The sequence below is a fragment of the Vigna unguiculata genome, chromosome 3 (genome assembly GCF_004118075.2).
Source record: "Vigna unguiculata cultivar IT97K-499-35 chromosome 3, ASM411807v1, whole genome shotgun sequence".
In the NCBI taxonomy this organism is placed as follows: Eukaryota; Viridiplantae; Streptophyta; class Magnoliopsida; order Fabales; family Fabaceae; genus Vigna; species Vigna unguiculata.
In genome coordinates, this window is record NC_040281.1 from 5,833,564 (window position 1) to 5,970,528 (window position 136,965).

The 136,965-nt window shown below is 30.7% G+C and overlaps 15 protein-coding genes, 1 long non-coding RNA gene and 1 other non-coding gene across 26 annotated transcripts; 10 read left to right on the top strand and 7 right to left on the bottom strand.

The window, feature by feature from the left end:
- Window positions 1-41: 41 nt before the first annotated feature.
- LOC114177962 lies at window positions 42-3,491 on the top strand. Its single transcript, XM_028063587.1, has 10 exons — window positions 42-271; window positions 440-535; window positions 614-688; window positions 878-946; window positions 2,018-2,094; window positions 2,178-2,266; window positions 2,357-2,486; window positions 2,805-2,895; window positions 2,971-3,036; window positions 3,189-3,491. Exons 1-10 carry the CDS (start codon window positions 101-103, stop codon window positions 3,309-3,311), a joined length of 987 nt encoding a protein of 328 aa, XP_027919388.1. The 5' UTR covers window positions 42-100; the 3' UTR covers window positions 3,312-3,491.
- Window positions 3,454-4,722, bottom strand: LOC114177963 (stress enhanced protein 2, chloroplastic). The gene is made up of 2 exons (XM_028063588.1): window positions 4,220-4,722; window positions 3,454-3,956 (listed from the first exon to the last, which is right to left on the bottom strand). The coding sequence occupies exons 1-2, from the start codon at window positions 4,541-4,543 to the stop codon at window positions 3,687-3,689; spliced, it is 594 nt and encodes a 197-aa protein (XP_027919389.1). The 5' UTR covers window positions 4,544-4,722; the 3' UTR covers window positions 3,454-3,686.
- On the top strand, window positions 4,065-4,145 carry TRNAL-AAG. The gene has a single exon. It is a non-coding gene; the product is annotated as a tRNA-Leu (tRNA).
- Window positions 4,723-10,053: 5,331 nt separating the features above from the next.
- LOC114177964 lies at window positions 10,054-12,045 on the top strand. The gene is made up of 2 exons (XM_028063589.1): window positions 10,054-10,347; window positions 11,778-12,045. The coding sequence occupies exons 1-2, from the start codon at window positions 10,138-10,140 to the stop codon at window positions 11,994-11,996; spliced, it is 429 nt and encodes a 142-aa protein (XP_027919390.1). The 5' UTR covers window positions 10,054-10,137; the 3' UTR covers window positions 11,997-12,045.
- Window positions 12,046-18,406: 6,361 nt separating this feature from the next.
- On the top strand, window positions 18,407-24,803 carry LOC114179256 (protein HEAT INTOLERANT 4-like). The gene is made up of 14 exons (XM_028065523.1): window positions 18,407-18,730; window positions 19,045-19,083; window positions 19,176-19,229; window positions 19,345-19,408; window positions 19,529-19,587; window positions 19,925-20,049; window positions 20,158-20,217; window positions 20,845-20,903; window positions 21,159-21,238; window positions 21,428-21,466; window positions 22,027-22,089; window positions 22,178-22,225; window positions 22,297-22,425; window positions 24,427-24,803. Exons 1-14 carry the CDS (start codon window positions 18,575-18,577, stop codon window positions 24,472-24,474), a joined length of 1,023 nt encoding a protein of 340 aa, XP_027921324.1. The 5' UTR covers window positions 18,407-18,574; the 3' UTR covers window positions 24,475-24,803.
- A 1,985-nt stretch (window positions 24,804-26,788) lies between these two features.
- Window positions 26,789-27,794, bottom strand: LOC114176437 (nuclear transcription factor Y subunit B-1-like). The gene has a single exon (XM_028061479.1). The coding sequence runs from the start codon at window positions 27,522-27,524 to the stop codon at window positions 26,856-26,858; it is 669 nt and encodes a 222-aa protein (XP_027917280.1). The 5' UTR covers window positions 27,525-27,794; the 3' UTR covers window positions 26,789-26,855.
- A 7,529-nt stretch (window positions 27,795-35,323) lies between these two features.
- On the top strand, window positions 35,324-45,136 carry LOC114176152 (protein ACTIVITY OF BC1 COMPLEX KINASE 8, chloroplastic-like). Its single transcript, XM_028061091.1, has 21 exons — window positions 35,324-35,932; window positions 36,134-36,269; window positions 37,067-37,233; window positions 37,859-37,979; window positions 38,119-38,219; window positions 38,479-38,577; window positions 39,114-39,224; window positions 39,337-39,416; window positions 39,522-39,591; window positions 40,469-40,542; window positions 40,650-40,719; window positions 40,831-40,919; window positions 41,477-41,601; window positions 42,423-42,503; window positions 42,587-42,647; window positions 42,758-42,812; window positions 42,896-42,994; window positions 43,238-43,327; window positions 43,917-43,976; window positions 44,096-44,223; window positions 44,619-45,136. Exons 1-20 carry the CDS (start codon window positions 35,459-35,461, stop codon window positions 44,210-44,212), a joined length of 2,280 nt encoding a protein of 759 aa, XP_027916892.1. The 5' UTR covers window positions 35,324-35,458; the 3' UTR covers window positions 44,213-44,223; window positions 44,619-45,136.
- A 448-nt stretch (window positions 45,137-45,584) lies between these two features.
- LOC114179437 lies at window positions 45,585-46,546 on the bottom strand. The gene is made up of 2 exons (XR_003603467.1): window positions 46,198-46,546; window positions 45,585-45,894 (listed from the first exon to the last, which is right to left on the bottom strand). It is a non-coding gene; the product is annotated as an uncharacterized LOC114179437 (long non-coding RNA).
- A 3,343-nt stretch (window positions 46,547-49,889) lies between these two features.
- On the top strand, window positions 49,890-52,351 carry LOC114177280 (pentatricopeptide repeat-containing protein At4g19191, mitochondrial). The gene has a single exon (XM_028062558.1). The coding sequence runs from the start codon at window positions 50,216-50,218 to the stop codon at window positions 52,169-52,171; it is 1,956 nt and encodes a 651-aa protein (XP_027918359.1). The 5' UTR covers window positions 49,890-50,215; the 3' UTR covers window positions 52,172-52,351.
- Window positions 52,352-55,619: 3,268 nt separating this feature from the next.
- Window positions 55,620-57,613, bottom strand: LOC114179959 (cytochrome P450 CYP736A12-like). Its single transcript, XM_028066476.1, has 2 exons — window positions 56,569-57,613; window positions 55,620-56,352 (listed from the first exon to the last, which is right to left on the bottom strand). The coding sequence occupies exons 1-2, from the start codon at window positions 57,574-57,576 to the stop codon at window positions 55,729-55,731; spliced, it is 1,632 nt and encodes a 543-aa protein (XP_027922277.1). The 5' UTR covers window positions 57,577-57,613; the 3' UTR covers window positions 55,620-55,728.
- A 1,154-nt stretch (window positions 57,614-58,767) lies between these two features.
- On the bottom strand, window positions 58,768-60,913 carry LOC114174927 (cytochrome P450 CYP736A12-like). The gene is made up of 2 exons (XM_028059659.1): window positions 59,796-60,913; window positions 58,768-59,698 (listed from the first exon to the last, which is right to left on the bottom strand). The coding sequence occupies exons 1-2, from the start codon at window positions 60,660-60,662 to the stop codon at window positions 59,072-59,074; spliced, it is 1,494 nt and encodes a 497-aa protein (XP_027915460.1). The 5' UTR covers window positions 60,663-60,913; the 3' UTR covers window positions 58,768-59,071.
- A 2,827-nt stretch (window positions 60,914-63,740) lies between these two features.
- Window positions 63,741-65,697, bottom strand: LOC114176934 (cytochrome P450 CYP736A12-like). Its single transcript, XM_028062139.1, has 2 exons — window positions 64,831-65,697; window positions 63,741-64,766 (listed from the first exon to the last, which is right to left on the bottom strand). Exons 1-2 carry the CDS (start codon window positions 65,695-65,697, stop codon window positions 64,140-64,142), a joined length of 1,494 nt encoding a protein of 497 aa, XP_027917940.1. The 3' UTR covers window positions 63,741-64,139.
- Window positions 65,698-73,236: 7,539 nt separating this feature from the next.
- Window positions 73,237-75,171, top strand: LOC114175688 (cytochrome P450 CYP736A12-like). Its single transcript, XM_028060470.1, has 2 exons — window positions 73,237-74,250; window positions 74,338-75,171. The coding sequence occupies exons 1-2, from the start codon at window positions 73,384-73,386 to the stop codon at window positions 74,962-74,964; spliced, it is 1,494 nt and encodes a 497-aa protein (XP_027916271.1). The 5' UTR covers window positions 73,237-73,383; the 3' UTR covers window positions 74,965-75,171.
- A 3,117-nt stretch (window positions 75,172-78,288) lies between these two features.
- On the top strand, window positions 78,289-82,159 carry LOC114179316 (pentatricopeptide repeat-containing protein At4g39620, chloroplastic). Of its 8 annotated transcripts, none has more exons than XR_003603459.1 (4): window positions 78,289-78,669; window positions 79,270-80,618; window positions 81,496-81,751; window positions 81,869-82,159. XR_003603459.1 is itself a non-coding variant. In XM_028065611.1 (3 exons), the coding sequence occupies exons 1-2, from the start codon at window positions 78,376-78,378 to the stop codon at window positions 80,581-80,583; spliced, it is 1,608 nt and encodes a 535-aa protein (XP_027921412.1). In that variant the 5' UTR covers window positions 78,289-78,375; the 3' UTR covers window positions 80,584-80,618; window positions 81,869-82,157. The 8 variants fall into 8 exon arrangements, 4 of the variants coding, with proteins under 4 accessions (XP_027921412.1, XP_027921410.1, XP_027921411.1 ...); XR_003603461.1 differs by having other exon boundaries at window positions 81,496-81,704; XR_003603460.1 differs by having other exon boundaries at window positions 81,496-81,669; window positions 81,869-82,158.
- Window positions 82,160-86,393: 4,234 nt separating this feature from the next.
- Window positions 86,394-89,815, top strand: LOC114179367 (alanine--glyoxylate aminotransferase 2 homolog 1, mitochondrial). Its single transcript, XM_028065691.1, has 9 exons — window positions 86,394-86,767; window positions 87,294-87,524; window positions 87,791-87,961; window positions 88,187-88,330; window positions 88,448-88,627; window positions 88,769-88,994; window positions 89,166-89,279; window positions 89,380-89,466; window positions 89,552-89,815. The coding sequence occupies exons 1-9, from the start codon at window positions 86,528-86,530 to the stop codon at window positions 89,593-89,595; spliced, it is 1,437 nt and encodes a 478-aa protein (XP_027921492.1). The 5' UTR covers window positions 86,394-86,527; the 3' UTR covers window positions 89,596-89,815.
- A 4,357-nt stretch (window positions 89,816-94,172) lies between these two features.
- Window positions 94,173-99,806, bottom strand: LOC114175262 (transcription factor TGA4-like). 3 transcript variants are annotated; one of them, XM_028060043.1, is made up of 9 exons: window positions 99,505-99,601; window positions 98,285-98,509; window positions 98,119-98,193; window positions 97,528-97,587; window positions 97,359-97,436; window positions 97,199-97,262; window positions 96,695-96,966; window positions 96,219-96,446; window positions 94,173-94,652 (listed from the first exon to the last, which is right to left on the bottom strand). In XM_028060043.1, exons 2-9 carry the CDS (start codon window positions 98,456-98,458, stop codon window positions 94,482-94,484), a joined length of 1,122 nt encoding a protein of 373 aa, XP_027915844.1. In that variant the 5' UTR covers window positions 98,459-98,509; window positions 99,505-99,601; the 3' UTR covers window positions 94,173-94,481. The 3 variants fall into 3 exon arrangements, with proteins under 3 accessions (XP_027915844.1, XP_027915845.1, XP_027915843.1); XM_028060044.1 differs by lacking the exon at window positions 99,505-99,601 and adding an exon at window positions 98,833-98,856; XM_028060042.1 differs by lacking the exon at window positions 99,505-99,601 and adding an exon at window positions 99,653-99,806 and having other exon boundaries at window positions 94,187-94,652.
- A 25,768-nt stretch (window positions 99,807-125,574) lies between these two features.
- On the top strand, window positions 125,575-128,638 carry LOC114176421. Its single transcript, XM_028061463.1, has 7 exons — window positions 125,575-125,780; window positions 126,048-126,133; window positions 126,677-126,820; window positions 126,936-127,044; window positions 127,236-127,359; window positions 127,641-127,914; window positions 128,356-128,638. The coding sequence occupies exons 1-7, from the start codon at window positions 125,675-125,677 to the stop codon at window positions 128,461-128,463; spliced, it is 951 nt and encodes a 316-aa protein (XP_027917264.1). The 5' UTR covers window positions 125,575-125,674; the 3' UTR covers window positions 128,464-128,638.
- The last annotated feature ends 8,327 nt before the right edge of the window (window positions 128,639-136,965 follow it).

Consider the following 136,965-nt stretch of genomic DNA (forward strand, 5'->3'; position numbering starts at 1 on the left):
CTGTTACTTGGTCCTACCAACTAACAAGTATCTAAGTCCTTATCTGCATCAAACTACACCCTCCAATGAAGAAAGAGAGTAGATAGCAAAGGGATAGATAATGTGGGAGACAACCATGGCTTACTCACCCCTTCTTCCCAAACCCTATTATTATTACCATTATCAACAACATCAAAGATGTCTCAAGATCAACCTCCCAAAATGGATAACAAGAGCTTCCTCTGCTGCCCCTGGTGTCGACCTCAACACACTCCAATCTGCCATTTCCAAGGTCTTAGTTTAGCACCAAATCTCTATAATCATTTTCACTCCAAAGGGTAACAACTAACATAATACTTGCTACGTTTCTTAATTCTTAGATACCAGCTTAACAATGTAAGAAAATATTATTCATATCTCAGTAATAGGTAGTTAAAGATATGTGTGTTTGTTTGTGCAGAAAGACAGTGATGCTGTTAAAGAGGCACTTGATCAGCTAGGTCAAGTTGGTTGGGCCAAGAAATGGAGTTCTCAGCCCTATGTTTCACGTCGTACGGTCAGTCTCCAAATACATAAGTGCTTCCAGTGCTCATTCATATGTAACCTAATTCACCCTTCAATTTTTGTGTACCAGACATCACTGCGAGAGCTCACAAGTCTAGGAATAAAAAACGCAGAGAACCTTGCAATTCCTAGTGTCAGAAACGATGTGAGTTTTTCAGAAGTCCTTTACTTTTTAGTATCAAATGCAACGAGCAGTGTTCTTTTTAATATGCAAATATCTCATACTTGAAAATGTGGAAACTGGTTGTTTCTGATCACAAATTATCCATAAAACATGACATTTTTTATGTCTGTTGTAGCATTCTTAACCAAACAAAAATCTTTAATGATGCAGGCAGCTTTTCTTTTCACTGTGGTTGGAACAACAGGATTTTTTGCTGTTCTGGCTGGCCAGCTTCCCGGGGTATCAATAACACATTTGAGTTTTTCTCTGTATGTCTGTTTAATGATCTTGTATAAATCTTTAGCAATCAAAGTGGAAGATTAATCAATTATTTACTTTCTTACACACTTAATGTAAGACAATTTTAACCTAATCAGTAAGAGACTGATAATTACATTTTAAAATACTTAAACTACAAAATGTTTTATTGATAGGAATCACATTAGTTACATTATCATTAGTTCTGCCTTACCATCAAACATTCAAATTGAGAAATTAAAAATATACTAAAAGAAACAGACTTTTTTTATAAAAAAAATAGACATTAAGAATATTTTAATCTTAATAATCCTATATTCACAACAAAAAATATTTTATCATGTGCTAAATTAACTTTCATTGTTAATAACTTTAAAATTCTCCTTTCATTGAATATTAATACAAATACCCGTATCAAAATATGAGTAAATAAGGTAAGGAAATCTAAGATTATACAGAAGTTATAAAAATGTTTTATAAAAAAATAAATTTCTTTTAGGATGTGCTTAATAATAAGGACAAAGAAAATATAGTGTACTTCATTAGTGGTTCTTTCTATTTATGCTCTTTGTGGTTTGCAAATAAGAATTGTTTGTTGTTATAACTTGACATACTCATGCATTTACTTTATGGCCTTGTGCATCATAGAAAAGCTTATGGTTGTGTTTGGTTGAGACGAGGGAAGGGAAAACTTTTGGAATGAAAATATTTTGAAAAAAGATTATTTAACACAATTTTTATAGAGGTAAAATGCTCTTAACTATCAAATAGAGAGTGAAAAATAATTAGAGGTACTATCAAATGGGTGTAAAAAAGATTATGGTATCAAAATACTTTTTTCCAAATCCTTTTGCACTTGCATAGCATAGCCAAATATATATATATATATATATATATATATATATATATATATATATATATATATATATAACAGAAATAAATTTGGTTGAAAATACTTTTTCTGATAATTTTCATCTTACTACTTTCCATTCACTCAACCAAGCAATTTTGAATTTTGTTTCTATCTCTGATCGTGTATGGTGACTCTTGTAGGACTGGGGTTTCTTTCTTCCATACTTGATTGGGAGTATTTCCTTGGTGGTTTTGGCTGTGGGTAGCATATCACCAGGGTAAGAAATGAATTAAGAATTGTGTTTACAAGTAGCAATGGGTACCAATCTTTAGTATTAATTTGCTTGAGTTGCTAGTGTAGGCTTCTCCAAGCTGCTATTAGCAGTTTCTCAACACTTTTTCCTGATTATCAAGAGAGGATTGCCAGACATGAAGCAGCTCACTTTTTGGGTACCACCCTTCTCTTTTTTTTTGCTTATATGCATCAACATTAGCATAAGAATGTGACTTTGCTCTAACTCATATTCTCTTTCATTCTAGTTGCTTATCTCCTTGGCTTACCCATTTTGGGTTATTCACTGGATATTGGTAAAGAACATGTCAATCTCATTGATCAGAGGCTTGAAAAGCTTATTTATAGTGGTCAGCTTGATGCTAAAGAGCTAGATAGGTACTTACCAAATTTGGATTCTCCTACTAGATTTTATTGGTTGTGTTTTCAAACTGTGCTGGATTTTTTACTAAATTTTATTGGTTGTGTTTTAACTGTGCTGATGGACAGTTATTTTGATGTTTTAAAATATATTAAAAAGAACTTTAATATACTAATTTCAGTACATTATTTACACTTTTTTACTCTAATGTAAGACAACACCAAAAAATTCAATAAAAATCTGAACTTTAGATGCTCTTATACATTGTTTAAGAAAAAAGTCAGTAACCACTTGAAGAAATTTGAGAATTTGTAATTTCCCTTTGTTCATATCAGATTAGCTGTTGTGTCAATGGCTGGACTGGCAGCAGAAGGTTTAACATATGACAAGGTGGTTGGTCAATCTGCTGATCTTTTCACTCTACAGGTTAGAAATCTATATTGTTTTGTAACATGTGATATTATACTAATAATAGTACTAAAAAGGAATATTTTCTCGCAGAGATTTATTAACAGAACCAAGCCACCACTCAGCAAAGATCAGCAACAAAATCTCACAAGATGGGCTGTATGTTTTCTAATAACACACACACACACACACACATATATATATATATATATATATATATATATATATATATATATCTACAGTTTGTTCATTTTTAAGAATACATGTACCTCAAATTGTGCATTTTATGCTTAAAAACTCATGTTTTGCAGGTTCTGTTTGCTGCTTCTCTCTTGAAAAACAACAAGGGGCTTCATGAAGCCTTAATGGAAGCAATGGCAAAGAAGGCAAGCGTATTGGAGTGCATTCAAACAATAGAAAATGCAGCAGCATAGTTCGACGTGAAACGGTTTCTGAGCGGATACATCAAACTATAGCGTAAACAAATTGCAAATTACAATTTGAAGCTGTTTCTTGTTCATAATCACTCATGATTCAAATTTACAATGTGCATTCAGCTTCTATTTGAATGATATATACCCCATGCTAATAAAACCACATTTCATTTCATTGTCTATCTATGCTTCAGAAATACAAGTTTACATATTTCAGCATCATTTATTTTCAGTACTTACGCTATTGTTCTCTCTCACTCTCTCTCTCTATATATAGTTCTATATACTAGAATTACTACATCTTCCTCTAACTGTGTCTATGATCTTGAGACACAGTAAATGTGTGAATAAAATTGTAAGAATGAAAATATCTGATCAGGGTTGATCAGGCCAATCAGTAGGGTCCCCTTCATAGAAGAGACCATCGACGATTTGGTCAATAACGGAGTCGATGAATGCGTTGCAGTTGACAGAGAAGATTCGACCGACTCTGTTTCGGGCACTGGAGAACCATGCAAAGAGCGCTGCAAAAGTTACAGCACCCAAACACACCCCACCCGCTTCAGTGATTCCTTCAATATCCATCTTTCTGAACACAGAGTTCCCTGTCACCACTTCCATTGCCACTGTTCCTGCAAACACCATCTGCACCGAACCCAGCCATCATATTAACATAGTTAAAGGTTATCATTCATATTAACGACATAGTTAAAGGTTATCATTATTAAACATGGTTAGGAGATAGTGAACAAAGTTGAGATGGCCGAGTTGGTCTAAGGCGCCAGATTAAGGTTCTGGTCCGAAAGGGCGTGGGTTCAAATCCCACTCTCAACATTCCTATAATTTTTTTTCATAGGCATAGGTGCGTGAAAAATTGTAAGATAAACTTGTGTATATAAATACCATACCATTGCTAGACGACCAGAGATGATTTCAAAATCTTGACTCTTCTTAGAGCTCTCGATGTAGTCAGAAAGCGCGGCGAAGAAGGGTGACACGTCATCGCCACCCTCCCTGGGAGTCTTGATGACGCCAAAACGATCCGAACCGTACGATCTCAGAGTACACAACCGTGGCTGCAAGACGATGTTCGTGTTCGCGCCCTCTGCCTCCACCGCTTTCGGTTTCGGGATCGTCACCTGAACCGGACCGCTCGGTTCTCTTCCCCGAACCGCCGGTCTCGCTGGCCGCAGCTCACAGTGCGTCACGCGCGTAGTAGCTGCAGATGCCATAGAAGAGAGAGAGCGAGAGAGATTTTGCAGAGTTGAAGAATTGAATGTGTGAAAGGAGATAAAGTGCAGGAGAAGGATTTGAGGCACCGAGAAATTTAGACGGTTACGTGTCGATTCATTGGTCTGGTTCGTTAACGTGGTTTTCAAATATGAGGACAAGACATTCGCGTGGGGTCGTGGAAATGAATTATTGGTTGCGGAATCAATTGGAATACGTAGCCGCCTGGAGAATCAGATAATTTCTGAGTAAGCTCTTTTTTCTTTTATTCTCTGCATAATTTTCTGATCTTCCTTCATTTTGGGACTAAAATGTTTCAGATAAACCCCACTATATCAAATTTTAATCTATGAACTTTAAGCAAACACCTAGCGTGCAATTTTGCAATGATAAAAGCCCATATACGAATTTATGATAGAGTGGTCACTCTCAACCTAATTTTTTTGTTATTTTATTATTTTATTATTTTATTATTTTTCTGTCAGTTAATTAAATATCTCAATTCAATATTTTAATATTAAGATATAGTTATTATTTGGTTGTTTAAAAAAAGTTTAATTGTGAATATATTTTCCTTTATGATATTATATACTTTGATGGATCGGTGTGTCCCCTCTCCATATATAGCAATATCTACACAGTGTGGAAAAGTGATGGCAAATGAAAGCACGTGAAATAGATGGCTTGGTTTTTAGAGTTTTCACATAATAATTCATCTGAAAATGTAGAAGGTTCAAAAAGAGTCTTACATATTCAAGTATATGGTGTCTTTTAATTTTATTGTATGATAAAAAAAATTCATAATCAATAATAGGATTTTCTTTTTCCATATTACTACAGTAACAATAAATAATACTATAATAAAAATATTTTATTATCATTTTTTCCAAATAATTATCATTTTCATTATTAAGCGGAAGTGAAGCTTACATAAAAAAACACTTGTTTTTCAATTTATATTTTTTCTTGTTAAGACTCCTTTTATTTATAAAGGTCATCTTCCCTTTATTTTCGTGTTTGGACAATTTTTCTGACTCACAATCATGTCATTATACTTACAACCTTTGGACCTTTTTACGTTGATTTAGTGGTATAGTAGTGGTATAGTTTATTGGTGTAACGATACAAAGTCACTTCCTACTCGATATTATGACGAACAACATTATATAATATTGGAACCAAATCTAAATGTCACCCCTAATCATTGTTTTGGAGACTAATTCACTCCCTTATCATTATTTGGCCTATAACTATTTTGCCCCATAATCGTTCTACAGCTAAGCATCCCCGTATCAGTTCAGAATCACCATACGAACCATAGCCCTAAGGCTATCAAACTAGCATCAATGATGAAAGTGTAGAGCCGAAAAACATCCTTGTGTCATTTTAGAACTATCATACGAGCCATAGTTCTCTAGGCTCAAATTGACACAAGGAATAAGAGTAAGTTTGGGCAGAAACACTAAGTACCATAAATTTAAAAAATGAAATAAAGAATGATGTTGCATTAGAAACTAAAATGTCAATCATCAAAGCATCTCATCCTTCACATAACTTCTTCCATAAGTCATCAACATTGAGAAGAAGAAAACACTTTTCGTAAACCTCCCTCTTCTTCCTTTGCACACTCTTCCTATATTTCCATTTTTGCGCCCTTTACCACCAATGGCTCATTGTCCCTCGTCGTTCAGGTACGTCATAATATCACCAATTTTACCGTAGTTTATTTAATATTCATGTGTTTGCGTTTTAAATGCTTAACCATGATGTGACAAATATGCTTGGTGTGTGTTTCTTTCTTCAACATTATCTAGGTTGAGTGGTTTATGAATGTGTTGATTACTTATGTTTTTTTCCATATTATTTTTAGATTTCGTTGAACTTGTTTAAATCACTTTATATTGGTTATTTTTTTATGGGTTTACTTGAGTATTGGGAAAGGTGAAGGTTTGGGTCATTACTAATTGTGATGATGTTTTCTGAGTTTACTTAATTTTATTATATTAGTGTAACCTCTTAAGAAAAGTGTTTAAGAGATAATTATGGTAATAAAGTTTGAATTTTAAATTCAAAATTGTAAATAATTATAAAAGTATGGTAACAAAATTTAAAATTGAAATTCAAAAAACAAAAATCGTGAAAAAACGACTCCAATAAAGAAGTTCATCAAACATCTAATCTTTGTATTTTTTGTAGAATCTAATCTTTATATTTTTATGCATGGCCTATAGTTTGTAGTTTTAGATAATTTATAATTCATATTTTTTGTTTCGTCTAACATTTGTATTTTTAAATAATCTACTATTTATATTTTTATATACGGTTTATCATTTGTAGTTTTATATAGTCTACTCTTCACATCTTTTTATCGTCTAACATTTCTATTTCTATAAGGTCTACTCAGCAATTTTTATATCATTTATCATTTTATTGTTAAAGAAAATCTACTATTTACATTTTTCTGCATTATCTATTCAATATTTTATTTAAAATTTAATTTAATTTCTAAATTTTAATTGATTCAATCTTGATTTATTATTCAAAATAATTATATACAATACATTTTGTTATATATATATATATATATATATATATATATATATATATATAACTTAAACTAATTTTCATGATAAGGTTAATTAAAAAATTATAATTTTTAAAATCTCGTGAGCCTTGCGTTCCAAAGTCAGGAATACTAGTTTTGTAAAGTGTGGATTCAGCAAGTTGGAATCATTATTCTTCTGATTCACGCTATGTGCACCAGGGGAGATTCAGACCCTCTACATTATCTATTTCTCTCATAACCTCTCCAGCGTAAATAACAGCCGTCAGAAAATCTGATTTCAAGTCAAACAAATAAATAACAGCCGTCAGATAATCTGATTTCAAGTCAAACAAATGACACCCACAAGATAATTTGATAAGGTTGCAATGGAAAGCATATAGGCTCGGATGCGGATCTAGCAGCTATATTTAAAAATTAAATTGTATTATATATAATTAACTTTTATTCATTAAAATAAGTAAGTTGAATGGTTCTAATTGTTTGAAGAACATAAATATAAAACAATATGTTAATTTAAATTATAATATCAATAATTTAAGTTTTAATCATTAAAAGTATATATATATATATATATGCACGCGCGCGCGTGAGATATGGTTAATGAATTTATATATACATACCTCTTCTATTTTGTAAAATTTAATTTATATGTATTATCAACTTACATGGTTTTGAAATAAATTTTTAATAAATGTTTTAGCTTTTTATATGTTTTTATTGTTGTTTTTAATAAAATTAATAACAATTACTTTTTCAATTCAATATCATAAATGTAGTAAACAATTTTGTTGTTAAATTTTGGATCACATTTTTATAATAGATTCCGTTCAATGAGCCTGTGATTTACGATTTAAGTTATATTAGACTTAATCTTTTTAGTTTATGTTAAAATGTAGTTTAATTTATCTATATATGACTTTATGTTTTTTTGTTGTTATTATTTTATTTTGTTACACAATAAAATAATTCCTTGTATCATTATTTAGGAGTATCAAAATGAGTGTTATCTTTTAGAGAAACAGATGTTAACACTAAATGTAGATAGAAGTGCTTAGTTACGTTGGATGTTCTTAATTGCTGTTTTGTGGTATTTGGGCTTAAAGTATTACATTAACATGAATGTTTATATAGTTTTATAAATTTATGTTATTTTTATTATGGATAATGATATTTTGATATATTTTTTTAATTTATTATTCAAATTATTTTTTGATTATTTATTTTTATTTAAGTGGTGTGATATGATAATTTAAGGAAGATTGGAGTGATAGATTAAAAATGAGTCAAAAAAATATATCAAAATATCCTCATCCTTTTATATATATATATATATATATATATATATATATATAAAATTTTTTAGTAATATTTATACCAATATACACAACATTATTAGATAACACATTGTTGTTGAATAAACTCTAAAGCTGTAAACAATGATATATCATGATTTTTTTCATTAACAAGTTATAAGCTTTTTCAACTTTTAATTATGCAAAAAAAAAAAAAAGTTTGTAAACTTGACACAAAGATAGATTAAACAGAAAATTATGACTTATTTTAAAATATAGATCAAACTAAATTGACAAATTTTGTACCTTAACCAATTACCCTATATGAAACTCATCTAAACAACTATACTATTATGATTAAAATATATATTTAAAAACTCAATGAATTATATAAAAACATCACTTAGAAAAAAGAAATAAAATCTTTATTTTCATTGATTGGATAATCATAGATAATAATAATAATTATAATAACCCAAAAAAACTTGCCTGTGAAAGGTAATGATCAAGGTAAAAACATATAACAATTACTCTTACAGCTCTCATTGTCGAGATTGAAAAAAATACAATGAGAGTAAAAAAATGTCATGTATTTTGGTGATAGTGTTTCATGATAATAAATCTATATATATATATATATATATATATATATATATATATATATATATATATATATATATATATATATAAAGGTCACACATAATTAATAAAAATACAACTTAAAAAAATTATCCACTAAAATATAATTTTAAATGTGAAGTATTCTTTTTTAAAACCCCAACTGAATACCAATAGATTTTTTTTTTCTCTAAATAAATCCCAATAATATTGATGGAATACACAGGAGTCTTTCCAATGTTTAAAAAATTTGTTTTAATACCACAAAAAACATTTTAAGTTTTTTTGGAATTCCAGTTGAAACATCTTCAAAAATGTTTTTAAAAGCAAGTTTCACACAAAGATTTCCAAGTGGAGAGGTGGGAAACTAACTTTCCCGAGTAAAAAAAAAAAAATCTTTTATAGAAAACATAATATATTTACTTTTATCCAATCAATTAACATGATAGGGAAAAAAAAAAATGATTTTGATAAACATTTTTAGAAACATGGTTCATCAACCAAACAAAATATAACCGTTAATAGAAATCATAATATCTAATATTTCTAATTCTTAGGTATACAAAATTTTCCTTCCACCAAACATTCTTTGTGGAAGAAAAAGTAATAATAGTGTAGTAAAAGAAAGTGAATGATAGTAAATTCTAAAACAAGACTCAACAAACGAAGGAACCAACGAACAGAGTTTACTACATATACAGTTATTATATTTAAAATTCAAAGTTGTCGCGTTTAAGTTTATTTAAATGTTGATATTTTTTCATTTACGTCAATTCATAATACCTATATTTTTCTATTATTACTATTATTTCATGATAGAGATATAATTATATAATATTTGGTTCAATGTTCTTGCGTGTGTTAGATGAGAGTTTTAGGTTTGTGAGTCGTTCGCTTGATTTTGAATCGCGATCGTTGAACTTGATCCCACGGCTGTAACTTCTGAAGTAGAGCGAAAGAGCGAAACTGTCCCCGTAGAGGATCGGAACCCCTACCTTTGCAAATTTGTAGCTTTTATGTCTGTTCTCACATGGTTTTAAACTCCATCAAATCAAAACATTTTTGTTGATTCTAAAAAAACACATACTCTTTCTCTAACATCTTTTATATCTAATCTACCATGTTGGATTTTGGAAAGGAGGTGACTTTAGAGAATTTGAGTGTTCCATGTCTCATTTGGATTCAACTTTTGGTCTTGCTTCTTCTTCTTGCTCTTCTCTTTAGCTTCTCCATTATTGCTTTAGATCCCACTGCCTCCACCACTGAACAACAACATCAACCCTCCAACTACCACTCCACTGCTGTCACCAACCGTTTTCAGACCACTCGGGTACACCCATTTCCTTTTCTCTGTTTTTTCTTTTACCCTTTTGGATTCTAATGTTTCCCAACAAATAAAGATGTCATCTTGCTCCTTTAACCTCTTCTTCTTCTATGTTTTGACCTTTCTGACCAAGCTCAGGGTGAAACCCTGAGAGATCTTCTCAAAGAAACAAATCTCAGATTCCGGCTTTGTCTGGTTTTTGTTTTCGTAGGTTCTTTAATGTCATGCTGGATTGTTGAAGTTCAAATTATGTTTCTGTTATTGGTGTTTTCTTCTGATAAATCTAGATTGTTGATCTTTTGGACTCCTCCCATTGTTGTTTCAATTGGATTTTAACTACCTTTAGTCTTTACACTGTTCTGTGAATTTGGAAATGGAGGATTCTGATGTGGATCAATGTGGATCAGTGACATGTTTGCAGCAAGTATGATTCTAGGTTTTATGAATAAGAAAGTTCTAGGTTGGTACGTAGCAACTGTTTCTAATTTGGAGAAGAAAGCAAGAAACTAATTTGACTACAATGTTTTTATGTTTTGAATTATGATAATCAAAATCCCACAGAGAATTTTCAGCCCACCCTTCGGTCCCCCCCTTATTTTTATGCCGAATTTGTTATCTTTCTGCTAAATGCGATGTTTTTAGACAAATTTCAGATGTAATTTTGTGAGTGTTTTTAATGTTGTTCTCTTGTTAAACATGGAACTTTACCTTAACAGTCCACTCCCTGAAAGTTTTTATGAAATAATCAAGATTAAATTCTAATTTTGTCTGAAAACCAGTGTTTGTCAACCACTGTACCAAGTTTTTCTTGTCTGATTAACCTTTTCATCTCAAACAATAAATATTCAAAACATATATAAATTCAAAATAGGCAATATTTTGGCCAGCAGAAAGATTGTGATGGCTTGAAAACAAGGTTCTCTTGCCACCAACCAAAGTATATCCCTACACCAATTCAAAATTGGCTCTTCCATGTTCTATTCATTCATTTCATTCCACCGACAATATTTACTTAGTTCTGTTGTGTACATTTAATTTTCAGTTGGTGTTGAAAAGCTTTAATATTACTTAAAAAACTGTACAGTCAAACCTGGTTGGTTTCTGGAAGAACCTGTTAGCAATTTCTAAGTGTGAGTCTAAGTTTTATATTAGTTACAAATGAGAAAATTCATAAACTTATTGTCTTAAAGTTTTTGTTAAGAGTGATATCAATGTTTTATGTGGGTAGACTCAGGTCTCATTAATGTTTGTTTTCTCTCCCTCTCTGTAAACCTAACACAAGTGTAATTTCTTCTTTGCAATTAGTTCCTGCATAATGTCTTCTTTATTTTTCCTTTTTGCTGAGAAGTAGTATTTGTTATTTTAGGAGTGTTGAATGAATATCCTAAGTAATTGAATTGAATTGAATTGACATGAGATGGTAATGCTTTTGGCAGGAAAATGAAAGTATTAAAGGTGAGATAGTAAGCAATGGAAGCAGAGGAATTGTGAGAGAAGAGACTGCAGAGGGAGAAGCTTCAACTTCATCACTATATTTTCTCCACCCTTGTTATTATTTCAACTTGGCCAAAAAAGCATTCCTCAAATGTCTTGGCCAGGATTCTACATCTGATCATCCTTCAACCCTAAAACCTAACAAAACTAAACAAACTTGATTATCTTTATTGTTATTAATATCAAAATTTAGTTCTCATTTATTTGACACTTTTTTCCTTTTTATTTTTATTTTTTCGGCTCCTACATTTTCCACCAATTAGAGTAACGCCGAGTAAGTTTCACTCTTTTGTGGGTAATGATTCTTCCATGATTTTATGAGAATTGAAAATACCAGCAAAAGTTTGACTTTAGATAATCATAATTTGACGCATTATTTGGAGATACTTTTCATTCATCATTTTGATTATTCTTAAATCATCATATTACATTACTTAAAAAAATTAAAATATATAATTAAAGTTTAAAATATTATTATTCTTTGCCTCATAGATGCAAATGGAATGAAAGATAAGAATAGTGTCTTTATATTGTTTGTTTGAGAGAAAAAAAAGTTGGATCCACTAAAAATATGTATTATTTTTAAAATGAAAGGTAAATGACATCTCTCTTTCTGTAACATAATTTTTAATAAAATAATAAGTAAATAAGTAAGATTGTGTGAAATATGGCTATTTTATTGAAGAATGTATTTTAACTGTTGTTAATTTTTGTTATAACTTATTTATTTCTTTCCGCTTTCTTCTTTTTGCAACTACTTTTTTTTCTTGCTTCAATCCTTCTAAAATATACTTCTATTTCTGTTGTTCTGAATCTTATTTCATTTTTTTTTTATTTTGTTTCTCTATATTTCTGTCAAGGATGAAAGTAACAGTTGCACCTATACAATTAATTCGGCAAAAGTAAGGAACAACGGGAAGTGCATTTATGAGTTGTTTTATTTTTTCTTATTCAATGTCGTATTTTTGCTATACTTGTTTAGTTTATTTTATTTATAATAGTTAAACAAAAACTCATTAATTATATATTTTTTTCATTCGTCTCGTTTCACATAGAAAAAAAAAAGAAAGAAAAGGAGTTCTCTAGACATGTTGTTATATTTATTTATCAAGTATTTTTTTATGTCTTTTAAAAAAACATCAAGATAATTTTGTATTGTTTTCATTACTTAATAGTCAAATATTAAGTTATGACACATAAGTTTTTATTTTTTTTATTTTTTTGCATTTATAGATAATGTTGGAAATATAAGAATTGAAATATTATATCTTATTTGATTTTTTACATTCTTACGTTCTAACTCATTTAAGTATTTTTATTCTTTTGTAAATACTTTTGTATAACATTTTATATAAGAACATTAAATAAAATCTTATTCGATATATTTTACTCTCTTTTTATGATCGTGGTTTATTTATCAGATTTATATTTTGATAGTTATGTTGTCTATTATAAATGAATCCATAAATACATGAATCAGAAGGACAAATATGAAAATTAGTTTTAATGTGATTATTAGTAATCTTTAATCTTATTCATCATAATCTATAATACATTTAAGTCTATGTCTAAATTCAAATTATTTATAGTTTTATTATATTTTTTTTATATGATTTCATCCATATGATATGTTATAATATTTTATGATATACAATAAAAAGATATTTTATTCAAATTTAGAAAAAAAATATTTAAAACATTTAAAATATTTTTGAATTTCAATATTTATTTTTAATAATTTTTAAAAAATATTTTTTAACTCTATCAATATTACTTTTATGTTTTTAAAATTAATAATGTTTTATTTGTTATGATATTGAATTTTATCCTATTATTATTTGATTTTCAAAAATTTAAAATTTACATAGTTACATTTTATTTCAAAATATATGATAAATAAATTAGATTACGTTATTTTATTATAAAAATAAATTAATTAATATTGAGATCCTAAAAAATTGAGTAAAAATGACTAATGACTATTAGTCGATGGTGGAAGACGACGGGAGAGAAATTTTATATTAGTATAATATAAGATGATCAATATTTTTTTTAGTATTAATACTTTTAACAATTCATGTCTTATTAAATATACATGTTAATAACCAACTATTCAAATTAATTGTTTAATTTTTAAGAAATAAGGAGTAAACTTTGGCAAGATCATCTAACAAAAATTCGTCACATAAATGTTTTTTATGTCTACATCAGACCACAGGCTATATAAAACAAATCAAACTAGGTCAACATTTCCACTAAAACCCATTTATTAAAAAATGTTTTACCCTAAGTTATTACAAACATTTCATGTGTAATTCGTGGATCAATTTAAATAAACATAAAAAATATTTATTATTATTATTATTATTAATTATATGATAATATATTAAAATCACATATATGTTCTAATATGTCTTTAGCATTTATAAACTTAGTTTATTTGAATTTGATTGCTATAAAAATAATTATTTGTATTACATTTTCCTAAATTTAATTTTTTCTGTTTACATATATAGATATTTGTTTTGATTGTTATTAAATATTTCTTTGTATTAATCTCTCACTAATTTGTAATTATTATAATCTATCCCTAAATTTTATTTCATGTTTTAAATAACAGTTATTTTAATTTGTCGAGAATTTGATATCAAATAAAAACAAAATTTATATTTATGTAAAGAGAAAAACTAAAGATTTTTTTGTTAACAATAAAATTAAAATCTATTTAATTTACAAAGAATTATGAAAATATCTAAATTTAGTTTATTTACGTCGATTTATTTATCTTTATAATTTTTTAGCAGATAAATTTGTATTAAAAATACTATTATTTTATCACAACCAAAAAACTTCAACTTATCTCTAATCCTACAACTCTTCTTTTTACTCCTGAAAATTTTCTCTCTTTGTTTTATGTTAAATTATTGTTTTTGTTTTTGTTAAATTATAGCGAGACAAACCCGTAAGCATCTTTCTAAGTAATCACACCATTTAAGATAAATAAATGTCAAAAACTTAAATGTTCTTTTAAAGAAATAGATACTCAAATCTAACAAATTACAATATTATAAGTAAGACATAAGGACATAAAATAACACATAAAAATAGAAAGGGGATGACTTTTGTTGTAAAAGGCAAATATTATTTAATTTGCAAGTCGAAGAAGTTTGATGATTGTATTTAAGATTTGGTTGTGGTAATTTTGTTGACTTCGAAGAAAATATCTCATATGAATACATTTTGATTGAAAAAAAAGTTGAACAATTAAATTGTGTACACAACCAATTGTATACATCATTTAATTTTGTACACAATCTAATTTTGTATGCAGATTATAATTGATTGATTATATTTTTTTATTGAGACAATTTATGTTAAATAGTCGTTTCTATATGATAGACTTTGGTAATACCTTTGTTGTTTTTTGCATTCAGATTTTTTCGTGACATATCACATGATATTGTTTATTTGTTTTAAAGAGGATATATTAATAAAATCCTCAAACGATTTAACATGCATTCTTAGCATGTGCTTCACTTGTTCAAAAGATGATTATGTATTCTTTTTGGAGGAATTATTTGAAAAAGGGACAGGAAGAGATGGAAATGATTTGAGGTGAGCTTGAGATTGTTTCTTTTGAGAGATTTTGAGGTGATTTTGGAATGGATTAGTGAGTGAAGTTTGTGAAAGTTTGTAACTAAATTACTCATATATTACAAACAGTTTTAATAAATAAAAAGTTATTTTACCAAATTGTCCCTAATGTTAAAAGTAATGTAGAATATTATATAAATGACCTATAACTATTTTTTAAAATCTTATTTGGAATCGTTGTAAGCATGTTGGGAATAGTTCAATAGTTGGTGGAATCGTTTCAAAAACACATGCAACTCATGGAATTGTTCCATACTTCACGGAATCGTTCCAATAACGCATCGTGGTGGAATCGTTCCAACCACCACCACGCATCGTTCCATTAGTTTCGATGCTCACATTGTGCTTCATTGACTCATTTTTTTTGTCTCACGCTTGCACAACACCATTACCATGGCGTCTTCACCATTAGCTCTATCTAATGCCAAAGACACACCTAGGGCCATGACGACATACATACATGCATGTTTACTGAAAACGTAATTATGATTAGGATAATTTAGTAAATTTCACTACATAAGCCTCTCATCTATCTCATTTAGTTAACATAATGACTTTTGGAAGGGATTTTGCTAATCATCGCTCGCCATCCCCTACCTCACCCATAAAAGAACACGAAACTTACCTTCTATTCCTCACCCTCCTAATCATTTTGCACACACGGTGAATCTATGCAAAAGAACACAATGTAAATCTCAATGTTTTCAAAAATGATAATGAAAGATTTTAAATGAAAAAAGTCCCACATGTTTGTGCTATTGGTAGTTTAATGTATGTTGAAGTTTGTACTCGTCCCGATATTACTTTTGTTGTTAATTCTTTAGGAAGATACTTTAGCGTCATAAGATCACATGTTGATCCATAAGAAGTTTGATTAACCTTAGATAAATGAATATTATTATTCTAGTTTTGCTGGTTGTCCTGATGACCAAAATTATACTTTCGACTTTTGTTTTATGATGTTAGAAGAAGTTATTTCTTAGAAAAGTGTTAAGCAAACTCTTACTAGTACCTCTACCATGGAAGCAAGATATGTTGCTTATTATGAAGCTACTTGTCAAACTTTGTAGATTAAAAAATTGATTTATGATTTTCAAATTGTTGAAAGTATTTATATGCCACTTATGATACATTATGAAAACACTATTTCCCTAAAATCAACAAAAGTTTCCCACTTCAGAGTATTTTGATATAAATTTTCTGTTGGTTAAAAAAAAGTTTTTGATTTTCAAATGCAGATTGAACATATTGCTACAGAATACATGTCAACATACTTCGTTATTAGAGTTTTTTCAAAATCATGTAACTCGTATGAATGTATTTAATTTTTTCATGTACCAAATTATTGGAACATGAAATTTACACTTTATATTATTATGATTTTCATGAAATGTAAATTTATCAACAACATCATTTTCATTACATATCTTTATTTTTTTTAATTGTTAATTGTCTTATTCAAATTATCAAATATGTAATTAAACAATTATTCAAATTTATTATTTTATTCTTTTAACATAACTTTCATTATGTCCATACGACACTACATAAAAGACAACTCAAAATAGGTCAACACTTCCACTAAAACCCATATATCAAAAACTGCATCACTTTATCTAGAGATGTCAAAATGAGTTTCAACCTGTGAGCCAACCCGACTCATCACGGGTTCGAGCCGGGTTGGGTTGAGAAAAATTCACCTTTTTTAAAAATTGGTTGAACTCAACCCGACTCACTTAATCCACGGGTTAAATGAGTTCGAGCCGAGTTGAAGGTGGGTTGGCCCACTTAATCCAGCAACATTTTTTTTACAATTTTTTAAAAATTTTTAAAAATTTTTCTTTTAATTTTTTTTAATAATTATTTAATACTCCTATTATATTCGTTCACAAATTCATATTTACTACTCCTATTAAAAACATTTTAGGTCTAATTGGTTGACGAATTTAAATAAATATAGAAAATGTTTATATTATTATTATTGTTATATCTAATATATTAAAATCACACATTTATTTTCTAACATGTCTTTACCATTCATAAAATTAATTTATCTGAGTATAACAAAATATTTGTTTTACATTTTCCTACATTTAAAATTATTTATTTTGGTTTATATATTCCATGAGTTTGGTTTTGGTTGTTATTAAATATTTCTTTGTCTTAATCTCTCCCTATTTTGTAATTACTACTCTCTCTAAATTTTATTTCAGGTTTTAAATAACAGTTATTTTAGGTATTTTAAGTTTGTCTAGATGGGTGGATGTTTGAATGTACCATTAACACTGCTGAGGGTTATTAGAATTTGTCACTTTTGCTAAATTCAATATCACAAATTATATTTATTTAAGGATGAAAAACTAAACATTATTTTATTATAAATAAAATTAAAACTTATTTAATTTACAAAAACATGAACATATTTAAATTTAGTTTATTTATTTATCTTTACAGTTAAGGAGGTTGATTTGTACAAAGGATCGAACTTATAAATTCATATCGAAAATGTTATTATAAGTTTTACTCTTTATTTAACTTAGTTTGAATTACTTTTCAAACTATATTTTAAATAAAGTTATTATATTCGACCTTAAAATAGTTTATCACATAAAAACTTAAATTTGATTGTGATAGAAACTTTATTTTTACTTCAGTTTTATGTTAAATTATTGGAAAATAACTCAGTAAGCATATTTATATAAGAAATTAAACGTATAAAACATAAATGTTTTTTTTTAAATAAAGAAAACTCAAAATCTAACAAATTATTTAGACATAAAATAGAACTTAAAAATAAAAAGAACATAAAAATAAAAAGGGGTACGAAGAATAGCTGTGTGCGTTGTTTTCACGCCTCACACCCTCCCTATAAAATCTCTCATATTTATTCACTTATTTATGATTTATATTTATTTTTATTTTGTGCGTGTCTCTTCATTTGAATCTGGATCCAGCGCCTTCTATAGTCTCTATTTGCGCACGCACGAACCAAACCCAAACCCTATTTTTCTTTCTCTTTCTCTCTCTCTTCCTTCGTTTATCTTTCTTCCTTGTTTGGCGTCAGCCATAGATTACGCATTGCACAATGAAGAAAGGGACTAAGAGGAAGGCGAAACAGCAGCAAGAAGCCAAACAAGACGCAGCCGAAGACAACACCACCAAACCACAACCTCGAGCTAAACGAGCCAGGTCCTCCAAGCCTCAATCCGAGCCTGAGTACTTCGAAGATAAGCGCAACTTGGTTAGTGAACAACTTCATCTTCATCACCGTTTCAATGCTTTCATTTCGATTCGGACCGTTTCTTCAACTGAGCATTCTCAAGAATGGGATGAAACGAATCTTTTTGTTTGTTCGGAGGAAACGATTTTTTCGGTGCTTTGTCTTTCTCGTGTTTTCGTTTCAGTTTTAGTTCGCTATGCTAACTGTTTAGCTTGGAAGTGGCTATGCTAACTGTTTAGCTTTTTCTTTCTTTATTTATTTATTTATTTTGTTGCGTTGTGTTGGCTGTTGGTTTCACTGATGGAAAATGGGGTTTGGTATTTTGGATTCTGTAGGAAGATTTGTGGAAGGAAACATTCCCCGTTGGAACTGAGGTTTGTTTGTGTGTTCAATTAATTTATGGAGTTTTCTTCGTTTATGACCGTGCCGTGTTTCTTGTTGTGACCGCTTCGTGTTGTAATGACAGTGGGACCAATTGGATACCGTGTATCAATTCAAGTGGGATTTCTCAAATCTAGAAGTATGGTTGGATTGGGCTGATTAGGTTTCTTGTTAGTGATCTGTTTTTCAGTAAAGTTGAACTGATTTATTTGATTAATTGCTGATGGTGTTGTGATTTGGGGGTATGCTTTCAGAATGCGTTTGAAGAGGGTGGCGTGTTGTATGAGAAGAAGGTTTACCTCTTTGGTTGTACTGAGCGTAAGTGGTTTGCGGAGTTTATTCTTTTTTGTTGATTTAAAAGCGACTGATTTGCTTGGTGTGCTATTTCCCCTTAATTATTTGGTTGTTCATCATCTTACGATGACTTTCTGGCTGCAGCTCAACTCGTCATGTTCAAAGGGGAAAGCAAAGTTGTCTGCGTACCTGCTGTAGTAGCTGTAAGTAGTTAAAGTGCACTGTCTACATGTATCTCGGCACGAACACTCTTGATTTTGTTTACCAATATCATTCTTGCTTCTGAGTTTTTTATGGAAAGTGGACTGTTTGATTTTACCATTTTATGCTTCTTGTTTATTTGATTTGTGAGTATTTTTTTTGGGGTGTGGTTCTTTGGTGACTTTAACACGTCCTTAATGTTTTGGGTGTTACTTGGAAGTGCAAGTTCATTGAATGTGCTCTGTTGCCCGTTTTATGGCATGGAGAAACCTTGTTTTGATGATTTGAATGTTTGCATTTTTATTTTAACTTTGAAAATATTTCAACGTCATTCTGCAGGTTGTATCACCTTTCCCACCATCTGATAAAATTGGAATAAACTCAGTCCAAAGAGAGGCTGAAGAGATAATTCCCATGAAGCAGATGAAAATGGACTGGGTTCCATATATTCCCTTGGAGGATCGGTATTAATCTCAATTAGTTTGTTTTGGTGGTTTCTTTGGAATTTGTTTATGAAACATTGCTTCTTTGTCATCTCTAAACTCCTTCGTACGATTTTATGTCTTAAACAGAGATAGCCAAGTGGACAGGCTAAAATCCCAAATATTTATCTTGAGCTGCAACCAGAGAAGGTACAGCTCATTATTTTTTGCTCTTGTTTATATTTTTGTGTTCTACCGCTTGTTTCAGATCTTCTAAATGGGTTATTCTTGGAGAAACTTGGATTTTGACTGTTTTAGGGCATCCAGCTTAATTAATCCTGTTATTGTGCTCTGACTTTTCTCTAGTTATTTTGATTGTCACCACTTTTCACTTCTCCAAGTAGATTTCTTAAACTATAAGTCCATCGTGTTAAAATTTGTCTGGTGGTTGCATCATATTCTTCTTCCGCATCTGCATGCTGCATAATACTATCTGTAATTTTTTCAAGTAGTATGAAGAAGTCTTCAACTTTTTGCATGTTTTTTCCCCTATTTTTACCCTCTTGTTGGTGACCTGCGTAAAGCATTCTGTACTGTCTAATTTTTCATTTAGTTTGGTTTCAGGCCTTCAGTCCACAGTCCTCTAAAAATATGTAGCATTTAAATTATAGTTATTTTGAAAATTTATTTACTCTGCCTTCTTTAAAAAGTGATCTATTGTTATGGTTGTCATTTTTATTTATGATCTTTGCTCATGTAATCTCTTCCAATTGACCTTGATATAGCTTATATTGATATGAACAATTTATCTTACCCATGTTGTAATCTGCTTTGCAGGTCTGCTTTAAAACACCTGAAGTTGGATAGATTAAAAAAATATGAATACTGCTTGCCTTGTAAGTGTACCGGTTTTAGAATATTGAAATTGTTTTTTTAGTATATTATGTATACTGATTCTACTTCTATTTAATTGGAGGAAGATGATGGAATTTTATTAAACAAGTGAGAATGATGGGGACTTATAGACAATGCTATTTTTCTACTGATAAAAAATTGATGCTTCATTTTGTTCAATGCATAATGATTCTTCAACAGATAGTGTTAATGTTCCTATTAGGATAATTTGTTATGGACTGGTTTTCTTTCTGCAGATTTCTATCAGCCATTTAAGGAAGATGAGGTTGAACAGAGCACTGAAGTTCCTATAATATTTCCTGCTGAGCCAAAGCCGGTAATTGCATTGTAGACAACTTTTCCCAGTGAATCAGTAGTGTTTGGATTGTTTGGGATATTATTTGTATGATATGGTTATATAATTACCTTTCTAAATAAATTTTTGGTAAAAAGATAGGCAGGTTATTGCCCTTTTTAATTTTCTATTTTGTATATGTTTACTTATGTATTGCTTTTATTTATGCAGGTCTTCTGTGAATTTGATTGGGAATTAGACGAACTTGAGGTAAAAATTCACTTATGTGTAGTTTGGAACATGTCAGACTAAGCCCCAGCTAGCTGTTGCAGTTTTAAAATTAAATTCTTAGTTATTTTTCTTTTACTACTGACAATCCTATAATAGCTAAGTTTCACGAAGCTTGACATTATTTTTTCTGAAAATTTAAGGGACCATTTTGTATGAGAAAATAATTTTGTTTTCTTATGTTTTTTAATTTTAATTAAAAAAAATGCTATTTGGCTTCCTGTTTTCAAATATGTGTAAGAAATTGTGAAAACAAGTCAGTGTTTCTCATGCAAATCTTTGAAAGTAAGAAATAGTAATCGTTTCACATACAAATATTTAAAAACAAGAAAGTGAAAACAATAAATGAAAGTAGACAATTTTTTTTTCCAAAAACCAAATTACTTCTAATGTTTTTTGTTTGTTTGTCATTTTATACTTCCTAGTGTAAACTCTAAACTTTTGCATCTTGCTATGTTACTGAATTCGAGAATCTTGATTCTGGAATGTAGGATTGTATGCGTTTCAAGGCCTCTTACACTTATTTATTCTATATTTTACAGGAGTTTACCGATAAACTTGTTGAGGAGGAAGAGTTAACAGAAGATCAAAAGGATGCATTCAAGGTACCAAATTATTGAAGGCAATTAGTTAACTCATAATTTCTGGGTTTTTTAAGTAAGAAGTTAGGTTGATACTTTTTACTTTTTTTAGGAGTTTGTCAAGGAAAAGGTTCGTGAAGCAAAGAAGGCTAATAGAGAGGTATGTTGGTTCCGATCATATTGTTTTTCACTTTACACTTTCTGCTTTTTTACTTATTTTACCTCTTTTAGGCAAGGGAGGCTCGGAAAAAGGCCATTGAAGAAATGAGTGAGGAAACTAAAGCTGCATTTGAGTCTATGAGATTTTACAAGTTCTACCCTGTTCAATCTCCAGATGCACCAGATGTATCAAATGTTAAGGTGGGTCTTCAAGCATTCGATTATAATCTTTTTTCTCTTGTTAAAAGCGTATATTCATCAATAATAGGATTTCAGATGGTTAGTGCATGAAATATCTTCCTTTTAATAAAAAAAGATAAAATTGTAATGAATAACATTAATGAATTAAGGGTACTCAATCCTCAACTTATAAGTTAAGGAAACCCCTACAAAAAAAACGTTGGCTTTACTCCAATGTTGAAGCACATTGCCTAATATTATGTCAATGTATCTGCTCTACTATTACATTTATTTATTTTTTGCTGCAAATGTCTTGTTTGATCTTATGTTATTAGCCTGTTCGCTGAAAAGGGGTAATCCCTATGTTGGAAATATTCAAGTCTTCTAATACATTGAAGGAGGGGCGCCTTCACAATGTGTGTATCAGTTACGGAAACCCCTTTAAAAGACCGCATTATGCCAAACGAGAGGCCAATTACCTAACCTCTTTTGAAAGTAGCAGCTCTACTACTTACATTATTTTCTATTTCTATTCAAGCTGCGAATGTGTTATTTGATCTTGTGGTATTTAGTTTATTATCTGAAAATTGAATAATTTTAATACCTATAGCCAACCCAATCCAAACAAAGCCATTGTTCATTGGGTTGGATATTAGGTTTTGGTGGTGAATCCAACCCATCCATTACGATATATTTTAATTTTTTTTGGTATTTGCACATGTTTTATGAAAACAAAGATTCGGAAAAATCACACATTAAACACCATTTTTACTTCCTTTCTTGTCCTGGTCTCCTTGCCCAAGCATTCCAAGTTAGATCTTTAATGGAGAACCCATCCATTGGCCTTATATTGTAGACTTCCATGTCATTTATGAACTCCTTTTTTTACTCCACTGATAAACTTATCATACACTCAATTTTCTTTATAATATCCAGTTGATGCAAAAAGTTTAGACATTTTTTTATTTGTTATTTTGTTCGGTTTTGGTAGAAAAATAATAGATCCCACCCAAATTATTTTAATCGGTTTGATATTGAGTTTAGTGAAACACTATCCAACCTTACTGTACCCTTGAACACTCTTACCTATTGAGAAAATAGACTAATAACAATGCGTGCATTAAGGGAGAATGGTAGCCGTTTTAGGGTTGCCAACATAAATTTGTGTATATCAGTTTGGGAAACTCTTTTAAAATGACCGTGTGCTTTAAACCAAAGCAGAAGGCTATTCGCCTGATATTTTTTTGAAGTAGTGGCTCTCTAGGTAGCCGATAGTGCTTGTTATAGCTACTTACTATCGCGGTGGAGTGGTTCGGAGTGGCACTGTAGGACAATGACAATTTTATCGTTTCGTGTTTTAAAGTCACAGCTGCCATTGCTCCAGCGTGGCTACTATTTCATTCTTTTCTTTTAATGATGCAAACGTCTTGTTAATATTAGCTTATTCTCTCAAAACTGGTAATTTCTATAGTGGAACATTGACGAGAGTGGCTGGCATTTTGAGGGCTGTATGTACATGTGTGTATCTACTAGAAAGCTATCTTGGAAGTAGGTATTCAATTTCTCATTTCAACTTTGATGGATTGTTAAAGTGAAGGCGTTGATGAGGATACTACTGGCTATACTATGTTTTGAAAAATCAGCTGGCTATTCGATATTAGAGTTATAAAATCATTGAGCTGTTAGGTTTTTTTTCTTCTGTGGATCCTTAGTTCCTTTTTGCCTTTTTCCCTCTCATCAGCATGGTTCACATTGAATTTGGTACTTAGTACCTTCTTCACTGAACAACATAACTTTGTGTGGATATATTCATCATGGTTAATAAGAGTGAAGAACACAACTTTAATGCACGTTCAATTTCTTGATTAAATTATTTCTCTTTGTACTTATACCACATAACTTTGTGTGGATATATTATTTTCATCATGGTTAATTAACTTCAATGAAAGTTGTTGAATTTCTTGATTAAATATATTGTCCATGTACTTATAATTTATAGAATATCCTTATCTTTGTTTGCAGTCTCCATTCATTAACAGGTATTATGGAAAGGCTCATGAGGTTCTGTGATTGGCAGCAAAACTTGTTTGGCCTAACACAAAAGATGTTTTGTTTATTATGAATGAATTTCAGGAGGCAACCCCCTGGTGCCCCATCGAAATTCCATTGCCAGTGTAGTTGTCTAAAGCGACATACAATGTAAAACTGTAGATCAGAGATCCTAGGTGTTGGAAGGAGTATAGACATGTTTCTCGTTTCATTGTTGAAGAGAATTCCAGAGCTTCTGGAGCTGCGACTTGCGTGGCTGTCGGATAATTCTTTTTCCCTTCAAAGTTAGATGTACGACAGTTTTGATTATGAGCTAAATGAAGAAATTAATTCATTGCTGTTTGGTCCAATTTAGCTTTTTGTGATTGCATGGTAGCTTCTATGGATTTTTCCTAGAGCAATGTCACTTGAATAAGGTGAGTTCATAGTTCCTGTTTGCCATCTAGATTAAGTGGTTGATTCTACGCAAGTTGCTATAATTTTATGAAACTATTAAAATGTAGTTGAATTTATCTTGTAACATGGTTGCTTTACTTTATCTAGTTGTGAAAATTGATCTCCGATACTAAACTGTAGTGCAACGTTAATGTGATTTCTCTTATTACAACAGTTATATATTCTTGGTTGGGGAACATGATTATGATAGAATTAAAGCTGTGCCTGAAGTTATCAGCGGGAAGCCCAAAATAGCGTAATAACTAATTTCAAATTAACATTTTATTTTGTTAGTGATAAATCTAACGCCAAATATAACGTACAAATTTGATAAAAGAAAAAAAATTGATTATTTTATTATTCCCACCAATAAATTCAAAGTTCTTCGTAGTACTAAGTTTATCATCTTCAGTTACAATAAATATGTTAAAAAAGTAATCAATTTAACTAAAATTATTTTTAAGTGATAGATCTAATTGCAAACGTACCAAAAGAAAAGTAAAAATAAAAATAATTAAATTGGTGATTTTCTCAATTAAAACTAAAGATAGTCAATTATTAATTAATGTAATTCAACCATGAATCAACGAGAATAATTACATATAAAAAATTAATTATATTGATTCACACATATTCTGAAAGAAAAAAAAAACTTTTTATAAAAAAAATTATTGTAAATTAGTTACAAAATTAGCCCAAAAAATTACTCGTCTTACGTATATATGATAGATATTAAACTCAAATTTAGTAATACTAATTAAACCTGAACAATCATGCTAATTAATCCACGTATTCGTGGTAGAGTTAGGTATAGAAATCAATACGTCAGTTCTATAAGATGAGAGATTAACTTCTGTTACGATTAAAGAAAATTAATCTACATAAAATTTTTGATAACTAAACCTTTTAACTCGTCTTTTAAAACCTCATGTGAGTACTCATCTTTTAAATAATTATTAAATGAACCATTATCGTACTAATTAATTTGCCATAAACTAGTTAGACTAAACATTTAACGTACTTTTAAAATAGGATAGCTTGCATTTAATGTACCGAACGTCACCTATAGATAAAATATACAAAATAAAATGTTTAACTAATTCTCTACTCCAATTTGACATATTAAAAGAGTAATTATTCTTTAATAGCATAATAGAACATGGCAGCTCACACTATAATTCATAAAGAAACCTTTAGGTGATAATAAATACTTCTTCTATTTCAAAATATTAGTTCTCGTTAGAGTTACAAGACTTTATGTTATTTGCAATGATTTCTTTTTTATCATGGTTTAGATATACTTTTTGTTGTTGCTAATATTATATCTATCTTTTATGTTTTTGTTCCTTTACATTTTCTAGTTTAATTTGAACAATGGACAGTAAGCAACAACTCTTATTTTGCACTTTCTGAATTGTCCATTTCATTTTCCCCTCAGTTTGATCTCATCAAAAGAGTTAAATGGAGATATATAGCTGCGAAAAACTTGAATTAACCTGAGATATTCATTGATGGAAACGTGACTCTGGTTCATCAGTACTTCATAAAGTTGCAGTACTTTTGAAATGACGAAAAGGGTACAAAATTAAGATTAAGTCCCCTCTTCAACAGCACGAAGAAGGTGAAGTCCATTTTCTTTTTCCATCACAATCTTCTACCGTACGAGATACAATCTTAGAGCGATATTCTCTTTCTTCAGACAGCATATGTAGGATCAAAGGTACGTTCAAACTCCATCACGATTTTATCTTTAAAAGATATTTTATGAAAAAAATAAAAAGTATTTAAACTGTATTTAACAAAATACTGTGTTACATATATTCGTTGTTATATATAGAGAGAGTCTTGAAGCGTGTGAAATGTAGCAATAAACGATGAAGTTGTTAACTATATGATATGATAGATCGTAATAAGAATATTATTGATATTATATATGATATGATATGAAATGGGTATGGTTGTGACATCTACCATTCAACCCTATAACGTAGGTTGGGTGGCATCATTCTGTTACCAGTGGAATCTTGATCACCACTGACCGCACTTTGAGCAATGACACTGTTGATGGAGGTGTCTCTATAACCATTGATTCCTCCAATATCTGTGAAGCTCTTCGGAGGAGTTACTTGAGGCCCCACGGAATAGAAGGCAGCACCGAAAGAGTTGAAGTCTGGTTTGGTTGCAGCAGAACCATCATTGGTTTGATGAGTCGGAGAGTGTTCTTGATCTTGTTTGGCCATGGAACTCTTTTCTCCCTCAGTTTCCCTGTAGTTGTTGAGGTAGAGCTTCAAGGGTCCAACATAGTTCTCAAACCCTAAGGTTGTCATGGCCCAGAGAAGATCATCACCGTTGATGGTCTTCCTCTTTTCCCTCTGGCACTTGTCGGAGGCCTCACCGGTGATGAAGCTGATGAACTCAGACACACACTCTTGAACTGTTTCTTTGGCTTCCTTGGAGATTTTTGCATTGGCCGGGAGTGCCCTTTTCATGATGCGGCTAACGTTGGCTATGGGGAGGAACCTGTCTTGTTCTTTTGAGGAGCTGTCTGAGATGTTACCAGAAGTTGGACTTCCCACAGGACTTGTTGTTGTTGCTGTTGTTAATGATGTTGTTGTCTGGTTTCTCTTCCCTGTCATGTTGAAGAGGTAGAGAATGGAATAGAGTGAGTACTTAATAAGCTAAACAATTCAGATTCTGAGCTTCACACTTTTTTTCTCCCTATGTGTGTGCAAGTGTGAGTGAACAAGTTATGCTTAGCTTAGGTGCTGCATGCGGCCTTTAATAAGGGAACAAAAGTTGGGGGATATAAAATGGAAAAGTGGAAGAAAGGTGCTGCTTTTTCATGTCGAATATTGGAAGAAAGTAAAGGGCGATTGATTAATCGATGATGATGAAGAAGAAGATCACAAAAGGGTGCTCTTTTATATCAATTACAAGGACCCCTTTGGTCATATATATAATTAAAATAAATGAAAACAACTTTCAAATAACAAAGGTGATTAATTAGACCAGTTTTGTTATACATATATGTGTTTTGAATAAAATATCAAACAGATAGGGTCGGCAATGTTGGTTAAATAAATAAATATCATTCTGGAATCTTGTGTAATTGGTGATGTGAGAGGTTAATATTATATAGAGATTAAAAGGTTTTTGATGAAGGGAAGAAGAGAAGCGACAGAAAGGTTCAAAGTTTAATATGGAACTTATTCATGAGTGTAATGCGGTGGATTAAGTTCAAAGGTGTGACATTGGTGTTTTGGAAAAGGAAAAATGTTTCGTATATGTCCGATCTCCGATCTTTTGTTGATGTAATTGGAAATAAGAAAAGATGTTTTTTTTTTTTTTTTATAATGAAAGTATCAATTTAAATTTCACGCGAATTGAAAAATTTAGAAAAATACAAAGATCAAAATTTATAAACTTATTGTATTAAACATTGAAAATAATATAAATTTTTTATGTTTTCTTATGTATTGTTAGGTTAGTTGCACTTATTAGGTTTTAACAGGGGATTTTACTGAAAAAATATAATATAAATAGGATTTGAGTCTAAGAATATAAGACATTGACGTTATTCTCAATTCAAAATTTTAAGATAATAAATTTATGAGTCTTTATCTTTGTATAATATTCTACTTTCTCATTTTTAATCGATATAATATTTAGACTCAAATGTATTCTTACCATTATAGATCATACTCATGTCTCTCTTTAGTATTATATATGTTTGACGATGATTATTTTTTTTTTCGAAAGACCGGAAAAGCAGTAATTGGAAGAAGGTAAGAAAATGATGAGAGAATGATTATGGTAAATTGTTTGGAATTGTTAATGAGAGCCCATAACGTGATTATTCGTACCGGTGCATATGTTATTTGTGTACGGCTTTTGAAAAAGGGGCTGAAAAAGATGAAGCAATGGGATATATGCTTTCACTTTGCCATGCTTTTGTGTTGCTTTGTCTCACTGAGATTCTTCCATATTGCAGTACAGTATCATCTGAAGGCATCTGAGCCCTGAGTCCCCAATTTCTTCAAACAATGCAATTAATGTGCAAATAAAAAATATGCATTCACAAAAAGAGACCCTTTTGCTTTTTCTATTTCCCCTTAACGAATATGTCTTAAACTGGCTTCCTTCTTTCATCAGTTCCAACCTGTCAAGTCTCACCTCCATCCTTCTCACGAAACTCTCTTAAACCTCACACACTACACCCATATCAAACCACCTTCTGACACATGGAAGCTACACCCACCAACCATGCACTCAAAATATATATATTGGACCGGCTCTTACGTATTGTTTTTCATTTTAATTTCTTGTTTAAAAGAGGTAGCTGCAAGCTGTGCACATAAACAATATTGGGTTGATGAAATAACACAGAAAAGTTTCAAATCGCTTAGTATAACCTCTTGTTTAGTATAACCTGAGAATGAGTATATAGTATAACCTGAGAATGAGAATGAGTGTTAGGGACTGTATAATAAGTTTTAAGTTCATGATTTTTATTGTCTTAAGTCAAAGACATTTTATTTTATTCTTTTCTAGTAAAGTGTTGTGAGATATAACTAAATTCTTACCCTAGACAAACGTAAGTGTACTTAGAATCAGTATAGAAAGTATTTTTCCATACAAATTTGTACATAATGATCATTATCTGATTGTGGATTTTTTGTCCAACACACATTCAATCATTAATATTTATAGATCGGTGTGAATATGTTTTATTTGTATTTTAAGTCTAATTTAACCTCACAATACCCACTTATAAAATAAACTTTAAACTCACTTTATTTCTTGTGAATGTTCAAACTTGGAAGGATGATTATGTACATAATTATTCTATCACAATAGTGCTTTGACAAAGTTGGAATTTTTTAAGTCAAACTTTGGATTATATTAACAACGTACGATGATACGCGATCAAAAGCATAAAATATGATAAATACATAAAAAGAGCAAACTTGTCAAGATCTGAATTGTTAAATATACACAACTTAAAAACAATATGAAATGAAACCATCTTTATAAAACTGGTCTATCTCCAACCGAAGTTGATTAGTAGAAACCTTTCTTCATGCACTTGTTGTAAATTCCAGTTTAGTTACAACAATTGTATGACAGTGTACGTTTTCATGGGGCAAATTTTCCGCAACAGTTAAATTTTTTCAGATTCTGTTCTAGCTGTCACCAATCATCATGAATTTCTGGTCTCTTATTGTTTGGGTAAACTTGTATGGTAGCTGTACTTGTGTTTGGATCCTTTTCTGCCACTAAGAAGTAAAGTTGGTGTATGTGGTAGTGGTCTGCATCATCCACCCAATAGCACTATTATTATTTAACAGGAATACTCTTGCATGCATGTAAGTTAAAATGATAGCTCCAAAAGCTTTGTCTATTTTTAGATAAAAAATTTTGTTTATGGCAGTGTTGGGCAGAAAGTAATAGTTCTTGCAGTGAGTTTGGTGAATCGTGCACATTACAATGTTTTAATTTTGTTGGGTTTTGGTGATGGTTACATATATACGTGAAGTGAGATTACATCATGGTTGATCGAATATTGATATTATATATGTGGGAATAGTCTTGGCTTGTGCTTTTGCTCATAGCTTCAGGATTGTTGACAACTGAATAAAACAATTTGAAGATATTGCTCATAAATTATAATTATATTATACAATTTGCAAAAATTTGCATGTCAACTTGCCGGCTTTGGTAGAAAGTCAGATAACATCACAATCAGTGGTGAGAAATGTGATGAAGGAGAAAGCAGACGTAATATCGATGAGCACTCACAGCAGGCCATATATAATACTCATAAGATTCCCTTCCATATATATATATATATATATATATATATATATATAATGTTTAACATTTAAAAAGAAACATATCGAGCAATATTTGGAGGGAATTGGTGTTTTTAAATTTGAAAAATTTAATCTTTTGATAACGGATTTTCTTTTTTATTTATTGTTTTCACCGTTTACAATTTAAATAATTCATATTTTATATATAAAAATTGTTCAGCATTTCAAAAAAACACTTTGGGCAATACTCAAAAGGGATTGATGTTTTTAAATTTGAAAAATTTTATCTTTTGGTAACGCTTTCGTATTTTATATATAATACTAAATTTTAAATCTAATTCAATTTTACAAAACTGACTTATAAAGTAAGGTTTGTATAAGATCTAACTCCATACTTTTGATACCATGCTAGAGACATATTTTAAACTAACTCAACCTTTCAAAATTGGTTTACAAGGTGAAATTTGTGTCCGCTCATATTTATCAACTTAATTTACCTTATTTTTAATATAAGACTTCATATATATATTATTGGACCGATGGAAATAACATGTATTGAAAAGTTCCACATCGTCTATGACAATTAAGAAAATGAGTGTCAGTGACTATATAATAAACTCAAAGTTCATGATTAAATTATTGCTTCTTGTGTTGATTTTGTTTCTCTATTAATAAAGTGATTTTTGAAAGTTTTTCTCAATAAATATATATATATATATATATATATATATATATATATATAAATTAAGGGATTAAAATATATTACATTGAGTATTATATACAAGTGGCAAATACTTAATTTATTAATATCAATAAAACTAATTAAATTGATTATTTTTAATTAATAATAAAAAAATGACTTAAATTTTACAGATACCTATGAATTAAATTATTTAAGTGATTTTTGTAATGCAAGAATAATTTCAAGCATAAGTAAAAGGTTTTTGATGACTCAATAAATACAAAGAATGAGCGAATATCTCACTAATAATTTCGGAATAAGCTAAGAATTAAGAATCAAGTGTAAAAGATAAGTTAAGAAGTTAACAGAAAAGATAGAAATTGTATTTAAAGAATAATTCATCATGTTATGTATGTAGCAAACTGATAGTATTGAACCTGAGAGATGAATTAAGATCTCCCATAAGTAATTACATATTTTTCATATTAAGATAAAAATATGCCTTGAATTTGTATATAAATTATACTATTTTTATAAACAAGTAAAGTGCATTAAATAAAACATAATTCAGAGTTTAATGACTATGAACTTTAAGGTTATATGTAGTTAAGACAAGTTTGCACTGAAATATTCTGTAAGTACAATTTTTTAACATCATTAAAGAGAAAATTGAGAAAGTTATCATGTAATTATATTTTGAACACTTTTATGAAGAAACACTTTTATGGAGAAAATATTTTGAACACTTTTATGAAGAAATACTTTTTTTATTAATTTATATAAAAATAAAAGAAAATTCATTATTTAAATAAATTGTATGACAATATTTCAACATATGAGCTCATATATAATTTTTTTAGTTTATATATAGTCATTATTTAAACAAATTTTACGGTCAATGAGACATTATTTGACTATTTTTGAGTGTTTGAGACTTCATGATTTTTTTTTTCTTAAAAATCCAATTATTACTTTTGTTTTTGTGAATAAAAGAAATTGGGAAATGTTACGCGAATTTCATCCCGTGGCATCTTCAACGCAATAAATGCTTGACAACTGTGCTTATTCAATTTCATCCGTTGGAGTGCTGCGTTCCGCAAAAGTGCTTATTGGTAAATTATTTTAGTTTACTTTGCAATTTGATTTTTAAATAATTAGATTAATCTGTCAATTTGTTGTATATGTATGTACTTATAGTAAATTTGTCAATTTTAAACTATTTATTTATAAAATATAGATTAATTTAAAAATTTAACTATATTTAAAATATTGCATTGTAGCTGAACTTTTGTGAAAATTTTACAGAATAGTAAAGAACAGCACTTAGACAATAAAAGTACAATAACATAAATAGAGCATTAGGATTGTATAAAACCACTTAAAGAACAAACTTTCAAGACCAATGAGGCAGATTCTCTTTCAAGCAACTAGCAGAATAATAAAACTTACTAGATAGATAAAAACTATTAACATGACAAGTCATAACCCACTCAAGCATTTCCACAAACACGTGGTGGCCATATTTGAAAATTAGTCATATTTCAAACACTAACTATTATAATTCAAATTTAGCATAACAACCTAAACTTAAGTGAAAATCCAACAATAGAAGTTATTTATTGTCAACTCATAAGGTTAATTCATTTGTATAAGAACATAAAAATCTTTAACAAAAAGGTTCTCTTTCAGAGATAGATTATGTAAACTCGAAATTTTTTCTTTATAGGAATAGGTTCTTCCACGAGATTCAAACTCGAAACATTAAATTTGATACAATACTTTCATACCATTGTTACGAAAAAATTAACTTGTTCGTACAAGGACACAGTTTCTTAACAAAACTATTAGCTCCAAATTAAAACCAAAACATTTTACCATCAATATTTAGTTTTCAAAGTTCAAGAATCATGTTTACAAATTGATTCACCCCCAATTTACTGATAAGAGAGGTTGATTCATATACCAATTCAATTTCTGACGTACTATTAATATTAACTAATATTCAACATACATCAACGTTACACATCTAATTAAAACAAATCTAACTAAATAAACTCTACTTACTTAAAATTGGCTTAAAATCCAGAAAAGGATAAAACACTAGATCTCCAAAACCTAAACATCTACAAACTTTTAACTCCTAGCGCACAAATAACAAACAATCTAAAAGTTAGGTGTGAAAAATATAAATTTTCTTTATTTCTAACTCCAATTGGATAGATGTGCCATATATTGTGATATAATGTTAAAGAAAATGAAAAATGAAGTCAACCTTTTAGAAAGAATGAAAACTTGCATACACTATTTTTGTTTTCTAATAAAACAAAGATAAAGAAGAAAATGAGTTGTCTATTATTGAATAATAAGTATTAGGAATTTCACTCCTATTAAAGATAAGACAATTTTATAATATATAAATGAAGTGCAAATTTCACTTTACAAGTTAGTTTTGTAAGATTAAGCTAGATTTAAAATCTACTCTTAATATTTAGCTTTTGTTTAAAATTAATATTTTGTCCAAAATTATACCGAGAAAGAACTATTTAAAAATTGTTTATGGACCATCAATAAAATTAATGTTTGGAGTAAGGTCTTGAGATCAAATATCACTTATTTTTGTAATAGAAAAGACTATGTTAAGGAAAAAAAATATTTTTAACACTTGTGATTTTAACATAAAAGTTTTATTTGAAAATATTGAAAGATAAGGATATCCTAATTATATTCTCAGACAAATTAATTTAGATCTAATATAAATATAAGTGGTGAATCATGGCATTCTAATTACCATACTTTCACATAGAAGGAAAGTATATTATCTTATAAATATTAGATTTATGTTAAAAAACTATTAATAATCGTATTAAGGTGTCAAATAATACCTTAAAAAAATATTCACAAATATATTTATTGATTTTTTATGTTAACTTTAATTCATTTATACGCTTGACAAGCTTGACGTTTTTTCTATTTGTTCTCGATTTTAAATTAAAAGACCTATACTCAAATTTTATATATTTATCTTATTTTGTGTTTAGATAATACTTCTAGAGGTTAAACAAACCTGGGTAATAAAATTTCCTATACTTTGAGAAATAATATATATTAAAAAAAGAAAATTTGATAAGTAATACTTGTACGGTAAAAATCTTACTACAGTAAAAGGGTTTGGCATCTTATAAATTGAAATAAACCAATTAATATATATATATATATATATATATATTATTTTTAATCTTTCTTTTATCTCATTTACTAATTCAATACGTGATTAAAATGGGTTAATTTTTGAAAAAAAGTTGCTTAAATTTTAATTTTATTTCGAAATCATGATTTTTTTTCTTATTTAATGTTATGATTACTTCAATTCTATACCTTTTGAAAAAATTTCAAACTAAATGAAGTTCTTACTTTTTATTAGTACATTATAATTGAAAGAATAAGGTTATTTTTATTAAATTTATTCTAAAAAAGGTTATCTTTATTTAATATGCGTGAAATAGAGAAGGAAGTACATTTTTATATAAAAACAAAACAAATTTGTTAAAAAATACCTGTGAATAACAGTTTATGAAAAAGTATGACATTGACATAAAAAATATATATAGTTAATATCTGAAAAATATTAAATATAAAAAAAAAGGAAATTTAGGAGAAGATATAATAACAGTTGTGAATGGACCATGTATGCTATCTCGGATTCATAACCTGAATTGTAATTGGCAAGCCAAAATCATGGAGCGGACACGTCAGCATAAAGCGTCCAAATATCTTCCACGTAAGCCGAAGACCTTTGTGGCTGAACGCAGCTCGCAAAAATCACCACCAATCACAATCTTACAAAACCTTCGCGTCTCATCTTTTCTTGCCACGTGTCCTCCTTATCACCACCCCTTCCACGACCTTTTTATTTTTATGTAACTTCACTTCAACTCTTGCTCTGTCTTCGTTCCTTAGTCTTCTTCCTCTGTTTCTTCACTCTCGCACTTACACCTTCCAATTCGATTCCAATGAAATCTAGGGTTCTGCTTTGATCCTCTCACACACTCTCTCTGCTTCTCGCACTCATCAATCAATGGCTTCCTCTTCCTCTCTACTCTTACTCCAGCTCAAATGTCTTGCTCCGCAAATCACCACCAAACGACGCCGTTCTCTCTCCAGATTTCACTCTCGCACTTCCGTTCGGAGCTCCAGGCGCAATGCTGCTATCCGCGCCGTCAAGGAAGAAGGTGCCGTCATTGACAGAGTGAATGACGTGGAGTGGAGTGGGAACGGAGTTGCTACGAGCGGACGTGGTGGTAACGGCGCCGTTAATGGTTACGTGAATGGCGTCTCCGGCGTTAGGGAGAGTGAGAGTGCGAATGGTAGCTTGGTGAAGTACGTGAATGGCAATGGCAATGGCAATGGCAATGGTGTGGCGGCGGAAGTGCTGGTGGAAGATTTTATGGGAGCGTCGAAACGGAGAGAGGATGGACGGAAGAGGAGGTTGGAGGAGATTGGTAAAGAGGACGCGTGGTTCAAAAAACAAAGTGCGGAAGCACCGATTGAGGTATGGTTGTATTGTACGGCTTTGATTATTTAGGAGTTCCATGTTTAGGTTCGTGTGTATGAAATAACATTTGCTGGGAGAAGTTAGACTTTTTGCATAAATCTTTGTATCCCGAAAGGATTAAGTCTTTGACTCTCTGCCGGAAGAGGGGGAATACAAAAGGTTGGATGAGTGAGATGAACTTGAGATTTTTTTTTTCAGGTGGCGGTTGCTCCTGGAGGTCGATGGAGCAGGTTCAAGACTTATTCGATGATCCAGAGGACGTTGGAGATCTGGGGATTTGTTATAACTTTTATTTTCAAGTCTTGGCTAAATAATCGGAAGTTCTCTTATAAAGGTTTGTTGTTTGGCTTCTTATGAATGAGGTGTTCAATGTTCATGGATTTGCTGAAATGACTCTTAGAGTTTTCATGTGAAGGAACTTGGGATCCAGTATATGTTGATTTTATTGATTCGATGAACAAATGCAAAGTGTATTCAATGTGTTACCAGTGGGAGTGTTTTTCTAACAGTAGTGTATTCTAGAAATAGAAACGGTACTTGTAATACTAAATTACCGATATGATTAAGCATTATTCCTTGGGTGTTGGAGTTCTAGTGTAAAGTTAGTTGAGTGAACATTTGAGTAATTGCAACCATAGAGCATCAACTAGCGATTTTAACATTTAGTAGAGAAGTTTACCGTTTTAGCTGTGGGAAATGGAAACTAAGAGCAATAATTTAAATAGTAAGTATGTGAGCCCAGTCATAATTTGATTATTTAGGTATATTTCTTTTTCTTGAGATTTATAATCCTGCAGTCTCGCTATATGTCTATGGGATTTGGAACATATTTATTTTTTATTATGCATATGAACTTGAAGTGTACTAGTTGGAAAAGTTTGGTAGGTTGTTATGCTAGCCAGGGTTGATTCTTACTACACTTAATACCAAAGTGCATGTTTGAACCTAAATAATTATTCTCGGTGTTATGAATCTATGATAGTTATCAAATTTTCCTGTTTGGATATTGTTTTCTAGCAACAATACATAAACCGGTGAACATATAAATTGTGAAGTGCTTTTTATTGATTTGAGGAATCTCAACAATGTTACCATTTGTTTTTTATTTGACGCAAAAAATAATATTTACAGGAGGAATGACAGAGGAAAAGAAAATCTTAAGGCGAAAGACCCTTGCCAAGTGGCTGAAGGAGAGCATTCTGAGATTAGGTCCTACGTTTATCAAAGTTGGCCAGCAATTCTCCACAAGAGTGGACATTCTTCCCCAGGAATATGTTGACCAGTTGTCTGAACTTCAGGTGGAATTGGAGTTTTGGTTTGAACTTATGTTATAAGATTATTTCCTTGCATTTTGCTTATGTTATATTTTTTTTATTCAGTTTATTTATGGTATTTATAGTTTAAGAAGAACAGGAAAATTTCCCTAGCTTCTAGATTTGTTCTTCAATTAGATCTTTATTTGTTTTTTGGCTTTCTTTTAGTTGTTATTTTGTGATGGCCTGTCTCCTTTTGCTTCTTGTTGCGTAAATTATTATTAATAAAACCATTTTACTCTTTTAATCTCTTTATGATCTTATGAATTCAGATAATTTAATTGTTGAAAAGAAAAGAACATACTTGTGAAATATGTTTGTCTCGGTCTGTGTGCATTTTACTGCTAAAGTTCTCTGAAAATTTGTTCATTGCACATTGTCATTATGAACCCCTATGAGGATGTTTATTCTTGAAGGTATTAATCCGAGATTTATTTATTTTTTATATTTGTTAGCCTATATTTTCTAAGCAATCATGTGTTGTTATCCTTGTATTCTTCAGATGTAGGTGTAAATCTTATTTATTTAGTTTGACGTTAAATTGAGAAGTATGAAACGTATTAAGTTTGCATATACTCAAAGCCTAATTTACCTGATTTTCTGGGTTCAGGATCAAGTTCCTCCATTTCCCTCAGAGACTGCTATAGCTATTGTTGAAGAAGAACTTGGATCTCCTTTAGCTAGCATCTTTGATCATTTTGACTATGAACCAATAGCTGCTGCAAGTCTTGGTAATCAGTGTTTTACTTCACACATATTTGTAATAGTAAATGTGAAATCAGGGAAGGAAACCCAATTAAATGTACCTTTGTTTTAGGTTTAATATTTGATGAGAAGAAAGAAATGTGAATATCTTTTTCCCCAATGCAGGTCAGGTTCACCGTGCAAGATTAAGTGGGCAGGAGGTTGTTGTTAAAGTGCAAAGGCCTGGTCTCAAAGATCTTTTTGATATTGATCTTAAAAATCTGAGGGTCAGTGTCATATAATGCTTGCACTTTTAGTGCTGTGTTAAAATGTGATATTACTCATGATAATTCTATTACCTTCTCTTTAACTTAATTTACTATATTTAATAACCTTCCAAGATTAACAAATCCTTTTCAAAATTTGAACTTGGTTTTAATTTTTTTTTCTTACATGAAGCATTTTTACTAATAGAACTTGCTTTCTTTGAAGACTTGCAGAACTAGGTAAACCACTGATACTTGGGCCTTTTTTTACCCTCTCCAGGTCATTGCGGAATATCTTCAAAAAATTGATCCTAAATCAGATGGTGCAAAGAGGGATTGGGTTGCTATTTATGACGAGTGTGCCTCTGTTTTATATCAGGTGATGATATTCTGGAATGTTGTGTCTTTCTTAGGTTAATTGAGAATAACTGAAGAAAGTCACGTGTTTGGTTTACTGGCTCTCCATCATAAAGATGCCATTCTGCTCTAGGGAAATCAAATATTTATAGGTTGCACAGGATCACGACTCATGTGGAGTTTGATTATGTTCAGGTTCTTGGGAAAGTGCCAAGAAGCTGGCTTTGCTCTTTTTGGAATTCCCTGTGGGGAAACCAATGAAGTTTCATTTCTTATTGCAAAATTTTATTAAAGATTACTGGTTTATTTGGACGGTCTTTATGTAAACAGAAAGGGGATGACTTTACCTGGCTAGGTGGTCGAGTAAAATGGAAAAGAGGGGCTTTGGTTTTTAAATGTAATTATAATGCTTCAGCAAGAGTCATGGTTGGTGTGAATTTCATGTCACCACTTGTTTTCTAAAACCATGAACAGCATTATTGCTTTTCACCACTTGTTGACTGCACATCCTAACTTTATCTGATCCTCGTTAATGTAACACGAGTTAAATATTTTCAGGAGATTGATTACACCAAGGAAGCTGCTAATGCTGAACTATTTGCGAGCAACTTTAAGCAATTGGATTATGTGAAAGTCCCTACAATCTACTGGGATTATACCACGCCACAGGTTTAACATTCAGTTCTCATAGATAACATATTGCAGTTTTACATCTTTCCCATATTTACTTCTCATGTATTTCTTTTCTTATCTATATAATTTAACTATTTCTCCAATGCAGATTCTGACAATGGAGTATGTTCCCGGGATTAAAATAAATAAAATACAAGCTTTAGATCAACTGGGTGTTGATCGGAAAAGGTTAATGTCATCTGACATTTTCTCTTCTACTTCTGTGAAGTTGAAGAACTGATGACTGGCTTTTGAAATTCAGAATTATCATATCGTCTACTTTATCTTCTACAGGTTAGGGCGATATGCAGTGGAGTCTTACTTGGAGCAGATTTTATCACATGGTTTCTTCCATGCTGACCCTGTGCGTACTGTTATTGTTCTTAGAATTGTTGAGTTGTCTCTCATAACTTATCTTTTTAGAATGAGGGAGAGGAGATAGGAAGGATGTGTTTTGGGTGGGTCCCGCATATACCCCCAAACCCAAAATTGCCATGAAAATGGAGAAAAATGTGTTTGAGTGTGATTTTTTTTGTGTTTCTCCTTTTAAATTCAATAAATATTTTTATAAAAAAAAATAGATGGTTGTTAAAAAAATAAACTACCGTAAAAGATTTACATTTTTTATTCAAATATATTTTTTAACTAGTTTAAAAAGCTTTTTGTACAATTCATTTACAAAACAAATTTAAAAGGTTTACCCACTCTTCCTCTCAAGTGGAGAGAAATTTCTCCATTTCCTTCTTACTTCTATTCTTCAAAACAACTTTTTACTTTATTTTTCTTTTACTTCCATCTATTGTATATTTTTTGCATGTTTACTTCCAATGGAAATAGAGGATTAATGATTTGTTTGGATTTTCTTGTAGCCGGTAAATTGTATGGTTTAGCTAACATACAATGCTTACTATCTCTGAATTTGCTCTTATACTATGACATCAGAGCATCTTTTGCCTGAGGTACAAGAAGCATGCTGCTTGTGTCATATAGATTATAATCTATTACCTGGGGAAGCTTCCCTAGAGCTTATTCATGAGGGCATTAGAAGTAACTTCCTTAGTTGAGGAATAGTGACTGTCAAGTATCCAAAATAGTATGTTAAGGACTCGTTAAATATTGCCTTGCCATGCCTTTTTTCCTTCTCTGGGGAAGAAACTGTGTTGAATGAGGGATACGGATTTTTCATATCAGATCATTTTCACTCTTGTAAGTTGTAACTAATTTTTATACTATTCATGCAGCATCCCGGAAATATTGCAGTTGATGATGTCAATGGTGGAAGATTGATCTTTTATGATTTCGGAATGATGGGAAGGTATTGTCTTTATCTTTTCTGTATATTTATAATATGATAGTACCAGTCGAACACGCTCTTGGTTTGATGAATACATTTGCTGTTATGATTGTTGTTGCACCTTACAGTATCAGTCAGAATATTCGAGAAGGTTTACTCGAAGCTTTTTATGGAATTTATGAGAAGAATCCAGAAAAGGTATAATTGGTTTTTGTGGATGGTGTTCCGTAAAGGCCATGAAGAATATAGCATGATATTCCATTCTCAAATTTAAATTACTTACCAAATGGAGCTTGTGTACCGATACAGGTCCTTCAATCAATGATTCAAATGGGTGTTCTTGTCCCAACTGGAGATATGACTGCTGTTAGACGAACAGCTCAGTTCTTCCTTAATAGGTAATTTGTTTAATCTATTTAGTGGGAATGCACGAAACAATTCAAAACATCTACATTGACTTACAAGTAGTATTTCTATAAATCAATATCATAATGTAGCAGTAGCAGTAGCATGTAAATTATTGACAGTGATTCCTGCAGAGGCTGCTTAAAACTATCTAGAGAAAGTGTTGTGGATAGGAGATTCTAACCCTTCTATCTCGGAAAAGGGAAATTTTGATCATGGATTGCCTGATTGGGCTTTGTGCTTAATTATTTGGCTGTCCTGAGTAGATATGTCTGTAGTATAGTGATACTGTGTTGGCTCAAGTGGTAGGATCAAATTTCACCGACTCAGAGTCAAAGTGCTTAACTTTTTTTTTCCCCACCAATGAAAAGGAAATAGTGATATTTATTTGAAAATTGTTACTGCAAATTTCTGACTACTTGTTGATATTTTAAGCCTATATCCCCACTACAATTTCTATGGTTTAGAATGTCTGTACTCATTAGTTATGTTAGCAACCTACTAGAATATCTGACGTTGAGCTCTTGAACTCTATTTTTTTTTTTTTTAGTTTTGAAGAGCGTTTGGCTGCACAAAAGAGAGAGAGAGAGATGGCAACGGCTGAACTTGGATTCAAAAAGCCATTAAGCAAAGAGGAAAAAGTAATGAAGAAGAAAGAACGTCTGGCTGCTATTGGTAATGGAGCTGGTCTATTGTGTATTTAAGTTTAGATTTTCTGAATGTATGCATAAAACAATTATTGTCCATGAAAGGAGTCATATGTGAAGATAAAAAGGATGAGTCATAGTGAAGGATATATTGTTTTGGCTGTGGGTTATGGATTATTGACTTATTATTTTATCCAGTAGCACTCAAGTAGGTCAAAAGCTATATACAGTTCGACATACTATTTTGTTTCTTGATTGGTTAAAGTCATTTCATTCGTAAAGTTTGACATGACATCTTGTGTCAACTATAAGAATTTTGTAAGTCAGAACTTTCAGTACTTCCTTGGGTGTTTTTGTTCTATTAGTACAATGCAGGTTTAGTCAAATGGATTTGCTCATGCCTATTCCCAACCTGTTTAAATTATTGGAATGGGAATGGACATTCGGGGTACAACTATGGGAACATGATTCCATTGCAGAAGTGATGGAATCCGATTTCATTTTCCAACAAATTTTTAAAATTGGCCTATCTCGTCTGGCTTACCTGTTCAGGTGTCAAATCTTTTTGGATCAATATGTTTGTTTCAGACCAAAAAATCCCAAAAGTTTAATTGGCTCACACTCGGCAGGCCAAGTCTATTTTTCTTGTATTTTGTTAAAGTCATAGCATATGAAACATAAAAGAAGGAATGAAGTCATCGTTTTATTTCTTTTCATAGCAAACAACACATAGAAATAAAAATTTGATTACCATTCCCATGTCATCATTCCATGAAACCAAGCGTGATTTTGTTCAGTAACATTTTTCAGTCCCTTTTCACTTACTTGTAGTTCTTATACTTTAAACAGGTGAGGACTTATTAGCCATTGCAGCAGACCAGCCCTTTCGGTTTCCTGCTACATTCACATTTGTTGTTAGAGCATTCTCAGGTGAATATTGGGAGTTTAATGCGTTACTTTTGTATCTTCTATGCCTATAACTGCATGGTTAATAGTAATTATTTTTGTTGCAGTGTTGGACGGCATTGGAAAGGGCCTCGATCCTCGTTTTGATATTACAGAGATTGCCAGACCGTGAGTACCCTATTCATAGTTAATAATGTTTTAATTCATTTTAGACATTAAAAAATGTTTTAATTATATGCTTTGCAGATCTAACATGGCTATCTTTCCTGATCCTGTAGTTATGCTCTGGAGTTGTTAAAATTCCGTGAGGCAGGAGTTGAAGTTATCCTAAAGGCAGTCACAGACTTTTTCTTCCATGTTTGAAGTCAGGACAAGTATTATGATTCCTTTCTCATATCTTTCTTCTAAATGTACAGGACTTGAGAAAGAAATGGGACAGACAATCTCAAGCATTTTACAATTTATTTAGACAGGCTGATAGGGTTGAAAAGCTTGCTGAAATCATCCAAAGATTGGTATGTTTTGCAATTTTGTAGACATAATTAGGTTGTGTGCTATGTTTAGCATGACTTATGTTTATTCCGACAAAACAAAAAGTCACTTCTCCATTCCTGCATAGGATCTGTAAATATCTGTTTAGCAACTTTCAGACATCTAACCAACATGTACACTCAGTTATTCGTTTGATTCGCATCTTTTGTTTGTTCTGGATTTCTGGAATTCTATATCACATCCTCCTGTCCTTTGTTCTTGCACAGGAGCAAGGTGACCTAAAACTCCGAGTCCGAGCATTGGAATCTGAGAGGGCATTCCAGCGTATTGCCACTGTCCAGAAGACAATAGGGAATGTGAGTAAATCTGCCCTCTAACTCAGTGAAATTTTAAGTTAACTTGTTTCTTGGGATTTGGTTTGACTGATTGAGTCCAATTAAAATAGCCAGTTATCATTTTCTGTTGCTAAGCATGCCCTTCAAACAATATTGATTGTAAAACTGTTTGCTTTTGTATAAATAGAACTCTAAATTATGGAAATTTAATGGATACCTATTCCTGTTCTGATGATATAGAACTACATTGGATATGCTTACCTGCCTTCAAATATTTGTAGTTTTGCTTTTATTAGTTTGGGACGTTTGAGAGCGCCTTGCGTGCAGGAGTATTTTCATGTTTCGGGAAGGCTTGAATCATTATTTTTCAACTTAATAAAAATCAATCTAACATTTCTTATGTTTCAAGAGATTTTTGAGTGAATATTGGATGTGTATAGTAAGTTGCTCTTTAACAGAAGTATATTCCATGCATGTACTTTTTATAAACCATGTGCATGATGTTTTAGAATCAATACTTTGAATATATGTATGATGTGTGTATATGACAAGAGATTAGAAAAGTTGGCCGGATAATGCATATTTATGTTACCTTTTTGTCAATTAATAGGCAATAGCTGCTGGGAGCCTAATAAATCTTGCAACAATTCTGTATCTGAACTCAATTAGGGTAAGCTGTTCTCGTTTTATCTTTTTTTTTTTTTTGTGTGGCGATTTTCAATTGAATTAACTGATGGCCTGGTGATAGTGGCACTTTTTCATTTTTAATTTTCATGCCATCTTTTTCAGGTGCCTGCCACCATAGCATATGTGTTCTGTGCAATCTTTGGTTTTCAAGTGCTCTTTGGCATTGTGAAGATCAAGAAACTAGATGAACGGGAAAGGCTGGTTACAGGGACTGCCTAAGCAACTACTCGGTGATTTTCTTTTCTTTTTAAAACTTTTTGGATGTTGTATGTTTTGTGTTAAGATACTATGCTAAATCGGAATTATGTGGTCAAAAAGATCATTTAGCATGCTTTTGACATGCCATTCTTCTGCATTCCGCGTCTTGGTATTTGTTTAAGCCTAGGGACCTGGTGGATATGGGTTCTAGTTGTGCAAACAGCCTCTCATTCTTGTGGGTAAGGTTGTGGACGATTTACCCATCCCACATACAAACATGGAAGAGGCTTGTTCTTTTTATGGTCTTCGTGTGCCTGTAAATGGGTTGATATATATTTTGTAGTTCTTATTGAACACTGTTTTGGGTTCTTGGCATCTGCCATGATCCATCCATGTATTTATATATCTTTCCTTTGATCCATTGCAGATTTAGGATGGACGTGTATCTTTCGTTACGGTCATGATAACAAAATACAAGCCAACCTTCGGGTCACAAAATTGATTTGAAGCTCAAACTAAGAGTTAACATCTTGAAATACATCAGCACGTGCCACGGCTGGCAGGCATGCTGACGTGATTGGGCCAAGGTAACCAATTGGCGAGCCACATTTTTGTCATTAACACACCCTCCATGGGACCTCGTTGCTAAATTACTAGTGTTTTTTTCTTACCTCATTCATATTGTAAATTTTATAGGCATTGGTGTAGCGTTTATTATTGTAATCACCATATAGTATGGTGGAGCTTCCGACATAGTTTGACGGCGGGAAGCTCCACTTGTAACTGACGTACATAAATTTGTCCAATGAAGATACAAATGTAAGTATTTGTCATAGATATGACGTTTGTCTAATTAGGTTCGTGATTGTGCAATCACATCAATGATTTTCTTCTGTACTCTCTTCCCCGATGTGTTCTACTCTAGATAACGATGTAATGCACCAAGAAAAATGATAATAGAAGAGATGATGATGGGATAGGCAAGTATTGAGATTTTTTTAACTGGACGTTTTTATAAAGAATACAGATTTATGAAGACATCCACATGGGCATGCTGTGTTACCTTCATTTATGGGCTGTGTTTTCTATTTTAATATAGTTAATGTTTAATGTCTAATGTACGAATGTTAGAAATTAATTATGTTCGAATAAACTACCAAGTAATTTTGTTAACGCTTTTTTATATTATAATTTACTGAAACAATAGAGAATAAAAATTTTAAAATTAGTTGATGCACTCTTAATTTTCGTGTGATAAATAATTAGTAAAAGCAAAAGCTTCTGAAGGATCAGTTAGTTCAATAACACACTTCTTTATTATGGAGAAATCTCACGCGAGTCATACACTCATACTCATAAACTTTACTTAATAGTAAAAAATGTGGCAAGCATCAATCGAGAAGACATAGAACTTCAGTAATGAAATACCAGTGAACAGCAAGAAAGTGTCTAACTGCGAAAGAAACAACATCGTCACTAATGTTATAAACCGGTAAACAATAAATAAGAAGTTATAGATCCTTTACAATCGTCAATGTGGCCAGCTTTAGATTTGGACAATCTGTAATGAATTCAGCAACATCAACACATAACATCTAAGGCAAGGAGTTGGTATAGACATAATCTTCATTCTCTAATACACTTTCTTCCGACCCACTTCTTTCTTCCTTGCATTCACCCCTTTGCTTTCCACATCCACCTCTCTGCATAATTAAATCTAGTTACTCCCAAAGAAAAACATTGATCAAATCAAACCCTATTCACATCTCCATTTATCCTCTGCGAGTTTCATTACAACTCTATTTATTTAGAGAATGATAATGTATTCCAAATTTGTTTATTTTTATTGTTATTATCTTAAAAAACATACATAATAGACTGATTTACATTGTTACTAGCAGTACACAACAAAGATTACGCTCTTAACTTAACATACTCCCATAAACTAAATCAACCAATAACAAAATGATTAAGATGTAGATTAGAGAAGAAAGATTGAAACTCACAATAGTTGCAGAAGTCCCAGAAGCCGCAACTCCTTGGGTGATAAGTGCTTCTCCTTGAAAAACACAAGAGACATTGAAGGTAAAGATGAGAAATAGAAAGAAAGGCGGTATGAAGAGTTTCATTGTGTGTGTGGGCGCAGAGGTAGAAAGGAGTAGGTGATAGTAAGAAGGAGTAGAGGTTTTGAAAATTGAGGCGACAGCATTGCACAGGATGTTGATAGTTGATATTGTTTATAGAGATAATGCAGATTTGAATTTTAGTGTTTCAGCATTCTCCTTTGACCTGTCCCCGGATTCCTCGGCAACATAGCTCGATCCTCAAGAACTAGGTTGGATGATCTTGCTGTTTTCTCACATCAAATATATATTTATAAAGCTACCCAACAGAGGTCGGAACAGATCCCACGTAAGAGAAAAGATCTGCCACGTTCAACCCTAACTCACTCTCTAAATGTTCTATTACATGGACATTTTTGTCACTTACTAGTAATACTTTATTGTTTGTGACGGATTCTTCATTATAATATATATAATTTCTTTATTTGTTTTGTTTTATATTTCAAAAGTTTTACCCTTCTTAATTAGTTAATTAACTGAAACAAGTTGGATGAAAAATATGAAAATAATTAAGATCTTTGATCGGAAAGTGTTGGAATAGACAAATGAGGCTGAGTTTACATTATATAATGTACATAAATCTTCCCTTAAAAATTAATTTTATAAGAATTAAATTATATATATATATATATATATATATATATATATATATAAATTAGTGTTTTTCAATTTATTTATATTCTATTTTCTTAATTTCTAGCTCTTTTCTTATTTATTTTTTATAAATTTCCTTAAGATAATTGGAATTCTTATTTTACTTGTCATTTTATTTATTAATTCTATTTTTTTTCATTTTATTAATGAAACCTTAAGGTTAAGGTTACGGCGATTAATATGTTTTTATTAAATTAATTATAAAATTATTTTAAGCTAAAATGGATGTTAGAAAAAATTGGTATTAATATATTTATTAAATTAATTATAAGTTTATATTTGAAAATAAAACTTAATTAAATTATTATTAGTTTGTGTTAATTTTTATTGATATTAAAGAAATATTTATGAATTTCTTTTGTCTCGTTTATATTTATATTTATGTATATGTTAATTAAAAAAATTGAATTAAACTATTTAAAAATTTTAAAAAGAGAAAAATTAAAGTTTTAATTGTATGACAAAAGACATTTATGAATAAATGCGTAAAAATAAATAAAAAATGAATTACTAACTATAATTAATCTCATCCTTAAACTCATAATAATGATTAAAAGGATATAAAAAGATTAGAAAAACTAATTTTATTATATATCGAAACAAAAATGTTAAATGAAATTAATTTTGACAATTTAATAAGTAATTCTACATAAAAGAATCAAAATTTAAATTTTTTATAAAAATTCATACTGCTAAAAATTTTCATATTACATTAGATCTTTCTTGCAAATTTATTAAAAAAATTTACAAGAAAAGATTTTTTTCTGCTATTTTTCTAAGAATCTTAATTAATAGATAATTCTTTTGTAAGTAATTATTTCCTACAAAATTAGGAAATTCATAAGTATTTCTTACAAAATTTGGTGTGAAAAATATTTTATACAAAATATTTTGCAAAAAAATTAGCAGCAATTTTTTGCAATTTTTTTTTCTAACAAAATTCATAAGTAATTCTTACAAAACAATTTTCAAAACAAAATTAGTAGGAAATATGAATTTTTTTTAGTAGTATCAATTTTTAATCTACTTTAGCTCTTAAATTTTCTAAGTCGTCTTGTTCACTCCATTAAATTCTATCACCTCTGTCGTTAGAACCATTCATATAAGTTCATTTTTTTTTGTTATCTCACTGCATCACATCTTATCATCGTCATTATTGTTACTAGTAAAAACACATGCGCTGTCTTTCCTATGTTTGTATTTTTTAATTTTTATATAAATTTGAGTTAAGATGAAAAAAAAAATATAATTAATTTTTAAAATAGTTGTTAAAAGTAAAATTAGAAAAAAAAATATGTATACAAAAAACGTTTTTAAAATAACTAGTAAAGACAAGACGTTTTTAGAATAACGGTTAAACTATTTATAAAATAATTAATTTTTAAAATAAAAATTAAGGATAAAATTAGAACAATAAAATGTAGATAAAAAATTATTTTTTTATATTTTGTTATAAATAAAAAATTTGGTCATTATATCTTCTTCAATATTGTACCTTTGACTGTAGTTCCATTTCCCATTATACTTTTTGAGAAGAAAAAGAGAGAGCAAAATGTTAAGTGTGGTGAAAAATTTATTCTAGAAAGCAACTTGTATATCTTTCAGAAAATTTGTTTCGAACGTAAAGTTCTGTCTCGAAAAAACATCTCATATATTTGGAAAACTAATTAAGAAAAGCTCATTCCAAAATATCATTTCATATAATGAAAAATTTATTTTAAAAAGCTTGTTGCGGGAAATATGTTTCAGATAGTATTTCATATGTCATTAAAACAATGTATTCTAAAAAACTTTCAAAAGGATAATCATAAAGATAGCATAGAAAGATACACTATTTTTAGGTTTTTTTTTTTTTTTTAAAAACATGATTATTTTGAACATATAATTGTAAAATAGAATTAGTTGATTATTTTTTGTAAAATAAGATGAAATTATCATAATTCAAACTGAGTTGTCATCGGGTTTTTTATTCTTTTACAAAACTTAAAAGTGTTAAGATTTTTACCAATTTTTAAATTTAAAATAAAAAATAAAAAATTGAAATTGTCATAAGTCTTGACGAATTCTGATATACAAAAATTGTTACAACGATAACTATTTCACTTTTACATAAGAAATAAAAAAAAAAACAGAAAATCGGCCGCATTCCGATTTCGGTCTAAATAGAGCCGTAACGTAAGCCCTGAAAACTTTACCCTATTTAAAAAAAAAATCAATTAATCTTATTTTTCAGTTACCGGTTCAAAAACAGTCCTATTTTTTTTTAAAGAAAACGCTATTTCTACACCAAGTTGCTGAGACGATTGAGCTCGTGAAAATGAGCTCGGGTCAAGTTTAGATGTTGTAATTGAATCCATTTTCTTCTACCTTGACTCAAATTCTTCCGAATGCACCTCTTGTAACTTCGAAGTTTTGCACATTTTTCGAGTTAATCCTTAATGTTTGTGCATTTGCTATGTGGATTTTGTTGTTTACAATCTTAAGGATAATGCTCATGTCTATATTTCTCCTTGAAGTCTAAACTTTTTGTGTATGTCTTCGACCAAAATAACTTAAAAGTCACGTTAGACTCAACTTGTGGAATGATCTTAAAATAATGAAATCACTAAACCCAGTGTATTTGCAAAATATTACTATATATAAATATTTATTTTCAATATTAAAAATGTGCATTTTCAATAATTTACTAATAAATTAAGTATTTTAATGATCTGCTTGGCAATTATATTTTCTTATTTATCTCAAAATACATACACATAAGTATATAAAATATATTATGTTTACCGTCTTTGAATAAAACTTTCAAAATATAAACCTTATATTATCAAGAGAAATTTCAAAACACACACATATATCTTTAGTAGATTAGGGCTTTTTTGGCTCTACTCTAAGTATCACACATCAAGTTTTTTAATCTTTAAAAAAAAAATGAAAAATTTTATTTTCTTCATGGATCGATTAGGGTTCTTTAGTTTCTTTCCACCATTCACCATTCTTCATCTCCACGTTCTTCATTTTTTCCAACATTTTCATCTCCCTCAATACAGGTACCGTCTTTCATTTCCTAATTTATCTCTAATCATCACTCTTTTCATCTCCACCATTTTGCATATTTCATTGAATAAAATTGCATTAAAAATGTGTTTTACATTATATGTTTGAGCGCGTAAAAAATAGGCAGCGTTTATGAATGATGTTGTTTTGTTGGGCAAAGAAGTGTTGTTGGAAAGAACCTCAGCAATGAGAAATGGTAAGGCATTACTGTGGTGGTGTGAGTGCATGCATCAACAGTTCATGGACCCTTTTCACTTGGAACTCCAAAATACGACACCTTGTGAATCAGGGCCATGCCCACAACGCTCTTCTTCTCTTTCGCCACATGAAGCGAACTTCCCTCACACCCAACAACTCCACCTTTCCATTCCTCTTAAAAGCATGCGCCACACTTTCCCATCTCCTAAACTCCAAAATCATCCATGCCCACGTCCTCAAATCCCGCTTTCAAGCCAACATTTACGTGCAAACGGCAATGGTTGATATGTATGTCAAGTGTGGTCAGTTGGAAGATGCACACAATGTGTTTGTTGAAATGCCCGTCAGGGACATCGCTTCTTGGAATGCAATGCTGTTGGGTTTTGCTCAATCTGGCTTTCTTGACAGGCTGTCTTGTCTTCTACGTCAGATGAGGCTTTCGGGGATTCGTCCTGATTCCGTCACTGTTTTGCTACTCATGGACGCCATTTTGCGTGTGAAAAGTCTGACTTTTTTGGGTGCAGTTCATTCCTTTGGGATTCGGATTGGTATTCGTGATGATCTTTCCGTGGCTAACACTTTGGTTGCTGGATATGCCAAGTGTGGTGACTTGGGCTCGGCAGAGATGGTGTTTGATGAAATTGAAACTGGTCTGAGGTCTGTTGTGTCCTGGAATTCTATGATCGCAGGATATGCGAAATTTGAAAAGTATGTCAAGGCTGTTAACTGTTACAAATTGATGCTAGATGGTGCGTTTTCCCCAGACATTTGCACAATTCTCAATTTGCTTTCGTCATGCGTGCAGCCTATGGCACTATTTCATGGTTTGCTAGTACATTCTCATGGAGTCAAGTTGGGTTGTGATTCTGATGTATGTGTGGTGAATACTCTTATTTGTATGTACTCCAAAGGCGGCGATGTTCATTCGGCAAGATCTTTGTTTGATTGCTTGTCTGACAAAACTTGCGTATCATGGACTGTTATGATTAGTGGGTACGCTGAGAAAGGATTTATGAGTGAGGCATTGACCCTGTTTAATGCAATGGAATCTGCTGGTGAGAAACCGGATTTGGTCACTGTGCTTGCTTTGCTTTCAGGCTGTGGCCAGACAGGGTCGCTAGAACTCGGAAAATGGGTTGACAATTACTCTGTCAACAAAGGATTAAAAGATAACGTTATAGTTTGTAACGCACTAATTGACATGTATGCCAAGTGTGGATCTTTTAATGATTCTAAGGAGGTGTTCTATGGCATGGCTAACAGAACTGTCGTCTCCTGGACAACCATGATTACTGCCTGTGCTTTGAATGGAGATGTTAAAGATGCTTTGGACCTATTTTTTATGATGTTAGAAATGGGGATGAAGCCAAACCACATAACATTTCTTGCTGTTCTCCAAGCTTGTGCACATGGAGGTTTACTAGAAAGCGGATTGGAGTGCTTCAACATGATGACACAAAAGTATGGGATAAGCCCTGGTATAGACCATTATTCTTGTATGGTTCATCTTCTTGGTCGTAAAGGACATCTCACAGAAGCTTTAGAAATTATTAGAAGTATGCCTTTTGAACCTGATGCTGGCATATGGAGTGCATTGCTCTCTGCTTGCAAACTTCATGATAAGATGGAGATGGGTAAGTTTGTGTCTGAACAGTTATTTGAATTGGAGCCTCAAGTGTCAGTTCCATATGTGGAGATGGCTAACATATATGCATCAGCTGAAATGTGGGATGGAGTTGCAGATATTAGAAGGAAGATGAAATATCTTCAACTGAGGAAATCTCCTGGGCAAAGTATTATTCAAGTGAATGGGAAATCTACTGTATTTACAGTTGAGGATAGGAAACACCCTGAAACCTTGTACATATATGATATGCTAGATGCCTTCACTTCCCATTCTAAGAAGGGACTTCTAGGTTATGCAGAGGAGATTCTTGAAGGTTGGGAATGAAGATTCATGCAATGAAAAGAGACCATTGCTGTTTCTTTTTCCGGTTATCTACTGTACTCAAGGATTAGGGATTATAAAAAGCTAAGAAAGTTAACATTTGCATCTACTGATCAGCGACAAAATGCAAAACGGATTTTCAACGAAAGTTTCCTTTTGCATCTTCTCATTAATGAGAAGATAGAAGAAGAAAATCAGTATAAAATGATAAATTCACAAAAGTTATCCTTCATTTTGCATTGCATGGACAAATTTTACTCTGTATCGTGTTACGTATATAACATATAACGTTAACACGTTCGATTATCATACATGATTTGCAAACATAATTAAGTAAACAATATAATACAATAAAGTTTTAATAACAAAAATAATATATTTATAAAATAATAACAGTAATAGATTTTTAAAGTAATAACAATAAATTTATAAATAATAATTATAATAATTACAACAAATGTATAATAAGATAAAAAAATAAAATAAAAAATATGAATAATATTAATAATTATTTTACATAATTGTTTTTACGTGTATGCTACCTTGTAATGTGTGAGGAAAGAACTCTAATAACTTTAAGAGATATATTAAAACTACATTTTCTTAATTTTTAATAAAACTATGTTGTTTTTATATAAATATCAATAATTAAAAATAGTTATTTCAAATTTTGGAGTGAATAAGTTCTTTTTTAAAAAAGATAAAAAATAAAATTTGTCAGTTTTGTAAGAAGTATAAATAGTGATTTTAAAATTAGAAAAATAATAACAAACAAAAAGAAATCATAGAAATAGATGTATCCTTGTTCCTGTGCCCTCTTCTTTTTGTTTTTGTTTCGTCCAAATAGATGTAAAATTATAGCAATTAATAGCTTGTAATGTAATTAACATGGTGTTGATAACTTTGCAATCTATTAGCTCATTTTAATACTTATATTCAATCAATGGTTACCTTACACCTAACTATCATATCAATTAATTTTTTTTTTATGGTTGGTTCATCATCTGCTGCACTATGCCAACAAGTCTTTAAAAGCAGAAAAATAAAATGGTGATGATCCACCAACCACCAACTAACCAATCCCGAAAATAGAGAAAAGAAAAATAGTGACCCACATGTTTTTTTATTAAAATTAAAATAAATAAATATTTATTTAAAAAGTAAAAGAATATAAATATTATTTTATTAAAAATATAAAAATTATGAATATTCATTTTAAAATTAAGAAAATGTGAAGAATTTAGTTTCTTTGTTAACTTTTTTATAAATATAATTTAACATAAATGTAACTTTTGTGTAATATATAGTCAATGACATGTAAGTTCATCACTATCCACATTCTTTTTATCTACAAAAATACTTTCTATTTTTTTTAAAATAGTGATTTAAATATAAGATAATGCTAACTGTGTACTAAAAATACCAGTTAAGATATAATTAATAATCTTTTTTTATTTTATATTTTTGTATTAAAAATTGAAATAATTAATTTTATTAATTAATTATATTATAATTCATACAGTATATTTTATAAAGATAAAAATATATTTTACATATTTTTATGTAATATTTATCTTAAGGATAATAAACATTTTAGAATTTTAAGAGATTTATTAAAATGTAAGAAAAATAATTTTTTTAACATTTAAAAAATATCTCAGTCAAAGTTTGAGATGCAAAGACTTGAAACGTTTAAAATATAGAATTTTTAATTTAATTACTTTTTTGAAATTTCTAATAATTTTATTACTTAATTTATATTTTAATTATTTTTTAAAAAATTTATAGATATTTAATTTTTTTTTCTTAATTTTTTTATATTTAATTATATTTTAATTTTTAACAACATTAAAATATATTTGTTTTACTTTTTTTTAATTTTTTTATTGATATATATATATATATATATATATATATATATATATATATAAAATAAAATATTAAATATAATTATATAATATTTTCAATTATTTTTTATTTTTTTAAATAAAATAAAATTATATAAATAATAATTAGATCAGAACTCAAGAATACATTTTAAGAAATTTCGACATATATTAATTATTTTGTGACACGAATTGGGAGTACCGCGAATATATGATAGGGTTATATTTGTTTACTAAATTTTAATATTGTTTATAAGAGTTTGGTCAACATCCATCCCTGTCAACATTAAATTGTCACGTGTCGTGAATAATCATTGATAAAAAGACAATAATAATAAAGTTTGATAGAAAGAAATCTTATTTAATTAATGTCTATGATAAAATTTATAATAATCTTTGTATGGACGAGAAGGGGAGGAGAAAAAAAATATAGATACAGCTTTTAGAATAAACAAAAGAAAAAATAAATTGTAAAGTAATGAGGTAGAAAAGGAAGATTATAACAAAATTGAATAAAAAATAGAGCTTCATTATTTTTTATGAAAATTATATGTTGACTACCAAAAGAAAAGCAAGGAGAAAACTGTACCTAACACCTCATAAATAGCAAACGAACAGGTACAGATATTTATGCTCCCGACAACATATTAAATAAAAACAGTAATGTATAAAATATCCCATTAATTGATGGTTATGTTCTAGAACTTTATTTTTGGATTACCGACGTGAAAATAAAATTTGTTTAAATTATTATTCAGATTAATTTTTATCGTTATGAAAAGTTATATTTAATTAATTATTTTTTTTAATAAATTATACGTTTGTTTATAAAGGGAGAGTGATGAATTGTCTATATTTTTTTATATTATTTTTTATTTTTATTTTCCTCTTTTTATGTTCACGTAACTTCTCGTTTTTTATTTACTCATGATTTTTTTAGTTTTATTTTATCTTAAAGTTTTTATTTTGAAGATTTTGTTATCGATCTTTTTAGTTCTTATTTATGTTTTTTATTTTTATTGATGTTGATTTTATTATATTTGTTTAATTTATATTAAAATTAGATAAACGTTTCTTTTAATCAGTTTTATTATTCAGTACTTTAATTTATAGATTTATAAAAAAATTTCTATATATTTTGATTAGGATTTGAAAATTTTGTTTGAAATTTTAGAACTAATAATGAAATTACATTATTTTTTGGTAGGTAATAAAGGTAAAATCTTTAGTAAATAAGAAATCAATAAAATTTTGGAAAATAAATAAAATTATTTACAATAATTTAATAAATAATTTTTAATATAAAAATTAAAAAAAAAACTTTAAATAAAAAAACTTTATCTTTAAATTTTCTTTTTTAAGTTTTCAAAACTCATAACTCATTGTTGTATTCACTTGAATATTTAATTCCATCATTTCACTTATATGGTTTCTATTTAATTATATAAATTTGAAATTTCCATGATGTTCTATTTTTTAAAATAACGATAAAAAAAAAAAAAAACTTTGTAAGTATGCGAAAGACCCACTCCAAACCTTGGTGCAAGTAAAAAGACAACGGACAATACTCAAAAAAAGAAAAAAACCATTGCAGGTTAGAAACTATATCAGCATTTACTGTTATGAATGTAGAGAGAGAAATAAGGAATTACTTAACAAGTTTTGTTCTCTTCATCAATCAATGTGACTGTGAAGGCGGTGAGTGGGAATGGCAAGAAGATGATTGGCCCTTGGCATTGCGAGTCCAAACTCCTCTGTCATATCCAAATCCGAAGGTAACATGTTGTTGGGAAGCTTCCAATCAAAACAATGGACAACTTGTGCCACTGTCTGACGAACCACAGTTAGACCCAGTTGCATTCCTGGACACCTTCTTCTTCCAGATCCAAATGGTATCAGCTCAAACTCATGCCCTTTCATATCTATGTTCCTTTCTTCAAATCTCTCAGGCCAGAACTTTTCTGCATCAACCCAGGCACTTGGGTCTCTCATAATAGCCCATGCATTCACTATCACCTTTGACTTTTTAGGAATGAAAAACTCTCCAACCATGCAATCTTCCCTTGACTCGTGTGGTATCAGCAACGGTGCCACTGGATGAAGTCTCAGGCTTTCCTTTATAACCATGTCCAGATACTCTAACTTCTCTATGTCTGATTCTTCCACCTTCCTCTTCATACCCACCACGATTTCCAGTTCCTTTTGGACCTTCTTCATCACCCTTGGATTCTTTATCAGCTCCGAAAGTGCCCACTCTATTGCTGTAGCAGAAGTATCTATTGAACCAGCCAACATATCCTTTTCAACATAAAAAACCAAAAAAAACAAAAGTCGTGAAAGAAGAGTGAACTATCGGTGTAATGATAAATCATTGGGAAGTACTTTTGGGGTGGTTTATATGTAAAACATTTGATCTTTAATGTAACAGTACTAAGCAAATGTTTGAGTTTTTGATTTTGAAAAAAATATGTTGGCGGAAACAGAAAGACTCAACCTTTATGTGTGTTTCCTTACCAGCAATATGGCTTTGATATTGGGTCTTTCAACGCAGTACTCCGATTGTTCGGTACCGAGAAATCCCAACATGACATCGACAAAATCCTTCACCTCCTCCTCCCCCTTCTTTGATTCAATATGCTCATCGATGATTTTGTCGAAGAATTCATCAAAGATTTTGCGCATCGCCTTCATACGCTTGATTAGCCCCTGAAGGTCAAGTTTACCGATGTAAGGAATGTAATCTCCTATGTTAGGAGTTGCTGCCAAGTACATTAACTCTTGCATCACAGCCTTGAAACCCTTCTCATCCAACTCCTTATCCATGTACTTCTTCCCTAAAATCATTCTGCAAGCTGTGTCTGCACTGAGTGCTGCAACTCTGGCACTGAGATCAACCACAGCTCCATCCATGGCTGCCTCTCTCAGATGCTTCACCAACAGGTCTAGCTCTGCTTCCCTCAGGGGTCTAAAGGAGTTAATTTTGGCTTGGCTTAGGAGTTCCAACGTGCACATCTTACGAATGTTGCGCCAGTAAGAACCATATTGAGCAAAAGCCAGGTTCCTCTGCCCCCATGAGATGTACTTTGCAGCTTCGTGAGGTGGTCTACCGGCATAGATCAGATCATGGGTCTTGAGGAAGAGTTGAGCAGCTTTGGGTGAAGAAACAACAATGGTGGGCACAAAACCCAAGCGCAAGTGCATGATAGGTCCATACTTTTGAGCTAGTTGGTGTAGATCACGATAAGGGTGTGCCCCCAACATGTGAAGACTCCCCAAAATAGGAAACCCTTTTGGACCAGGTGGTAACCTCTTTCCATTTTTCTTGCTTCTTCTCCATAGCCACAAGTAAGTAAGAAAAACTGCAAGAAGTGGTAACCAAATCATCCAAGCTTTTTGCGAGATTTTAAACTGTACTAAAGGAGCAACTAGGCTTAAAAGTAAGCAAAAGGTTTCTTTAAAGTAATGCAGATTGTGACAGTAATGATTTCTAGAGTGTGCTTTTATGAAGATGAAACCCCACATTGGTCTGTATATATAATATGCACCAATAATGAAATTTGCAACTCTCAAGTGAGAGAGAGCATTCATGTCTTTTTATTCTTCTATACCACATAAAACAAAACTATATGTTGGTGCTAAAGATTAAATTATCTTTTCAAAAAAAATTGTTTCTTCAGCTTTTGCAACTATACATGTGCATCTTGTTGAAAATCGTCATCACACACGTGTAAAATAGTTCTTGAATGATTCTAGAGACTACATTTGAATCGGTTTAAACTCACCACAAAGAGATTGAAGTTTTTTACCACCTCACTCTTGCATATCCTTGATACTTCTTCATTGAACCCAAATACCATTAGATGTTTCATAAGAATGTTGTTGGCCATTTTTCCTCCATATCATGTTTCATGAGCTAATGTCTTTCTTCTTCCTATCCCTTCATGGTTCTTCCATTTTTAGTGTTGTTTGTCTTTTCCCTTCCATATATCATGTTTCGTGGGTTAATGTCTTCTTTCTTCCTATTCTCTTCATGGTTCTTCCATTTTACATCATCATATCTCGTGTATTACTTCATGTAGCTTTGTACTTGCAATCCATATATTTAATCTAGTTGTTTCTTAAGCAGATATTGACTGTTATAAATCTAAAAAATTTGAATCATTTGCCATTTTTGCCAAGTTTTATTGAGATTATAATACTTCCTGAACTCGTCCTCGCTTTAAAATATCTTTCACATTTCATATTCAATTAAATTGGTTGAAAAATGAGTAAATAAGAAAGATTTTTCCCTTATTAATTTTACTGTTTCTTCCCGTGTTAGTATATGTGTACAGGAAGTGTATATATCCATCATTTACCAGATTTAAAAGTTATGTATTATTCATATCCATTTCAATCAATTTAAATATTTTTAATTAACATTAGAATGAGTTTAAATCATATTTATAGATATAAATTTATTTGTTATCCAAAGCGAAAAATATTTTTTAGTCAGAGAATGGAGACATGACATTTCTAAAGAGAATGGAAAAAATGAACATGGAAGAAATTTGCAAAAGACAAGAAAACAAAAATATCTTTTCTTATATGTCTTGAAGTAAAAGATAATAAAAGTTTATTTAAACTCACACCACACAATACAATATAAATATCTTCACAATAATATCAGCAAACAATTGGAGAAAGTCTACGAAAAGATATCAAGAATCAATCTGGGAAGGTGATATCTATAAGAGTATTAAAAAAAGGTCCATCAGAAAATATCTAGGTTAAAATGTTTGGTTGAGAAAGAATGAAGACTATTTCTTCCATCAACATTTAAATGTCACGTGGACAGATAGACTAAAAAATACTTAAAAATATCAAGTTCTTCTTGCTATACTCATCAAAATGTTTTAACAGAAGTCTGTGTCACCATAAATGCACCTACTAAATGCAACCTAACAAAATACAAGGAAATTGTGTTCCCTAATCACATCTGAATGTGAGAAATGGTAGATGAAACATCTTTCGTTCCCTAACAATCCCTTTCATGGGAAAGTCGATAGGTAGGAATGGCAAATAGATGATTGGCCCTTGGCATTGTGAGTCCGAACTTCTCTGTCATGTCCAACTCTTCTTCCAACACGTCATTTGGCAGTTTCCAATCAAAACAATGGACAAGTTGAGCCACTGTCTCACGAACCACAGTTAGACCAAGTTGCATTCCTGGACATCGCCTTCTGCCAGACCCAAACGGTATCAGCTCAAACTCACTCCCTCGAACATCTATGTTCCTTCCTTCAAATCTCTCTGGCCAGAACTTTTCTGCATCATCCCAAGCACTTGGGTCCCTCATAATAGCCCATGCATTCACTATAACCCTTGATTTTTTAGGAATAAAATAATCTCCAACCATGCAGTCTTCTATGGACTGGTGTGGTATCAGCAAAGGTGCCACTGGATGAAGTCTCAGACTTTCCTTTATAACCATATCCAAATACTCTAACTTCTCTAAGTCTGATTCTTCCACCTTCCTCTCCATACCCACCACGCTTTCCAATTCCGTTTGAAGTTTCTTCATCACCCTTGGATTCTTTAGCAGCTCCGAAAGTGTCCACTCTACTGATGTAGCAGAAGTGTCCACTGACCCAGCCAACATATCCTGTGCCAGAAAAGTGTCAAATAAGAGTAATAATATGAGAAGCAGATGTAAAAATCAGTACAAGAGCAAATTAACCAATTGTTTTCATTGTTCTTACCATCAGTATGGCTTTAATATTGTCTCGTTCAATGCGGTATTCAGAATTTTCAGTACCATAAAAACCCAACATCACATCCACGAAATCCTTTGTTTTCTCTTCTCCCTGCTCTGATTCCATGTGTTCGTCAATAATTTTCTCGAAGAAGTCATCGAATATGTTATGAACCACCTTCAAGCGCCTAGTTAGCCCTTGAAGGTCAAGTGCAGCGATGTAAGGAATGTAATCTCCCATGTTAGGAATTGCTACTAAATGCAACGCCTCTTGCATCACAGCCTTGAACCCCTTCTCATCCAAGTCCTGGTCCATGTACTTCTTCCCTAAAATCATTCTACAAGCCATGTCTGCGCTCAGTTTTGAAACCTTTGCACTGAAATCAACAGCAGCTCCATCCTTGGCTGCCTCTCTCAGAAGCTTGATCAACAGGTCAAGCTCCTCCTCCCTCATGCTTCTGAAGGAATTAATTTTGGTTTGACTTAGCAGTTCCAACGTGCACATCTTTCTCATGTTGCGCCAATAAGAGCCATATTCAGCAAAGCCTAAGTTCCTCTGTCCCCAAGAGACGAATTTTTGAGCTTGATAACGTGGTCTACTGGCAAAGACAAGGTCATGGGTCTTGAGGAAGAGTTCAGCAGCTTGGGGTGAAGAAACAACAACGGTGGGCACAAAACCTAAGCGTAAGAACATGACAGGTCCATATTTCTGAGCTAGTTGGTGCAGATCCCGATGAGGATTTGCTCCCAACTTGTTAAGGCTTCCCAAAATTGGCAATCCAATGGGACCAGGTGGTAAATTATTTGCCTTCTTCTTGCTTCTGCAAAGCCACAGAAAAGCAAGAGAAGCTAAAAGAATTGCTATCAAAATCATGGTATCTATTTGGTAGAGTTGAAGTAACAATTGGATATATAGTAGTGTGTATGTTCGGTTCCAGAAGCAGAGGGCTTATACAAAAGTAATGCTTTTGAGAAAGGAGTTGGATAATCTAAGTAACTCGTGGTGGTGTTGAAAATATGACGAGAAAGTAGAGTACCATACGTAATCCTATAAGCTGAAAGCCATATCTTCCCTGACCTTTTCCATCCTTTCTATATTCTTCCTGCAACCTCTTAAATTCGTCTAGGACATTAAAAATCTACTATTTTATTTCAATATTTTATTTTAAATGCTTTTTCTTTATGGGACTTCTCCTGTACCTCCAATCAATTTTTCTCCACCTCTAAAATCTTTTAATTTTTTCACAATACCTCTTTGACTTTAACCAACAAAAATTAATTAATTACACTTTTATCTCTTCTATACTATTTATTTCATGCCGGTGTCCTCACTTCACACCCTAAACTAATAAATTATTGATTTCAAAATTCAGTACACAAAAATGAAATTTGTTTTTTAAATTAAAATACACCGGAATTTGAAATCCTGTATATAACTGAAATCTATTTTCAGAAATTTTCAAATTTCAAGATCTGATACACAAAAGTGAAATTTGTTTTTAAATTAAAATGGATAAAATTTCGATTAAAAAAATTATTGGATTTCGAAACTTAAGTAGACACCATATTATAAAATCCGGTTAAGGAACTTACCGGATCTTTAAATATATATTAAACGGAAATATATGTATAAATTTTTTTTAAAAACCTTTTTAATACATTATTATTTTTTAGTTTATTCTTTTAATTTTATATATTTTCCTAAGATCTTTTAAACCTTAAAAAATAAAACTAAAAAAGAATATATTTATTTATTTTCTTTTTTAAAATTTATTTTAATTATTTTTTTATTCTTTAAATATTTTTACTACATTATATTATTATTATTATTATTATTTAATTTTTATTAAAAACTAAAAAAAAAATACATGTATACGTTTTTTTTTATTTTATAAATATTATTTAAAACTAAAAGATAAATAAAATTGTAAAAAAACAAACATTAAAATAAACCAAAAAATAACTAAAAACGAAATAAAAAATTTATATATATATATATATATATATATATATATATTTGTTAAACTATATTTTATCAATGTTAATTATCTTAACTTATAGTTGTTAGATAATTTTCATACATCCTTACCAACAAATGAGATGATTAAATGGTTTGAATAAAGTGTGAATATCTTTTACTAGATACATTGTTAGATAATTTGCTTTCTTTTAGTAGTTTTTTATATGAAATTTTGATTCTTCTATCCTCTCGTAAGTGTGTTGACAATTGTCATTATTAAATTGGAAGGATAAAATAGTGGTCGGTGATTTGGTTATTGAAGGGGAGAAGTTGCAATCTTTGCTTAGTTGGAGGGATATTCAAGAGTTATTGCTCTCTTTCTGATTTTCTGTCTGATTGTTGTCATTGTATTCTATGTAAACTGTAGAATACACCTACTATTACATTTTTTTGGTTTGTTTATTGATGGAAACCTTGTTCTGGGTTTTCAAAGCATTTTTTGTTGCCTATGAGTTGGAACTGTACAATATTCTCACTATAATATGACATTTTTGTGTGGGTAAAGATATAAATGAATACACGTGGACATTGTATTCCCACTGTCATATTAAATTAAAGATAATGATATTTTAACTTTTCTTTTTTTACCTATTCTTAATTTATTATTTCAATTACCATTAGATCATCTATTTTGATTTTTTTTAGTGATGTGATGTCATAATCTAATGGTGATTGAAGTGATGGGTTAAAAATGAGTTAAAAAATTATTATCCTTAAATTTAAGACGTATAAAATTGTTGATGTTCTGACATTTCTTTGGATTTAAATATAGAAGTCGCATTTTATATTTTATAAAGTATGGATCGAATATGTTGGTGTGCAATTATTAGTCTAAAAAGGGACTACGTCGAATAATGATAGTTAAAAGATCAATGTCGCGAAAAAATATGGTGACTTGTGAATTTTTTAACAATAAGTATCTAAATAATCTTCATTAAAAGTGGAAGAGACGTGAAATAATGGTTATTTAAAATATCTACTATTGTTTATAGAGTTTTTTTTCCTACTTTGAACGAAGATTACCATTGATCGTCCTTATTTTACGTTTTGATAACAACTCTCACAATTATCATCTTTTTGTTTGAACTTTTAACGATGATTTAAAGGTTGTAGTCGCATGTTTATTTTTAATCGTGGTCGAAAACTCCATATGCATTAGTGAATGTTTTATTTCATATTCTTTACTTTTGCTTTTGAGGATGATACTTTTGCTCTTGAGACACACATAAATGTTTCCGTAATAATTGAGTCTAATAAATTTAACAATAAATTATCATTGTTTATTTTTTGAATTACATTTGTTGAAATTTGTTGAAATGTTTCAAAATATTTATATTAATCAGTAACATAATGTTACCCTTATAAAAAATATTACTAGAAATTTTTTGGTAACAATTTGAAAATATCTTTCTATTTAAAAATGTTATTAAAAATTTGTAATAATATTTTATAATTTATTTTTTACAAAAACAAATTATTATTAAAATTATTTAGTAATATTTTTGAAATATTATATTTTCATTATTAAATAAATGTTACTAAAAAAGTGTGTTCTTATTATAAATGTCTATTGATATGTATAAATATCACTAAAAATCATTACTAATGTAGGATAGAGGGTACACGTAACATTTGATATTTAATAATTTTTTATAATTTAGTAACTTTTTTTAATGTCAGTATGATCATATATGTTTTGTATGTAAGAGAAGGAAAGTACCCTATCGTATGCATTCTGACTCACATGGAAGAATATAAAATATCAGAATAATTAGTTATAGAGGTAAAGACAAAAAGAAAGTGGTGGAGAGAAAACATAGATATCTGGTTTTCTCAATGGACGTACTCAAATATTAGTATTAATTAATCCTTGTAAGAGAAAATTTAATAATTGTTCATTCAATCTTTATAATTCAATAAATTTTATTCTGTTAGTTGTTATATAAAACATTTATTCCCACCGATATGTCAAATTACATCGATCTCAAACCTGCAAATTGCAAATGAGTGTCTATTATTCATCCATGTCTATGGAATAGTCAACAGTTTGAGGTACATAATACTTGTTTGGGAATAAGAAAGGGAAAGGGTGATCTACTTCACCATAAATTATTGAAAGCAACCTAACCAAATAGAAGGAAATTTTCTTCCCTGATATACGAATATAACATTGCATTGAAAAATGATATTTTAACTATTAAATTTTGATAATTTTTTTTTATAATTTTATATGTTTTTTTAAGTAATTTTTTATTTTTTTTTCTCTCATTCTTAATATTCAAAAACCACTTAAAAAATAATACATTTTTTCCTCGCAAATTTTTTTTTTCACTAATAATCACTCTCATGCGAAAGTCGATAGGTAGGAATGGCAAAGAGATGATTGGCTCTTGGCATTGCGAGGCCAAACTCTTCTGCCATATCCAACTCAGATGGTAACATGTTATCTGGAAGCTTCCAATCAAAACAATGGACAACTTGTGCCACTGTCTGACGAACCACAGTTAGACCCAGTTGCATTCCTGGACATCCCCTTCTGCCGGAACCAAATGGTATCAGCTCAAAATCACGCCCTCGAACATCTATGTTTATTCCTTCAAATCTCTCAGGCCAGAACTTTTCTGCATCAACCCAAGCACTTGGGTCTCTCATAATAGCCCATGCATTCACTATCACCTTTGACTTTTTAGGAATGAAAAACTCTCCAACCATGCAATCTTCCCTTGACTCGTGTGGTATCAGCAACGGTACCACTGGATGAAGTCTCAGACTTTCCTTTATAACCATGTCCAGATATTCTAACTTCTCTAAGTCTGATTCTTCCACCTTCCTCTTCATACCCACCACGCTTTCCAGTTCCTCTTGGAGTTTCTTCATCACCCTTGGATTCTTTATCAGCTCTGAAACTGTCCACTCTATTGATGCAGCAGAAGTGTCCACTGACCCACCCAACATATCCTGTGCCAAACAAAGTGTCAAATAAATGTATGAGGGAAAAACCAAATGTTTTCGTTGTTCTTACCATAAGTATGGCTTTAATATTGGCTCGTTCAATGCGGTATTCAGAATTTTCAGTACCATAAAAACCCAACATCACATCCACGAAATCCTTTGTCTTCTCTTCTTCCTTCCCTGATTCCATGTGCTCGTCAATAATTTTCTCGAAGAAGTCATCGAAGATTTTGTGAACCACTTTCAAGCGCCTAGTTAGCCCTTGAAGGTCAAGTGCAGCGATGTAAGGAATGTAATCTCCCATGTTAGGAGTTGCTACTAAATGCAACGCCTCTTGCATCACAGCCTTGAACCCCTTCTCATCCAAGTCCTGGTCCATGTACTTCTTCCCTAAAATCATTCTACAAGCCATGTCTGCGCTCAGTTTTGAAACCTTTGCACTGACATCAACAGCAGCTCCATCCTTGGCTGCCTCTCTCAGAAGCTTGATCAACAGGTCAAGCTCCTCCTCCCTCGTGCTTCTGAAGGAATTAATTTTGGTTTGGCTTAGCAGTTCCAACGTGCACATCTTACGCATGTTGCGCCAGTAAGAGCCATATTCAACAAAGCCCAAGTTCTTCTGTCCCCAAGAGACGTATTTTTGAGCTTGATAACGTGGTCTATTGGCAAACACAAGGTCATGGGTCTTGAGGAAGAGTTCGGCAGCTTGGGGTGAAGAAACAACAACGGTGGGCACAAAACCTAAGCGTAAGAACATGACAGGCCCATATTTCTGAGCTAGTCGGTGCAGATCCCGATGAGGATTTGCTCCCAACTTGTTAAGGCTTCCCAAAATTGGCAACCCAATGGGACCAGGTGGTAAATTATCTGTCTTCTTCTTGCTTCTGCAAAGCCACAGAAAAGCAAGAGAAGCTAGAAAAATTGCTATCAAAATCATGGTAGCTATTCGGGAGAGTTGAAGTAGGGTTTTTGAGAAAGGAACTCCTGTTGATGAAAATATAACGAGGACTACAGTACTATATATACTTGCTATTTATGGTTCGGGGTCGGTTTAGAATCACATTTAAAATCAAACACTTGCTATATTTTGTCAAAGTTTGTCGAACAACGTTGAATAATCCAAAAGCTAAGTAGTTATATTTGTTCCCTTTCTCTTCATCTCTATGGAAAATACACAGGCCGTGATTTTGTTAAAAAAACATTAAAAAAAAATGGAAAGCATGCCGCAAAGCACTACTTTGTAATAAATAAATAAAACTAAAAAAATAAAATAAGACACGTTTTAAACCAAAAAATTAATAAAAACGAGCAACTTTAAGTCTTTGGATGTGTGTGTGATGTACTTTAAAGTCATGTTTTCATATACTATTTTTTTCATTTTGAAGTTGCGTGCTATATTCATAATTTTTCTAAAAAATTTCACGAATATGTATCATTACTATAAATAAATCGTTTTAGTTAGTGTAATAACAATATTTAAAATATCACACTACTAATTAAATATATAATTGTATTTTAGTCCTCTAAACAAAATATTCATAGTCTTCAAAAAATTTAAAACTTTGTTAATGAAGCAGAAACAACTTCTAACGACTCTCCAAAAATCTCATTGTTGTTCATCACTTCCACTTGGACTATCATCTCTTCCCACATAGCATACAATCACCTGATGGAGATGAACTATCCAAAATAGAAAGCAAAGTAAGCTAGTACAATTATAGACCATATAAGATATAAATCATGTCATATAAGAGGTAATTTCTCACCATGAAAACCAGCAAATCACATATAACAAAAATAAAATGTTTATCCAAATATAAAATACCCACATGGCTCTCATGACCTAGACATTTGATTCTGTATTTGGAAGACACGTTATTGAGTAGACTCAAAGTTTCTAACTTTTCATCTTATATCTATCACTCCCAAGAAATAATAAACTATGACCGATGTCTCCCTTATTATGACAGGGTAAATTTTAGGAGATTTTATCAATTCTCACAATTAGATATCTTTCTCTATGTAAATTGGTAACTAGAAGAGTTTGGATAACACACACAAAGCATATTAGTTCATTTTTAATTCAAGAAATCCAGCTATTAGCACTCTTAACTTTGAAAAGTGTGAGCTTAGTCGACGCACTATAATTAATTTTATAGCATTACTTTTAACGTGGATCTAGCCAAAGCTTCCTATATTTTTCGGACGCAAAAGGGCATAACTTCCAGCCATGCACAATTCGTTTTTTTTAACACAAATTGGACGTTAATCACTAGTTTAGGGTCGATTTTTTATCAGTTGTGTCAGTTTTACACGAAGTTAATTACTACTTTTCTTGTAGTGTCAGTAAAAATCTCTCCTATTATCTCTTTTAAGCAGATGAAGAAGTTTAGAGAAAAGGTAAGAAAATGGTTTAAATTTTTTTAGAAAGATTGTGATTATTATAAAATGTCACTCGATAATGACAAACTGTATTTATCATCTAACTTTTTAAATAATAAAATAATTGAGTGTGATTTTTAAAATGCAACTGTCACTCTAAATTCTCTAGGTTTTTACAACTGGTTCCTAACTTATATATGAATTTTGTCAACACAAATTTGAAAATATATCTCTTAACACAATCCAATCCTTCCTACAACCATCTAAACCCTAAATTACGCCATTTAGGTTAAATCTTGATCATATAACTAAAAATAGTGATATCTATTTATACTAGGGAGTAGATTTGAGACACTGTAAAATGAAAGAAATGAATGTAAAAAGTTGAAAAGTAAAGTTGGTTGTATTAAAAGAAAGAAAGGAAAAAGTAAAAAAAGAAGATAAAAATGGCAATAATTTTGTTGATATAATATAAATTTTAAAAATATACAAAATAATATTTATAAAAATTTCTTCTTATAATTAATTAACTAATTTTAATACAAAAAAATAATTTAATAACTATGACAATTATTTAGTTTTATTATAAATATTATCATATAAATCTTTTTATGATTATATAATATAACAATCAATTATATTATATAGTATTAGATAAATCTAATCGATTATGTTTTCTAATATACAATTTATTACTATTTTGATATTAAGATTAAAATTGTAAAATATTGTCCTCTTATATTAACTTTTTTTTTTTTACATATATACGAAAAAATTATTTTCCGTGAATCTACACATACATACCAACATATACCACCTATACACACACACACTCACATCACATCCGCATACTCACACGCATATATATATATATATATATATATATATATATATATATATATATATATATATATATATATATATATAATTTTATATTTTTTATATTTCTTTATTATAACAAAATAAATCATAATTTTATTAAACTAAATATAAAATATAAAATGTTTGAATCATGTTAACCTCAAAATTTTCACTTAAATTTTATTTTTTTAATCCAAACAATGTTAATAAATATAAAAACAGTGTGATCAAGTGTTATATTTTATTATAATAACTTGATTTACTTTGGATATAATCCACAGCTGAGAGCAAAGGTTGACCTGTTACGTCTCAAAAGGCCACTGTTTACTTTACACCTTAACCATTCGTTCCTACCAACCAATAAAATTTAGATGAGATATTAAAGATCGAAGTTGAAGGGTTGAGTGAAATTGTGAGCATATAAATAAAAGAGTTAAGTATATTTTTAGTTTCTGAACATATGATTTAAAAATGAAATTCGTCCTTGATCTGAAATTTTGATAAATTTTGTTCTTTAAATTTTAAAAATGAATGAATATAATCGTTTTAATCCAATTTTGTTAATTTTTTTTTAGGTTTCGAACGCATTTATCAGTAAATATTGAGTCGAGAATGTGTCAAACGGTGTAAACAACTCCAATATTAACATGAAACACATTCGACATGTTAAAAAAAGTCAATATAATTGGATTAAAAGGATTATATTCATTCATTTTTAAAGTTTAGGGACCATAATTTATCAAAATTTCGACTATGGACAAATTTCAATTTTTGACTAAAATTCAAGAAGTAAAAACTTACTTAACTCTAAATAAAAGTTATATGTGAATCTCATATAACTTTTTATTTAGGTGATACCAAATGAAAATTTGTCATTAATCAGGAAATGATTATAATTATATCGATCTATACATATTCAATTATGCTATATTTATGATTAATTTAATTTTTATAATCAATTGTATACATTAAATTATATTAAAATTATATATAAGATTAAAAGTTTAATTAAAAGTCACCGCACAATATGTGTAGGTGTTTTTGTACGTGTAATTTATGTGTTTACCAAAGTATAAAAGAGTGATAAGTTGATAAAAATAATATATCTTGTATTATTTAGATTAAGTTTATATAACAAATTTTAAGTTTATAATTTTACTTATCAATATCTAAGATAATTTGAGTTTGTGTTTAGTGATTATATAATAAACTTTAAATTTATAATTTTAATCGTTAAAGTCTAAAATACTTTGAGTTTGTGTTTAATTTTTTTTATATTTTTGTTATAAAGTATTGTGAGGCGTGTAGTTAAGTTATATAAAGTGTGAATGTACTTCACGTTAAAAAATTTAAAAATATTATTCATATGTTATATAAATTTTCATATAATGTTATATTATTATCTGGCTGTTGTAGTTTCTTTCTGTTAATAGAATAATACTCAGAAAAAAATGATAATGTTGTTTATGTTGACGTGTTTTTTTATTAAAATAAAACATAGTGTTTGTCTTTGCTTATATAGAAAAAGTTAATGACACAGGTTGCGAAATTTTTATCACAGATATCACTTTTTATTTGGCTTATTCGACATGAAAAGAAATTTTGGTATTTGTAAGTTAAAAGTTGATCAAATAAAAATATGTGAAAAAATAGTTTTGACTACCCATAATTTAGAACATTACCAATTACTATAAATACGTAAAAAGTGAAGATATTTATCGAACATGAGATCAGATATTTATTTAATAGGAGCATGTTTATTTCATTGGTTCACCGTCACCGCCTGACTTGCATTGCATTGAAGACTTTAACCATTGGTTCCTACCAGCCGATAAGATTGAGATGAAGAAGAGATATTAAAGGTGGATATTGATCCAATTTATATTTGGATATTTTTATGGACCTACCACCACAGTACCAAAATTATTCATATAACAATAAAAGTTACGTCACTGTGTTTGCATAATATCTGTAGTGTAATCATCCATTTAATCTAGGAAAATATTTTTTTACTGATAACTTTGTTTTAATATTTTAAGTGTTATTTTTTAAATTATTTTTTTATTTTTTTATTTTTTATTTTTAATATTTTAAAATCACTTAAAAATGTCACTTTATCTTATAAGATAAAGTTTAAAACATCATTGTTGTATAATATAATATCTAAGCGGAGGGGATATTCAAAGCAAAGATCTTTCTCACCTTTTGCTCTAAAAGAAAAATGACACATAAGTAGCAAAACTTTTCCGCAAAAATGATATTATTTAAAGAAAAAAAAAAGAAACTTAAATGAAATCGTTTGATCTTTGAAGGTGAACATTAGTCTTATTTCTGATTAGTTAGTCCTATGATTTTTTTTTGAGTTTGATCTTCTAAAAATTGAATAATGAAATTTTTATCATACTCGTCAAGCATTACAAGAATACTCCAAAATAATAACTTTTATATATATATATATATATATATATATATATATATATATATATATATATATGAACCTACTTTAAAACATTATTTAAATTTTAAAAGTATTAAAAAATAGGTATAAATACTGAATTAATTTTCTAATTTGTTGGTTTGGTTCTGATCCCTTATTATTGTTTTGTTTTGTTATTTTGTGTTCACGGTAAGAGTAATATAAATTAGTTTTCATAAATAATTGTGTTAATATTAATATAACTCTATGATCGTGCTACTGATTTTATTGTATATTTTCTGAATTAGGACAAAACTTCTTAATAGACGAAACAAACATAAAGAGATGAATGGCCTCACTAAGCTACACTTCCATTAGTGTGCTCTCCATCTACATCAAGCTATAATCAAGTGCTTTAGACCTGGATTCTAACTTTTTCCCAAAAGGAGCGATTAGGGCAACTTCATTCACTACTCAAAATCAACAATGAGTAGAGAACATGTTATTGCTTATCTTGCTGTGACATCACATTTTTTTTTTCTTTTTTCTTTCAATTCTCATGTTTTCTTTTCCCACTCTTTTTCATTTTTACTTTTCTATGATATTCAATGATATCATAGTCTCTTGCTGGCTACATTCAAACCATGGTATCAATTAATTCCCGACTTATGGATGCATGACTGTGTTTAACTTAAACAACTTACCTTTCTAATCAAATTCTTTAATAAAAGCTTAAAGTTGATATGTATTCTTTTAAAAATCAAACTTAACTTAAAAATTTATGTTTTCTATTGAGTTTTTGTGGTATTGTCCTTTTACCAAACTTTCAAAATTTACTAATTTGGTATATTAAAAAATATATATATTTTAAAACATTATATTGTATATTTTAAAGTTTCAATAGGAACTCCGTAGGTATGTTATAACCTTATTTGGATAATCATACCTATCTTCATTCATATTGCTAAAGGAAAAGAAAAAATTTCATGATTATTTACTGTCATTATATTATATATGTAAATTATTTGTCTACTTTGTTCATGTTGAAAAACCTTATTGACCAACCTTCATTCTTCCTTTCCTACTAGATATGATTTTTTTTTAATCCACAAATATGTATTTTTGAAATAATAGGTTTAACCTAATATCATTAAGACCACCAATTTATTTATCTAGTTTTAATGATTATAAATAAATGTAAAGCAACTCATGCATTTAATTTTTTTTTTTAACGATAGGTAAGTCCTGTATTCTGTCACATACTGTCACATACTAGAACAATAAAAGTAAAGTGAAGCCTTACAATTAATCAATATAAAATTAAATTCTACTATTATTATGGATCAAAAAATATTAATTTTTACTTGTGGAAATCATGGCAGGGATTCTGTATGAACATTACATTACACGGCATCTCAAATTAGTATTTTCAGAAGAGCATCGTAAAGAAATTCTCCACTACATATATTATCACCAGATACACATGTTTATTACATTTCAAGATATGTTTATTGAGTGTAAAGTAAAAAGAGAGAAATGTACCATTTTTGTCTGTCAAAATTCTTCTATCATTCAGTGAAATCATGATGTTTATAATCTGTGTTCACTGTAACAATGATAACTTATATAGTATCTGTTTGGTACTTTCAGAAGGTCAAATAACGTACCAAGGTCCACGTGCTAGAGTTCTGTTACAATGTTCTATTGCTCAATTTCAGAAGAAATTTGTTTGTGTTTTGTTTATCGAGAGATGGCAGAAATTTTACTTTGGAGGCTGATGTATTCATACACACACTTGAATTTTACTTTAAGGTCACTTATTATTTGGTTAAGATTTAATTGTATTCAATCGTAATGTGTATCATTAATTTTTATATGCTTGAAATTTATCTTAGCTCATATAGTTTTTGATGAAAAATTGATTTAATAAGTTCTTATTATGAAATATTTAAACAATCTAATATAATATAATATTGATCATGTGAAGACAAATAGTGAGGGTTTCAAAAATCTTAGACACTAATAGGATTTACTTTTCCAAAAATTGTTAAAAACTTTCGGTGTGGGATTAAAATTTTCAATCAAATATAATCCCTATTAAAATTAATTATTTTTGTAATGCATGTTTTAATTATAAAAAAAATTATTTTATAAATTTAATTTATTAGTGATCAATTTATATACAAATTTAAAAATTAATTTTTAATAGTTAAAACTTTGATAATTAATATTTGTAAAGATTAAATTGTGATCAATTTAAAATTCATTTTAATTATCAATATTTGTAGTTTATAAATTAGTATTTAAATTAATCATTATAATATTTTTCTTTTCATTTATCTTAATTCATAAATCTAATCATTAATATGAGTATGTTTATTTCAAGTTTCTTCTCTCTACGTTCATCGAATCTGCCCTTTCTACTCAAAAGAGACGTGCTCCCAGTTCAACCTCCCTTAACTTTTCATATTTCTCACCGATTCTTCTTCTCTCTATACCTATTCGTACATTTTACTTTATTCTGTCTTTTTCGACTAAGGGGAATGGCTTGAAATATTCCAAATTGGATTGCAGCATGTAGAAAGGTGACTGTGCAGCAACACTTTAAAATCTAAAGGTGCGGAAATACCCAAGTATATATATATATATATATATATATATATATATATATATATATATATATATATATATATATATATATATATATATATATATATATATATTGTATTATAAATATCTTGTGCAGGCGCAGTCGTTCACTATGATGATGCACGCGGAAACCTCTATGTGTCTTTGTCTCTCCCCAGATAAATACTAATTCTCATACTTGTCACTCCTAATCATTCATCATATTTACCACATATATAAATATATATATATTTACCTTATTGCAAAGACAAACACCACTTTAGTTCTCTTTTTGGCAGCAAACATAGACATTGCAGAGTCTGGCAACCAGCTACCATGATTTGGATAGCAATTATTTTGCTTTCTCTTGCTTATCTATGGCTGTGGAGAAGGAATAGCAAGGCAAAGAAATTACCACCTGGTCCAAGAGGGTTACCAATTTTGGGTAGCCTTCACAAGTTGGGATCAAATCCTCACCGTGATCTGCATCAACTAGCCAAAGAATATGGATCTGTGATGTACTTGAAGTTAGGTGTTGTGCCCACAGTTGTTGTTTCTTCACCCCAAGCTGCTGAACTCTTCCTCAAGACGCACGACCTCGTCTTTGCTAGTAGACCCCCGCATGAAGCTGCGAGATACATCTCTTGGGACCAGAGAAACTTAAGCTTTGCAGAATATGGCTCTTACTGGCGCAACATGCGGAAGATGTGCACGTTGGAATTGCTAAGCCAAACCAAGATTAACTCCTTCAGAAGCATGAGGAAAGAGGAGCTTGACCTATTGATCGAGGGTCTGAGAGAGGCAGCGAATGATGGAGCTGCTGTTAATCTCAGCGCCAAAGTTTCAACACTCAGCGCAGACATGGCTTGTAGAATGGTCTTAGGGAAGAAGTACATGGACCGGGACTTGGACGAGAAAGGGTTCAAGGGTGTGATGCAAGAGGGGATGCATTTATCAGCAACTCCTAACATGGGAGATTACATCCCTTACATCGGTGCACTTGACCTACAAGGCTTAAACAAGCGCATGAAAGCAGTTGCCAAGATCTTCGATGACTTCTTTGAGAAAATCATTGATGAGCACGTGCAATCACCGAAGGGAGAAGACAAGACAAAGGATTTTGTTGATGTCATGTTGGGATTCGTGGGTACCGAAGAATCCGAATACCGCATTGAGAGGCCCAACATCAAAGCCATAATGTTGGTAAGATATATAAGGCTTATACATATTTAGAATTATGTCCACATATGTTGTCGGCGCTATTTGTTTGACACTTTGTTGTTGGCACAGGATATGTTGGCTGGATCGATGGATACTTCTGCTACAGCAATAGAGTGGACACTTTCGGAGCTGCTAAAGAATCCAAGGGTGATGAAGAAACTTCAAACGGAATTGGAAAGCGTGGTGGGTATGGAGAGGAAGGTGGAAGAATCAGACTTAGAGAAGTTAGAGTATTTGGATATGGTTATAAAGGAAAGTCTGAGACTTCATCCAGTGGCACCTTTGCTGATACCACACCAGTCCATAGAAGACTGCATGGTTGGAGATTATTTTATTCCTAAAAAATCAAGGGTTATAGTGAATGCATGGGCTATTATGAGAGACCCAAGTGCTTGGGATGATGCAGAAAAGTTCTGGCCAGAGAGATTTGAAGGAAGGAACACAGATGTTCGAGGGCGTGAGTTTGAGCTGATACCATTCGGGTCGGGCAGAAGAGGATGTCCAGGAATACAGTTGGGTCTAACTGTTGTTCGTCAAACAGTGGCACAAGTTGTTCATTGTTTTGATTGGAAGCTTCCAAATAACATGTTACCATCAGAGTTGGATATGGCAGATGAGTTCGGCCTCACAATGCCCAGAGCTAATCCTCTGCATGCCATTCCTAGTTACAGGCTTTCCAGTGAAAGGGACTATTGAAATAAATTCCATAGTATGAATTTTATGTATAATTAGGTGAACTATACGATTAGAGAATAGTATCGATCATAGATAAATAAATGTCATAGTCATGTTTGTATATATAAATGATTATGTTCGGTTGATATATAATTATTTGTGGGGTTTGACAGCCAATTATGTATGTAAAAAATTTAAATTAGTGAAGTTATATATCAATTGATTGTAGTTTTTTGAAAGAAAAAAACTCATTGGAATATTTATTGGGCTCTCTCATTAAAATGTTGATTCCTACTTCATTCACTATTACATTGGACTAAAATTTTGACAGCATCTTATGATTCTCTTTCTTGTTCATTGGATGTTTGTGATCACATCAATGAGTTTTGTATCATTGCTATATTTTAGGTTTTTAAAAAAAAAAAAAATTGAAAGCACTGTTGGTGGTGGTTGTACTTATCTCTTTATGTTATTTTATATAATTTCTTGTATTCATTTTTTGATTTTAGTAGTGGAGTTTGATTGACTTTCTTGTTCTGTGAGTTTTTATTTTTGTTACATACTCATGTTATTTTGTGTTACATTGTTCTCTCACATCTTCTATTATGATATATATTATGATCAATTATATAACTTTTTATGGATTATACTAATACTATATATAAGATGATGGTTATTTTCATATTTTTCTTCCAACTATAACATGATCACTTACATTTAATAAATTTTTTCAACCATTCAATTTTTCTTTTTGTATAATATGCAATTATTAAAACATGTATGTGCTTCTTTACGTTACATATACACCAGACAAAGTATAGTTGTTTGTTATAATTATGAATAAATAAGGTTAAATCATTTCATAGGTTTCCATTTTTGTAGCGAAATCTCAAATAGGTCCCCCATTTTTATTTGCCTCAATTGAGTCCCTATTTTTAAAAATTCGATGCAATTGGTTCCTTTCCGTTAGTTGATCAGTAACGGTGTTAATTATGTGCCACGTGTCAGCACGTGGTTTTTTTGACTTTTTTTAATTTTTTTTTTAATTTTTTTTTAATTTTTAAATTTTTTTTATAATTTTAAAAAAAAAATTAAAATTGTCACGTGTCAATCTGACATTGTGCCACGTGGCAGAGACAGTGTGATGTGACAGTGGCAGTGCCACGTGTCAATATTGGATGTAAAAAGTCTCAATATAGTCCCTGTATTTATTATTTTGTCTCAATTTGGTCCCAACTTTTTTAAAACTGAATCAATTTTATCCCTATATCAGATTTAATTTTTATATAAATTTACAATGATATTTTTATTATAATTGATATTTTTAACAAAATTAAGTTTATTTAAATGTATATTTTGCATTGAACTTTATTTAAATATTGTTTCAAATATTTATATATCCATAATTTATAGACAAATGTCAGAATTGTTATAATTTTTTTTTTAAATTTTATATTTGAATTTATAAAGTTTTTATTTTTAAAGCAACTCTAACATTTATCTATAAATTATGGATATATAAATATTTAAAATAAAATTTAAATAAATATTAGTGCAAAATATACATTTAAATAAATTTAATTTTGTTAAAAATATCAATTATAATAAAAATACCATTGTAAATTTATATAAAAATTAAATCTGATATAGGGATAAAATTGATTCAATTTTAAAAAAATTGGGACCAAATTGAGACAAAATAATACATACAGGGACTACATTGAGATTTTTCACATCCAATATTGACACGTGGCACTGCCACTGCCACATCACACTGTCTCTGCCACGTGGCACAATGTCAGGTTGACACGTGGCAATATTATTTTTTTAAAAAAAATTATAAAAAAATTAAAAATTAAAAAAAAAAGTCAAAAAAACCACGTGCTGACACGTGGCACATAATTAGCACCGTTACTGGTCAACTAACGGAAAGGAATCAATTGCAACGAATTTTCAAAAATAGAAACTCAATTGAGTCAAATAAAAATGGGAGGGCCTACTTGAGATTTCGCTACAAAAATAGGGACCTTTGGAATGATTTAACCAATAAATAATGTATTTCCTTCTTAAAGCACATATTCCAATAAGACAAGCAAATCTGTTTATTAGATCATTCTGAGTGTCTTTAATTTCATCAACTTTAATATCACTAAAAATTATGTAAACTTAGTTGATCTATGATAGAAGGGAGTTTGTGCATCACTGAGTATAATTTAATATGCATGTACTTCATTAAAAGATTATGCTTCATGATCACAAATCATGTCTTCCAATCAATTATCCATGGCGGAATTATCAAACTCTTTAGTATGAGAGACACTTTAATATCACATAGATATGTTAATTTCCTAATTTTTTTAGTATTGAAATTTCTCTTATTCAAATATAGTTCAAGTTGGACAAATAAACTTACTCCATCAATACTACTACTAGTATTAGTATTATGTTGCACAAATTATATACATTCTTTTATTAATTGGTTATGAATTTATATAATCTTGACCCATATTTATATTTTTCAGAGTTTGAGAACAATAGTACGGGAAAAAATTGAGATGAAGGAATAACATCGACTATAGAACTTACTTTTAGTAGAAGAATTTAATAAAGTTAGAATTTTTCACTCACTTTGAACAAGTCACTAAGACAACTAGGCTCGGATATCACTAAATTATGACTCATATATAGACTAATATCACATACTTTCAACATAAAATCTTACAATAATGAGTTTGTGAGTCTCTTATATATATATATATATATATATATATATATATATATATATATATATATATATATATTTTGTTAACTTTCCTGATTTATACTTAATATGTGACTCAAGTTCACAGTTGATTTCATACTTTTAATTTTTTTGATTTTACCATTATATTGGTCACAATGAAGGAGATGGATTAGTAGTTGTTTTTATCGAGGCGGGATGAATGAAATTTAAAAAATTATTGATAGAAAAATGATAAATTATATATGAATTATATATTTACAAAATTATAAAATATATTATTATGAAATTGTAAATTACATAGGTTGTTAATTTATATAGAATTATAAATTTATAACTTTATAATGAAATCTATAATTATATAATAAATTTTAAAAATTTAAGACTTTTACAATTAATTTGCAATAAATTTGTTTTATAAAGCAAAATTATAATATATTTTACATAAAAAAATAATTCATATAAAAATAAAAAATGTTTAATTATAAATTGTCAAAAAATTAAATAAAAAAAGTGTATCCTTTGTATAACAATATAAATAATTACAAAAAAAAAACTATTTAATTTTCTTTTTATCATTTTTCCACATCCCAATTGATGGGCCATGTGTCCCTGTGGGTAAACTGAGTGTGTGCTATCTACTCATTCACTCCCCTACCTGTTCTTCGGGTTAGTCCCGTTGATTTGGTTCCATGTCAAGTCTCTCTTTATACTCTTCTCCTTCCTTTGGAAGTTACGGAACACCTACCCAACCACGCGCCGCCCCGATTTCCTCAATTTCATGCGGCGGCCCGAGGCCCAGGAAGAAGCAACCGAACCCCAATGCTGAAGCTCAAGAGCTGGTTCGTGTGCTCACGCGCAGGATAAGCGACAAAGAGCCTATCCTCAAGACTCTGAATAAGTATGTGAAGCAGGTCAGAACCGAACATTGCTTTTTGCTCTTTGAAGAACTCGGCAAGGAAGGCAACTGGCTCCAATGTATTGAGGTCCCTTCCCCTTCTCTCTCTGTGTCTGCTGCTGAAAGATTTTTGGTTTTCATTATTGTTACTTTCACTCATTAACAACGTAATAATAACAATAATTGTGTTTAATTAATGATATTAAAGTCTTAAATTGGAGTAGAGCCTGTGTTCTTGTTCCAATTCTTTTTATTGTGCAAAATTTTGGACAAATGTGACCACAATCCGCTGTAGTGACGCCAAAAACCTTGATATAGCCCTTGAGATTATGACCACGCAATAGTATTATGATCATGAGGGTAATATGACCTAAATTGTGAGAGATACAAGAACAAAGTGTGGGAATGTAAACAGGGAACAGAGACGGATACACACAAGTCATTATTTTAATATGAAGAGATTATCCATAAGTAGGAGATAAAGAAAAATAAGGGGAAATTATGAAATTTGTTATTACGCAAGTTAACTTCTTTTTTTTTAGAAATGCTTATAAGAAAGTTTCTCGGAACATATTTATAGGAAATAGAATATAATAGAAGTCATCATTAGTAATATGCATTAGCTGAAATAAGGAACATGAATGGTGAATTCTGTAGAGTTTAGTTGTGAATTATGTTTGGGGTTCAGGTTTTCAGATGGATGCAAAAACAGCGATGGTATATTGCTGATAATGGGATATACTCAAAACTGATATCAGTTATGGGAAAAAGAGGGCAAACCAGAATGGCTATGTGGCTTTTCTCAGAGATGCGGAATACTGGATGTCGTCCTGACACTTCTGTGTACAATGCACTAATCACGGCCCATCTTCATTCGCGGGACAAAACAAAGGCTTTGTCCAAAGCCATTGGCTACTTTCAGAAGATGAAGGGAATTGAGCGGTGTAAGCCAAACGTTGTTACATACAATATTCTTTTGAGAGCTTTTGCTCAGGCTCGTAACCTCGAGCAGGTCAATTCTTTGTTTAAGGATCTTGATGAGAGTCCTATTTCACCGGATGTTTACACTTTTAATGGTGTGATGGATGCTTATGGTAAAAATGGGATGATCCGGGAAATGGAAGCAATACTTGCTCAGATGAGAAGCAGTAAATGTAAACCTGACTTGATCACCTTTAACTTGCTCATTGATTCCTATGGGAAGAAGCAGGAGTTTGGCAAGATGGAGCAGGTATTCAAGAGTTTGTTGCATTCCAAGGAGAAACCAACACTGTCCACCTTCAATTCAATGATTTTGAACTATGGGAAGGCACGGCTCAAGAATAAAGCAGAAGAGGTTTTCGAGAAGATGATTGACATGGGTTACACCCCAAGCTCTGTTACCCATGAGAGTCTCATCTATATGTATGGCCTCTGTGGTTATGTTTCCAGAGCTGTACAATTGTTCGATGAGCTGGTGGAGTCAAAAGTTCAAATAAAAGTTTCAACCTTAAATACTATGCTTGATGTTTACTGCCTAAATGGTTTACCTCAGGAAGCACATTCACTGTTTGAGAGGGCAAAAAGTGTAAAAATATATCCAGATTCATCATCATATAAACTTCTTTATAAGGCTTATACTAAAGCAAAACAGAAGGAGCTTCTAGATGAATTGCTGAAGCATATGGATAAAGATGGTATAATCCCTAACAAGAGGTTTTTCTTGAATGCTTTGGGTTCTGTTGCATCTGTACCCGCAAATTCAGAATCTGCTAATACTGCAACTGATTCAAACACAGCAAATTCAGAATATGCTAATGCTGCAACTGATTCAAACAAAGTAAATTCAGAGTCTTTTATTGCCAACTCTGGTTCAAACACATCAAATTCAGAATCTGCTAATGCCGCTACTGATTCCGACAAATCAAATTCAAAGTCTACTAATGCCAGTACTGATCCAAACAACCCCCAAGATTTTGCAAAGTTGGCAGCCCACGTAAAGAACTTTTTAGCTCATAGGTGACTTGCATACAATCAGCTCTATTCACTTAAGAGATGGTATGCTATATCAATTTGCCATAACTTTTCAGGCATTCAATTTTATATCTTATTGATTGTCCTGAGGAACATATTTTCCCTTGGTCATCATATGACATCACTTTCCTTGTTTACTTTATGTAATGATGTTATTTACTTGAATTTAACTAATTCATCTTATGAGATGCTACTTCTCTGTTACTGTACTGACTTTCAAAGTTCAAACACAGATTTATTTTTTATTTTCAAATGATAAGCTCTAACAACTTTTCTTTTATTATTTATGGTAATTCAAGATAATACCTTTAATAAAATGAAAACCCAGGACAACTTTGCACACTTTAAAATACGGGTTAAATTGATATTTGGTGCCAAAAATTAATATTTTTAGGATAAAAGAAACACAAACAGGAGAGATGATATCTGTTCATTTTCCTTATGTGTTAATGTTTCATTACTAGTCTATGCATAATAATTATTTCCTTTAATTGGTTATCTTGTAAAGAAATTTATGAAACAACATAATGTAATATTTTTTGTTCACTTGTTTTTGATCACCATAAGTTGTTTCTGTTCCCCTAAACATGTTTATTTGTCTTGTTTGATAGTTGCAAGAGTCATTTGCAAATGAAGCACTAAACTCATTTTAATGAAGTTTAACCAAAAGAAATATAGACACAGAATATCCTCTTGTCTTGGCTTAACGAGCTGTATATTCTATAGTCAGTTGTTTCTTGTCTAAAATTACAACTGGTGAAGATGCAGTACAAGATGACAACGACTGTCAAAATTATGCTTCTTTTGTAATGTATTTTAAATTTATAACTGGAAATTTCTTTTTTATCTAGTGTTTGAAAGAATTTGTTGGGGTGCTTAATCTTCTGACTTTCTGGTTCAGTGACGTGTAAGGAAGTACAAAGAGAAATTCTCAATTGATTGTTACTGACATGCTGGGGCAGAGCAATAAGGGAGAGGCACTTGTGAAGAAAGGAGATAACATGGGTTTTAGTTGTATGAAAAGGAAAAGAGGGGTATCAAAAAGGTCAATGAAGGAAGTTGCTAAGATTTCATAGTTATGTGAATTATTTGATCTTTTAGCCAAGCCAAGTTACGTTATGTGATTTCTATTTCCAACCTCAAATAATAAAACTTTGGTTAGTGGTGGTAGTTGACCACAACTATTTACATAATACCACACCACACATCTTTCAAACAATGTAACTGTATTCAAAAACAACTGACCATATGACTGGGTTCATTTTTGTTAATAGGTATGAATTTATTCATGCACATAGCCCTTTCCTTGGTGGCACTACAGTCTATGAAGAATGCATCAGACTTGACAGCTGTGAAAGCTAACTTACAACAAATCTCAAAAGAACTGGCTTGCTGGTGGAAAGCAATGAGTAAATCTGTAACTAAACAAAAATGAGTTTTAATGTTATTTTCTATTCATGTACAATGATCGTTCTGATGTGATTTGAAATCATGAAGAAAAACTGGCTTGTCATTTTCTGCACTGCAGTGAAAACAACAAAGTAATGAAACTATTTGCTTAAAACTTCTGTTGTTTGTTTTTGCACTTAGAGTATATGAATGACTGGACATTTTAATGTCATTGTCTTGAATGTTTACTTGAATTACACTCTCTATCTTGATATATTCTTTCACATTAGAAAGAGGTATGAATTTTTTAAATTACAGAGGAGGACAAGTAGTGTATACATATTTCCAGAAAAGAAAATGTAAAGTATCCTAAAATAACCCTACAAAAGATTAGACGAACTCAGTAGAAAAATAAATGGTTTAAACAAGTTCATATATCTAATATATAATGGATTTTTGCTTCAAATATTTAAACTTTTTAAAATTTTATTCTATTAAATTTAAATATGTCTCATATAATATATTATTAAAAAGTGATACAAATTAAATTAATTGTATTATATGTATGTCATTTTAACTTATTGTTATAATAAAATATAAACTGATAAAGCATCTTTTGACAAATCAATGACAAGTTATAATAACTTATTGGTATCTAAATATGTCATTATGATGAATAACAATAATTTTTAACCATTAAAATTGATTGTCAATGAAACATTTTCTTATAATGTCATTAATCATCTTAGTTTATTATAAATTCGAGTTAAGTTGAATTAAAAAAGAAAATTCTTTTTTAAATGTAGGTCAAATTGAATTTGACTTGCTTAATCCATAGATTAAATGAGTTGAAGTAAAAATAAAGGTTAATTAACCCCTTACCTACCATAATTATATATTAGCTTTTTACCATTTTTAATAATTTTTTATTACAATTATTTATTATTTCTAATCATGTAGATCGACAATTTAATCATTTTAAATATTATAATCATTTTACATATTATAATGTTACTTAATAATATTTAAATAATTATTATTTATATTTAAATATTTAATTTATTTATTTGTTAAGATATATAATTTAACATTTTAATCTTTAATTATTATTTCTATAATAATATTTTGGTAAGATAAATCAACACCGTGTAACACTATAAAATAATAACTTAATTAAATATATAAAATAATTTAAAATAACAAAACATTCTTAAACAAGTTAACTCATCAAGATGTTATAGATCAAATGGAGTATAAGATTTTTGACCTACCAAAAATAAAGATATATATTTTTTAACTCAATCCACACGTCATTGACTCACTTTTACGTCTGTTTTACCATGAATCATATTTATTTTTGATGAAAATAACATGAAAGAAAAAAGAAACAAAAAGCATGCGACGAAAACAGACGTGTGTGTTTAAAAGTTAATTAAGATTAGGACGATGATTGTGATCTGAATGACGAGATTACGTTTGATTGGAATCTTGTAATTGTAATGTTCTAATCCAAAGTAGCTGTCATGAGAAGAAATGGAGTCCAAATTTTTTATGGATCTTTTTTATGTTATTTTTTAAGAGCATTAAAAATTAAAAATATATTATATTTATATTTTAAATATTTTTTTAATATATTTTAAAACGTAAAAAATTAGTGATTATCGGTGAATTATAAAAATAAAATTATTAAAAAATTTAAATTCGAAGAAATGAGGTTGGGATTTGGTGGCAAGAGGAGCAGCTACCCAATATTACACCATAGCCATTCTAACAAATCGTGAACTCTGATTCATCGTTGCATCGGTGATCTTATCCGTTTCGACAAAAACAACGAAGGAATCACACCATTATTTTGTCCACTCCAACCACTATTATTATATACGATCAAACTTGTCATAGTCGCAAACCTCTAAATCTTCATGTCTCTTTCGCCTTCACCAATCACTTTCATTCTACGTATTCAACTCCTTTTTTCTCCATTTTCTGATATTTTTGGGTGCATCACCAATTTTTATCGATATTTTAAAAGGGACTTGCCCTAACATATGATGGAAAGATTGTTCTATTTTAATGTTATTTCAATTTATGAATAATTGATGTTAGTGTTTTGGTTAGCACCTTGTGATGTTAACAATCCATTTTTTTCTTGATAAATTATTATGAACAAGTGTTGTAACACTCTGTTTATCCTTTTTATTACTCCTCTATCTACATATTATATATTTTCTTTATTCTCCAGTTAAGTAGACCTTTTACGTAATTCACTTACCATTTTTATTTAAACGTTTGAGTTTAGATTTGTTGGACTTAAAAAACCTTTATTTCTTAACTAATAAATTCTCCAGAAATGAAAGCAAGATTTTAAAACAGTGAAAAAAAAGGAAAAAATATATAATAAAAATTTGGATTATTTAAATTAAAAGAAAAAAATAATAAATTATAACTTTTTTTTTGGTATAAGGTCGAACATTCACTTAGATAATTTTCAAGTTCTTCAAATCTGTTGTTTTGCTCTTAATATAATGTTTTTGTTCGTCAAACCATCGATAGTTACTTATTGAAAAGGTGTTCCAATGTAAGTCAATGGATGATCGATCAACCAAAAACAATAAATGTTGTAATTAATGCAAGATAAAAGTTTCAACAATGTCTTTGACCTATATTTATGCCTTTTATCATGGGTTTGTGATTAAGGTCGATCTAATCACTACTCGATCCTCCTTAGTCCTGATTAGTGACATATTTCTGTTAATTAAGTAACTAATTGACTTTTAGATGTGTCGTTCAGTCGATCGACAAGCTCGACACCATAATTTGTATAAAGGACCAAGATGGAGTCTTATGGACAGTTCAACTGACGTCAATTAGGAAGGCCTACATGACATGGGCGAAACGTACTTATCTAGAGGAACGATACAGGAAAAATTAACATGTCATGTCGAGGGCGTTACAGCATGACGAAGTTGTGTAACCCAAGATCAGTTAAAGGTGTGCTTATGCAAATGTTTCATGACATCTATGGAAACCTTCTTTGAAGTAGTCTTCTCGGTCGACACCTATTGGCTTGATCGACTGATCACTACTGACCTGGCCGATCGACTCATACAACACAATAACTAATTTAATTAATATGATCACACACAACCAGTCTGAGTTAACCCGTCTCGACCGTCAACTCGGAACAACACATCTCATTTGTGGGTCGGGATCAAACTGTCGTTCGTCGGCACGGGCTGTTTCAACCATGGGCTCGGGCCAGTCCTTTTTGGCATGGATCGACCCATCTCGACAGTTTGTTCGGCCTGGCCAGCGGCCAACTCAACACGTCTCGGACGTCGACACAAGCCTACTTGTCTTAGTCGTTAGCCCAGGTCAGTCCGTCTCGTTTATAAGTCTAGACTGGCCCGTTTAGTCGACACCTCGACCGGGTCTTTCTCAGTTGTCTATCCAAATTGTTCCTGTTCGTCTCGGCAATTGGTCCAGTTGGTCCATTTTAGCCTTTGGCCCATTTTAGCCTTTGGCCTAGGTCGGCTTGTCTTAGTCTTTGGTCCAGCCTAGACTAGTTCTCTAGTTTCGACTTTCAGTTCGAATCGTTCCAAGACGGCTTGATTACATCTTTTACTTAGGCTCAAAATATTATTTTTAAAAATTAGTTTAAATATTTTAGTGGACGAAATCTACATTAACCCTAACTCTAAGCCACTTAAAAGGAAGTTTTGAGAACTAGATTTTTTTTTTCTCTTCATTTGGACCCCTTACATGAAGAATTAGTAAAAAGTGACCTAGGGCTAATCCATGATCATGGGCCAAATTGACGGTTCTAGATGAAAGCATTACGTGATTACGTTATGGACAAACAAAGTAAAGGACCCTTTTCAGAGATTGCAACAAACCTTGAACTGGAACACACGACCATGCCTACGAAACATATTTGATTCTTTCGATGTGGGGACCGCCCAAGATTCCTCTCCAATTCACCAGCACGTATTCTCCATCCCAGGAACTGATATTTTGCAATTAAAAAAAGTCACTAATAATTAATATTTCACACTTTTTTTAAAAATTTAATATAATCTTAATCTTTAAATTTATACAAAAATTAAAATTTATTTGTTTTAATTTTGTGTCTTAAATTTAAAAAAAATATACATAATTATTTTAATCTGATTTTTATGAATTTAACTGACATTTAAACTCTTTAGTATGCTTGGGTATAACTAACACATAAAGAAAAAAAGTTGACGGTTAAAGTTAATATTCATTTAACTTTTAAATTTAAAAATCGAAATATATAAAATTTGAGAATAAATTTTAATTTTTCATCCAAATTTAAGACTAAATACCGTTTTGTTAAGTTTCACTTGTTTCAGAAGTGCACATGCATCTTTCACCTTTCTCTTAGTTGAATTGGCTCACAATCTAACGTGCCAGCCTAACTCGTGACTCGCATCAATCCAAAAGAAGCAACAACAAAATAACTCTATAAAATAGTGAAGCCTTATAGTTTGAGTTTGAGTTTGAGTTTATCCAAAGATATCGCAATCATGACGGCGATGCAGAGGTCACTCAAGACAACCATTGCAGTCGCCAGCCACCGCGCGTCCTTTTCTTCTCTCCAACGCTCCGCTGCTGATGCCGCCGCCGATACTCTCGTTACGCCGCCGCAGCACCTCCCGCCTTTCGATCACAAACCTGCTCCCTACAACGGTCCCTCCGCCGATGAAGTTTTCGCAAAGCGCAAAAAGTTCCTCGGTCCTTCCCTGTTCCACTATTATCAGAAACCCGTGAGTCTCCCAAATTGACACAGACAACCTTAGCATCCTCGAAACCACTTCTTTTTCTGTTTTTTTTTTCTTTTTTTGCATGACGTGGATTTCTGATATCTGTTGAAGTCGATTCGTTTCTCGACATGCAAGAATTTTAAGGTTTGCGTAACGTCTTCTCAGATTTGTTTTTCTCATAAGCGCATTGAAAAACGCGCTTCAGTTTTCTAAAACCTTTCGAAGAAAACAGAAGAAGAGCATATCTCTCTTGGGTTTTAATGTTCCGATCTCAAGTCGAGGCTTAGGGCCTCACAATGTAGTGTACTAGAAGAAGAACATTTCTGAAAGCTTTATAGATTTTGGGTGAGAAATTGATTGCTTGCTTGGTAGCGTGAAATTGTTCTGGAAATCAAATTTTTAAAATATAGAATGTGAGAAGAGAATGAAACAGATCCTTGTGGTCTCTTTTTCATTGGTTATTTTATTTGTATTTTAAGGATTTCTTATCGTAACTGATGTGTGAATCAAAATTTGAATGTTTGTATAGCTGAATATCGTGGAGGGGAAGATGCAATATCTTTATGATGACAGTGGGAGGCGTTATCTTGATGCTTTTGCGGGCATAGTTACTGTTTCTTGCGGACATTGCCACCCTGAAATATTGAATGCCATTACGGAGCAGAGTAAACTTCTGCAACATGCAACAACCATATATCTAAACCATACAATTGGTGATTTTGCTGAGGCTTTGGCATCAAAAATGCCTGGAAACCTTAAGGTCTTCTTGTTCTTGGAATCTTTGACCTTGTCATTGTATTATGCCTCCCCTTCTTGAAATGCCTGATATCAATGATTTAGCATTACCATGCCTCCAAATCAGTGACATTTTTTCCATGTCACCATTAATATCTGTTTTATTTCTTGTCAGTTATTAACTTTTTTAGTGAATGAGAAGAAATGAAAAATTTAGGTTTTTAATGTGCTAAATTTCTTTCTGTGAGGATACTAATTGTTGACATTCAAAAACGTGATTTTCAATTGCAGGTTGTTTATTTTGTAAATTCTGGTTCAGAAGCAAATGAACTAGCAATGATGATGGCCCGTTTATATACCGGTAGTCTTAGTATGATTTCTCTGAGAAATGCTTATCATGGGGGGAGCTCTGGTACACTTGGTGCGACTGCTCTAAACACGTGGAAATATCCAATTCCAGAGGTTTGTCTGTATGTTTTGATCACAACTTTTCAATTGACCATAGTTTATACGCTGCAATTTTGAATTTCAATCAGAAACATTGATTGTGCAGTCTTATGTAATCCGCTACCTTTTTCTTTCTGAATAAGTTGGTGTTAGAAGCTGTTGTAAAATCATGAATGTGTTATTTATCTGTTTAAATCTGGTGCAGTGTAGCTATTCTTAACAATGATTTAAACCTTTTAGGGTCATGTTCATCACGTTATGAATCCAGATCCATATCGTGGAGTTTTTGGTGCGGATGCTTCTAGTTATGCAAAGGATGTCCAAGACCATATTGACTATGGAACTTCAGGAAAAGTTGCTGGATTTATAGCTGAAACAATTCAGGTATGTAGAACATAAGTCATGTTTAAGTTTTTTTGTTAAAAGCTGTGTTAAAAAAAAAAAACACCCAATTGACTTTTCTTTTTGTTTTGTTTACCTTCTGTTCATGGCTTATTCTAGGGAGTTGGAGGAACAGTTGAACTGGCACCAGGGTATTTGAAACTTGTTTATGATATTGTACATAAGGCTGGTGGTGTCTGCATTGCTGATGAAGTTCAAACTGGTTTTGGCCGAACCGGAAGCCATTATTGGGGATTTGAGACACAGGGTGTCATTCCTGATATAGTTACCATGGCAAAGGTCTTTCTTTATTTTCAGTATAAGATGTTTTGTTATTGTGATGTTTCCATAAGTATACACTTTTTCTGTCATATTTCGTTGTAGATTTTATTTGTTCTAACTTTTATTCGTCTGCATTATATTCTGTCATATTTGTATCAGGGTATTGGCAATGGTCTGCCATTAGGAGCTGTGGTCACAACTCCAGAAATAGCTAGTGTGATGGCACAGAAGATTCAATTTAATACGTTTGGTGGGAACCCTGTTTGTTCTGCTGGTGGACTTGCCGTGCTTAGGGTTCTTGATAAGGAGAAGCGTCAAGCTCATTCTGCTGAAGTTGGCTCTCACTTGCTTCAGCGTTTGAGAGAACTTCAGCAAAGACATGAAAGTATGTGGTCTTGAATTTAACAATGCTCCAAGAAGTTGGGGTCTAATTGATTCTCTTATCACTTTTTCATCATTTTAAAATATGTTTTCTAAAGCAATTCCTCACCACAACAATGTTTCTGCTTTTTTGGTTGATCATTCTCATTATCATATTACATATATAACGTTTCAGTCATCGGAAACGTGAGGGGAAGAGGCTTAATGGTGGGAATAGAGATGGTTACTGACCGTAAAGACAAGACACCTGCAAAGGCTGAAACTGCTGTTGTGTTTGAGAAACTTCGAGGTTAGACAAAAACAATTTTATGAATCTGAAGCTTTGTTTTTCAAAATATTTCCCAATCAGTGTAATAATGATTCATTTGCTTGTTTTGTACCCCTTGAAGAGCTTGGTGTTCTAGTGGGGAAAGGAGGAATCCATGGAAACGTTTTCCGGATCAAGCCACCGATGTGTTTCACCAAAGATGATGCAGGTATAATATACATGCAGATTCCATGTATTATTTTCTGAAGCTTCTCTACCACTGTCATTTCAATGAGTGCTGTTCTTGTGTGCAGATTTTCTTGTGGATGCCTTGGACTACTCTTTATCAAAGTTGTGAGGAGATGAATGAAAAATCTGGGAAAATGGAACCAAAATGTGTTTGAAGGCAACAACTTTAGTTCACAGAAATGAATCATCTTAAATAATGAATGTAGTAATGTTCTCCCACTGCGAAGTGATTCCACTCCATTTAATGAAAGAGTAGTGTTTGCATCAAAAGGTTTGCATTTGTGTTTAAATCCATATAAGACAAAATCAATATACGAGAATCTAAAATATACCAGACTTTAATGTCGACTCTGCTTACAGGGATTTAATATTTAAGAAGATGCTTATGGATAAACCTTGTTTCTTTTTTGTGTAAATGGATTTGAAAGAAAATATAATATTCTCATCCTTGCTGGAAGTAGAGATGGCACAAGAGACAATTCACTAATATGCATTTACCTAAACATATATATATATATATATATATATATATATATATATATATATATATATATATATATTTTAATTTTAACTTAACTAGTGTATTTTTACTTATTAATAATAATATTAAAACTAGTAACAATAATAATACTAAAACTAATAATAATTATTATTTTTATTTTATAATAATTTTAATCATAAAGATAAAATTTTTATCTATTAAAAAATTATTTTATATTTATCGTATTCATTCAATCATTGATAAACTTTAGCTCAAATTCATATATTTTCATTCTTCCATCCCTTAAAACAATCAACCATATTTTTTCCTCTAAATGTCCTCAAATTCAAGTCATTCTCTACACATCCCAAGTTTGTGTTTTACCTATTTAATGTAAAAGAAGATGAATTTACATGTGAGTGTTGTATATGTTTCAACTGATTTAAAAGGATTTACAAAGATAAATTTGGAGAAGTGTGAGAGAGTTATCCCTCTCGAGTGAAAATATTTAATTTGAGATGATTTAGAAAGATAAATTTGGAGAAGTAGAAGAGAGTCATCCCTCTCAAAATGAAAATATTTGGGTCAAAAGTTAAATCACTATTATATAATTACTATTATCTTTATATTTATTCGATTTTTCATTTTTTTTACTATAATTGTCTTTTTTAACCTTTTTTTTATTGTGCATTCAATGTATTTTTTTATGATAAAAATAATTACAAATATGTAATAATATTTTTAAAATTATTTACGTAATTATGGGAAGAGATCTAATTTTTTTAAGCCAATTTTGTTACTGCATTATAGAAAAAAAATTAAATCTTGTTATGTCATTAAATTAAATAATCTATTATAAAAAGTTGTAGTTAATTAGATTGTAATTAATTAGGACTTTACTTTTAATTGTAGATTAATAAGTTTTATTTAGTTAAAAATTACAATTATTTTTAGATTAAATTAATTGATCTTATTTAAATTAAATTTTTTATTGCATACGAAAAATTTATATTAATTATGGAGGAATAGAATTAAACACTTTACTTAATTAAACTATCGTATCTTAACTTAAAATAAATTCATAATGTCACATATTTACTTAATTTTATTTAAACTAATCTTCAAAATTTTATTTATCTTAATTTTTAAAAATTATATTTTATTTAATATATTTTTATCAATATTAATTTTTTTTAATTTAAATAATCACTCACATTTCATAATAATATAATTTATATTATTTATAATTTAACTTATATTACTTTTATAAACAAAGATTAAATAGTAATTTTCTTTATCAAATGAAATTATTTTTTAATCTATTACATCACTTCTAAATTCTCATAAACTTTCGTTTTATTTTTCTTCAAATTTTAACATTTTTTTTTAACCTTAGACAATTTAATTTTCACTCCTCTATACTTCAACACTCTTTCAAATCAACTCCTAAAATTAAACACAAGCTACACGCTTAAAACGTTCTGGTTTTGTTTATTTTTTTTTTTGAGAATTGAATAACTATAAAATAAGAGACTTAAATTTAATACGTACGGAAATCTTTGTTCGTGAATCGATGTCCTAAGTTAAGGGTAGAGTTAGACGTTTGTTTCTTTTTTTACGATGATCGTGTTGCACGTGACCAAATATTGAATTAAAGAAAAGTTATCTTTTTTGACAATTTTTTTTGAATAAATTTAATAAAATTTTCATAAATAAAATTAAAATAGATTAATTTTTTGTTTTTTTAACTGTAATAAAATAGTACCTTCTTTATTTTAGATAAATAGTTTATAAAAATTGGAAAGAAAAAAACTTTATTAATCTATCATTTTTCCTAAATTAAATCCAAATTAGATTTGGTGAAGTATATGTTTTCAAACACATCTGTTAAAATAAAATATCAAAAGTATTAGAGAAACATAAGTATTTGGTCCTACCTTTTTTTGCAAACTTATCTTTAACTTTTATATTTTTAAATAAATGAATTCATTCTTGATTTTAATTTTCTTAATATCTAAATATTTAGTATGAGTTTTATGACTACAAAATGGATGGACATCCATTTTAGTATGAGTTTTAATGCTTCAAAGTATTAAATTTACATTATATGTGGTTTTGTTATTTTTATATTTAAATTTAACATTTAATTTCGATTTTTTAATATTATAAAATTTCAAAACTAATCATTAGTTTTTAAAGTAGAAATCAATATCAAGTTTAAAGAAGTAGAGTTTTCTGAATTTTTTAAAGATTGATAATTTATACTTTAGTTATTCATAAATTTATATTTAAAAATTAAGTTCCTAGTAAGTTTGTAGAGTTTGCCTATATTACTTAATTTATTGAGACAACCTTATTAAGTGACATGTCAGCGTCTTGTATGTTCTCTTCTTTTTTTCTAATCTCATTTTTTATTTTAATTAAAATTTCTTCCATTTTGGCCACACATAAATAGGATTAAAAATCTAATATAATAGAATTAACATTATTCCTATGAAATTGTTTTTTTTCATACAAATTAAATAATTTGTAATAAATAAATACATTGACTATTTGCTGACATAACTACTTAAAGGATAACTTATCACTTAAAAAGATATCAATAAATTATTAAAATAAAAATAAAATTTTATGAGAGGTATAAAACGAGGAAAAACTTTATTAAAGACAAAAAAATGTAAAATTTATTCATTTATTTGTCATTTAAAAGACAAATAGTTATTTACTCAATGTAAATAATGATGGAGACTAAAATAGATTTTATATATATATATATATATATATATATATAGAAGAATAAAATAGTTTTTTTATTCAAAATCATAAACAAAAGTAAAAAAAAATGGTTATCTCTTTAAAACATTAAGCGAATTCAATAATTCTAGTTTCGTTTTCTCTAATACTATCAAAATATTACTTTTTTAAAATGATTTTGTAGATTAAAATTCAAATAACTATCCAACATTTATAATGTGGTTAAACTAACAAAAATCCTGTTTTTTGTGAATGTATATAACCACAAAAATTGTAAGAATTTTTTCTCTCTCTTAGAGTATAGTTATAATATTAAAATATTTTTCGATTTTTTAATCTATATTTTATATTTTAATGCTTAATTATAAAATATATTTGATAAGAATTTAGAAAAAATAGTTTAAGTATTAACTTCATTAAAGTCAAAAACATTTTAGAAGTTTAAATGTAAAAGAAAGACACTTTAACAGTTTAGAGAAAGATGGGTCAAATTTTAAACTGACAATATTAATTTAAGTATTTTTCAATATTAAAATTGTCGAATTGTCTTAAGTTTCTCTCAATGAAAATTCAACTCAGATTTATTAGAATGATCTGACAATTTACGCAAAAAGTTAAATAGTTGCAAAAGAATCTTCAGAAATGATTTTTAATATTATAAGTTAAAACAAAACTTTAAAATGATATCATGACTAAATTATGATTTTATTTAGTTTGATACTAGGAGTATTGCGGTAGTTTTGTAAACTATTATCTTTTTTTCTTTTAAATCATATTTAAAGAGTACATGATAATATAAATGGGTAACGTTCATCGCTTTATATAGTTAGTATCAGAAACCTAGAACAACAGTACATAAGTACACAACAGATCATGTCCTTAATCAATTAATCAAATATTAAGATGTTTTCAAACCACACTAATCCAAACTCATGCACAAAGGCTATCGGTCGACACTGCAAATGTGTTCCACTGTTAGAAATCAAAAATTGAGTTAAAAGTTCTAATTTGAGCATAGATCAGAAAATTGAACATTATATAAGACATGTGGAATTTAATGTCAGATCTTTTATACGAAAGGAACAACTCATATCTTTGAGGTGGTCTATTTTTTCAATTTATTTTAATAAAAGATATTTTATTAGTGGTATTAGAGTCAATGATTCATGTTAGGTTTATAGAGGGGGTTTCATTGAGAGAGAACAAACACTAATAAAACCTGAGCCCAACCACATAGGCATTAACACCACTTTCAACCCAAAACCTTAAGGCGATGGGTTTATATGCCTTGATCCTTATATGGTGCTCTACTTTCTCATTTCTGATCAATGTGAGACTTAGACTCACACTTGAATTCCTAATAATTCATAAGAGTATAACATAGATGAAAAATCCTAAATGTGAAAATTGTTGTATTGAAAGTCTCATGATAGAAGTCTGAGTCAAGTGTATAAGATCATCAAGATTTATCCGGTAAACCTCTCTCGAAAGCCCGTGAGAAAGAAAAGATGATGATTTAAAGGAGTCTCAGTGGATACATACAAAAACAATTAATTTCTACATATGACAAAGATGATAAAAGGATTATGCAGATTTGAAAATATTTTGCTTTGGTATTCTATATTATACACATTTGACATAACCAAATATGATATGAAATGTGAGAAAGACGTATTTACAAGTTCTCAGTGCTGGAAAAATGTGAGCAGCCGGAGAACATGGTTTCGATAATGATATAGACACTTGATGAAGTTCATGGGTTATTGGTATTTGTTTGCTATAAGGTGATCTTGAGAACGATTTTCCCAAAGTTTGCTCAAAGCCCTTAAGCGTTGAAAATATTCTCCTAGAACAACCAGAAACTGACCAATCTCACGTATGCTAAGTATTCGATACATTTGTCGCAATGTTTCTTGTCGTAGATGATCAGCCTGTGTCACACAACTTAGGTTTAGCAGAAGATTCAACCTTTTAAACTTGCTGTTAATAAAAACTAAATATTCTTTTTCTAAATTTTTGACCTATATAATCAAAACACATGTAAGAGATGTAGCTGAATACTCATGCAACATTTTTATTACTTGGATGAATATTGTTTTATGTTAGAGTTTTTCTCTACATCCGTTAAAAGTCTCACATCGATCAGATATAAAACCAATTCACAATAAATAAAAGTAGAATACAAAATTCATCTTGTAAGTCGATTTTGTGAGAATAAATTAAGTTTAAATTTCACTTTTAACAATATCAATTGTAAAAAATATACAAAAAAGTTTCATGAACCTTTTACGTTAGGATCATAGTATTCAAAAATCTTATTCTACAAGAGATAATACCATTGTAATATTAACTTTAATAGTGGATATGGATATTTGGATTATGTTTGTGATTTACAAATATTTTCTGAAGGTTTTCATTATGTTTTTCATTTCTACCATTGTTTAATGACTATTCGGAGAAAATTTGGTAATGTAAAATCCCAATAATTAAATTAAAACTCGCATAGTTAAAGGGAATTATTAGATTGAGTAACTCCAGATAAAGGAAGTTGTTAATTACAATCGGATATATGCTCGATTACATTGATTAGTGTAATTCACGTCATAAAGAATTATATGAGATAAAATAATCATATTAAAGTTGGAATACGCATAGTCAAAATGCTTAAACATCTAAATACTACTCCATATCAATTTATAAAGGTAGAAAAGATGATAAAGATGTTTTATTAACCCTCTTTTTGTCTTGGTTTTTATTAAAATATTAGTAGTAATACATTATTTTGAGAAAATTTAGAGAATATGTTACCTATTTATTTATATTTTTAGAGTTTCCTTGATTTAATTTCTATATTTTAGGTAAAATATTTTGTAATATATATATATATATATATATATATATATATATATATATATATATATAAATATATATATTCCAAGAGTGAAAGAAAACAATAAAAGAAATTAGTAGAGAATTTATCATGATATCAAAATTAATTATTTGTTTTAATGAATGATTTAGTAGAGATCTTTCTTATATTATCGTGAAAGCAAAACCACCTTTGTTTTCGGTGACAAAAGTTTTCACGGCCTATCTATTAATATAAGAAAGATCTCGATCGAAGAATATGACAGCTACAGAGAATATCTCTTTCAACAGTTCAACTACAATACAACTACATCTAAGCCAATAATATATAGCCACAATCATAAAGTTTATAATGCCACACACTTAAGATATGGTCCCAACCATTCAGACAAATAGAAAAACACTTAGAATGCATACTCTTATTTTTTATATTAACACAAGAGGAACAAGAAAATCACACACAATAAGTTTATTAGATTTAATCTAATTTCGTTAAAAGTTGTGTGTGTGACTGATAGTGTAAATGACATTAAACATGGAAAACAATAAGCAAGATTTTTTTTTATCAAGATGGCATGCAATGAAAAGAAAAGTTACCAAATTGATGAATAGAGTGAAGCATACATTACCTGATTCACAAAGCTCACCAGAGCTTCCAATCTCTCCATTGCAGTATCCATCTGTGGAATGTGAGTTCCTTCAACCAAGTGTCCTGGCCCAACACTGTCAGCAAGCATTTGCTGAAGTTTTTCCATACCTTGTGAAAGGGCATCTTCTGCTTGTTGACATGATTTTTCTAGGCCATAGGTATCAAACCGTTGTTGCTCTGTCAAAGGTTCACTCAGAGGGATCAGAACCTGCAATTATACTAAATTTATTACATATAACAACAAGGTGGTAATAAAACTCAAAAGTTAACAGTTATGAGGAACTTCAGTAGTAACATAACAGTGTTTGTTACAAGACTGTACCTTTTACTATGTACTGCAAGCAATAAACATGTCAATAAGAAATGGCTTAGCAGATATGATATATTAAGAAATGAAAACAAGATGTCAGTGAGTATCAGATGAAATACTTTGGAATGTGAGCACAGGAACATCACCTTTAGAAGTTCAGAGGGGCGAAATCCTCCAATCCACAAGAAGAATCGTTCAGCTGTTGTCATCCACATGCCAGACATAACGTAGAAAACATCTGCTTTTGCAGCAGCAGATTTCATGGTAAAGAGTTTGGAATAGTGGTTCATTATGCTTTGTACAAGTTTCCCCAGTTGCATGTCACCTATCTCAGAACTTAAAGCAGTTCTTATTTCCAAGATATGTCTGTTTTGCTCCTCTACCCAAAGTTCATACTCCATCTTAAAAGTTGCTATTCCTGCACATTGGGTCCTTTTAGAGTGCAAAAATTGTAACACGGGAAGAAAAAACATACTAAAGGAAATCCCAGAACAAATATTGCATCAACCAAAATGAAGTTATGATTCTGAAGTTTACTAGACAATTTAAGGTTTGCAGTTACAAGATTCTGAAGATATATGTAATAAGGAATAATCATATTTAAATGAAAAATCAAGAGTTATCTAGCTAGCAGCTTAATAGCTACAAACCTGAATTTACAGAGCCAGCAAAACCCAAATTATTAGAACCCAATCCGTCACCAATATACAATCCCTGCAGGTATGTTGCCTCAAGAAATTCACAAGAGAAGAGAAAAAAAAAAAAAAAAAACAGATATTGAACTATATAAAGTGATCCATGAGTAAACACCTGTCGTTTAGCATGATCTACCTCTTCCTCTAACTGCATCAGCTTCAAACGACATGATTCCAACTGTTGCACGTACGCCTGTGAAAAAACATCAGAAATCACATGACATTAGCATATGTAAACACTTGTTCCATGCTTAGAATATCTTTCAATGCATAAACCTTCAAACCTTTCTCCTCAAACGACTCTTTCGAGCAGCCTCTCGATTTTGAGCAAGACGTCTTTGTGTCTGCATGTTTCAACATGTTAAATTGCTTCTTTTTTCGCCATATAACATAGAAGAAGAAAAAAGTTATGAATACAAGCCAGACATTCAAAACTGTGAAGCAGAGGACCTCTTAATTTGCAGTGCTTATGCAGTTTCCTTAGAGTCCAAGGGTCTAAAATACTTTGTGATGTCACTCAATTTCTACATAAAGGTAAAGATGGAGGAAGAAGAAAAGAGTAAATGGTGTGCCTTCCCATGCTTGAATATCACCAAGATTAAGTCTATTGTTTGAAATGGCTTAAATAAACTTATCACATTACAGTAAAACACCCTATAGAATGTGGCCACCATAGTGAGAGTATATCTAAGTATGGTATTAACTACATAAACTTCCTAGTAAAAGAAACTTCTTGTGAAGCTAAGGACAGAAGTATCTGTATTCTGAGAACTTAACGGTTATATGTGTAAAAACCATTCAAAACTAGTAAAATATTTCGAAGAATAACCCCTTTATGCTGTTTTAGGAAAAAGGGTTTTACATAACATTGTTACCTTATCAATCAGTCTATTATGATCTTGGTTGTACTTCACAGATGTTCCAAATATTCCATGAGAAACCTCCTCTGACTAAGTATTCAACAGAAAAACAGAACTTTATTGGTAGGCAAAACAGGCATTATCATTTGCAAAAGACAACGTGTAAATTTGGTAAACTTACTTGCGCCTGAACTTGATTATCAAACTTTATGTCCAGCTCTTCAATTATGGAGGTGGATGCAGTTAAAGTATTAGCATTACTTTTGAAATTTTCTTCCCACATGCTAATTTGGTGGATAGGATCATACACTTCCATTCTTCTTGAGGAAACAAACTGTGAGGATGAAGCATCCATGCTCTGTGGACTAATCGATGCAGCAATTCAATGCATATGCATATATAGAGGCTGCGGTTAAGAATTAATGAAACGATTCAAAATTCAGTCAATCATAAAACGCATAAAGGAAGCACATTTCACTTAGATTTTAATAATAAAATAATCAGAAAGCAAAAGGAATACAAATAAGAATTGGAATGGAAGATATTTGAAGACTGACACGAGTGCAACATAAGAGAATAGTTTTAAGATGCAGAAATGTGCCTCTGTTACCATGTTATACTACAAGAAGGAATACAACAAAAGAAACCTTATTGTGGCACTGTTTCATACACTTGTTAATCATATTGCATGCACCATTAACAAGTGACGTTGATCATAAGAAATCGTACCAGGGAAAAGCAGAAAAGGTCAATTTGATTAGTAAGACCAGAAGAATAAAGAAATCTCCAAGCGTCCATTGTGATGTGACCAATCTGGAAGTGGATTGAATGAAAGTAGATGGGAACATTTTAAGAAATACTGATTAAACAACAAAATCCCCACTGAATATGTCATAAATTTGGACGATTGTGTTTGGTAAGAGATGAAGAAGAGGAAAAGTTTGTGACACCAAATAGTTTGTTTGAGTTGAATACAGTCTAGAATGTATATAGCGTGGCTCAAAACCCATTGGGAAAAGAAGAATCATAAACGTAGAAATTATCAGAGTATTTTAAGATTGTGTTTGAACCATGGAACCAAACATGGTATTAATTTTCTTGCTTAGGTGACAAAAGACAGAAAGGGTAGCCAGAATGAAGCAGTGGGGTACAATTTTTTCAACTTTTTGAACAGGTGGTGAAGGACAGAGGAGACAAATTTCTTAATTTTATTGCAAACGAAGGATAAAAGTATGGTAAACAAATACAAACTTTGGGTGCGAAGAAAGTACAGATTATCACAAATACAGAAAGCAGCACCAAGTACGCATCAATTCTTTTGACTGATCCACGTTTTTAGTTTCTTAATTTCTTCGAAGATAGACAGCAAAAAAACCGCACAATAGATTCTAGGATACTTACTAGTCCTCGTCCAAAAAAGGGCAACAACCAAAATCATAAGTTTTGGGTACGTACGTGAAAGCAAAGCCAAAACCGGTATGCACACTTTTTCAAAGAGAAAAACAAAAACAAAAATGATTATAGAAGCAAGAGAGAAGAAAGAAAGTACCTGTGAAGGTGATCATAGAAAGCGCACAACACAAGCAACTACTTCAAAAAAACAAAAACATAAAAGAGCTGTCATGTATTTATGTAGTATCTGGTCCTTCCTCGTTTTCCTCAGCAGTTAAATCTCTAGATTTTAAAATTACAAGGAAAGAAAAGGAAAATTCTTTATTTTAATGAGCCAAACCTTTGAAAGCTACTTTCAGAAATACTGTGTTTGGCAGCCTTTTTTTTCTTGCTGTGTGACTCACCCCCAAAAAAACACAACCCAAGACATTATTCAATACCCTAATCTCCCATCATAAATTCATGGAATTATAATTATTAATACATGTAATGAAATAGGGGCCACTTCTTTAGATGAATAATAAAGGCCACTATTTTTTTAATTGAACTTTAGGTTATTTTAATTGGAAAAAAAATGGCATGGATGAAGACGTGGTGTGTTGAAAATGAGAGAGGGTTGTATTTTTGTGCGTGTCTGATGATGTTGTGTTGTGGTAGAGAGTGAAGGGTTTCACAGAGACACAGAGAGAGGAATACGAAAGCATGATCGTAGTAGTGATGGATAGTGGTCACATTTCCACTACCAGTAATGTGCGCACCAGGTAGATCCTGCAGATTGGTGGGGTTCTCTTGCTGACATCATTTGGGAGAACAACTTTGTGTACACAAAAAATCATCTTTGGATAAATTCCTCTCAGCATCTTCAATGGTTTACTCCTTTTATTCTTAACTTTTCTTTTTTTAGACTTTCTTCACTTACAAAAATATCAAGGGGTCTTTCCACTTTAAATATCAAATTACCTAACCAATTATGTACATTAGTACATTTTCATTTTAATCGATTAACTCTTCTTACCGATTTTACTCTTTTTTAATACAATTTATTTTATTAATTTTTCATTTATAAAAGTTATTTATCTGTAGAATATAAAAAAAAATAAAATCATTGTTTTAATCATCTTGAGTGTTACTAGGAGAAACACATGCACCTGTATGTATTTTTTATGTTTTAAGAGAAAGAGATTTAAAGTAATGAATATTAAGATAAAAACTACAAATATGATTAGGAAACAAAAAAGGAAAATAAAATAAAATCTATAATAGTTTTTCTTAAAAAAAAATAATATACCATTTACTGATAAAAATCGGTTAACATACACAAAAGTGAAAATTCTTATATAGATTCTTTTATTTGACAATTTTATCATAATATTTTTTTTAACTACTTCTATTGTTTCAATTATAATTGTTTAGCTTTTCTGGACAACGTAATTCTCTAATTTTACTTCTTAAAATGCCATAAACATACACTTTTTAACTTTGAAAACCAATCATTCAGAATTATACTCTTTTTTTAAAATTTAAATTAATGAATGCAAATACACATTGTTGGTGAGAGATGTGTACTCTTGTTTTGGTACACCCAATAAATTTTACATTACGTAGAAGTTGAAGTCAAGTCCAAATTAAATATTTTTTCATCCTTTCATCTCTGAAGCACTTTTTAATAATAGAATCGTGACAGAATTTCACATTTTAAGACGAACAATATCTCAAAAACATGATTGTTGATCTGACAAAAAATCCGACTCACTGCAAGTACACATATAAAAAAAAGGTTGACAAGTAAACATTGAAAACATATTTAACTATTTTTTATTTTATTCACATCCTTTCTCATTTTCATGCCATACCGAAAATTAATTCCATTATTCACTTACTTTTTTTACTCACAATTTGAACTATTTGAATTTCATAACATTAAGTGTTTCTTGTCAAATTAATGGTAAAACATTTTTTTTTCATTATTTGGTGATAAATATTGACCAACAATTTTAAATAATTAAGATAATATACTTCTTAAACTAAATGTAGTGTTAATATTTAATATAAATCTAACATAATTAAAGTTCTCTGCACACTACAAAATAGTTTAGGTCAACTCCTCTCCCTCTTACACGCACATTAGATTATTCTCACATTACAAATGAACAAAAAATATGGAACAATTGCACTTTCTTGAGCACCAACAACATTAATTTCTCTTTTTACATTAAAAAAAAAAAAATTAGAAATGATGGATCCGACTTCGGTTTGGGTTACCAAAAATCCATCGTCCCTATTATGATTTTCTAGTGCTATCACCCACACAAAAAATCTCCCTACTTGTACTTGATTCCATGTTATATGAGCTGGTGCAAAACCTATTTTAAATTCGAGTATATTAAGAAAAATAAAGTAAAAAATATTTGATTAATTTGACTTTAAAAATAAAAAAACTAAAAAGTTTTGTTTGGGATTACATTTGCAGGAGCACAACCAAACTCATTGCGTCACGAACTGCTAAAGTCTAATTAATCGAATAAACAAGATTACACCAAAAAGGAGAAATAAAAGAATCTTGGATAAATTTGTGATATGAAATGGATTATGTGCAATAAAAAATAGTGTGAGGAGTGAGGATAAGTTTACATTATTATAGAGTAGACTATTAGGTGTTTGAATGAGTCTTACAAGTGTAAAGTAAAGCTACAATAATTGTTGGTGGTTGCATTTTCGAATGGTTGGCCAAGCTATTAGTGATTTTCCCTTTCATATTCATTTTCCTTTCTTTTATTACTATCTATTTCATAATTGTTACGTCACGCAAACACTTCCTGCCTCTTTTACCTATTCAAGTGCAATCCCAACTGGGTTGCCACTAACAATGGCTTTTGCCTCTCTCAATTATCAAATATTTTAGATTCTTTTTCCATTCTCATACATTTTTTTTTTCTCACAAACATCAAATGTCAAACATAGTGTGGGATCGTAAAGTGACTTAGTGAGTAGATGAATGGTTAGATGAAAGAAAAAAAAAAGTCGTGAATTTGATTTCTTTAATTAATAATTTAAGGTATGAGAAATTGTGAATTTATCTCTTTCAACTAAAAAATTATCAATTAACATTTATCGATGAAAAAAAATCAAACATGGCAAGAGGCACAAAATCTAATAAATAAAGTAAAATCATATTTAGATTCCCATAATTTGACTTTTATTTTGTATTTTCTGACGTGATTTAGTGTGGAACATTGATTAATATATAACTATTTTTTTCTTTAAAAGAATCGATATTCAACACTAAACAATGTCAAAACATACAAGATGAGAATCAAATTGTGAGAGTTAAAATATCATTGTCTAAGAGAACACTATTCTCCGATCCAGATATCTCTCTATTTAATCTTGATAAAAGGGAAAAAAAAATAATTTAAAAAGTTGAAATTTTATGTTACATGTTAATTTTCTTGGTTTGTTTTAAAATAAAAAATATAGAATGAATTATTATTAAAAGTGGATACTTTTAATAAGGTAAGAAATTAGTAGATAATCATTATTAACTTTTCTTTAATACAAAATTGTTAATCCTAATATAAAATGAATATAGAGGTATAGCGTGCGCGAGAGAGCTTTGCGTTTATAATGTTTTCTTCTGACGTCATTTGAACTACTATCACTAAAAAATACTGTACTCATGATCGGTGACGTCACCAATGGTTCTTTCTTTCGGGTAAAAGAATAATTTCAGTAGAATAAGTACAGTGACAATTTATTTTAATAAAATAACAAAAATATCTTAACTTGAATTTCGTTATTTTTTTTCGTCTTTGTTAACCGTACTGTTAAATGTGTACATAGAATTAATTTGTCAACACGTACATGATTACTATATAAATTTTAAATGAAATTAAGTGTTATTTAGTGGAAACTAATACACATTGAATAAATATTTATGGAAATCATTAGTGGTGACGTGAACAATTGTTTGGAAAAATTGTACTCTGAATTTCCAATTATTTGTATCAAAAGTTCACCATAAAGGTTAAAAGTTGGTAATAAAGATGGGTTATTTCTAAGGAGGTTGATGTAGTTTTTTGATTAAAAGTAATTTAAATTAAATATAAAAATGATACGTGATTTGATTTGAATATAAAACTTTTAAATTAAACTGAATCAAATTTTCTGAAAACTCTCATTTAATTCTATCTCTTATTTTATTCATACATGAGAGTTTAATGTTATATCACGATTAATAATTTTAGTGTTTATTTTGCTATTTATAAATTTGTTTTCTTTAATATTGTGTATAATATTAAACAATTTATTTATATTATTAACATTTTTTATTACTAAATGAGCTATAGTAAAATATAATTGTAGAACAAATGTATACATTGTGGCTTTAAATATTATATCCTTAAAAAAAATTGATGGAATGAAATTCAATATTATATATATATTTGGGCACCCACGCCCTCGAAAAAATCTCAACTAATGAACGGTTATTTATTTGGGCTTTTCAAAGTTAGCCAGATCCGCTTCATGAAAGTCCATTGAACTTTGACGGCCCAATAAGTGGAAAACCACATCGCAAGTTTTGTTATTAGAAATTGTTTGTTGTGAATAGTAATACTACAGTGTACCCCCCTTATTTCACAAAGGCTCGACAGAAAAAGTAATGATAGAAGGAACAAAAATAGTTAAAAGAAATAGTTGAAGAGCTGAAGCAATTGATGAAAAGAAGAGTATGGTCCACGCACAAAAATGGATTCTGCAAGAGAAGCATTTTCCTTTTTTGCTCTAATCATCTATTTATCTTTTTTTCTTACATTCTTTGCTTGCTTCTTCTTCACTACTGCAAAGTATCTTTATGCTTAGTCTACAGATCAAGACAAAAAAGGTTAAACTAATCAACTAGTTTCTTAATTATTTATATTTTTTGTTCAGTTATCGACTATATTTTTAAACATAAACTAAATATAGTTACTTTTATTAGAGAAATATTAAAAGACTGTGAAGTGGTTTGTCCAACTGGATTAAAACGTTAATAAATGGAAGAATAAATTTATTTCACAAATTAATGCATCCCTTTTAAAGTAAAGGCTACTATTAGCAATTGGTTGTATTATTGAATATCAAACATTTGATAAACCTAATACAAAAAATATAAAATAGGTTTAATTTTCGAACACAGTGGCAAAATTCGCCAAATTAAAACTTGGTGGCGAGACGTGCAAAAATATAATATAACGTGAAAATGTGTTGTTAACACTGAAAAACAGAAATTACAGACCCCAAAAATCTGTGAGTAATAACAAAAAATTGTGGATAATCAAAAATTATTCACGGATTAACGATGACTCAAGTATATGTATAATAGTAACGTAGGTAAATTTTTATGGATTTTTGTCGGCAAAAAATGTTAATCCGTCAGTAATATATATGAACCGACATTTGTAGGTAAGTACTTTCCACTCAAATTTCGTAGATAATACATATGGTCACAATAATGAATCTAATGGTTCCACCACCATGAATGACGAGATAATTTGGTCTTTAAAGTTGTAAAAACTTTTGACAAGAAAGTGTCATTTTATAAAATACTTCTATCTAGTAACAATGTCATCCAAAATATCATATATATTCTTCATGCTTAATAAGTATGGATGAACCTAAAGCTCAATTTAACCAAGTAAATTCTTTAACAATTCTTCTTCTTCTTTTGTATTTCAGAAGAAAATCATTTTTGTATTTTATTTAAATAACTTATTTTGAAAACTTGGAACCATTCGCATTGCTATATATAATAATTATCATACTTAATTAGGCATATATTGTATTTTTGGTGATGCATTTGGTCTTGACAAAAGAAATGATGTGATATAGTATATAATACAAATACTTTTCCTTATAAGTTCGCATGATCATAAAAGGACTTCACAAAAAATATAAATGCTAACAAATATGGTCGAATAAAATATCTACGGACAAATAAGTACTAAATTTTACATATTTGGACTTTGTCATATCAACTAAGATATGTAACATTCTAATCGGATATTATTTATTTAACTAAAATTAATAATAAATAAATATAAAGATAACATATATTCTACATACTTCTCAAAACGCGGAAAAATAAAAATATGTTATAAGCGCTAAAATGTTGAGAGCATAAAATTTAATTCAAATCTTTACATCTCCAAATCCAAATTTAAAAATCCAGATTACAGAAAAACAATATAAAACTATAGAAATAAAAATATCCTCAAGTTGCGGCACTCTGACGCTAAGTCTCATCAGCACTTCTTGCAACATCATTTGCTCCATGTAACGAGTTACATGATCATCGCCAAACACACACAAATAGGGTGAGCTTAACAGAATAAAAGTGCAATACAGAAAATACTAAATAATCATTCAATATTCCAAACACTTCTAACAAGCCTCAAGTCTCACACCCCAGTCTTCATCTCTTCCTCTGGACGCCTATTTGATTCAACACCCTTTAATTATTACATTAATCGATCTTTGCTGCCACAAGTGTCTACTCGCCCCTCCGACTACAAACCACCACCTATAATACACACGTGGGAATGACCTTGTCATAACCACAATCCACAACATCAAGTGGAGTTCCCCAATACGAACCCCAGTCCGTATTTGTCCCAAGACTACCAAACTCAAACTCATCAGATAACACCGAGGAGGGCAATCTTCTATAACTTATCCATACAGTCACGATCTCGCACACTCCACTGAACTTCCAAAACTACAATACTACAAAAACTACTTCCAAACACAACTAGATCAACGACTTCATTAGCTTTACCAAGAGCTTCACCACCTCTTCTCCAATAATTGACAACAAAAAAGGCAACAAAACTCGATCTCGTTGCATGTCCTTGTCTATATGGCGATCAAAATGCAAAAGAAATGTCAAAGCGCATGTTGGGATTGACGATAAAAAAGCCTAAACCGTGGTTTGGCCAAAATCTTCTCTTTTAAACAATTGAATCAAACACAGAAAAACACGAGAAATCCATTGAAATGTGTATGCTTACCTGATTGCAGACCATGAAGCCAAGGTCGACATCAACACCATCCACATTCACATTCACTCACGAACCTACTAATCAGAATACCCACTAATCCCAGAAGAATTCAACCCATTAATCCCAGTACCCCAACCACTGCATACCTCGCGAAGTTTCACATATAGGGTTTTTCAATGTTCTGCAATAGTCCCAAAATGTCATAGTTTCCAACCCAACAATATGCACGACTCATAACATCTAGCATTCTGTAGTGACCCGTAACACCCAAAGTTTTGTTAGGGCCTCATGAATCACATATGAGTTTTCGAAGTTTTGGGAAATTAGAGTTTTTTTTTTTGTTTTTTTTAGATTTTGAGGTTTTGTGAGTTTTTGGAATGTTTGGAGGATTTTGGGAGAATGTGTGAAAATTTTGGAGGCAATATTAGTTTTTTATTTTTGCTTTTCATTTAATTTGACTTAGTTTCAATTTATCCACGGATTAATTAGTTTTATCCTTGAAGTTTCTTTTCCTATGACCTCCTCTTTGGTAAATAAGTTTATTATGTGTCTAGTTTTGCTTATTTTTAAATTTTTTATTAATATTAATAAAATCAGTGGGTAAGTTTGTAGGTGACAAAAATTTATAGACAATTTTTTTGGGTAATTCAGTCTTTTCTTTTTAAGCCTGATTTTTAATATTAGTATCGTAAGGTAAAAACATAATTGACATTGTTATCACTAAAAAATGTACAATTTTCTATTAATAATAACATGATATTTAGAAATAGACCCAAATTATTTTAAAAGAAAAAGTGAGGAATAGAATGTATAATTATTTTTTTATAAGAAATTTTCGAATTTAAACCTTTATTTTTTTTCATTTGTTTAGTATATATATAATTCTAAAATTATTGGTAGTTGAATTTAAACACTTGATGATTTTTTAAAATTTTATAATTATTTAATTGTTGAACAATTGTATACCTACCCGGTCTAATAGTTATACATCCAATAAGCGTAATGAGTCTCATGATCACAAAATATGTATAGATTCATCTATTAGAGAAGATATCCATATAGTAATAACAGTCATGATAATCTTGATAATTTGATCACGTCCTAATACTAAATATTAATATATTACATCCTAATATTTTCTTATACTAAATATTCTATATCATATTATTATTATACTTATTTCATGTAATATATTGCATTATTATTGTTATTATACTTATTTGACATAAATTGCTATAGTGTTAATATTTCCTATTATTACATAGGAGGCAAAGTTGTCAAAACGGGTAATCTGGCCCGAATTGACTTATCACAGGTTAGCCACTTACTGAGTCAACCCAACACAGTTCACTTATTAATGAATCAAAAGAAATTGAACCCGGCTCAGCCACCACGGGTTGGTGGGTTAAAAGGTTGCTCACTGGTTCATTTAATTAAAAAAATGCATTTTTTTTCTTCGGTCTAAAAGAAAACTAAATTATAATTCTTATTAAAATATAAATAAACTTCAATACAATCCAAAATAAAGTTAAACTCAAAATATAAACCAAAATCACAAGAATACAAAATGTCAATGTGTTAGCTAAAAAAACAGCCTAACTCAACCCAAATACAAAGTCCAAAATGATAAAAAAAAAAATACTTGTGTGACTTTTTATCTGTAGGTGTGAGAACCAATCCGGCTCACCACGAGTTCAACCCGGATGAGCCAAGTTTTAGGTGAGCCAAGTCAAAAATTAACCCATACTGAAATTTGTAAAAATATTTTAACCCAATCCGACCCGAATCCGTGGTGAGCCGGGTTGACTCGTAAGTTCTAACCCATTTTAACAGCTCTAGTAGGAGGCCCAGAGAGACCCTATATCTACATAATATCCTGTATATAATACTCATTCTGAAAACAATGATGATAATTCCATGGTCCCTGTTAGTGGGTGTCCATGGTGGTGCCCCATCTGTATAATTTGGTAAGGATTCAAGGTAAGGTTGCATCCTGACACTCTGAGGAGTCAGTTAGTCTCACTTAGAGCGGACTGACTCTTGTGGTGAGAGTAGCAGGAGGCCTGAAACTCACTAAGGGCTAACCTTGTGTGTGAGGGAAATTGATTCATTGTAACACTTGTAATACATAGCTCGGGGGTGAGCAGAGGTATCTACCACAAGTGCAAGCATCCGCTGAATCCGACCTGATTATATATATATATATATATATATATATATATATATATATATATATATATATATATATATATATATATATATATATATATATATATATATATATATATATATTCGGATGAGTCGAGTCTTAGTGTATTGTTTGGAAGGTCTTAACATGCCTGTGTGATGTATGTATAATGGACTGTGAATATGTATCCGATTACTTTGGTGAAATGGTTTTGCCTCTAGCTTACCCTTGCTTGTTTGATTGTGTTGTATGTCGTTCTTTTACTTTTGCGATGATCATCAATTTATTGATAGAAGCAGATGCGAGAGGTACTCGAGCTCAACATGGAAGAGATTAGTTCCGCTGCATAGTCTACCTGGGATGGACTTCAGGTTTCGTTGGGCTTTTCTTCAGGGCTATGGCCCATGTACTACTTTATTCTTTAGTACTCTTTTAACTATGGTGAAGTTGTTGTGGTGTGCATTGGTTTCTCCTAGCATCCTCTGGATATTGTCAGAAGTAGCGTTTATACTCCAGGACTTGTCACTAAATTTCTATCCGTGTGACATTTCATTTAAATTAAAGTTATTATTGAAATGGGGTGTTACAATAATAATTGTATTAATTTTAAATTTTAATTACATTAACTTTTAGTTAGATTTATGTTTAACTTTTAATGGAGGTAATTTCTAAATTCTCATATTCCACGTCAATAATGACAATAACTTTTATAATGATAATAATTTATATTTTTTATAATGTGGATAGCTTTATTATATATATTTTTAATTTAGATTCATATAATAACAATCATATATTTATTATATTTTTAATGATTATTCTACGGTTTTCAATATTTATATATCACATATTATATTCTATTATTTTGAAAATAAAACGTATCAAGGTATCAAATACTATACACGTATATTATCGTACATAGGATTGTTGTTTTACAATTTTTTAGTTAATTATTCAGTTTTATTTGTCCACTTAACTATTCCTCTAATTTACATAAAAATAAATCATAGTTAATGTTATTCAAAAGTTTCTCTCAATCAACAGAATAAATTAAAAAAATATGAAAAAGAATAACATTAATGTCAATGATAAAAAATAATTATTACAAATATTAACAAAATAAAATTAATTCACAACAAGCATCAAGTGAAGAATTTGATTTAATTTACATCTATTTAGAAAATTATATTCTTAATATTGATAGAGAAACTCTAACTAATAAATAATAATCTCACTAATAAATAATAATAATAATAATTTAAATAAACTAATTTCTATCAATATTAATAAAAAAATCCTCAACCTAATGATAAATAGTAATTCTAATGATAATACTTCCTCTTCTAGTAAGTTTATAGCAGTCACCAAACAGTCAGTTGAAGAAATTAGAGACATTCAACTTAAAAGAGAAATGTAAATCTGTTTTTCCTCTTCGTAACTTTTATTTTTTTAACACATAATATATATATATATATATATATATATATATATATATATATATATATATATCCCACTTTAAATCGTTATTATTACCTGTGTGACTCATCATTGTCTCTTAAAATATAAGACAACCGATTATCATTCATGAAATTTAAAGTTATGTTCTTTAGATACTTATACTTTTAACTATCTCTTACCGCTTTTTGTGCTAATTAGATACAATGATGCTTCCAAACGGAAAATAAAATGTACACAATAAAAAAAATATAACTTTTGTTCGTTTAATATACGCATACATATATTTTTTATTTTATTCACCCTAAATATGTGAATCTAGAAATTTTTAATATAGATTTGGATTTAAAATCTTAATTTTATTTCCTTCTTTTTTTTTTTCATCACAAGCAGAATTTTCACATACGCTCGTCATTAGTTTATGTTTTTCACATGTATTAGTTTTTAAACATGTTTTTATATGGATCACGCAAGTCTCATTGGTCACACACACTTAATCAAATAAATCCTACGTGGCATGGATGAATTAGTTTGATGAGCAATGTTTCACCTACAAAATACTATTCTTAATGAGCCTTTCATAATTAAGATGCGAAACTGATATAAAGAATATAAGTTGAGTTCTCTAATTTATGATGTGAAAGAACGTTACGTTACTATTTTTGAACAATAAATTCATCATAATTAAACTTGAATTTATTTTAATTTTATAAAAAAAGGGGAAGATATTCCGTCCACGCACAGCGTTAAATATTCTGTTATCTTTGTTATTTGTTATTTAATACTAAAAGATGCTTGGTGCCGAGCGTGAGTCCGTTCTAAATTATGAATTTAATATATATTTGATATTTCAACAACCCCTCCTACTCTCATAGCCTTGGTTAGTAAATCGTGGTTAAACCAGAGTGAAGCATGTAAGTAACCATGGTTGGAGAAGATAATCACAGGAACAGTGATAGTACGTTACGCGTGTGGCACGTGTGCGGAATCATCTTTTATTTTTTTTGAACGAGAAACGGCATTAATGCTTTAAGATTTAAAACTTGACTTTCCGGTGAAGACCGGGTAATTTAATGAAAAATCATTGTATCTAAGGCAAAAAAAAAGGAAGCATTTTAAAATTAAGTAAACTCACAGTTGTCCTTACCTGCCCCGTGGGGCAGCCCGTAAGGGGGTGTTTCCCGTGTGGTGAGGCTGCCCGAACTGCCCGATTCTCGGGTGAGAAATTACGAGCATTCGGTCTCCAGTACCTCTGTGTGTTTCCTTCTCTCTCTTTCTCACTCACCTCTGATATTTCTATATTTTGGTGCTCTGTGTCTCTACGATCAGGATCCAACGGTCCACAATGTTCGGGGCTTGTGCTGCTTGTTTTCTCCGGTTTTAGAGCTCCAAACCTTCAGATCCACCTCATTCCTCTCCAGATCTTCCTTCCTGGTAAGCGCTTTCAACCTTCTCCTTCTTCAATTCTCGCTAATTCCACGTTTTCTCTTCTCTCTTTACACTCTTTTCACCTTTCTTCTCTCTTCTTTCGCCGTCTCACCTTCAAATTCCTCCTCCTACCACGCCTTCGCTTTCAAACCTAAATTCTGCTTTCTCTCGCGCTTTCCTAGTTATATGTCAATTATGCTTCCTCTGCATCTTATCCTTCCAAGGAGCAGTTCAATTTATTTAATTATTATTATTATTTTACAAAAATCAGTGTCATAGTTTTTGGTACTTTGGGAAACAAGAGCCACTGTCAATATTTTTGCAGAAGATCTAAATACGGTGATATCATAATTATTATTATTATTTCAATTATTATTTATTGTAATATTTATTATTTACAGGATAAGGTGTTGTGGTGGGAGAAGGAGCTTGTTTGTTTGTTGTACGAAATGGAGACTAAACAGAATTTGGTGACGGTTACGCTCAGTTACGGCGCGTTGACGTGCGCTGCGGAAGTTCTGGCCACTTTGCTAGCTTCTGCTGTCGTCAAAGCCACCCTTTTGGCTCCGGTGAGTCAGTTCTCTCTGTCTTTCTCACTCTAAACCGCTTATTTGTTTTGTAAAAAAGAAAGTCTAAAAAGCTAAAGCGTTAAAAGAACTAAACTATGGTCTGAAGCTTTTACTAGCCTTAACTTGGACAAGATCTAACGTTATCTATATCTTTTGTGAAAGCAATTTGTGTTATCTCTCTCGAGTTCATGTTTTTATGGTCTAAGCAATTATGGGAAATTTTTTTGGTCTTTGTCAGTATGTGCCTATTCTACACGCTATTATGCGCATGTAGGACTGATGAATCACCGAGCTTTGGGATTTTTTTTTGGGTAACCGATGCGATGTAACCTTATCCTTCCGTGCGCCGGTGATTTTTAACCTTTTAGGTTTGGCGTTTGCTAACGTACGCACTTATTTTATTTTATCTTGACGAGGCAGAGAGGGAGGAAAATAAAATAAGCCGGAAATAAAAAAAATAATAGGATTTGTTTTTGGTGCTTGGTTTGTTTGTTTCCCGTTGCGGAACTGGGTAGAAAATATAAATTGCGGTTGAGGATTAGTTTAGTTCCGAGGTTTTACTCTGTGGGACCCGGTTTCGAATATGAATTATAAAAATATCTTTTTGTCGCGTGTGAGCGTGTGAAAGTCAAAAGTGAAGGAAAGGGAGGGGAAGCGGATTCGTATGAGTTATTCGCTTGGATATGCCGTTTGAGCGTAAAGCACGCATCACGAACGCGTGTCGTTTTTGTGGTTATGCTTCCTGGCATCTTGGGTGGGAAAAAAGGTGGAATCTTATACGATGGGACATAATTGTAGTATCCACTGTCTCATGTCTCAACTCTTAACTGTAAACAGTGTCAGTCACTTTTGTTATCTCTGTAGTTGCCCACTACAATATTATCTAAACAATCATTACGACCAATAGTTACTATTCTCCTATTTAATTTTAATTTTCCAACTATATATAATTTAATACTGGTATTTAACTATTCCATTTAAGAATGTTATATTATGCGTTTTCTTTAATTACAATAAACATAGAAGTATGAAAATAGTGAGCCGACTTAGCCGTCTAATTCGTTATATTCTAGAAAACTTAGTAATAGTAGTGTAAATAAAATAGGACATTTAACTCGTGGGTTTTTATTATTTTATATTTTGGATTAAAGAAAGTTAAGATGTGATGAATGACGTGTCTAATTATTAATAGATATCTGTACGGATAGTGCCTAAAAACAATTCATAACTTAAATAGTCAGTTCCATCCCACAGGTTTTTCATCTTTTTAGGGAACACGTGAAATTGATTTTGCTCTTAAATAAAGTAATTGTTTGATGTATTTGTGGTGGAGTTTAAGTTTTCATTTCTTACCATTGTTGTGTTAGTTTCTTTGATTTGGATTTTATCAAACGAAATAAAAGAACAGTGTTCAAGGCATTGTAGAGTAAAAAGAGAGGGGGGTAAAAGTAACATGTAATATAGTAAGAGTTTTGTGGTCCTGCTTTATAACATCGTTTAATGGCGAATCACTTTTGAAATATTTTATGTCTAATATGACTAACGCATTGTTTTAAGAAATAGTAAGTTTGGCTGTTTCTTCGGTAGTTAATTGATTTTTTTTTAACTTGTTATTATTTTTTTTTTGTCTAATATGACTAACGCTATGTTAAAAAATTATTCTCTTGTTTTCTACAAACATAAAATTAATTTCAAATCTAAAATGAGATATATAATAATATCAGTCTCAAACCCTTTCAAATCAATATCTACATAAGTTGATTGAAGCAAGGTGGACTCATAAAAGGGTTAAAGTTCTTACAAATGTTCATTTCATTATTTACAAAATTCTAATTCAGACTTTCGTTAGAGAGATGTTATTAAACTCTCATCACTTAGCCTAAGAATCCTGAATCTCCATTTACAGTAATACATGTTTTGAGACAAAATTTGCAACTCAAAAAACACACCTCACTATTTTGTTTAATTACTCATTCAAATTAAACTTGTGTTTTTTCCTTTCTGAGACTCAATTTGTGTACATCGGTTAGTATAGTATCATTTCCTTGGTTCATTTGTCTGGAAAAATGGATGCAGGATCTCTACCGGCTCTTACTGATCAACACGCCTATAACGAGTGGAGATAACACATCCCAGAGTGAAGACAAGCAACATGATGCGGAGGGGGAAGACGGTAACGATGACGAAGGCAACGACGATGACGAAGGAGATGGTGTATCTGGGGAGGGTGAAGAGGGGGAGGGTGAAGACGAGTTGTCATCTGAAGATGGAGGTGGATACGGCAACAATTCCAACAACAGGAGCAACTCTAAGAAAGCACCCGAAGGTGGCGCAGGTGGGGTGGAAGAGAACGGAGAAGATGATGAAGATGAAGATGGTGATGAGCAAGAGGATGACGATGAGGATGACGATGATGACGAGGATGATGAAGACGAGGGTGGCGAAGAAGAGGAGGAGGAGGGTGCTGAGGACGATGAAAATGAAGAGGACGAGGAAGAAGAAGACGAGGAAGCATTGCAGCCCCCAAAGAAAAGAAAGAAGTGAATTTAGCGTAGTCAAGCCTCCTGTTTGTATTGTTGTGTACGAATTTGGCTTCTAACTTGCATGTTTTTACTTTTTTGGGTACTAAACTTCCACGTTCTTGTTTAGTTTATAAGGAGGCTTATGTAGGACATGTTTTAATTGATATCTATCTTTACCATTGCGTAATTAGAATGCTACATTATTGAGCAGGCAATGCTAAATTTATGAGAGAAAATTATGATCTTAGTTTTGACTTAAGCCTTCTCACGCTCTCTTGATGCTGTTGGCAATGATTTTTGTTCTTCAAATTTCTTGCTTAGTAAGACGTGGTTCTGGGTGCATGAAAGATCCTTTTTATGAACTTAAGTTGAGCTCTGAATAGTAGCAAACACAGTGGGTTACTGTTTCTATTGATGTAATCATTTTGAGTTGTTTTTACTGCTTCTTTATACCTGTTATGATGTAGACACGTACATTCTCAAATAGCAGCTTTTCCGATCTTTAACCTTACACGAAGTGTTTCGATCATCTTTTTCTCTGATACAGATTTTTAAGAGAAAAAAAAAATCCATGTTCTGACAGCTGAAATCCCAATTATAAATTCGAAAATGATAGTTTAAAAAAAAAAAGAAAAGTTCACAAACTTTGACAAATTACTTTTTTAGATAAAAATAGTACTACTTTATTATTTTATTTTAGTTAAAAAATAAAAAATTAATCTATTATGAAAATTTTATCAAATTCATAAAATAATGTTTTGTCAAAAAATAATTTTTCATTCTAAATTAACCTAATTTTAATCAAATTGATTATTCTCTATCCAAAATCGACTTATAAAAATAAAATAGATAAACTTGAAAAATGATTATATGAAAATATATTAATTTTAATCAAATCAATGATTATCTGATTAATTGACTTGTAAAACGAAAACAAATAAATTTGAAAATATAAAAAAATTCAAATTCTTTTTTCCTTAGAATGAAAAAGTTTTTAATATTACTTTTTAAGAATTTTAAGTTCTTCATTTTTAAGTAATCCATTTTGTAACATCCAATTTAAATAATAACATAATTAAATGAAATCTTACACCGGATAATATAAAAAAACCAAGTTGCGGAGTATAAAGTCACTCCTTACAGTTACTTAAAAGGAAATACTAAAGCTCATTACAAAGCCTACAACCCAAAAGGAGTAAGAAATAGCCGATATTCGAAATAAAGCCTTGGGGGTAATACAATACACGGGCCTTAGCCCTAAAGAAAAGCCCAAATAAAACATGAAGTCCAGCCCAGGTAGACTGTGTAGCAGAATCATCTCTTCCCGGTTGACCTCGACTACCTCTCGCATCTGCTCCCATCAATAAATTGATGATCATCGCAAAGGTAGAAGAACAACATACAAGGCAATCAAACAAGCAAGGGTAAGCTAGAGCCAAAAAGATTTTATTATGCAATCAGATATACTTTCACAGTCCAATATGCATACATCATCCAAGCATGTTATGACCTTCCAATCAATACACTAAGACTCGACTCGACTCATCCGAATACATATAACCTGGTCGGATTCAGCGGATGCTTGCACTTATGGTGGATACCTCTGCTCACCCCCGAGCTGCTCACCCCCGAGCTATGTGTTACAAGTGTTACAATGAATCAATCCCCTACACACAAGGTTAGCCCTTAATGAGTTTCAGGCCTCCTGTTACTCTCACCACAAGAGTCAGTCCGCTCTAAGTGAGACTAACTGACTCTTTAGAGTCTCAGGATGCAATCCTTACCTTGAATCCTTACCAAATTATATAGATGGGGCACCACCATGGACACCCACTAACAGGGGCCATGGAATTACGTCCCGACCACTGAAGCACAACCCTGAAATCTCACCTAGAAATTTCAAGGAATTACGTACTGACCACATACTATACATATTCAAACAAACAGTAATATTTATCATGCTTATAAATCTCATGCCAAACTTTATAATCCATCCTCATACATGCTCCATGTTGAATCCATTCCAAATCATCCTTCCCAATTCATGAATATAGAAATGTAATTCATACTGACACCATGCCACTTTGATTACCAACCATCTCATACAAGTCACATGCCAAGGTCATGTTAAACGTATCAATCACAGACCTTAAACCATTCTACTCATACCCATTCGCCCAATTCATGCTTTTAAAAGTAATTGAATCAATCCACAAGTTCAAGTTAAAGTAAGGAATTAAAATTCTGCAGCAATTCTCGCTTAAGCTAGACTGATCTCGCTTAAGCTAGACTGGTCTCGCTTAAGCTAGAAATTCTCGCTTAAGCTAGACTGATCTCGCTTAAGCTAGAAATTCTCGCTTAAGCAAGACTGATCTCGCTTAAGCTAAAATCCCTCGCTTAAGCTAAACTGACAGCTTTTTAATGATTTCAACATGTAAAAACACAAAATCCCAAACATAAAAAATTTAAGAAAACACAAGCACGTTGTATAAAACGTTGGCATCATATTTCATGCTTTAAAAGAGTAAACAAATCAATTATGGGAGCATACAAGCATTTAACAATTGTCAATCTCGCTCAAGCTAAGGAGCTCTCGCTCAGGCAACAAGGTCTCTCGCTCAAGCGAAAAACTTTCGCTTAAGCGAGATTGAAAACAGAGAGTACTTCGAGTTCTCGCTCAAGCTAGCTCATCTCGCTCAAGCGAGAGGCCTTCGCTCAGGCGAGCACTCGAAAATAAAAGGGTGCGAGTTACTGTCATTCTCGCTTAGGCAAGAGCTCCTCGCTTAGGCGAGAGCTTCCCGTTTGGGCGAGAAACAACTCGCTTAGGCGAGCATAACAGATCTCACTCACGCATGCAAAGCCAAAAATCCATCCAGAAACAATACACCGATTATTTTCACACCATCAAAAGCACATCAAATTATCAAGAGCACCCAACAGAAACAAAAAGACACATTATTTATAAAAGCATGAAAAATCCTAGCTTCCCTCACCTGGATAGATGCTAGTGGAAAGCACAGGCACCTACGACAACGAACCCAACAGCTTTAGGAGCATACTCAAGAGGTGGAGCAGAGAATGAGGTTGAGCTTACTTGAATCTGAATGAGCTTCGAGCCCTAGCAGAGCACTGTTTGAGGGGAAAAGAGGAGTAAGATGACTGATTTTTGCAAAATGGGCAGAACATGAGAGGGTTAGGCTGGTTTAGGGGTTTTGGGATGCCTTATGGGCCAGCCTTAGGCCCAACTGACTAAGAGAGGCCCTTAAATTTTAGGACAAACTTAAAGTGGGTCTTACATTCTCCCCAACAACAAAAATTTTCGACCTCGAAAATTCACCGACGAGATGGGAAGAAAACTACGTTTTCCTTATTTCATCCGACAACCGCCACTTAGACATGACTAATAAAACGACTCCAACACCTATAGTAACTGGAAACTTCGCCTCTGTGCTAAGCAATATGTGTTCAACTGTGTAGATTGATTTAGTCACTACTCTCAAAGTAACTTCCAACCTACAACCTTAAAACTGGGATGCTCCTTCTTACCTGCCCAACCAACTTGCATTTGATATACCGACTCGTCTACCATATGCTCTCCACTACCTCTTGTAGGTTTTTATCAAAGTCTCAGATGACTTCAAGTCTCAAACTAAAGCATGTATTTATCACTTCACATCACTTTGTTCTCTCCTTTAAGCATCACTCCACTGACTTGATCACTCTTGAGTTCTGGCCTACTGCCCCACCATCAACACTCTTGACCACTTTTACGTATAACGACACTCATAACATCTTACTTCCTTTGTTGGCTTCAACCAAGGCAACAAAGTTCCCTACCGAGTTATTCCAGTTCCAATTTAAAACTATCAACTTATTCCATTGCCATATCATTTTGGCATCCTGTCCTCATTTTTTTTTATCCCTTAACTCGTAACCATCATTCCACTAAACCACAAAACCATAACTTCCATTGACTCCAAATCTCTAGTATGTTTTTGCACCAAGCAACTCTACGATACACCTCAAACTAAGATTGCCCGATTTGGCTTTATTTTTTTTTTCCAACCTCTTTGAGAAACTCACTCGTCCTAGTCGAATAACTAGACCAAGGAAATCACTTCACTAGGTCATGAGTAAGATAGTTCTTCTCACGCACCTCTTACCATTTCTAAGCATCATCTGCCACCATCCCGTTGCGCTACTCTGATTCATACACAAGATCACTTGTTTGTTTACTCAAAATAATGATCCTTTCGTGTCCGCCATGACAAGGAACCAATTGCCGTTGAGAAACCTTCCTCGAGACCCCTATAAAACTTGTAGAACCCCTTTAAACTCCTCTTTTGATAGCCTTAGCGTTCCATTTTCTCAACAAGGTATCTATCCTTTTAAAACCATATTCCTTATTAGTCACTCCAACCTTAGTCAATACTCTTCTTGAACGGCTTGACACACCACAACTTCTTTTTGAAGATTCACCAAACTTGTAGTCATCTTGGTGATTATACTGAGTTTATACCATTATGTCTCCAACAACTCTTTCACTTGTTTCTCTTACTTCACAATCCCAGCATAAATCCTCCAATTAGAAGCTATTAGCACAAGTTCGACTTCAAACCCAAATGCAAAAGTGAACTTCATCACTCCAAAGCGAAAATTCTAATATTTCCTTCAGAATAAATCTATAACTCTTCTACCATTGAGATTCCTTGCGTCTATTTTTCGCTTGCCTTTGCCATATAACTCTGATTCACATGACACCCAGCCCTCATCTTTCAGCTTGATCCACACTTGTTACACTACTACTGACTTATCTCTTCAAATCAAAGGATACTACTTCGTTGGGGATCATATCTCCTAAGAATGAGATTAAGAAAACAATCAATTCACCCTTGAGATTGTGTCCCAACCTTGCAAAGGAAACAATTCAAATTGGCTTTGAATTTAAATCCTTTGGTCACCATGAAACATGAAACACACCCGAGTAAACTTCACTTGACCGCAATTGTAGCAAACCACCATCTCAACCCCAACTCCCTCTTGCAGGCACCCATGACTCCTCTACCATATGGGCGACACCAAGAGGTATACGATCCCGAACAAAACCAAATCCATATCCCAAGCACCACTTTTATACCTTGTATCCTCGAATTTGATCATTCGCGCTAATCACTCTAGCACCAACTATCGTATATACCATTTCAATTTCTTCAGACTTTTCTTCTCCTTTCATTCTTTAGTGTAATTTGCCCCCACTAGTTCTTGCCATTCCTACAAGATCCAACACTTAGGTTTCTTGGTCTCAGCCTAAGGTCAATTATTCTGCTCATGTGAATTACTTTTCCTTGAAACATCCTTCTATCAACTCCAAAGACCAAATCATCTCCTTCTGACTATCCAACCTAGTACGAAACCTTTATGCCACTTCATTTTTATCCACATATTATTTTTTCCTTTACTTAGGAAACATCATCTCACTTGATTGATCCATAAGCTCTACTCCATCTTAGCCTCCAACTAGAGATTTGTTGTCTTTTTACACCCCCATGGTCTTTATCTTTCTCAGTTTGCTCGATGCCAAGCAATTTCATTATTTTCTACAACCCAGGATATTGCCAATTGCTTCTCTTCCACCAATCCAAGAAAACACTAGATATGGCCATACGACCATATCTAATGACACTTCTCTTAATATCACAGGTATCTGTAGAACTCTGAATTATGGTATTGCCGGAATGTAGAACCAGGTTGATGTTCCTCAAACGTTGTTACACTTGCATGCACTGATATCTCCCATATGTTTTAACCTTTAGATTCAACTCATTTTGGAAAACTTGCGGCATTTGATCCCAAACTTGTCCTTGAAGCTCCCTTAGTCCAATCGTTGCTAAACTCCAACATCTGTTCTCAAACTATTAACCCAAACTTAGCTTCCCTTGCTCAACGGTATACATCACACATCAACTTCCTATCTCTGAGGCAAGAAGTTGTCTTAGAGACCTCATCCAACACTTATAAAGGAAAGCAGGCCAAGTTGACATTGGATCTGCATTCCCTCATTTCTATATACACCAGACATATAGTACAGAGGCATAACAAGACAAACTAGAACATACGAAGCAACACTCCATCATCTACAAACAACCAAACCCTTTTGTATGTCACCCTTCTTTCCGTAGCCAGCAGAATTCAGAAAGGAAAATTAACCCTTAATCTAGTCGTGAGTGTGCACCCTCACTACTTTATCAAGGCGTTTTTCTGTTCTTAAAGCTTTTGGTTTTACTGACACACTTGACAAGACATGACTACTCACGCCTGCGAGACATGACAAACCCACAACCTCAGGTCATCCTAAGGACGAACTGCTCTGATACCATTAATGTAACATCCCATTTAAATAATAACATAATTAAATGAAATCTTACACCGGATAATATAAAAAAACCAAGTTGCGGAGTATAAAGTCACTCCTTACAGTTATCCAAGGTACTTAAAAGGAAATACTAAAGCTCATTACAAAGCCTACAACCCAAAAGGAGTAAGAAATAGCCGATATTCGAAATAAAGCCTTGGTGGTAATACAATACACGGGCCTTAGCCCTAAAGAAAAGCCCAAATAAAACATGAAGTCCAGCCCAGGTAGACTGTGTAGCAGAATCATCTCTTCCCGGTTGACCTCGACTACCTCTCGCATCTGCTCCCATCAATAAATTGATGATCATCGCAAAGGTAGAAGAACAACATACAAGGCAATCAAACAAGCAAGGGTAAGCTAGAGCCAAAAGATTTTATCATGCAATCAGATATACTTTCACAGTCCAATATGCATACATCATCCAAGCATGTTATGACCTTCCAATCAATACACTAAGACTCGACTCGACTCATCCGAATACATATAACCTGGTCGGATTCAGCGGATGCTTGCACTTATGGTGGATACCTCTGCTCACCCCCGAGCTATGTGTTACAAGTGTTACAATGAATCAATCCCCTACACACAAGGTTAGCCCTTAATGAGTTTCAGGCCTCCTGCTACTCTCACCACAAGAGTCAGTCCGCTCTAAGTGAGACTAACTGACTCTTTAGAGTCTCAGGATGCAATCCTTACCTTGAATCCTTACCAAATTATATAGATGAGGCACCACCATGGACACCCACTAACAGGGGCCATGGAATTACGTCCCGACCACTGAAGCACAACCCTGAAATCTCACCTAGAAATTTCAAGGAATTACGTACTGACCACATACTATACATATTCAAACAAACAGTAATATTTATCATGCTTATAAATCTCATGCCAAACTTTATAATCCATCCTCATACATGCTCCATGTTGAATCCATTCCAAATCATCCTTCCCAATTCATGAATATAGAAATGTAATTCATACCGACACCATGCCACTTTGATTACCAACCATCTCATACAAGTCACATGCCAAGGTCATGTTAAACGTATCAATCACAGACCTTAAACCATTCTACTCATACCCATTCGCCCAATTCATGCTTTTAAAAGTAATTGAATCAATCCACAAGTTCAAGTTAAAGTAAGGAATTAAAATTCTGCAGCAATTCTCGCTTAAGCTAGACTGATCTCGCTTAAGCTAGACTGGTCTCGCTTAAGCTAGAAATTCTCGCTTAAGCTAGACTGATCTCGCTTAAGCTAGAAATTCTCGCTTAAGCAAGACTGATCTCGCTTAAGCTAAAATCCCTCGCTTAAGCTAAACTGACAGCTTTTTAATGATTTCAACATGTAAAAACACAAAATCCCAAACATAAAAAATTTAAGAAAACACAAGCACGTTGTATAAAACGTTGGCATCATATTTCATGCTTTAAAAGAGTAAACAAATCAATTATGGGAGCATACAAGCATTTAACAATTGTCAATCTCGCTCAAGCTAAGGAGCTCTCGCTCAGGCAACAAGGTCTCTCGCTCAAGCGAAAAACTTTCGCTTAAGCGAGATTGAAAACAGAGAGTACTTCGAGTTCTCGCTCAAGCTAGCTCATCTCGCTCAAGCGAGAGGCCTTCGCTCAGGCGAGCACTCGAAAATAAAAGGGTGCGAGTTACTGTCATTCTCGCTTAGGCAAGAGCTCCTCGCTTAGGCGAGAGCTTCCCGTTTGGGCGAGAAACAACTCGCTTAGGCGAGCATAACAGATCTCACTCACGCATGCAAAGCCAAAAATCCATCCAGAAACAATACACCGATTATTTTCACACCATCAAAAGCACATCAAATTATCAAGAGCACCCAACAGAAACAAAAAGACACATTATTTATAAAAGCATGAAAAATCCTAGCTTCCCTCACCTGGATAGATGCTAGTGGAAAGCACAGGCACCTACGACAACGAACCCAACAGCTTTAGGAGCATACTCAAGAGGTGGAGCAGAGAATGAGGTTGAGCTTACTTGAATCTGAATGAGCTTCGAGCCCTAGCAGAGCACTGTTTGAGGGGAAAAGAAGAGTAAGATGACTGATTTTTGCAAAATGGGCAGAACATGAGAGGGTTAGGCTGGTTTAGGGGTTTTGGGATGCCTTATGGGCCAGTCTTAGGCCCAACTGACTAAGAGAGGTCCTTAAATTTTAGGACAAACTTAAAGTGGGTCTTACACATTTAATTTTAGAAAATTTGAGGATTTCAATTTTTTTTTTTAATTTCTTACCAAAGAAAATATGTGTTAATGTAAAATGTTTCAAGTTTTTTTATATAAATTAATTACCCTCGTAAAATTTTCCATGAATTATAAAGTTAAGGGTAATAACTACTTTTAAATGAATTTATTGATATATGAACTCTAAATTAACCTAATTAACCTAATGTTAAATTCATTATAATTATTACAATCACAAAAAACACTTTGACATCCTTCATTTAATTCAAACTATTTGGATGGATTACCCTATGGCAAGAAGTAGACATAGACGTTATTATCTCAATTTCACCCTTCATGTTAGTTTGTACAGTTTCAATGTTGATTAACTTACTTTTATAAAAAAACACAAAAAATGAAACATAATGTTATTAATATTGAATATAAAAATATAGTATTCAATGTAAAATATTTATAAAAGATTATAATTATATAAATTTTAAATTAAAGAACTAAATAACAATTAAATAAAAATAAAAGAATTATATAAAATATTATGCAGTTACATATAAATTAAATTTCATAATAATTAAAATATATATTAATTTAGAAAAACGTTAATCAAACAAAGTTGATAAATTTAAAAAAACATTTTAAAAAAATGTATATAAAGAAAACCGATATATAAATTTAAAAATATTTCAAATGGTACTTTACTTTCTTTATCTAAATTATAATGATTTCTTTTATACATTACTAAATATTATAATATACCGGTTAAATGAAATAACATAGAAAAAAATATAAACTAATAATAATTTAAAATTAGATATGTATTTCATCTTTTGATCTTCATGAAAATAAATGAAATAATTATATTATAGAAAATGAATGTGTTTATAAATTGTATCGTAAAATTATACTGTGATATGTGATAGTAAGTTAGAAAGTAAATCTTCATGAAAATAAATGAAATAATTATATTATAGAAAATGAATGTGTTTATAAATTGTATCGTAAAATTATACTGTGATATGTGATAGTAAGTTAGAAAGTAAAAATTATTAGAGTAATATTCTACATCATAAAAAAAACAATTAAATATATTAAAAAGCAAAAATGACTAATTGTATGTCGATTGATTAACCATCGAAAAATTGCAAAAAAAATTAAAAATTAAGGATGTAATAAAATAAAAATTATATTAATTTAAAAAAAATTATAAATACTTAACTATTTGAACCATAAGATATATAATAACAATTCTTTGAATTTTTTTTCTAATATAACAAAAGTTAAGAATCAAAAAATAATAAAAATAAATATTTTTTTAATATTATCCAATGAAGGATTTACAAAATTGACACACGTAAAACAAATTCTATTATATGAATATAAATTATTATATATTAAAGATATTGGACAATCGATTACACTCAACATACACTTAAGTTTGTATTTATTTAAATTTGTATCCTGTTTGAATTCGCATTTGAAAAAGATAAATTTTCGAATCAATTTAATTTTATGACTTTATTTTCACAAAAAAATTACATTAAGACATTTGATTTTATATTTTGTTTTATATATATATATATATATATATATATATATATATATATAAACTATTTAACAAATTTCTCCTGTAACATGTCTTTTATATCTATCATATATCTTATATCTCTCGTATTTTTACAATCTCTACAAATGATAATATTTCATATTGTAATTACATGATTCTTAATATTCTATATTGTAATTTGACTCTTAAAATTTTATAAGTCAACATCAAACTCTCCATATCAAAATGCAAATTTAAACGAATGTTTAATGCACCGAATTGTAATATCTTAAAAACGTATCATAAAATGTGATACAAAAAATATATTATATCATAAAATATTAATTATAAATATTTTAGAAATATTTTATAACATCTTATACATATATCATGATCTAATAATAAATCACTATATCATAAAATATCATTTATAAATATCTTCAAAATATTTAATAATATATTAAAACATGTAATTTTCATAATATGATGCATAATATATTGTATAAATAGAGACTAAATCTATAATTTCTTTTAATTTAAATACGAAATTATATCGTTACAAAAACATACATGGTAAAAGTATGTCCACACAAGCAAAAACTTCCCCCATACTTTAGATTCTTTATTCATAATTTAATTTAATTGGCTGCGTTTGCCACGTCAGTTTAGGGGTAGACTCATCTTCTTCCTTGTTTTGCGAGGTATATATACTGATCTGCAAAGTCAATAGTCACCTTAACCTTAGGTTTCATGTTATGTCACACTTTCTTCAACAACACCGCTAATTTTCGTCTTACTTTCTCTGCGTTTTCAAAATGACCGATTCTTCTCCTCTTCTCCCTCCATCACCGGTTACTGAGATCGACCTTGAAGCCGCTCCCTCCCAACAAATTCAATGCCGGATTTGTCTTGAAACTGACGGTATTTCGGTTCATTCCACTTCATGTTACTTATATATCCTCGTTTTAATTACTGGGATTCTAGATTTAATCATTTCAATCTAGCCCTTTTATTATTATGTTGTTGCTCTTACTACGTAGTTCTTATTTCATTTTATTTGTAAGCAGAGTGGTTTTTCTGGCAGTTATGTATTGGCTAGCTTCAAATATGTGGAAGTTTCGTTATGGAGCTAAATATTTGGATCTATTATTACGCTGTTTTGTTTATGTATCTGTTTACTCTTCTCAGGTAGAGATTTCATTGCCCCTTGCAAATGCAAAGGGACGTCAAAGTATGTACATCGAGAGTGTTTGGATCATTGGCGAGCGGTTAAGGTAAAAGATGCTGTCCCCATTTAAAGCATTTCAAATTTCAACACTGTGTACGATGTGAAGTTTGTTGTGCTATAACCATATCAAGAAGAGATTTTCAATGCATTAGGTGATGAATTTTATTGCTAGAATGCGACAACTTTCATGTGTCTGCACTTTTTGCTCGGCTGATAAATTAAACACTGTGCATGTTGAGTTATCGTTTCTGAGTCCACATTTGTCTTGTTACGTATCTTTTATGTGTGAATTGTAGTACTTTTAGTAAGGTATGAGTTCATTTGAATTTGAAGGCTATACTGAGATCTCTTTAATATATACTTATCCACATACTCATCTTTAAAGGATAATTTACTTCACATAGTGATGAAAACAGATACATACTATATGGTCCAATTTTCCCTTGGAAAATGATCCCATAAAGTTCAGGTGCAGCTTAGAGACTAAAATGTCAGGGGTGAACAATTGTAAAAGATAATTTTTCTGTGTAATAATGTTGCTGCTCCAGTGCTTGATCTAATAGGTGTAAATTACTGAATTTTCTTGCAGGAAGGGTTTGCGTTTGCTCACTGCACTACCTGCAAGGCTCAATACCATTTGAGTGTTCATGATGCTTACAGAAAATGGCGTACTTTCAAATTTCGGTTTTTTGTAACCAGAGACATTTTGTTTATATTTTTGGCTGTACAGCTTGTAGGTGATTTTTTTCGATTTTCCTATCCATATAAAGACATATCCATATATAATAATTGTTTGCATGTAAATGTTCTAATTCTGCATCACAAACCTTATTTCTTTTTGTCTGCAGGTGATTGCTGCACTGGCCTATTTGGTTTATCTGATAGATGGTTCCCAGCAGTATCAGCTTCGTCTTGTTTTCGGTTTTGATAATGTGTTGAGCTTTTACTATATATGTGGTAAATTACTATGGACTTGAGCAGTGGTCATCAAAATGCTTATTACATGTATTACTGTTACTAATTTATTATGCTGGACGATGGTGGTAAATTCTGATATTGATTAATTTCTTGTATTTGTAGTTTGCTTTTTCCATACATAGGATTATTCTGGTTCTTCATTGATTTCATTTTGGTCTTGCCAAATGCAGGAGCAGTGTTGTTTTTTGTGTTTATTGGCCTCTCTGGATGCTTTATCACTTGTTCTGATCGAGCAGTTCTCAATGATTTGGATCAGCCTTGTCGAGAAATATGTCTTTGTTGCTGTCAACCCGGGTAATAACTGCTTTTAAATACTCACAACAACAAACCTTTGACACTGTTGAAATGCATATACTCGTGAGTCATAATAATAATTACTTGAAGCACAGTATATTTTCCTTTCTTGACACTGTTAAAATACTTAAGTATGTAGCTCTTATATTTTATACATCTTTGGACATGCTCAATTCAGAAAGTATTCCGTTTCATGTTATATTTGAAGTATATGTCAGAAAGTGTGTGATCCTCAATGGTAGTGATTAAGGTTGGTTTTGTTTTGTTTGTTGTCTTGGCAGAGTTCGTGCCAACTATAATTATGGAGGTACTTCTTTCACGTGGCTTGAATGTAATTCATGCTTGGAGAGTTGCGGAAACATGGAAACGGAATGTTGTGGTTGCATGAGAGGTTCCGAGGATACAGAGCTACCAGTACTACTCATAATGGCTTTGATTTTTGTAGTACTCTTTACTGTAATTGGGATATTTTACAGTGTATTAGTGGCTACAATGGTAGGACAACGGATATGGCAGCGTCATCATCACATACTTGCAAAAAGGATGCTAACAAAGGTGCCTCTGGCTTACTTTCTTTTTGTCTTTTGTGCATTTGGTTCAATTATTGATTCACTACAGCTGCTGAGTCAACTTAAATACCTTGCTGTATGAGCAACAGGTCCATTTAGTTATTTGCTTTGTTTACTGAGGAACTTATCTAGAAATTACTGCAGGAGGTAAAGAAAACGATTTTTGTCTGTTTGGCCTTTAAATCCAAGATAATATACATCTTCAAAGCTATTTTGTTTTTAAGAGAGGAAGAGTCTACACTCTATTTCTTCTTTTATGTTTGGTTCATTTAGATGAATTTAGTGGAACTTGGAAGCAATGGAGGATAGAAGATGGTTATGATGGTTATAAACAACTATTTTTTAAGTCTATGTGAAGCTTATACTACATGTTTTTCCTTCCATTGTGGGTAGTGTAAATGATGTTGTGATGTTTTGGTTATGATAGGAGTACGTGGTTGAAGACATTGATGGAGAGATAACAGGACCTGATTGGTGTCCTCCATCCATCCCTGCGGAGCATGTACAGCACCTCAAAACATTGGGCCTCCTATGAATTTGAAGGGATCATAAAGACCTTGGTTGGCAGTTTGGCCCTTGTTAGGAAGATATGCACTTCGCTCATAAAATTCCCGAGCCACTCTCACTTAGGTTTCACTTGTATAATTGTTCTAGTGTTTGGAAATTTGTGAATTTTTCATGTACAGATTTAATTCATATAGACATATATATAATAAAATAGATTGAATTCAAAATTCAGATTTATTTTGAATAGATCAAATCGGATTGCATTTTTCCAATACCTTTTATGCTAGACTAAATTCAGTTTCCATAGTTTTTTTTTTTCTTTTTAAATTAGTTTTATATTTAGTTTTGAATTGACTTGATTTTGATTTGAATTTGAGTAGACCTAATCTATGTATGTCAAATTGATGTTGATTTGATCTAGTTAGACTTTTCTGACCTAATTAAGTCTAATTTGAGTTGGACTTGATTCAATTGGTCTTGATATTGACTTATTAGGTTCGACGAAACCTAATATATCTTATCTCTATCTAACTTAGGTTGATTTGAGTTTAGTTCTATTATGCCTGATGTAGCTTGTTTTTTATTGAGTGTGTTTGGATATGCGTTGAAAAAATTGATTTTGTTGAATCGATCTCATGGACGCGAAAACTAATATTATTTGTTTCTATGTGGGCGTGAATCTTTTAGTTTTAAATTGATTTTAAAACCAACAAACATACATTTTATGTTGATAAATCAATTATATGTCAAAAGGACGTGCAACCAAACACACATTAAGTTTCACTGGTTCATCATTGACTTAGCCTGAATTTAGTTATTCCTAACCCACAAGTCTCAACCAACTTGGTCTGACCTAGGCTTGATTTGATTCAAGTTTAGAGTGTAACCCAACTAATTTGACATGGTTCTGACACAATCTAACTCGAGTAAGGCCTGAAATGACTTGGAATTAAGATCCAACTTAACTTAGATTTGGCTTAGGATAACATGGGTATATCCTAACTTGACTTCAACATGGTTTAATTTAACTCGACGCAACTTGAGTCACTTCGGCCAACACAACTCAATATTTTTCATTAAGCCAACCAAACTCAATCTTACGTGAATTGAATCCATCTAAAACCCATTTTTATCTTACATGGACCTTACCAATGTTTTATAGCTAATTAATTCATAATCTTGAATTTTCAAAATCTACCAAATTATCCAATAAATTCTATCTAAATTTAATTAAGTAAATTGAATTTAAAATCCAAAAATATAAATTTAAATTGTTTCTGCCTATCCTAATAGAAATAATTACATACATTTAAAATGAATTACACTAAATATTCTGAGTTTTGATCAAAATATACTAATATCTAAGTCTTTTTAGAATGTTATATTAATCTCTAAATCTCTAATTTGATTTAAAGATTTTATAGTTGTAACCACTTTTTATAGTATTATACGTAAAATCCTTCAAAGAAGGTTACTATAGTGAAAGAAAACAACTCATGCTTAAAATTGTACATGATGTAAAAATAATAGTTGTTTTTGGAAATATTTATGAGTGTTTAGAGATTATCCATTCAAACACAACTTATCTATTTATATGAGTTTCTAAAATTATTTAAACAAATGATTTTGAAATAAAATTTTAGCCTAAAATATAAGGTCACGAGCTTCTGTAAAACGTAAATAAAATATTTTCTTACTGGTTGAATTTTATTCAGGATATGAATCCTCCTCCTCGGTTATTTAAGGGGCATTCTATTTTTTACATGTCTTTCCACTGTTTCCCCCTAAATCTACTTTTTTTACATATTTCATAAAAGTATCATTACCAAAAATTGGTTTATGGAATGTTATTCCGGAACAATGAAAAAAAGTAGTGAAAATTTTAAAGTGTATTCTGAAAGTTTTAGAATATTGACATTTTTTTTTTAAGAAACAATAAAATTTATTGGACATGATTATGGTGATGGAGAAAGACAGCACAGAGAAAAATACATAGAAAAAGAAATGGATAGGTAAAGTCAGGCCATGATGCGACACAGGCCAAGAGGAAAATAATGGGTATTTATGAAGGGAAGAGGGAAGCGGAACAAAAAGATATTTTAAATTCTCATAGAAACATATTCTTTTAGCCCATACAGACATATTCTTATCATAGAAACATAATATCAAAATGCTACAATTTAACTTCAATTTTATTAATATAACTAAATTTAAAAAATTAGAAATAAAAATAAATTGTGTTTCTAAATATAATTTTCTTAAAATTTTATAAAGAACTTATAAAATTATAGAAAAATGGATTAAAATATTATTATCTCGTTGGTTAATAACGTAGGTTAGCGTGATGAGGATGAGAGCAATGGCTACATGGCCCCTAACCCACTTTTAAACTTTTGATGACATTCCACATTCAGTGGGCGCCCACACTTACCAAATAAAACGCTGAAAACAATGAAAACAAGGTGCCCCACCCACAAAAAGTGTATTGTGAAAACAGACAAACCAAACCCACCACCCTCAACCAAGCAACAACAACTTCACAACTTGGTTTCACCTCCATTCTTATCCAAATTCCCCTTTATAAATGGGATGTGAAGACGCAAAACAAAAAACACACTACAAAACAAAACCTTTTTCATCTCAGCAACACACATACTACTAGGATGTCTGACATTGCTATTCTGGTGGCGGAGGAGTACGAGAGGAGGGTGAAGATTTTGAAAAAAAGTGGCGGCGCTGGTGGTGCTGCTGGAGAAATCGACCTGCTTTCTTCCGTTTCGGTGATGGTATCGGCAATCAAGGAAAAGAAGCAGCTTCTCCAGAGGGTTTTGGAGCCCAAGACCCAACTTGCTATGGCTGCTTCCGACAGCTTCTTCTCTGCTTAAATTCATCTTCATCTTCATCTCATTCTTGCACTTCCCATCTTTTTCTTTCTTCTCCACTCTTGTACATGCTTCAAGTTTAGACAAGTTGTTTAATTTTGTTCCTTCATACTTTGTTTTTCCTATGCAATTCTGGTAAAAACTATGATGTCGATCGTATGCTAAAATATCTCTGTTAGTGACGTAAAAAGATATTCTTTTCCTGAATAATGGACCGACCAAAGTTTTAACCTTTTTCTTTTTGTTGTTATCGATTTGTCCTACTCTTATCCACAAATTCTTTATAACGATGATGGATGCAGTTTCCACCGCGTAATGGATAAGAATCACGATAAACTATAGATTCCTTCTGAAATTAATACCGACAGTGATGAACTTGTAATCGCTCCCTATTCCTTTTATTATCATCGATTAATCAATTATCTGCATTTGACGTCATTAATTGCAGATGAAGCTGCGTAAATCTGTTAAATCGTTAGTCCAGAATCGATTTGTGAAACTGAAATGGCAGGATGGAGGGGGATTGAAAACTTCACGGTTAATCGATTCACGATATTTTTTGGATTGCATAATCTAAAAAGGGGAGATGGATGTTAAGAAGTTACAAAAACATTATTCTGGAAACTTGGATAATCTGAAAAGCATATAATATAATCGTAAAATTTGTTCTACAAAATGTTATATAAGAAAACTTCTTTGCGGAATAGGTAAGTCAAAAGTCACCATAATAGTAGAATGACCATTTTACAAATTTTGGGGGTGTAGTAGTAACTATGGTGTGCAGAAAGAGAAAGATTTATAAATCAAATTTGCTCCCCAATCTTGGGCCCAACTTCGGTGTCTCTTTCTTCTGGTTACTCATAATTTGTATATAAACTTTTTGAACTGCACGTCCATAATTAATAATTGCTCTTCCATAATAACATGAAAATACCAGTGTATCACATGACGATTGTCACCGCCACGGTTTTCATATATTTTGTGTTGTGAAAAGTTATTTTCGAAAAACATTTCATATTTCATGCAGAAGTATTTCCAAAAAAAAAAATCATTTTGGAAGATATTATATACATTCTGAAAAGTTTATTTGAAAAATCTCGTTTCAAAATGTATTTCCTGTGTTCCAAAAATTCTATTTGAAAATTTCGTTGTGCAAATCATGTCTCAGAAAATATATTTCTGAAAATTTTCAAAATATATAATCTGGAAATCACTTTTAAGGAAGATAAAATTATCATTTTAAAAAGATGCGAGGAGGTGCTTGAAGAAATTGTAAGGGTGCACGAAGTAAAAGACAACTTTTCTTCTTTTCTTTTTAGTAAATGTAGTTGATGCAATATGATTCTTTAGTGATTTATGTATTTATTTATTTAGAGTTTCTCGTTCGTTAACCTATTTTTATAAGCAAAAATAAATGAGAATCTTCTTTGTATTATATACTTTTGCTCTCTTAACTTAATCAGAAAACCCAATTTTCATCTCATTTGTGTATTTTTCTTATTTATTCTATCATTCAGAAACTAAGATATGGAAAAGAACACAGATAAACCCACCTCGTCATATTCTAATCATAAATGTTAATTCAATTGCTTCCACTATTTTTCCTATTCCTTTCTTTTATTGCTGTGAAGGAGATGGATAAACATTTGAAGAAAAAAAAAGGAAGAAATCTAACATGCTCAAAATTTTGAACTTTATTTTATTTTATTTTTTTGTCTTTTATCTTAATCTTTCTCCTTGTGAAAGTTATGGCTATGAATTGTTATTTTAATTTTTGAAACATTAAAGTAATTATGATACTTAACGCGTCACTTAAGGATTTTTAGTCTTTTTAATCAATTAGTGTTCATTTTATATGTGATAATTTTGGAGAAGAAATTGATTCTATGGTATAATTTTGAAGGCTATCAATGTCTTTAACAAAACTAGTAATAAGTTGCAGGTAGCTTAAAATATTAAGTCAGTTTGTTATAATGTTTGGTAAAGTTTTTTGAGTGAAAGTTTTTTTTTTTTATCAGCTAAAAGTTATTAAGTTAACTTATTATATTATAAATGCTTGATAAAATTACTTATTTAAGTAACTAAAAAACATAAAATGGTTGAAATAGATATGTAAATTATAATTTTTGTTTGTAATTTGTTATTTATAAACCAATCGTTTTATTTACACATTTTACTTCAATTATTATATATAAACATATTATATTATGTATTTTACTATTCATATTAAAACTATATTAAAATTATTTTCAGTTAAATTTAGAAGAAAGTAAAATATCATACCGTTAAGTAGATAATATACTTTCATCAGGTCAATTAATATAACGATTAGAAAGGCATTATAAAAACTATCATCTACCAATATTTTGATGTTTAATGTCCAAATAATAAAATAAATATTATAATATTTAAACTAAATGATATAATATAAAAATTATTATTATTTATCATTATATCTTATGTAAAAGTAAGAATTAAAAATTATATTTTGTAAAACATAATCATTCTTTTACAAGTGAAAGAAGAAGAAAAATATAATATAAATATACATTTTAAAAATATTAGAATAAAAAATTAATGAATAATTTAAGACAAAAATAAATATAAATAAATTAAAAGTAATGCTTAAATAACTCTAAAAATTACAAACTAGCAAAAAATAACTCATTTACCAATATTACAAAGTTTCGAACTATAAAAAAAATAAAAATAAAAACGAAGTAACTAAAAGTTTTCCCAAAAATTCCTAAAATATTATTATTTATTCGATATATAGTTTATTGTTAACAATACTTGGATTATAGCGCAAATTAATGAGCACTTGTCATAATAACTGGTTGCCTAACAGTTATGAATTTTGAACTATGATCAAGAGATAGAGGGAATCAAATTTGAGCTTTATGTTACAAAAATACCCCTCAAATCCCATCTTTTAAAATTTGTCCACCCCGTTAACTTCTTTTAGATTAACCCAAATATTTAAAACGAGTTCCAAATTTTGCCGATTTATTGTTATGTCTCATAATTTTAATTCAATTTGAATTTATTCAATGTTAAGCTAAGTTTACGTATTTGAATATTTAATTCGGTTATACATTTTTCACTTAAGTTTTTATTATTTATTTTTAAAAAATGTTAAAATTTTGTGATTAATATAAGATGATATTGTGATCAGTTTAAAATGATAAATGATTTTTATCACTTTAATTAAAAACGTGTTTGATGATAAGTAATCGTAACCATTGCTTAAATTAATGGTACTAACAATGACCATTTCTTAGTTGTTCTAGGTGATGATGTGAAAGTTAAAAGAAAATATCACAACCCTATTATCAACATACTTTCAATAAGATTAGTAAAAAATATTTGCTATTTTTATATTAGTTACAATATCATTTTATATTAATCATTATTTTTGTATGAATTTGAGTTGTCTTGCAAGACCTGATATATCTCTACTTCATTGTTTGAGATGTTTTAACGTAATTCCTCAATGAACTAAAAGAGTTTGATACCTGTAAACAGTCTGACATTAGTTAATGTGATATAGGTAGTTATGTTTGAACTAAAGTCAGTCAACTCGACAAAAGACATCTACGATAATGAACTCTTAGAGTTATGACGGTGGATTGTTATTTTCTTTATATATATATATATATATATACATATATATATATATATATATATATATACCTTATTAGTTGGACCCTTACCTGGTTCGACTCACTGTTTCTTTATTAGGAATGTAATTCTAGTTTAGGAAGGTCCAAATTCTATAATAAATGGCGTATCGTAATGTCAGATGAACACATTTCTAATTTGTCCAGCTAGTATGATGTCTATAATTTTGACCCGATCTTGCGAAACTATTTTGGTCATGATTAAGATGACCTCGATTTTATATAGTACAATCACAAAAATATTATATTTTTTAGCATGTAGAGACAACTAAAGAAAATAAAAATAATGGAACACGATAAAAGTCATGTTACAACCATTAACAAAAAAATTAAAGATAGCAACTTAATTATAAAATATAAAAAAATAACACTAAAAGAACAATTAAAAATACTTAAGAAACTTACAACTTAATTAAGTCTTGTTTTAATACAAAATTACTTCTAAGAGTTATTATTAACAATCGCTTCATTCATCAAAGGAACTATGAAATATCTTCTTAATTTGACTTAACTACAATGTTGGTCCTCTATTTTGGGTTTTTAGTCATTTGATCATAGTATTTGGTTTTTATTCAATTAAGTCTGGTTATATGTTAAATTAATTAGATGTGGTTCATTATGTTAAATTAGCGTTAACGCCCTTTAAAAGGTGATCATATGTCACTCGAATAAAAATGCTTAATTAGTAATTTTGTCCTCATATTTTTTTTTTACTCAATTGAGTTCTTACATTTTTTACATAGAGACAATGTGATCCATTTTTTTGTCAGCGTCATTCTCTATGTACCTTACAAATCTAAAATTCATAATTGGGTTCATGTATCCATCTTCGACAATGTAGTAGACAAAAAACGAAGATCTTGGATATGTGATTTTGGATCTAAAGTAGTCGATCTTGGATCTGGAAGAGGTAATTAGTGAGATTGTATTGCCGAAAAAGAAGAGGTTAGAGAAGGAGAAGAGGGTTTGCACTTATACATGGGATCTCGTAAGAATATTAACATTGATTTCACAAAAATGACCACATTAGGTCTATTTAAACAATATAAGGACTCAATTGAGTTCGCAAAGGAATATATAAACCAAATTAATAATTAAACCTCTTATTAAATTGACACGTAATCATCTTTCAAATAACATGAACAACAATTTAACATAAGAGATCATATTGAATCGATTTAACATATAATGAAACTTGATTGAATCAAAAATAAATATCAGAACCAAAACGAATCAAAGTCCAAAATATAAAAACCAAAATGGTAATTAAATATTTTAGTTTTGTACCTAATCAGTTCAATTAAATTGATCCGACAAAATAATTATGACCGAATCCAATTTTTTTTAAGTAAAAAAAAAAAAAAACTTAAGAAGTGTTACCAACATATTTTTAGTTTATTTTGGAAAGGGGGACGATGGTAAGGAGAAGGGTATGGTGCATTGAATGACTTGCCGCAAAACCTGTTAACAATAGTTGCTTATTTATAATATTGTACTATCCAATTTCATAACCTATCTATTATCTTTAATAAACAAGAGCATTATGATGTTTTCTTAGATTTTTGTCATTATAAAAATTAATGATAACTTAAAATATAATAAAAACCGTATGTTACTATTAATAATATATAGCATATTCTTTTCGATCTTTTGGTATAATTATTCTATAAAGTACATACTGATTTTAAGAAACAACAACCAATTTATTATCACTAATTGCGTTTTAATTTTTTTTTTTAATTTATATAAAAGGTGTTTGGTTTACATATAAATGTTTGATTCAATAATATCACACACATAGAATGACAAATATTGATGAATAATTTTGGAGGACTCAAAATAATACACTCAAAATTTATATATTTAATTATTGACAATAATATAACAAAAATAAACAATTAGATCAGGAATGCCTGAAACTCTCGTAGAAAACATGAATAAGTACCTAAATTTATCATATTAGCGTTG

Coding starts and splice junctions, on each gene's coding strand:
- LOC114176934 (XM_028062139.1), bottom strand. CDS start 65,697: ATGATTTTGATAGCAATTTTTCTAGCTTCTCTTGCTTTTCTGTGGCTT. Junction 64,767..64,830: donor ATATTAAAGCCATACTTATG/GTAAGAACAACG, acceptor TGTTTGGCACAG/GATATGTTGGGTGGGTCAGT.
- LOC114179256 (XM_028065523.1), top strand. CDS start 18,575: ATGAAGAAAGGGACTAAGAGGAAGGCGAAACAGCAGCAAGAAGCCAAA. Junction 19,588..19,924: donor GCGTACCTGCTGTAGTAGCT/GTAAGTAGTTAA, acceptor GTCATTCTGCAG/GTTGTATCACCTTTCCCACC. Junction 22,226..22,296: donor CAAAGAAGGCTAATAGAGAG/GTATGTTGGTTC, acceptor TACCTCTTTTAG/GCAAGGGAGGCTCGGAAAAA.
- LOC114179367 (XM_028065691.1), top strand. CDS start 86,528: ATGACGGCGATGCAGAGGTCACTCAAGACAACCATTGCAGTCGCCAGC. Junction 88,331..88,447: donor TTATAGCTGAAACAATTCAG/GTATGTAGAACA, acceptor GGCTTATTCTAG/GGAGTTGGAGGAACAGTTGA. Junction 88,628..88,768: donor ATATAGTTACCATGGCAAAG/GTCTTTCTTTAT, acceptor TATTTGTATCAG/GGTATTGGCAATGGTCTGCC.
- LOC114177964 (XM_028063589.1), top strand. CDS start 10,138: ATGTTGGATTTTGGAAAGGAGGTGACTTTAGAGAATTTGAGTGTTCCA. Junction 10,348..11,777: donor ACCGTTTTCAGACCACTCGG/GTACACCCATTT, acceptor TGCTTTTGGCAG/GAAAATGAAAGTATTAAAGG.
- LOC114176437 (XM_028061479.1), bottom strand. CDS start 27,524: ATGACAGGGAAGAGAAACCAGACAACAACATCATTAACAACAGCAACA.
- LOC114176152 (XM_028061091.1), top strand. CDS start 35,459: ATGGCTTCCTCTTCCTCTCTACTCTTACTCCAGCTCAAATGTCTTGCT. Junction 36,270..37,066: donor TCGGAAGTTCTCTTATAAAG/GTTTGTTGTTTG, acceptor TAATATTTACAG/GAGGAATGACAGAGGAAAAG. Junction 39,225..39,336: donor GGGATTATACCACGCCACAG/GTTTAACATTCA, acceptor TCTCCAATGCAG/ATTCTGACAATGGAGTATGT.
- LOC114176421 (XM_028061463.1), top strand. CDS start 125,675: ATGACCGATTCTTCTCCTCTTCTCCCTCCATCACCGGTTACTGAGATC. Junction 125,781..126,047: donor GATTTGTCTTGAAACTGACG/GTATTTCGGTTC, acceptor TACTCTTCTCAG/GTAGAGATTTCATTGCCCCT. Junction 126,134..126,676: donor ATCATTGGCGAGCGGTTAAG/GTAAAAGATGCT, acceptor ATTTTCTTGCAG/GAAGGGTTTGCGTTTGCTCA.
- LOC114179316 (XM_028065611.1), top strand. CDS start 78,376: ATGTCAAGTCTCTCTTTATACTCTTCTCCTTCCTTTGGAAGTTACGGA. Junction 78,670..79,269: donor ACTGGCTCCAATGTATTGAG/GTCCCTTCCCCT, acceptor TTTGGGGTTCAG/GTTTTCAGATGGATGCAAAA.
- LOC114174927 (XM_028059659.1), bottom strand. CDS start 60,662: ATGATTTTGATAGCAATTCTTTTAGCTTCTCTTGCTTTTCTGTGGCTT. Junction 59,699..59,795: donor ATATTAAAGCCATACTGATG/GTAAGAACAATG, acceptor TTTCTGGCACAG/GATATGTTGGCTGGGTCAGT.
- LOC114177963 (XM_028063588.1), bottom strand. CDS start 4,543: ATGGCATCTGCAGCTACTACGCGCGTGACGCACTGTGAGCTGCGGCCA. Junction 3,957..4,219: donor TCTCTGGTCGTCTAGCAATG/GTATGGTATTTA, acceptor GGTTCGGTGCAG/ATGGTGTTTGCAGGAACAGT.
- LOC114177962 (XM_028063587.1), top strand. CDS start 101: ATGTGGGAGACAACCATGGCTTACTCACCCCTTCTTCCCAAACCCTAT. Junction 272..439: donor TCCAATCTGCCATTTCCAAG/GTCTTAGTTTAG, acceptor TTGTTTGTGCAG/AAAGACAGTGATGCTGTTAA. Junction 2,487..2,804: donor GATGCTAAAGAGCTAGATAG/GTACTTACCAAA, acceptor TGTTCATATCAG/ATTAGCTGTTGTGTCAATGG.
- LOC114179959 (XM_028066476.1), bottom strand. CDS start 57,576: ATGTGGGGTTTCATCTTCATAAAAGCACACTCTAGAAATCATTACTGT. Junction 56,353..56,568: donor ATATCAAAGCCATATTGCTG/GTAAGGAAACAC, acceptor TATGTTGAAAAG/GATATGTTGGCTGGTTCAAT.
- LOC114175688 (XM_028060470.1), top strand. CDS start 73,384: ATGATTTGGATAGCAATTATTTTGCTTTCTCTTGCTTATCTATGGCTG. Junction 74,251..74,337: donor ACATCAAAGCCATAATGTTG/GTAAGATATATA, acceptor TTGTTGGCACAG/GATATGTTGGCTGGATCGAT.
- LOC114175262 (XM_028060043.1), bottom strand. CDS start 98,458: ATGGATGCTTCATCCTCACAGTTTGTTTCCTCAAGAAGAATGGAAGTG. Junction 97,263..97,358: donor TAGATCATGCTAAACGACAG/GTGTTTACTCAT, acceptor ACATACCTGCAG/GGATTGTATATTGGTGACGG. Junction 96,447..96,694: donor GCCCCTCTGAACTTCTAAAG/GTGATGTTCCTG, acceptor GTATAATTGCAG/GTTCTGATCCCTCTGAGTGA.
- LOC114177280 (XM_028062558.1), top strand. CDS start 50,216: ATGGTAAGGCATTACTGTGGTGGTGTGAGTGCATGCATCAACAGTTCA.